Here is a 144,179-nt window from a genome sequence, read left to right as displayed (position 1 = left end):
ACGAAGAGGACTACGGCTGCACCAACGTCGTGCAACATCGGATCCCCACCGGAGAGGCAGAGCCCAGTAGAGAAAGGTATCGACCCGTTCCACCTACCCTGTATACAGAGGTCCGCACACTGCTACAGGGTATGCTCGATCGAGGGGTGGTCAGAGAGAGCAGCAGCCCGTGGGCAGCTCCCATCGTGTTGGTGCAAAAGAAGACGGGCGCATGGAGGTTCTGCGTTGACTACCGTAAGCTGAACCTGGTCACTAAGAAGGACGCGTTCCCCCTACCCCGGATCGAGGACTCCCTGGCTGGCTTGACACGCTCGGCATGGTACTCTACGCTGGACTTGGCAAGTGGCTACTGGCAGGTGCAAGTGGCCGAGGCGGACCGGGAGAAGACCGCCTTTACCACCCCGTTCGGTCTCTTTGAATGGGACCGGATGCCTTTCGGCCTCTGCAACGCTCCTGCCACCTTCCAGAGGCTGATGCAGCGGTGCCTGGGAGGCCAGCTGATGGAGTCCGCTTTGGTATACCTGGACGATGTGATTGTCTATTCCCCAGATTTCGACTCCCACTTACAACACCTGGAGCAGGTCTTCAGGGCCATGGAGAAATATGGGCTGAAGCTCCAGCCGGACAAATGTCATCTGTTACGGCGGGAAGTCAAATTCTTGGGACATTGTGTGGGTGCGGCGGGAGTTTCGGTCGACCCGGAGAAGGTGTCGGCGGTGCGAGAGTGGGCTGCCCCGCAGACGGTGAAGCAGGTCCGGTCATTCCTGGGCTTCGTGGGGTACTACCGTCGCTTTATCAAGGACTTCTCCAAGATCGCAAAGCCCCTAAATCAGTTGCTGGCTGGGACAGGACGCCCCCGAGGCCGTGGATCACCGTCTATCCTGTGGAGCCCCGAGTGTGAGGCTGCGTTCCAGCGACTGAAACAAGAGTTGCTACAGGCACCGATTCTGGCGTATGCCGACTTTTCCAAGCCCTTTGTCCTGTACACGGACGCCAGCAACCTGGGCTTAGGGGCCGTGTTGGCCCAGCAACAAGACGGCGTAGAGCGGGTCGTAGCCTACGCAAGCCGGAGCCTTCATCCAGCCGAGAGGAATGACGCCAACTACAGCTCCTTCAAGCTGGAACTGCTGGCGCTGAAATGGGCACTCAGCGAGAAGTTTAAAGATTATCTGTGGGGTGCCCAGGTGACGGTAGTAACCGACAACAACCCATTAGTACACCTACAGACGGCAAAGTTGGGGGCAGTAGAACAGCGTTGGGTGGCCCAGTTGGCCAACTACAAATACCAGCTCCGGTACCGGCCAGGTCGGGAGAACACCAACGCTGATGCCCTGTCCCGACTCCCGGAAGCTCACGGTCCGAGGGACCCACCGGAACCCATGCCAGATCCCGAGGGAGAGGAGTATATGGTGGGCATTGTGGAGGCGCCGGGGACTCAACGTGAGGCGATGCCTGTGAGTTGGGGATGGGACCCCTGCCGCTGGAAGGAGCGACAGCAGGCCGACAGGGAGATCAGTGGCTTGATGCGATGGCTGGAACGGGGGCGAAAACCAACGTTGGCCGAACAACGGGCCCAAGGGGGAGCAGGAAGGAAGCTGTTGGGACAATGGGCCAGACTACAGGTGAAGGAGGGAGTACTATGCAGGTCTGTCCGAGATCCGGGGCTGGACGAGGAACTCCGACAGATCGTTGTCCCCGAAGGCCAGGTACAAGAGCTCTTGGCAGCGTACCATGATCAGCTGGGCCATCAAGGGCACGAGAAAACGGTATCTCTCTTGAGGCGACACTTCTATTGGCCCAACCTAGAGGCAACGGCACGTATCTTCGTGCAGGCCTGTCCTCGTTGCACCCTGTTCAAAGCCAGGAAGGAAGCACGAGCACCGATGGTCCCCATCCAGGCAAAAGCCCCTCTCCACATAGTCGCAATGGACTTCTTGACCTTGGGTCGGCCGGCGGACCGCTACCAGAACATCCTTGTCATTACCGACCTGTTCACCAAGTACTCCTGGGCCATTCCTACCTTGGACCAGACGGCAAACACCACCGCCACTGCTCTGTGGAGAGCTGTCTTCCAGCCGTTCGGTTGCCCCGAGTTTCTACACTCAGACCAAGGGCCGAACTTCGAGTCTCGGGTGATCAGAGAGCTGTGTAAATTGTATGGCTGCACCAAGACCCATACCACTACTTACCACCCCCAGGGAAATGGCGGATGCGAGCGGTTCAATCAGACCCTATTGAACTTGCTCGGCACGCTAGATCAAGAACATCAGAGCGACTGGGTGAGTGCGTTACCAAATCTGATTCAGGCATACAATAACAGCACGCACAGTACCACGGGCTACGCCCCCACTTATTTGATGTTTGGCAGGCATGTGCGGATGCCCACCGACTTATTGCTGGGGACGGCAGCAACCGAGGAGGAGGGGAACGTAACCGAGTGGGTAGGGCGCCACCACCAACGCCTCCATTTTGCATACGAGCAAGTCTCGAGACGGATCCGAGCGGCTGGGAAGAAAAACAAGAGGCTCTATGACCGGACGGCTCGAGAGGCCCCCCTCCTTCCAGGAGAAAGGGTCCTGATAAGGGACAACCGGCGACAGGGAAAGGGGAAGCTCAGTGACCGATGGGAGACTACACCATATGTGGTCGAGGGCCAGCAGCGGCCTGGACAGCCAGTTTATACGATTCGGCCCGAAGGAAAAGCCGGGCCTGCTAGAGTGGTCCATCGGAACATGATCCGCCCCTGTCCGAACTATCCCAGCCCCGTAGAGGAGACACCAACGGAGCCGGAAGCTGTAGCCCCGTGGATAGCAGGATGGGCCGTGATCCCAGGAGAACGGGTGAATGTCCCCGCAGAAATGGCCCCCAGAGACCCGATGGATATGCCTGTGGACATCGACCCTGTTTCGCCACCACGACGGTCCCAGAGGGAGAACCGAGGCCAGCCCCCGGCCCGCTATGGAGAATGGGCGACTGCAAGGCGTTCTAGGGACTAGAACGGTTTGGCAGGGGGGTATGTCACGGGGTGACGAAAAGGAAGCGGAACTAAGTTCCCGCGGGAATTATGTTCCGGCCGGACCGGTGTTACGGTAACACCGGCCCACTTCCGGGTTGCGCGTTATGTCACCATAACAACGCTAATGACGGATTGACATCTGGTGCGGAGGATTAAACGCCGGGATCTGCGCGAGGATTATGAAGGCGGAGGAACCATATAAAAAGGAAGTTCAGAGACCAGGAAGTTGGTGATTCTCACGGGGTGATTCCCACGGGTTGTTCGTTCTCCCGGTCGTTCTTCCTGGTTGTCCTCTCCTTTGACTGTGTTCCCCTGAGAGAAGTGGATCCCTGTTGACGTTTGGGCTGGCGTGCGAAGGTATCTGAGGATTATTGTGGGGTTTGGCCGTTCGGCTGTGCGGCAGATATAACAGCGATCGAGTGGAGATACTGAGGACGGAAAGAGAGTGAGTTACGAGGACCAAGTGCAGACCAAGCCGCGCCATCATCATCTGAGAGAAGATAAGTAATATGATCGTGGAATTTGATTGAATGCATGTACCTGCACTGAGATTGATATAACGTTGTGAAGTGGATTGATCACGAGGGTTGTGTCACCGGAGAGTGTATGGATTAAGGGATCCGTTGAACTCTCGTCTTCTCCTCCGAGTGTGGGCAAGGAAACGCTTGGTCCCCGGGTCAGTGAGGAGGTATTCTCGCTCTTTCGCTATTGGGTGGGACTCGATCCAGCCTGTCAGTGGAAGGAGCGATCGTTGGGTGAGTGCTGGCTCTATTTTCACTACGAGTGGATATGCAGTGTCTGAAGTGGTGTGTTTACACAAGAAATTGCTTGAAGTGAAGTTACAGGGTGTGGGGAATATATACAGAGTTAATGCCGTATGCTCACCATTTCGAAAGCCCACCACTGTCACCGTAACAAAAACAACCCAGGCGTTCAGTGTGAAGATTCTCCTTACCTGCTGGACGATTGTGTGTACATGTGTTAACTTACCCTGCTGTACAGATTGAAGGATCCTCCTAGACAAGCGCTGTATGTGATGTCGCTGTGAAGAGAGGTGGACACCAGAGTTATTCCTTGTTTCGTCTGGACCGAAGCACCTTCCAGCCGTAAGCCCCTCACTCGTTCTAAGAACATATACCTGTTGTTGAACTACTTACTCTGCTGTGCAGATTGAAGGATCCTCCTGGCCAAGCGCCGTATGTGATGTCGCTGTGAAGAGAGGTGGACACCATAGTTATTCCTTTCCTCGTCTGGACCGAAGCATCTTCCAGCCGTAAGCCCCATCACTCATTCCAAGAACATATACCTGTTGTTGAACTACTTACTCTGCTGTGCAGATTGAAGGATCCTCCTGGCCAAGCGCCGTATGTGATGCCGCTGTGAAGAGAGGTGGACACCATAGTTATTCCTTTCCTCGTCTGGACCGAAGCATCTTCCAGCCGTAAGCCCCATCACTCATTCCAAGAACATATACCTGTTGTTGAACTACTTACTCTGCTGTGCAGATTGAAGGATCCTCCTGGCCAAGCGCCGTATGTGATGTCGCTGTGAAGAGAGGTGGACACCAGAGTTATTCCTTGTCTCGTCTGGACCGAAGCATCTTCCAGCCGTAAGCCCCATCACTCATTCCAAGAACATATACCTGTTGTTGAACTACTTACTCTGCTGTGCAGATTGAAGGATCCTCCTGGCCCACGCCGTATGTGATGTCGCTGTGGAAAGAGGTGGACATATGAAATATTCCTTGCATCGTCTTGACTAAAGCAGCTACAAGTTCTACTTACCAGGATACTCCCCCACTCAGTGGACGGGTGGCCGACTCCTCTTTTCCCCGACCGGCCACGCACAGGCACGAGCTGCCGAAGGGAACTCCACGCCTTCCCGGCGTCCGCGGTCCGATCCCGTTCTGGTTGGGAGACACAGAACCAACATTGAGACTTTTAATTAATTTTAACAAAATAAACCTTGTAAATTTTTACTCTCGCGTCTGTCTGGTTTTCCTGGTACGCTCCTCGAGGTGATCCTGGGTTTCAGGGGTGGGTGCAGTCTGGCTTGACCCCCCGACCTGTGACACTTACATACTTTGTCTTAATAATTACACATATTGGAAAAAAGTATAAAATATATATAAACATTAGCTAACAAACTAGTTTACTCCAACAAACAACTTTACTTTTCACTTAGCATCCATGAAACAAAAAGAGAAAAATGTTCACACCTTCATAAATATAGTCACATTCATACACTCAAACTCCCTCACAGTGTGGGAAAGCTGTTTCTTCACATGAAATCTTGTGATTTCGACTTTGTTGTTTAGCCAGACACAAGTGACAGCCAGCCTCTCCAACAAACCAATTACCAGTGCTAGAATCTTCTAGAATGAACTTCTCTTCCCAGCATGGAAATAACGAACGTTCTAACAATCCAGATGTGTTTATTGGGGAACTCTAAGAGTGGTGACTGAAATTCAGTGGTGTTATTGGAAGCCTCCCATCAACATACACACACATCCACCCAAACCCTCAGACAGGGATAACACTTTAAAAGGAAAGACTGGCAAACTAATGAACACTGACAGCACCCCCCAAGCTGTTTGCATTCCTGTCAAAATGCTAAGCAGTAAATAGATGGTGGAGTCACATATGCTTTTATCTCCACCAGCATGACGGAGGTTAAGAATGAAGCCGGGGACTCCCTTGCAGAATCAGTTATTGTTTAATATCATAAACCTTTCATTTAATTTCCTCTGATGTCATTCTAATCATATCTCAATAATAGAGTATGTTAGGAGCTGTCTGACAGAAATCATTACATTTGAGATAATGAATGTTTGGTTTTTGATCAAGTTTTATTCATATTGTATTTTGTGAGTGTAATAATCAATGAGGTGTGCAGAGAGAAATCACATTAATTAGCTGTCATTGAAAATCAAGCCTGCATGGTACAGTATGGGGGTGTCAAACACATGGCGGTCGAAGGGTCTCAGATTAGAGGAAAAACTATTTAAAAAGAAATTATGCTAAAAATATTAATGTATTGGGTTACATTCGAAGTAATCTGTTTTTATCTGCAGCAGGGGAAAAAAATCATGCTGCATATGTGTATGCAGGACCTTCTTTTAATTGGCTTTTTACACCTAAAGTTATCCAGTGGGATATTTTGTAATTACCAATTCACCTTTGGCTAAGCCCCGCCCCCCTTAGTTACTGTTGCTACCTCCGACAACTTCATCTGGGCTCTGGTTTGGTATCAACATGGTTTATGCTGTGACGGCTCTTCCTGCTGAAATTTTATCAAACTTTTATAAAGCAGCAAATAAAGTGTCCGATAGAAGTAGGCAAAAGTGTCTGCAGTGTGCGTTTGAAGGCTTTATTCAAGACATACAGGTGAAACGCAAGCAACAACAAGGCATCCAAATAGAGGCAAAAGCATAACGGTCACAGTCAAAAAATGAACCACCGTATCCTAATCGAGACGGAGGCTGGGACTCACAATATCAGGAGAAACACTGTTCATGCAGAGCTGGGTAGGTCTCTATTTACTTCTATAATCGTTATATACAAAGCAAACGGACTACGCGAGTATAAAGTTGTATTTATTAGCAGCGTGTGCTATATCAACAATTAGGGCAGAGAACCGAAATCATAACCTAAACCAGCATAAAACTGTCTAACTAGTATAACTTTACAGTAAGGTTAAAAGCTAAATGTATCTTAGAGCACAAAAGTGTGTTGTTGATCTTGAGGGGTTTCGCTGACTGTGAGGAAGTCCACACAGTTTAATCCAAAGACGACACTTGTCAGTATTTAACTTCGGTTTTGGGAAGGGGAAAAAACGGACACCCCCCTCCAACCTCTCTGGGAAACGCGTATCTGTGTTACAAATGCCCCAGGCACAACGGTTAACCATATTTTTTTATAAAACGACGACGTAATAGCCTGCCGAGACCATTAATATGAGCCTCCTGTGTTAAAGTCAATGGAGTGCTGTGAAAAAGTGTCGGACCCTCTGTGGGAGCTCATTCTTGGCTGCGCTGTGATTGGTCAATCTACATTCTAGGGCGTGGCTTAGCCAAAAGCGAATTGTATACAGTTTGTAGCTTATTTAACCCTTTGATGCACAACATGGGACCCGTATTCATTCCCTATGTTATTTCAATCATGGCTGAGTGTTTCTTTGCTGAATCTTTGAAATAAATGTATTTTATAATTTATTATTCCAGGTATTTATTAAATGTCTTGTTTTGGATTTTCACAAATCATTACGTTTATTTTTCCTTTCTTACTTTATAAACAAACACAGTTGTGTATTTATACATACATTTTACACACATGGTAAAAAATTACCTATATAGGAACCTTTGATATTTGTAAATATTTACTGCAGAAAACTATTCACCTGCCACACATTTCACAACTCAACATGGCTGCTTTTGTATATTTAATGCATGTAAATCTTATTATATATGTTTGTTTGTTTTTTGTCACAGAAAATATTAGAAATTTTGTGAAATACAACTGGATATACTATACTTGACCTTGAAATCCATTACTAGTGAGAAAGAGTCTATTACTATTAGATTAGCTAGCTTGCTGTTGACATATTCTATTCATTTCAAAATAAAAGTTGAAATAGAACGTTATTATATATACAAGTATATTGTCGCTGTCGGGTGGAAACCTTTTATCAGGACAACAATCCAAAACATCAAAATCAACACAAAAATTTGTTACGGAGCACAAAATGAAGCTTCTGCCATAACCGTCCCAGTTCCCTGACCTGATGAGTGGAGTGAACTGAAGAGAAGCACCAACATGGATCTGGGAATCTGCAGGATCTGGATAGATTATGTATGGAGGAATGGTCTCTGATCTCATGTCAGGTGTTCTCCAAACTCATCAGGCATTATAGGAGAAGACTCAGAGCTGTTATCTTGTCAAAATGAGATTGCAAAAAATATTTAATAAAAGGGTGCCAATAATTATGGCCAACGTGTTTTGGAGAAAAAACATTTGTTTCATAATGTGATTTCCCCCCACTTTCAATTATTTTACTTCAATGAAAGGTTAGATTTTTGGCTAAGCAATTTTTTGAATGAAAGATCAAAAGGAAAAACAATGCTTTTATAGCCAGTTTTGATCATATTTACCAGGGGTGCCATCAATTCTGAGCACGACTGTATATATACGGTGATAGGTGTCGTATTCCAATAGGTAGATGTGGATCAGCTAAGAGTCAGCTGAAGCGAGCTTGACTCATTTAAATTGTATGGTGTGTTTATGCCATGTTTTAATTAGTCTAATTACTAGATAACAACCTGGATGTTCCCCGGTCTACTCTGAGGCCTCATCCACACTACTGCGTTTTAGTTTAGAAACGGAGAATTAAAAGAATACGATCTCCGTCCACACCAGCATTTTAGCTGCGTATTAGAATTGGTCTCTGTCCACATTAAAACGACTGAAAACACGGATCACATGACCATTCACCAAAACTGGGCAAGCTGGTGTAAACAGGCGCACGTAGGCAGTTGTAGCATTGTAAAATGCAGAATTTACTTGCACAACAGCTGCTAGCAAAGACATCAAAGTCAGTTACGCTTGTAATTCGTTATCCATGTTGCAGTCACAAATGTTACGTAGTCCAGGCCATGGTCCAGGCTGTTTTTGTATGTTTTCTTCCCAGAGACGGGTCATGTGATGGGTGGCTGATGAATCAGGGAAGGATACACCATGACTGATGACATCCAATCATAGAGCCGAGCGTGAGCCTCTGCGTCATCGTTTTTCACTAAAACGCCCTCCGGAGATTCAAAACGGAAAACGGGGTCGGCAGCGTTTCTAAACTTCTCCTTTTTAGGTCTTCGTTTTTGCCGTTGTAGTCTGGACGGGAGGTGCAAACGTAGCAAAAGGTTTCCATTTCTAAACGAAAACGCAGTAGTGTGGATGGGGCCTGAGCTGTTATGCATTTATATGGAAACACTCTCAATGGCAAAATGAATCAGTCAATTTTATATAATCAACAGACAAAGGCACAATACTACTAGTTATCCAAATGTTTTATTAATAAACTTTAAAGTTATTTAGCGGAACATTAGACATAAGATTATTTGTCATGGGATGGTGGCTAGTGAAGCGCACGATGAAGGAATAAACTAAAAAAGTATTTAATTGTAACTTCAAACACAATAAATAGGAGTATAACATGGAGAAACACAACCATGCATACATCAACAATGCAGGACCAGGAAAAACTCGAGCTACCGAGAGCTAACGAGATAATTAACAGGACAACAGGTGAAAGGGAAAACAGAAACTAAACAGAAAACTCAGGGGCTGTTTACACAACACCGTTTTCCACTAAAACCGTAAAACACTTAATGCACTTTGGCCGTTCGTTTACACGACAAACGCGTTTTAGGTGCCTGAAAACACAAAGTTTTGAAAGCGGGTTTCAAAGTCTCCGTGTAAACAACAAAAACGCAAATCTCTGAAAAAGATGACATCATGCACATGCCGAATTCAGTCTATATTGTTTCATCGACATGGAACCGTCGCAACTCTGTCGTAATTATGTTAAGCCCGCCCCGCCTACTCTATACACGATGTGATTGGCCTGAAAGTCAATGGAGAGTTGCTAGACTACCCTGGCTGCAAAATAAATTTTGCTGCCGCTAGGGTGCGTCTAGATTTCTTTGCTAGTAAACTGACTCTTAATTCAATCTGCAAAATCTGCGAGAGGGAGAGGGGGAGAGAGGGAGAGAGAGAGAGAGAGAGAGAGAGAGAGAGAGAGAGAGAGAGAGAGAGAGAGAGAGAGAGAGAGAGAGAGAGAGAGAGAGAGAGAGAGAGAGAGAGAGAGAGAGAGAGAGAGAGAGAGAGAGATTCATTTACACCCGTTATCTCAAGCCTGTGTGACTTTTTTCTTATGCCAGAGAGAGAAGAAAAGAAGACAAATGTGTCCCAATGTGCATACTATCCATCCTAAATAGTATGTGAGATTAAAATAAGTGTGTCCCAAAGCATGATATGTTGAAAGAGTATGCCAAATGTCCCCGGATGGTCTATTATTTTTGGTAGATTGTGTGAAAAACTGTATGGAATGGCAGATGTGCACAACAGAAGTTTGGATAAAGGGGTTTGAGTGACTTATAATCAACATTTAACCTGATTTATTTATTTGTTATAAAAGTTATTTGTGTTGTATTTGTTATAAGTTTTATTTAATCTTTAAAGTCGGCATGAAATCAAAATTGACCCTATTTACTTTGTTAGCGGATATTACTAGTCTTGTGGTGAACAATTAATCCGTGCAAGTTCATACACGGAAAACAATTGTTTGCCGAAGTTATCTTTAATCAAAGTCTGAAAAGTTACTTCCGGGTCTGGAATGGTTCTTTTTTCTGATGACGTAGGCATGAGAACTTGGGTTGTTTAAAGGGGTCATGACATGAGAAACCAAATTTGCCTTGATCTTTTGGTATATAAGAGGTCTTTGTACCATTAAAACGTCCTGCAAGTTTCATAGCTTAAGACGTCCTCCCCATTATAAACGAATCATTTATTTAATCAAGCTCTAAATACAGCTCGTTCTGGATCCATGGTAAGAAGTGACGTCACGGTACGAAGTGACGTACCAGCGTTTGCATATAGACCGCCTCCGGCAAAAGACAACTACGCTTAAAGCGCAAGACAACTACGCTCATTTCGTATCGTTGTCGCGCCCGCGCGCCGCGCGCCTCAGTCGACGGACGGACAGCGAGAGGGTCTACTCTGTGTACAGGGAAAGTACGATGCCGCAGATGTGCTGTTCCTGGCTGTGGACAAACAACATCTTTGAATACGCTGCAGAAAGATCCAGTCGTCAGGGAAAAATGGATGCACTTTATTTTTTACGGACGTCTCAGTCACGGCAGTGTTCGTTTAAGCGTTTGTTCTGTACATTTTAAGGATGACTGTTTTGAGCTTTGCCAGAAAACTGTTGCTCAAAGATAAGTCCGTGCCGACTATTCTGGGCTTAACATCGACGACGCAAACTGTAAGTAATGTATTTAAAACTTTAAACTACTTTTTAAATACGCTGAAAGATCCAGTCGTCAGGGAAAAATGGATGCACTTTATTTTTTGCGGACGTCCCAGTCACGGCAGTGTTCTATACATTTGAGGATGACTGTTTTGAGGAAAAAATCCCAATATGATGCTTGGCTTTGCCAGAAAACTGTTGCTCAAAGATAAGTCCGTGCTGACTATTCTGGGCTCAATAACGACGACGCAAACTTACTTTTTACCATGGCTAATATAAACACATTTGTATAAGAGAATCTTGAAAATATGTCGCCTTTCTAGTAGGCCTACATGTGATAGAAAATTAAAAATGTTGCCTTTATCAATGCTGCATCTTCAAAGATGGCCTGTCTGTGCATGCATTTTTGTCCGTGGTACACTCTATCATTTCATTTGAATTATTTAAATAATGTTAAACTCTTAGCAAATTAAGCTATAGGATAATTATGCAACAATAATCCGTTTTCAAGTGTCTCGGGTTAATTTTTTTTTATTAATTTAAAATAGTTTCACTTTCCATGTGGACACGGGCTGATCCAGTCTTCGTTGTTGTGGTGATGGTTCATTTTCCGCTGATTCCGGCTCAAACATAATAAGGTTTTATCATTGCAAGAGCCATCGCTTCGCATGCATCACCCGCTATTAAACAGTTGCGCCGAATCCGCAAATGTTCTGGCTGGGGGCGTTAATAATTGATGCATAGGCACTGACGTTAGCCAATCATAACAGTGGGCGTTAACACTGAACTCTTAAAGGGGAAACACCCCCAAAACAGACTGTTTGAATCAGAGGATGAGAAACAGGGTGGGAAAAGGTCATAAATCACTACATTTTAAAAGTTTTTTGTAAAAAAAACTATAGTAATACTATAATTGCACCTAAGGGAACATAATAATAAAATAAAAAAAACCCATGTCATGACCCCTTTAAACGCTAGCCACTCCCCTCAAACCGTTACTCTGCTATGGGCGAGAGATGGAGAGAAGGAGCGCTGAAGTAAAACCCTGCCCTCTGTTCAATATTCTCTTTCACTCGGAAATGCGTCACAACACTTGAGAAAAGTCGTTTGCAACTTCCGGTTCACGCGGACTTTAACAAAAACTTTTATAAAGATCAACTTGGCCATTAACTTTTAAATGCATCGTTATACAAAAATATGAGAAGAGTTCTCCGCAGGAAAGACCGATGACTGGCAGATCAACATGCCACATCTTTTCTCTACGAAACACAGGTGATACAGATAAAGATTATTGACTAAACACAGGCAACACAGCTGAACTGATAATGACAGTGAAGGCATGACAGGCAGACAAGTCCAAATGAAACCAAACTAAACCAAACACCACTGTGACAACGATAACGTACTAAATGTACTTGTTTAATGGTCTCCAGTGCGCATGACATAAATCTCATCCTCAGCACAGTACACATGTGTCAGAACAAGACAGAACAAGAAGAACAACCAATGAATTAAGACAGCAACAACAATAGACACATGCATTGATGTGATTAAATAAATTTGTATTGCTCATAACTTTTGGATGGAAATAGTGCAGATACTGGACAATACTCTTTCTAGTGTGTGCATGTGTTACTGCCTGTGTTCGCTATCAAATGGAGTATAGTGGTTAACCCTGCGTCCAAATATGACTACTTCCATAATATATATAGTAGATGAATAAAAGTATGTGAGCTGATTAGTATGTCCAAATTAATAGTATTTATAAAACAGTAGTAACCTAATATTTTTGGCGAGATTCTGAAGTGTGCATCCAACAGACACATTACTATGAGGTATAGCGAATGGCAGTGAAGCAACTATGCAATAGGTTAAATGACAGTAACAAATTTCTTGAAACCAAATGTAGTGGTTTCTTGAAACCACTATGCAATTCCAGATGCAGCTTATGTATTCGTGGGTGTACGCTAAACCGAAGTATACTTAAGGCTTTATTCAAAAGGAGTACCTACTCAAGAGATTATGCCATTTAGGACATAACCAAGATGAAGGTATCAAAAGTCAGGTCTTAAATTACATTGCACCCTCATAATCAGATGAGTGGCTAACGGGGTAATTATAGCAGAGTATTTACCCTTGGCCTGAGCAGTTGTTCAGCATCACATAAACCTCTGTCAAGCTTGATAGGACATTTAAAAGTTCGAGATTTAGCATTTGTCACCACCAGCAAACGGCAAGGACTCTTGAGAACCTGACTATACATGCTCGGTCTCATAATTCATACTAAGAGAGGCAAAACACTGTGCAAGAGGGACATGATGGACACACACTCGCTCTCTACGTGGCTCGTCATATGCAGGTAGGCTTCTGACACCGTAGCGGTGGCTCTGAAAACAAACGCGGTGACAGAAGAGTGTGGCGGGGCTCGAGAGGTCCATAAATAACGTTAATTACGCGTGACGCGCTCACTGGCGGCTGACCTCGGGAGCTGACGGCCACGGGTGCACATCCGTGACTCGCACACTAGGCGATATGGGCGATTGAGTGGAAAGCAGTCGAGATTACAGGAGGGTGGAGGAGAGGAGAAAGGGAGGGAGAGATAGAGAGAGAGAAAGAGAGGAGAAGAAGCAGGGGAGGGATATAGGGGAGGGATATGGGGAAGGCTAATGTATGTTATGGCTCCTGAGTGCTAAGTGCAGCTGTAAGCTTCACAGGAACATCAAAACACAATTGACTGGCTGAGCACTGAGCCCTCAGAGTACAGCTGGAGAAGAGATAGAGAACGACAGAGAGCAAGAGAGGAGAGAAAACCGGATGACTCACATCTCCCTGCATTCATACGCTTTGAATACTTGATGACAGCCTTATGGTTACATTGAAAAGACTGAGTTAATCTCAATAACTATGTAGTTCATAAAAAATGTTGATTATCTTGGCCTTTCAAACAGTGTTTAAAAAAAATGTATATTTGTAAATACTTGTTTTGATTAAGTTGTAGTTTTTGTCTTATTTTTTAGTCAGTTTTAGGCCTTGTCCACACGAACACGGGTATTTTTATAACCGTGACTTTTTTACGCGGTTCGCCCGTTCGTCCACACGGAAACGCAGTATCAGGTCACTGAAACCGAACATTTTTGAAAACCCCTGCCAGGGTGAGGATTTTCAGAAACGCCAGTTGCAGTGTTGTCGTGTAGACAGTAAAACCGGAGTTTTTGCCTTGCGACGTCAAAGTGTGCGCCGTTATCCGCTGTGTTTGACGTCAGATTGTGCGCCGCTGATGGCTTCTGATTGGCCAACGTGACTTTACGGTTAGGGTTATATCGCCGCCTGCTGGTGTGGAATGCTCTTGACGGCGCTTGATAGCGTGTTTTTGCGTTTTCATGTAGACGGAGATTTTTTCAAAAACGCAAGAGGAAAAACTCCGGTTATAAAAATACCCGTGTCCGTGTGGACATGGCCTTACTCCAATGACTGAAGTGGCATTTAATTGTATCTGATGAAAATGCATTTGGGGGTTAAGTGCCTTGCTCAAGGGCCTCAGTCGTTTTCTGCCGGTAAAGAGAATCAAACCCGAAACCTTCGGGTAACAAGTCCGACTCTAACCATTAGGCCACAACTGCCCCCATGAATGAATGAAAAAAAGTATGAATGAATATGATTGCTGATTACTTCACACTACCCCACATTAGTTATACAATATATTTAACTTAAGACACTGTTACTGCACATGAATGTTGTTACTGGAAATCTTACTTCTTTTACCGGATTAACAGTCTGTTGGAGCAAATTATCTAACTTTAACTAATGTGGTGACTTTCGTAAAAGTTGTTAAGGAAACCTAAAACTTAAACTTACTTCAAACAGGGCAGGCAACTTTTGAGTTCAGCTTGGAGTGAGAATTACTCCCGCAGGGGAATAATTATTCATAAGCTTGTGATTCAATATTGGATTCATTTGGATGTATGAATATATCTATATAAATATAGTACACTAAATAAAAAATCTGAATCATTGGTCCAATTCTTTTTAATACTAAAACAATTAGATGCACACCGCCATTAAGACACTGAATTTGTTAATAAGAATAACATTGCTTTTTAAAAAACAATAATCTGTAAAAGATTAATTTAATAAATATTTTGTTTATTTTCGTTTGCTTCTAAGAGCCTAAAGCCAAAAGTTCTCTATTTAGTATATGGCGCTTCCTCGTTCTTTTCCGCCTTAAATAGAAGTGAAGAAATGAATAAATAAAGTGACCTTTGCATAGTAAAGTGCAATCGTATGCTCTTAAAACGACAGTAGAGGTTATCTGAGTCTTCTCAGGTTGTATAAAGACTTCACCATAGTCCAACAGGGAAGTGCTGTCAAAATTTACAGAGGCTTTATAAAAAAGGTTTTGCTGCACCAATACTGGGGAGACTTTAAGGCTTCCAGTATATTATAAACCCATGGGTGAGTTATATAAGAACTGCATTAATCCCTCTCTCTCTATCTGGCCATCTTAGCTATCTCACAACTTCATGCTCAATGTTTTCTTGGCTCTGTCCTTGCAAAGTTCACTGCCTCAGATTATGCGAGAAAATTTTATTTCAGCAGAGTGCAAAAAAATAACCGGCACAAATAGCGTTCCCATTTTATTCAATCTGGCCACCCACTGTTTTCTTTGACAGCAGCTTGTCATGTTTCCCAACTGTTCAGTTTCAACCCCTTTGATGAATTGCCATCGTCTTTTTGCTAATTAGCAAACTTCCCTGCCATTCACCTGAGTGGAAAACAGATCTATCACAAAACTGAAAAAAAAGAGAAAATGTTTGACACTTCAAGACATACAGAGGAACCACTTAATCCTAAACAGTCAAGGAAAACTAGAGCTTCTTCTGCCCTAGCGATAATTGAATATGTGACTTGGAGGGTGGTCAAGGTCATGCAGGTGAACTGATAGTGAATTGAAAGGTTATTCGCCGGAATGTCAGTCACAATATGTAAGGCATCATGGCTGACTGGTGGTGTCAGATGGTTGCTTCTTTTAAAGCTCATAACCCATACAATGAGAAAGAAAAGGAACTTTTTCTGAGATCTTTTCTTGTCAGTGACTCCCATGGGAGAGTTTCTATGCAAGGGTGCATCAGAATGTTCTGGTCAGAGGATTTTTGTATTTCGTCTTTCTCATGCTGTTGGCTGAGTACAAAACTGTGAATGTGTGTACGTGTGCATGTCGTAGGGAATCAAATTTACCAGCATACCAGTGTTTATTTTATATATTCTGATTAAGAATACACGTTTGTAAGTGCATTTGGTGCAGTGTAAAATATTGCCAGAGTTAAACAAGATTTAACAGGAATTCCTTGCAATAAAATACTGAACTTTAATGTGAAATCAATGGACTTTTCCTGTCAAAGAACAATACATAATGTATTGTGCTGCTTTGTGGGTTAATATTGAAAATTGTTATTTCAGTTTAAGTCACCATTATGGTGATTAATATTTCCCTTTGCCTGGAAACTTATTTTATTTTGATTACTTTCTTAAAGGACAAGTTCGGTATTTTACACTTAAAGGACAAGTTCGGTATTTTACACTTAAAGCCCTGTTTACAGATCGTATCTGATGAAATAGAACGGTTAAGATTAAACTTTGGACCGATGCTGCTGTCGCGAGAATTTTAGGTTTATATCGCTTTCCCCCCTCACCCCTACAATGGTTGTCTACGTGCACTGGAAGATTCCTTCCTAAAACACATTAAACTTTAGTTTACAAAGACGTGAAACTCACCGAGTGGTCAGGGGTGTTCACTGATACGGTTCCAAAAAAAAATCGCTGAAAAAGATGCTTTCCAACAGGTTTTATCGTAGTTTTTGTCCAACTCCATGACTTGTATTGAATGTGCTGTGTGAGGTGCGGTATTACTCCGCCGCTGGAGTGTCTATTATTCAAGCTCTCAACGGAAGAATCACGGGTGTGACACGTTTGGCAAAATAGGTCCACAAACGCTAAATAAACCTAAAATTCTCGCGACAGCAGCATGTGTCCAAATTTTAATCTTAACCGTTCTATTTCATCAGATACGGTCTGTAAACAGGGCTTTAAGTGTAAAAGGCCTTTAAAGCCCTGTTTACAGATCGTATCTGATGAAATAGAACGGTTAAGATAAAAATTTGGACACTGTCGTGATTCTGTCCTCTATCCTTGTTTTATTCTAGTTCTGAGGCAGGATCATGACAGACACATGTTTTGGGTGCGAACACATGGCCTGTTTGGGCTGCGTGTTTGCGTTGTCTTGTGTCTTTACCACGCCACCTTGTTCTCCTCCTTCACTCATTATTGTTTCATCAGTGTCACCTGTGCCCTTGTGATTGTCTCCCTTATATAATCTCCTTGTGATTGTTACTTGTTGCTTGTTCGTTTTGTATCCTGTCTGTGAGCAAACCAGTCTAGTGTATTGTCAGAATTACTGTATAGTCATTGTCAAGTTCAGCGTCTAGTCTTGTCAGTATTTATTTGCCTTGTTAATGTTCGTTTGCCCCCTCGTGGGTTTTTGTTTTCTGTTTGTCAATAAAACTGTGTTTATTGAATACTGTCTGCGCTTGGGTTCGTATCTGAAAACCGTGACAGACACATGCTCCTGTCCCGATAATTTTAGGTTTATTTCGCTTTTGTGGACCTATTTTGCCAAACGTCTCACACCCGTAGATTCTTCCGTTGAGAGCTTGAATAATAGACACTCCAGCCCAGTTGGTGGCGATAATGCACCTTTGCCAATTGCAAGCAAACCGCTGGCATTTCATTGAATACACAGAAGAAGCAGAAGAAGAAGCGGCGGAGTAATACCGTACCTCACACAGCACAGTCAATACAAGTCAATGGAGTTGGACAAAAACTACGATAAAACCTGTTGGAAAGCATCTTTTGCAGCGATTTTTGAGTGCGCATATCAGTGAACACCCCTGATCATTCGGTGAGTTTCACATCTTTGTAAACGAAAGTTTAATGCATTTTAGGAAGGATTATTCCAGTGCACATAGACTGCCATTGTGTAGGTGGGTGGGGGAAGCGAAATAAACCTAAAATTCTCGGGACAGCAGCATATGTCCAAATTCTAATCTTAACCGTTCTATTTCATCAGAAACGATCTGTAAACAGGGCTTTAAGTGTAAAATACCGAACTTACCCTTTAAAAAAAAGTTGTTCCCTTTCAGTCAGTCACGTTCGACGGAATCGACATGTCGACTGATCGGGATCATGCCAGGGAGCCAGTCATCTTCGAGTACTATTGAAACGAGCCAAAGTAATTGCCGTGCGTGATTTTCATAACACACTCCGCCACCGCGGCTATAAATACGGCAGTGGATGTGTCTGGCGGTCGCTGCCTTTTTTTGACGGGGGATCCTTGTCTCCCACCTAAGGCCTGTGAGTTCTCGTCCGTTCCGACGGGCATAGCTTACAAAGCCTGTGGGCAAGCCACCTCCTCTTTGCGTGCCATGGCGCTGCTACAGGTCTATCAGGCCAGGGCACTCATGGACATGCACGAGGGTGGCCCAGACCGTGCACTGGTAGGTGAGCACCGCACTGCATCCAACCTCCCCCTCCGGGGCACGAGTGTCGTGGCGTGCATGATCGATCTGGCGTTGTCCACCTTAGTGGTTCAGGAGCGCCAGCCTGGGCTCAGCCTGGTTGCTATGGTGGATGCGGACATGGTTCGGTCTCTTTTCTAGGTTGGAGATGGATTCGGTCCACCACATCTCTGAAAAATAGTGTGTGTGTGGATGGTTAGTGCTGTATAGAAGTGAGAAAGGGACCCACTGAAACTTTTCAGAGGCTCCTGGGGCATATGGTAGATGCAGCCGCTCGGCTTCCTCCATATGAAGACCGCTTCAGCACTGACTTCACGGCATAGTCCCGAGGTGGCTGTGGCAGAGCGGCACGCTCCGTGTGAAAGCACCCTGGCCTGCCGCCAAACCCTCAGCCCGCAACTTTTTGTTACCGGCTGAGGGGCCACGTACAAAGGGCATGCAGTAACGGAAGTCTGGGTGGCCCTCCGACTGCATTAGCATCCATTGCCTCGAGTTGCGTGCAGTTCATCTCACTTAGAGACACCGCTATTTAGAAGATTTGTACTGGTCTGAAAAGACAACATTGCGACCATTGTGCTGCGCTTCCCTCACATGTCACAACTTGTCCGCCACCTCCTCCTCGGAGTCAGAAGCTTCTGACGTCGCTTCATTCCCCTTATTACTTCTATTGGGACTTATCTCTGGTGCTACTGCACTGCAGAGACCTCCCTTGAGCCCTGCAGGTAGTGAGTTAAAATTCCTGTTTTTAGAGAACCAGTTCTCCTGCTTGCTTGGTCTCTATCTAGAGGGTCGGCTAACTCTCATGAAATATGAGACCCAGGCCTGGATATGTGCCCAAGGTTCCTACCTCTCCTATGGAACCAGATGGTGAGCCTGCAATCACTGCCGCAGAGGAGGCAGACCCAGCCCTGGCTTTTATCTGTCCGTCCGCTCCATTGCGGTTATACATGATCAGAATGCAAAGCCTGGACCACAGACCAGCACTTGTCTGTTACGAAGACCAGTAGAAGGGAAAGCTGTTTCCATGCAGAGGTTGGCCCACTAAATGTGGTTGCCTTTATCTTGGTGAGAAAGTTTTCCCAAGATGCACGTGCCCACCTGGGTGGTGAGCTCCTTCTATGTGAGACTATTGCTCCCTCCTAGGCGTTGACACAGAGTGCCTCGCTGAACAGATGTTAAATAGAGTTGGGGGTTGGGCAATACCTATGTGTTGAACCACTGCTTACCGTGTGCTCCCTTCTCATGAAGCCAGTTTCACTCTAAGCCCGGTTCAAAGTGTCGGCTTGCTGCGCCATTCCCCTCCTATGGACTGGATACGTGTGCAATTCTTGCTCCAGTGAGTTCCCCTTTTTAGCCAAACCCTGTTGAGTTCCTCCATACCCTTCGGCAACGGAAATGGAAATGGAACGTCTGAAGCCAGGCCTATCACTCGTATGCACTGGTGGAACCTGTCTTAGACTGAGTCCATATTTTGTGATCCCTACGGCGGTCCCAAATGTGTATTCATCCATGGTACGGCTCCCTGCGGTGAGCCTGTGTATTCCCGGCTCTGCCGTCACTGCCGGCTCCTCAGCGAAAAAGCAACAAGTGCGTGCATCCACTTCCGTATTTATACCTGCGCTGCGGGGGGTGGATTGTGTGGTGAAAATTACCCGCGCCAATTCCATTGGCTCATTTCAATAGTACTCAAAGATGACTGGCTCCCTGGCGTTATCCCGATCAGTTGACACATCGACTACATCTCTGTTCCCTCCATCAGAAAACGAGTGTTACATCAGTAACCGAGACGTTCCCTAACTGTCAGTCATGTTAGACGTTATATCGAAGACTGAAAAATGGGATGGAAGTGACAGGGCTTACCATGGAGATGGTTGTAGCTGTTGTTCCTGATATGTTAGTTTATGGGAAGAGATGTTTCGGCTCTCTTCCTATTTTTCCTTTCTGCCATGACCAGAGCTGTTAACACTAGGGAAGCGAACCTAGTCCAGATGGAGGCCATACACGTAGGGAAGAACATGTGGAAATACACTGACACGTGGGGCAGTGCTATACGTATGGAACACAATTGGGAACACAATTAGCCCAGTACAGGGGCTGACCAACCACACATGCATCTCGAATATTGGGTCTGGCGTCGGACACCTCCGCCACATCTGACTGTCGAAGGATGCTCGGAGGAAACTCAATCTAGGGTTCACCAAGTGAGGGACTTACCTGGAGAGCAACGAAGGGGTAACTCCCTCAACCCCCCCCCCCCCCCACACACACACACACACACACACACACACAACCCCCCCCCCCCTGCAGCACCAATGCAGCACCAATCCCTTTGAACCCTCCTCTCCCCCCCTAGAGGGCAATGGGGCTGCAAGCGAGACAAAGAACCAGCCTTCCCACACATTATCTCTTTGTACCCAACACATGGCAAGAAACCAGCTCCACCTGAAGATTGTAGAATCTTGCGAAGGTATTAGGTGTCGCCAAGCCCGCAGCTTTGCAGTTGTCTGCCAAAGAGGCACCACACGCCAATGCCCAGGAGGAGGGAAATCTCCGCCTGAGAACAACTACCTTGCGAGATGGGGATGTTGAGAAAGCGCTCTTTATCAGTATCGCACATCTCAGCAAGGCTAAGCCAGAGATGGCGCTCCTGGACCACCAAGGTGAAGGGGGAGGTCAGTTATCCTGCGCAGTTCATGCATCAACCCCTGCTCAGAACTACCCATGTGCAGTTCTTAGAGTGTACTTGCAGGATGCTGTCGTGCACCAGGAGGCTTGTTGTACTTGCAGGATGGCCATTGCATGCAAGGCAGAGGCAGCCACTCCGGTGACACTGTAAGCCTTAGCAGCCAGAGCTGCATTTGTCTTACAGGCCTTGGATCAGAGACATGGACGGTTCCGCCAGGTGGCGGACATTTGCAGGCACAAGTGAATAACCTTCACAAGGAATGAGAGTCACAACAGTAGTGTTGACATGGTCAAGTTCTCACAGTGAGGACATTAACACTCCACGAGTACTGTCTCAGCACAAGTGAGACCCCATTTGTCAGTCTTCGACATAACGTTGAATGTGACTGAAAGATGAAGAAAGGAGACCTACTGACCAAATAGTTATTGTGCCAATAACAGATAATGTCAAACTACATAATAGGGTTTTCTTTTCAATAAGTTTATCTTTAAATAAGTTTTTTTAATCATTATGATATCAAGACGCTGCATCCCTCACATTTATAACAAACATAATTTCAATCAAGAAATTGAAAACATGTTCACCAAAGAAGAGTTATATTCAAGTCATCATGAATTAATTTCATTTTATTGTATGTTTTGATAGATAAAAAAAAAGAAAAAAAAAACAGTACATGCACATACTATAAATAGCATAACTGTGCGTTCACACCGGACGCGAATAGCGCATAAAATTCTCGCCTGCCACGTCTAGTTATACGCTTGACCACTTTATGTTAATTCACGCGTTAAGAGCGAAATTGACGCGCGTAAAAACAAAAGTTTGAAGCTAAATTTACGCGCGTCAATTTTCGCTCTTAACGCGTGAATTAACATAAAGTGGTCAAGCGTATAACTAGACGCGGCAGGCGAGAATTTTATGCGCTATTCGCGTCCGGTGTGAACGCGTCCGGTGTGTCAGAGGCGAAAGTTTGCAAGAAAGGCAGCAGAATTTTTAAATACTACTATTAATGTTATTGTGTCACGAAATGTAGTTTTGAGAGTTGTTCAATCAAGAATGTAGTTGTTTGAAGCTCAAATATGTGGTTTATTTATAAAGATAGCGCCTATTTAAAAAAATTTGATCTACGTTTTCGGAGTTGTGAGATCCAGGCGATCACCGGGCGCTCAGCACTCATCTAACCCGCCTGGAACAGCCTTACCTCGGCTAGTCCTCCTGACGTTTGCCGCTGCACGAGAAATGTTTAAATTCACAATCTATAGCTTCGGTTCTATTATATGAAACATACAAGTTAAAATACATGAATGACTCAATATAACGTACGTCAAACGACTTCTTTAATTATGTGAGTTTTTCTTCATCTCATTCAGAAATGTATGACTGCAATTGTGTTCAGTGTCACATTCATATTAACATAGCTGAACAATGTCAATCCTTCTTTCACGCAGGCATTTAGTCATATTACAAAATAATTTATTGAGGCCCAATATATAAAATAAATGATTGAGGCTAAACATTTAAAATGACATATTAAACTGAAAAGCGGGCCTTTTATCACGTCACTTCACGTTTATCACGTCACTTCACCTGGTGTCATGACAGCAGCAAGCAGGCTCCTGATTGGTTAACACGAATTGATGCAGAAGTTCAGAATTCGGGCGGCAGACACGAATTTGCGTCAAACGCGTGAATGCACAAAAAGCACTACATAAAACAATTTGCGCGTAACGCGCCAGGCGCTCAATTTGCGCGAACTTGACGCGCGGATGATGCGTAGCCTATTCGCGTCTACCGCGCCGCAGGAATTTTTACGCGCGTAATGCGTCTTTGCATTGACTTAACATTGAAATCACACGCCCCTGACGCGCTATTCGCATCCGGTGTGAAAGCACCATTAGAAGCCTTTTAATAAAACTTAATCAATAAAACAACCGCTAGAGCCTATAATCTTTTTTTGTTTTTGCACAAACTAGGGTATTTCTAGCTTAGCATGTAATGGCTATAGGTTATTGTATACCTGAATCTATATTATATTTCCCATTGAAGTCAAGTGGCAATGATATTCTATGTTAATCATTGGCACCCATTGTGCATACCAGCCCACGTTATGCTACAATTAGCTCTCCGGCAACATTCCCCTGTTCCTCCACCAGCTCTGCCATTTCAAACTGCCGGCTCAACACCCACACAGCCACACAACCAACCCATGAGAGGCTGACACGAGTCTGTGCGTGTGTGTGTGTGTGCATTCGTGGTGTCGTGCTTTATGAGGATATCAAGTATAGCTACAGTGAATGCTTTAAAGAGAAGAGGAACAGCCGGGAGGGACCACTGTCTCTGCTCTCTGAGAATGAGAGGAGAGATCAAAGAGAGAGGAAGAGAAGGGGAGTGAGGGATTGGAGCGAGAGAGGGAGAGAGAATAAAAGTGAAAGAGCTTGAGCTAGAAGCCTTTGATCCTCCAAAATAGTGACCTTTGCGTGAACCAACAGCTTCCTCCCATGGAGACCCTGCCAATATGGCATAGTTCTGATTAAAACACAACTTCATTTGAAGTTGGATGAGCTTTTGATTGGGCCTCATGAAGAAAATATGCCGTGAAAAAACAGCTTATTTAACGCAGAGATATAGAGGTTAATCCTAATTTAAGATAATAAACCTTTAAAAACCCATTTGTTCTAGATGGATGAGTCATTTATACTGAAAAGGTCTGTTTTCATGCTCTTTAATAACAGCAATTGTTTGCTAAGCTAAAAGCATATAATATGGTAATTTTAGACAATGGAAAATCAGGTGTGGTCTCATTTGAAATGTAAACTTCCACACACACATCCACATTAAGCCCCACTAATAAGCTCAATTTGAGTTGGACATACAAAAAAAAGAAAACAATTCAAAATATATATATTTTTTAACAAGGATATTTAACAAATAAAACGTTTGCCTTAATTTACTCATGTCATTCCAAACTCAAAACCTGTTCCAAACTAAGAATGTTTATGTCAATTCAATGAAAGTCAGTGGTATCCAAAACAGCACAGGACCCCATTGACTTTATTTATATTTGGACCAACAACAACAACAACACACACAACAATTTTTTTTTTAAATACCTTCTTTTGCACTGTACAGTTTTTCATATATTTAATGAGCTGGGAAGTCATTTACTTTGCTCATTATGAGATGGACTTGTCCAAACTATAGTCTGTTGGTTAGTGATTCAAGAACCACTTGTATTTTTGATTTTCCCATGTTTGTCCATTCAGTGAAAGTCAGTGGTATCCAAAAAAAAACAAAAACACTGGAACCCCTTGACTTTCCTCATATGGACCAAAATTAAATTAAACAACAACTACTACCCCTTCAGTTAGTCATGACCTAACCAGTTTTGTGAACAAGTTAAAGAAAAGATCTGACTCAAAATAACGATTTGCTACTTCTCCTCAAACTTTCTTGCATAGTTTGGGTAGAGGCAAAAATATATATGCAAAGTTTCAAAATGGACAAAGACTGGCCTGTTTGACGCAGTCTGGAACTTTCTTCTTTTATAACACAAGAGAAAAGCGCAGCCATCCTTTCTCTCCCTACCAACTTCTTTTCTCTTTTTCTGTCTCTCTATCTCTCTCACTCACTCTCTCTCAGCCTTCCCTATGGGTATTTCATCGAATATTTATGTCCTCTTCTCTCTCCAGAAGTGTCATTTTAACTTTAACAGGCTTTGAAGCCAGAGAGTTTGACACCACAGAATGTTGTAAAACTAAAATAAAAAGCATCGACCTGTCTCCCTATCTACAATAGCTTCATAGCAAGTCAACTGGAGATGCTGTGCTGTTCTCGCCCTTTAGACATACAGTATCATTAAAGCTAGAAAAACTGGAAAAGTACTGACTTATGAAGAACAATGAACAGTTTTAAAGGTTAAGAAGACATTTCCTCATTGTTTTAAGGTGTCTATCATGAATACAAAGAATAACCATTAAAACAAGTTTTGTTTTGTTTTGTTTTGCTTTATATGGTTTGCATAGTCCATCTATGAGCAGTCTGTACTTAGGCAGGCGCGGAGAGTACTGTTGGACCCGTCCCACATCCTTCAAATGGAATATGAGCTCTTGCCTTCTGGCAGAAGGTACAGAATCCCCAAAACTAAATTGAACCGTTTTAAATACTTTAATTCAAAAAAAAAAAAAAAATGTAATTCTAAATTTTAAATAGATTTGTACGCTGAGACCTGGGGTCCGTTCTTCGTACGTCGCTAACTCACTTAGCTGGATTTGATTGTTGGCGATTTGGCATGATCTTGGATTGTTTGGTTCTTCGACGCTCATCCTGGACTTGCTGTCATAGCAACAGGTGCGCAATCTTAAACCTGCTCGCGAGCAGGCTTATTTCATGTTAACAGGATCCCGGCTTTATAAGCGGAGGTGATCCGGGAAGTCCTTTAGCGCAGCGCGATAGCGTACTTTTAGAGAGATATAGTTTTTCTCGTGAGTGTCATTTGTATCATTAATTTGTTGAACAAACACATTTAATGTCGGAGTCGGGCTTTAACAACAGCACAAACTGTGTGCATTTCACTGAGATTCTTTGCGAGTGATACGGTGAACTTGGTGAAAAGTGCTGCCCGTCGTGCCATTCACAAAGTTTACCTCGCGCTCAAGCTTTTTTTTAGGTGTTTTTATGGTTTTTCCAGACCCAAGGTTGTAAAGCAGATTTTTGTTCTTTTTTTTTTTTTTTTTTTTTTTGCCAATGAAGATCATGCAATCATGACTTAGCCAATAAGTATGATTTACAGTAGCCTTTGTGTCAGGCTTCACTAACGTGATTGGTGCCAGAGACTGTAGCTACACACGTTCCCCATCAAGGCCTCAATGAAGAGGATTTTGTGAACAGTGTAAATGTGCAGGTAAGTTACTATTACAATTCTAAATATATCATATTAGTAATATTATTATATTAAATAAAAAAAAAGGAATGGAATCAAAAAGTATGCAGTTGACTGACTAAAATGTCTTGGCGGTGTGTGACACTATACCATATCAGTCACATGTAGCACATTATTTGAACATGGAAGTCGGAAAATATAAATATCAAGCACAGTGTATTACATAGACTACACGTATTCTGAGCCTAACATAACTATATTTTTTTCATTATGTAGGTGATTACAACATGCTTGGAGACACAGGCTATACCTGCAGGCAGTATTTTATGACCCCATTCCCTGACCCACAGCCCGGACAATGGACCTCTAGCCAGGACAAGGGCACAGTTTTAAATTGAGCATGGGCAACTAAAGGGAAAATTTCAGTGTCTGAAAAGTCTGAGGGTTGCACCTGACAGGGACTGTGACATTATTGTTACATGTGCCGTATTACACATCATTACACATCAGAAAGGAGAGGATCCCTGTGGTGGAGGTGCAGCCTGATGATGACCTCCAGCCTGATGATGACCTCCAGCCTGATGATGACCTCCAGCCTGATGATGACCTCCAGCCTGTGATCTCCAGCCTGATGATGACCTCCAGCCTGATGATGACCTCCAGCCTGTGATCTCCAGCCTGATGATGACCTCCACCAGTGCACTTGGACGGACCTAGTAGCAAAGCGGCACGGGACAGAATTGTGGGACACCATTTTTAAAATTCACAAAATGTTTAATAAAAGACAAGACAAATATGCTTAGTTCCTTTTTTATTTCAATTATTCTTTGTAAAGAAAAGCCAGTGATCAAGTCATCTTTTGCCTGCAATAAGAGATATTATGCAAGGTCAGCAATAGTACTCTGTGTGTCCTTTTGGAGAGATATTTTTACATTAGCCTACATGCAGTGTTCACTTTCATAAAGTAAAGCAATTCAGGCTTTAGACCAGCCATTTGGATATGTTGGATATGTTGGATATGTTTGCAGCAACAAATTATTTTACAGTGTACTAAGATAATTAAAAGCTCATTTACCAGTAATGAAGCTGTTGCTGCTACTGGTCCCTGCCGTGGGTCTAAGGAAGAGATGCCCCCCACAATAGGGTCAATTCACATTCAACCCAAGGGCCAGCCCTTCTGTCGGGGAGTAAGTGACCACCACCTGTTTTTTATTTAAAAAATGTATAGCCTTTTTCTTGGTTGCTGCACATGGACAACACATGCACATCATTTAACGGTGTATTTTTAAAAGAGACCAAGAACAGTATAAGTAGCTTAGTAAAGATTACCATTTTCACTTTTACTTGTTCCAATGTTCTAGTGGGTGGTGGCTCTGACATTACAATGAACAAAGTAATTATTAAATTAAATTAAAATACAAAAATGTATATAGGCTACTGTAACAAGTGATAGAAACATTTATTGAATTTAATTTGTTTGCTACTATTTGCCAGCCCCATCTCCTGGCTTTTACAGACTTTGATATCTTCCCTGGCGTTTTCATTAAACATTAAAATTCCGCATAAACTTCGACTACTAGCTTTTGCTCTGCTGCGGAGAAAAACTGTGCGTGCTCTTTGGCCACGGTGAGCAGCCAATAGCAGCGTTGCTGATCAATGTTTCTACTATCGATACATATCCCCTTTCAAACCAGCGCATGCACGCGCAATTATCTCAGATAACTCAATCTAGCTATACTAATCATAACCGGCAGGTGTGTTCGAAGAACCCAATTAGCCAGATCATGATTAGGCCGATTATATCATCTTGGATGTCTCGTTTGATCTCGGATGTTTTAAGCAACGTACGAAGAACGGACCCCTGGGAAGTGTGCAATAACTTGATGTTCTGCTTGTTGTTTTGTATTTTATTTTTATTTCTGTGTGAATGTAGCCTATACGTGTACGTTTTTAGCTGTTATTTATTTTATGTGTATTTATTGTCTGTAAGGGCAGCTACTACTATGCACTACGCACTCTTGAGTCCATGACAAGTTTCCCCTGAGGGACAATAAAGTATATTATATTCTATTCTATTCCATTCCATTCCATTCCATTCCATTCCATTCCATTCCATTTCATTCCATTCCATTCCATTCCATTCCATTCCATTCCATTCCATTCTATTCTATTCTATTCTATTCTATTCCATTCCATTCCATTCCATTATATTATACACAGTCATGCGGGACTATAGTGGTCCTCTCTTAAATATATCTTCCTGTTTTTTATTTGTGTGTGTGTGTTTTAATTTTCTTATTGCATATGAATGTTAGCACACAATTCACAGAACAGTTCATCTGACATAATGACTTTATGTCTCTCTAAAAATATATTAAAATTGTTTAATAGATAAATTCATAGATTATGTATATTCTAGTCACTGAATTTATGATTTGCATTTTTAATGTCAGTTGCTATTTCTGAATAAATAGATAAATAGCACACAAAAAAATCACTGTAAACTTGGCTTATATTACATCTTCTAAAGTATTTCAATAGCAATTGGATACCTTTAAATAATAGCAAATTTTCTAAAAGAAAAAAAGATTGATCTTTCTCTAAACTATAATTATAAGCCAATTCCAGGTTTACAAGTAGCCTACGTATAGTGAGGAAGTCTTCAACTCTCAGACAACCCAGTCACCTGGAAATTGATTCCACAATTGATTCACTCTGACTGGTCAAAGCCAGATACTGTGTCCACGGGAGAGTTGATATTATCTTTCAGCCGATCAACGATGGCTCTCCATATTCTTGGAGATGAAGAAATGATTAGGCTGTCCAGTGCGTGTCATCTTTGACAGTGAAGGATCAGAGGGAGAGCGTAGCCTTTGATGAAACTGAAAAATGGCCTGGGATCATAAAGCCAAAGGTAGGCCAAGCTAAGATTGCACTTCAGTTGACCATCACTGTAACTCATTTTTCATCAGATCATCTACCTCAAGCCTCATATCATTCACAGAACTCTTATTCCCCAAATAGACTCGCCACAGATAGAATAAAGTCAAAAAATAATAAAGTTCTTTTATTTATTTATTTTTCAATATTTGCAGTGCTTTCTCTGTTCCATACAGGACCTGGCACTCCAGAGAGATAGTGTCTCCTCCACAAAGGTTGATGCCACCTAAGATAACCACCCAAGTGATGATAAAATATATGACCCCCCCACCCCCCCCCCCCCCCCACCCCCCCCAAAAAAAAAAAATTCAAAAGACCTTCCCGTTTCTTTTTGCTGTGTACAGATGCATTTTATGAAACTAAAATGTACACTATTTTTAACTCTTTCCCGCCAGTGCTTTTTTTTTATGTTGCCAGCCAGCACCAGCATTTTTGATAATTTTCACAAAGATATCATGGCCCCCAGAATATTTTGTTGTATGAATTTCTGAGCATGCAATATATCAAAAGAAAGAACATACCCTCATCCATAAATTTTTTTATCAACACTTGAATGTGGGTAAAGTTTCATTAAAAAAAAGCAACATTATGAGCAAAAAGCTGAGAAAACTGAGTTTTGTCAAAGACCATATCAAAACATATTGAGTAGATTGCTTCCATCAACACTCCCAAAGCTGCACAGTCCTAGCTCGTCCTGGGTCGACATTTCATTCAGTAACATTAACCAGTTTTGATGTATATGCTGCAAATGTTGGAGGTACAGATTTTCATTACATCGCAACACTTTATGAATGTCTTTGCATTACATAACACATTTTTGTATTTATTAAATGGAAAAAAAAACTACAAAATTAGTTTGTTATTATTAGATTTGGCAAATCAGGGACAATCGGTTTATTGTTCAAAATTAAGACAATAAGTATTTGTACATGTTCTGGTTGTGCAACTTTGTGCACATTACAGTGATTAACTATACCTGTGGTTAGGACGGAAAATGATTCCGGAAAAAAAAAACTCTAGTATAATTTGTTTGCAGATACATGGTTTGATATATTTTTATAAAATTCAAGGAAAACCATAAATCTTTACAGTGAATTAAGTCTCCAAAGATGTCCACATATTGTCCATCAAACTGTGAGCCTCTATTTTAGTTTATCTTCAGTTCACCAGAATGAGTGTTTTATCGCCTTGTAGCACCGTAATGAATGTCTTGCCTGAAGCTAGTGGGGTTTTTTTTCTGGTCTTTCAATGGAAGAAGGGGTAGGATGAAGAATGTACCCTTCCTCACAAAGGACTCACAGAAACAAAAGACTAAGAATCCAAAAGACTGCTTTAACACCAGGACCCTAAGACCTCAATTTTCAGTCACAGTGCATCAAAAATGAAATTTAAATTTAGACTTTTACTAATGGTCACGGTCTGTTTAACTTCTTTTGCACATCCTAATCTGATATGAATATTTATAAGAATCGTGTATTATAAGGGGCCTGCTATTCACTAAAATGTCAGACAATGAATCATACCTGTGGCTAACATTAGTCAAGCACTAATCCTATGGAAAAGTGCACCAAAACAAGACAAGTGTGCCAAGACAAAACAGTGCTATTAAATATCAAGTGAAATTTCTACCATAGTCAAGACAGTCAGACGGCCATTAGAAGTGAAATCAATTATTTTAGGGTCTTTGGTCAATCTTTGTCCATCACATAGAATATCATGGGATATTTTTATATCTGCTGAGCTTATTTAAACTCGCCCTGGACAACCCTCGGCATTCACGGGAAGCATAAGCAACTGACACATGATTTATAATTGGCTGAACATCACTTCCCATAGAGCTGCTATTTGCATATTGCCCAGAACTCTTGTCAAAGTGGCAGAGTTTTATGTGCCTTAACATATTTAGCAGCCTGTGGTGTTGACAACTTGAGGTGTTGCTGCAGCTTTAAATATCACACATGCCGTTGGAGTAAGATCAATCATTTGAGAGCCGTTGGACAAATCTCTTTTCATCACAGTTGAGAGTATAGGTTTAGTGTGACACTCGTTTCATCGGCCACCAATGGCTTATCAAGCTTACCTACAGAATATAACCCATGATGTCCATTTGTCCTGATCACAATCCACAATCTAACTGAACAATTTATCAAAGTCAAGCCACATGCTTTATTGTAACTTCCCTCCTATTTTCTCTAATTTCTCTAAATTTCCAATTTAGGCTTTTTAAAGTACCAACTGTTTGATATTTGCTTCGCCATTTTCAAATTGAGCTCCACAAATGTGCAATTCTTACTATTACAAGTTTTACAACCTTGCGTCGTCAGATACCATTGTGGGCGGGACTAACAGAAAAGGCCGAATCATATTTAACGTTTCATTTTGACAAGCATTATGTACCTATAGGGAGAGGGGAACTAGGAAATCATCTGCAATTTACGGTAACCATGTAAACTTGCATTTAATCATTCTTTTAACTAAAGAAATAATTTTATAGTGTAATAAGACGTTTATTATAATTATTATTGTTTATTAAATTATTTCTTACATTTATTTGGAAAATGACCAACTTTTGATTGGGTGGGCCACAATTCAAATCCCATCCCTAAGCTCCGCCACTGTTGTGTAAAAACATAGTTCTTTGATATCTTGTTTAAAGATTTAGATGCAAAATAAAAGGCATGAGAGTCAGCTGTTTTTGTAAAAAAATTACATGTTTAAATGTTTTGCCACTTGCACAACTTATGTGTATAGAAGTAATGAATTGCATAATATATTTTGTATGCATAGTATGTTGTCTATGAAAGATTCTATAAGTGTACTGTATACAATGAGAATCACAATGCTGAAAAAAATGTCAGTGACTAATTGTAACAAAATGTTGTATGTGGTATACTACATGATCAGTTGCATTTTGCATTGTTCTTGCATTCACTGTAAAATGTCTGGTGAGTAAAATAAAAATATGTCTAGCCAATGGCGACTCGAGCTTCAGTGTGTACATATAGAGGGTTGCAAGATAAGCATTTACAGAAGTGACTACTTGATTATCCATAGATCTTTCATACAACATAAATACATAAATAAATAAATTGTTCAAATAAAATCAAATATGATACATCAGGCTTTACTTTTGCAGAATGTTTTTGTAAATTCTACATCTCTCATCATCGTATTACATTGCATTTGCCCCCCACAATAAAAAAAAACTACAGAGCTTTGATCAGAAAATAATTAAAATACCATTATTATTACAATGATATTATTGAGGGATATATATCATAGGTCCAAATTATCCTGAAACTTTTATATTGGCCATACTGTTACAGAACATTAAGAAGGAGTACTCACGAAGATAAGGAATAATACAAAGTAGAATTTAATAATAAATTCTCAGAATGACAGGAATCAACAACGCATTGACAGCTTTTGTAGCTTTTTTTCTGATAGTGATTAATACTACAGTATATTATCTGCAAGTATAGCTCTTTTTTTTTACATTTTTCAGATTTGAAGTTGGTACACTACAAGTGCACATTCAATACATTTATGCTTCTTTTTCACAGGAAGGAGGGTTTATCCGAGATAATCCTCAGATCATACCACAATGAAATTAAAATAATGGGACAACAGCCTTTGCAAAATAATGTGAATAGTGTCTGTAGTTAGAATTTCTACCTATTTAAAAAATAAGTATAGGGGTTGTATAGATATCTGGTTAAATATCTACTAGATGCCTCTGGCTCTGACAAATATCTGAATATCTTTATGCAAAAGAAACAACCAATTAAATTAAAGCTTCTCATCCTGGGAAAGCAGTTTCCTTTTTTGTGTGCAATATGCATCAGCTGGTCTGTGGGCGATCTTGGGCTGAGACTATCATTTTTTAACCAATACTCCTGTGATAATACTGATGACTCACTTTGGTTGGCTTTGAGTATTCTTTTCTGTGATTTTGTCTGCAGTCATCATTGTAACAGTCAGTTAATGCAATACCAGTCACTTTATAAGGTCGCTGTCTCGAAATAATTCCAAATAAAGCAAAACAGCTGAAAATACCTCCTGCTTTAGTCAGTGTAATGTGATTTAATAGAGGAGGGATCCAAATGCAGTATAACATTTATTTAAACAAAACAACAAAACAAAATCCAGGAAGAGAACAAAATAAATCCAGGAAGAAAACAAGGTATTCTAAACACGGGAAAAAACAGAAATGAAAACAAACGTGCATGAAACATCCATAGAGGACAACACCAGAATAAGCGGCCATTTACACAACACTGTTTTCAACTAAAAATGAAAAACTCATTTTTGCGTTTTGGCCGTTCATTTACATGACAATGGCATTTTGGGGGGCCTGTTTTTGAAAACGATACCGTTACAATGTGTCCGGGTAAACTAAAAAAAAAAAAAAAATTTTTTAAAAATGTTATGAATTTGTGAAAATGGTGACATTAAGCGTGCGTGTGTCGTGTTCAGTCTATAGGTGCATAGTTTTTCTTCAAAAACTGACATCGCCAAATATTGGCGTTATACAGCGTTTTTAATCGTTTTCACGAATCTGTGTGACCAGAACGGGGATTTTTCAATGTTGACTTCTGTACGTGAAAAACGCAACTTAAAAACATTCCCATTGTTAGAACATCAGTGTCATGTAAACATACCCCAACAACAGAAGAAACATATAGACTTTATGCGCCAGAGAAACAAGGGCGCAGCCATCTTTAGAATATTGTCTTTGAACTTCTCCATGGCATTGCTGTCCAGGAGTAATTAGCTTTTGAAGTGGATTTACTTAATGTAAAGTTAACGAAAGTTATCACGAGGATAGTAATGTTTAAAGCAGATATCTTAACAAATGTCAGTAGACCGGGAAGATTTTAAAGCCAGCCGTTGATTCATAAATACTCAAGATCGCTGTGAAAATACAGACCGAGCATTTTCCCTGGTTTCATGTCTCTTGGTTTTTGGATTTCTTGCCTGTTCCGTGGATTACTCTTTTGCCTCTGACCCTTGTTTGTTTGTTTGTTTGTTTGTTTGTTTGTTTGTTTGTTTGTTTGTTTGTTTGTTTGTTTGTTTGTTTGGACTGCCTACCTGTGTTTTGACCCATTGTCTGTACTTTGGATTACGCCTTTGGATTGCCAATAATAAAGCTGCATTTGGATCTCAACCTTCGTGTTTCGGAGCAGTTTCGTAACACTAACAAGGAGAAAGGAAACAAGGCAAACACAGAAACTAATCACAAAGTCAACAACAGAGACCAAAATACACTTCAAACTAAGAGTCAGTTAAAGGCAAGACAGGGGAACACGAGATGGGAATCATAACAGTGAAGTATGTAAAGACTCTTATAAGCTTCATGTTGCTATGACAATATCAAATAACATCAATATAAAGGGTAAGATAATTAGTTAATTAGAACAGTGTGCATTTCTACTATATTGTAACTTAAGCATATTCAGGATAATGAGGCGTCATCCGTTATTAAAAGGAAACCTTATTTGAGATAATTGAGTTTTTATAGTATAAAATTGAAAATCATTTCTGTGGTAAGATAAACTGTGATGATATACTGGTATAATTTGTTAACAATTTATTTGTGAAAATGTTTAATAAAATATTGAGAATGTATGTATTTTGACAATTTAGTTTAGTAATTGAATAATGACAGATAAATAACTGTCAACAGAATCCCAGTCATAGAGATGCATATTAATTACAACTGCAGAATAATTATAATAATTAATAATGTTTTCAAATTGTAGACCTACATCTAAGTCACAGAACTATTAAATAATAATAATTAAATTACTATATTAAACAACTAAATAATAATGAATGGTCTGAAATTGGTATCTCACCCCAAGGGTCTCACTTTAACTGTTCACTTTAAAATAAAATAAAAAGCATTTGTTACTGTATAAATCAAAATGAATTACTTCTTACATCCAACAAAATAAATTCACAATCATTATATCAACATTGATAATTTTTCATCAAACCTATTGAATAAATGGAATAATGCTCACAAATGTTGATATTCAGATTAATTGAAAAGTCATGTTTAATAAATTGTCAGTAAATGTGTTAATAGATTAGACCAGAGAATGACATGGTCAAATATATGCAGGAGGGATCTTATCCTTGGGGGCATCTTACTGCATCTTGCCCTACATATGTTTTTCCTGCCACAGTTTATTTGTAAAATAATTTTATTTTGTGAAAATGGTGACATCAAGCGTGCGTATATCGTAGGGCTATGTATGTTTGGGTTTGTCCATATTTGACCCAAAATTGGGTTGAAACAACCCAGCATTTTTGGGAAGGTACCCTTTGAAAAGGCACACCTTTGTACCTAAAAAGTGCATATTAGTACCTCAAAGGTACTGTTACCTAAATTAAAATATTTATTAAAATAAATAATTATTAGAACCTTTTGATAACACATTAGTTTAGGGTCCAATTCTCACTATTAGCTAAATTGAAACGCACTGTAATGTCTGATGACAGAAGATGTCGCTAACTAAAGATTTAATCAGGATTGCAGCGAATGGCTTTGATCAAAACAATAAGAAAAGCAGCATTCTCTATGTGCTTTCTTCCTTATCCGACAATTCACCGCATTAACCCCATAAATGCCGAAAAAAAGGGAAGAGCTACATATCAAACAATCTGTAACCGACAAAGCAATATTAGTGGCACTTAGTAAAAAACCCTTGTGTGTTGCGACCCACATAGCAAATGTTTTCTGGCCCAGCTCCGGGCCAGACAATCACTTTTCCCTTGGCCCAAGTACCGCAAAGAATGACGGCCCTGAACTGGCCCAGAACTGGATTAAAGACAAGGGTCACACATGGGCCATAACTGGCCCGAATCTCAGCCAGTTAATCACCATTAACTGGCCCTGAATTGGGCCAACATAGCAAATGTTTTCTGGCCCAGCTCCGGGCCAGACAATCACTTTGCCCTTGGCCCAAGTACCGCAAAGAATGACGGCCCTGAACTGGCCCAGAACTGAATTAAAGACAAGGGTCACACATGGGCCATAACTGGCCCGAATCTCAGCCAGTTAATCACCATTAACTGGCCCTGAATTGGGCCAAAACAGGTTTTATTATTAGTACCAATTCTCAGCCACAAGTTAACCAAATCAACACCACCCTTTAACCAGAAACCCCAAAACTGAGCCATATCCCAGCCTAATCTTACTCAAACCATGTGAACAAAAAGTCAGAAAAATTCAATTCAATTCAATTTAAATTTTATTAAACAATAACATAAAAATGATTACACGTAGAATGGTGTAACAGTGTGAAGACTGTAGTAATGCACAAGCTAAAAAAAAAAAAAAAAAAAAAGACAGCTAGAAATGTGCAACTGTGCTGCCTGAGCTATCTAACTAAATTAATCAAAAATTTATCTAGCACTGATATTTTAACATTATAGTATAATTTCCATTATTATTATTATACATTACATTATTTACATAATATAATAAGTGGGAGAAAGTTGAACGGTGTTGCCTGAGCTAATTAAATGAATCTAAAATGAATCTAGCACTCATATTTTAAAGGGCACCTATTATGGAATTTTGAAATGTACCTTTCATGTAGTGTGTAACATAGATCTAAGTGAACAAAAACATCCTGCAAAGTTTGAAATATGAAAGTGCACCGTATATAAAGTTATTGTCTTTCAAAAGTAAGAGTCGACTCGGAGTCATTTTTATAAATCGTTAGAAGACCGAAGCTTTTTCTCTGACTAGATGACGTCAACTTGTCAAGTTATTTGAATACGATACGCCCACTTATTGCGCTCCAAGGCCAGCAGGGAAACATCATGGCGACGAGACGCTGTGTTCTGAAGTGCGATCTGCCCAAGGAGGAGCATTTGAAGACTAAGTGGCTACAATTCATATATACAACTATACCACAGAAGTATAGTCCGAGCCTTGTGCTTTGCTCGCGCCGTTTTGAAGACGATTGCTTTACCAACTTAAATGCAATCAAACTTGGATTCGCGAGCTGGCTGATATTGAAGGAAGGTTCAGTTCCAAGTGTATTTGCATCAGCTTCCTCCTCCGTATCACAACCTGTAAGTGTTATTAATAATTAATTGTTGCTTTTATGTTTTATGTAGCATGCTTAATAATTATTTTGTTTGTTGAGTAAGCACCGTTTAGCTTCTAGGTCTTCAATGACAATTGTATTGAGATATGTGAAGTGTTTGTCGTTGTTTTCGGAGTTGTCTTACCTCGTAGTAACATATAACTGCATATTTTGTTGTTGTTGTAAAAACGTTATGTTTATGCATCGGGCTAACGCAAACAAAGACTGATTGTGCTTTTATAATATGAACTCTGGGCTATGCTCGCTAACATAACATTAAATTCTTTATCTTATTTTTAGTTTTTTACTACAAACTACAAAGCAGTGGACTATAATAATTATTATAACACAATTTAATTGATAAAAGCATCATTGTACTCCGTGTTAAACAATAAGTATTATCTATGTAAACACTGCTGGGTCGTCTGACCAATCAACGCAGATTAGCGTCGTGCAAAGGAGGGGTTTTGAAAATGAGTCGTTGAACGAATCATTTGGGAGTCGGTGAGCAAATCAGGTAAAAATAAATGCATATTATACGACAACAAAAGTGTTTTTTGTCATTGCATGCATGTAAAACTGTTGTTGGGGACTCCCAAACCAACATTAGGAACATTTTAAATGTCATAATAGGTGCCCTTTAACATTATAATATAATTTACATAATTAATATTATTATATTATATTATTTACATACTATGATAAGTGGGAAAAGGTGATCCTATTTAGGAGGACTGTCCTCAGGAACTAAAGTAGAGTTCTGCAGCCCCTCTTTCCTCCTCAATCGCTCTCTTCTTCCTCCATCGCGATCAGGAGCAAGCTGAAGCCATCTTTGAATCGTTGCTTCAATCTCCTGATCGGTGGCGTGTTGCGTCAGGCGGTTTTTTCTCACAGCAGCTAAAAGACAAAATACAAAATGAATAATACAAAATTAACAAATACATATAGAAACATTCATCCACCTACTGTACATAAATTTAGGTAACAAATTAAAATAAGGTTGCTTTGGTTACATTTTATACAGAAAATTATTGCTTATGTGGCACTATTGATTGACTAACTGGCTTGTCAGACAAAAACTTAAAAATGTGTATATGGAAACTGTGGTGTAAACAGTAACCAATGAACTGTTCAAGTACTGATAATGTAACGCATTCAAAGCATAAAATCTTATTTTCCCTTAAAAAAAGCGCATTTAATAATCTTAAACAGTTGCTTAGCCTACTTATTGCATTGGTCATTTTAAACTAACAACGACCTCCTACAAATACCAAATGCATGTATTAGTAGCATTATTTATTTGCAAAGTATGCACAAATTAACATGTAAAAAGTATATTTATTAGGTAACACTTTACAATAAGGTTCATTATTAGTTAACTACACTAGTTAACATTAACTAATAAGGAACAGTAAGTTACTTATACAGCATTTATTCATCTTTTTTAATGTTAATTTCAACATTTACTAATACTTTATTAAAATCTTGTTTACATGAGTTAACACACTGTGAACTAACATGAACAAACAATGAACAGTAGAGATGCACCGATTGATCGGCTGGTGATCGGAATCAACCGGTTTTCACGTGATCGGCCGTGATCGGTGACCGGCCGATCACTCTGACAAATGCCGATTTTAAAACCGGTCATATGCACTTTGCGCCGCTTCGGACATTCCGCGGGCCGGTCTATTGCACCCGGTTCGCGTCTGTATTGGCATTCAGGGGCAGTGAATCAGCTATAGGCAAAAGTTAACTTCAATAAAGAACAAAGTGGCATCCGAGTTTGAAATCAAGTAACGTTAGCTGCTAACGTTAGGGCTAGAGAGAGAGAGTGAACTTCACTTACCTGAACACTGAACAGCGGTTGTCTGTTCTTCTTCAAACTTCAGCGGGAGAAATTTCAACCGACGCATCACGTGAACCTCATTCACCAATCAGAAAAGCTGCTGTTACCATGGAGATCGCGCCTGAATGAAGCTGTATATTTTTAAATAAACTGTTATTTAGAAAGAAAAAGAAGATGTTTAGTAAGTTTAAAACATGATTATGATGATTAAACTAAAAAATATGGAAAACGTAGACTTTTGTATGTGGATTTTTATTACTATAAAAACAAATTAAAATAATTATTTTAAAACTAAATCATCATGTTAGGAAAATGTACATAGGCCTATTGTTAAATTTTATGATTATTACATTTTGTGAACATTGCTGAAAACAAAATACTATATTCATTATTCATATTTTTTTACACTGACTCGATTATTAGCTAGTTATTATTATAATTATTATTAATTAATCAAATATTTACATCTATTCAGAACGGGGAGGATAATCTTGCCTTGAAAATATAGTAGCAGTAATTATCCAGTACACAAGTATATGGCCCATAATAGCTACATTAATCTGGGCCACACATGCACAATAAGCTTGTCTGCTGTCATTGCAGTGCCATCATTACCACACCTGGCCCATCTAACAGATGGCTGACATTGATCTGGGCCACACACCTTCAATCCACAATCGGCCCAAATTTGGTTTGCCGTCATTCATACAGTGCCATCACTGCCACACTTGGCCCACAGTTGGCTGACATTGATCTGGGCCACACACCTTCAAATTCACAATCGGCCCAAATTTGGTTTGCCGTTATTCATACAGTGCCATCACTGCCACACTTGGCCCACAGTTGGCTGACATGGATCTGGGCCACACACCTTCAATCCACAATCGGCCCAAATTTGGTTTGCCGTCATTCATACAGTGCCATCACTGCCACACTTGGCCCACAGTTGGCTGACATGGATCTGGGCCACATACCTCCCATCCACAATCGGCCCAAATTTGGTTTGCCGTCATTCATACAGTGCCATCACTGCCACACTCGGCCCACAGTTGGCTGACATGATGCATGCCACACGCCAGCAGTGCCATAATGAGGCCACATTTGGGCCAAGTCCGTTTGCTATGTGGGGAGTTGCGACATTACTGTCAGATTCAAGTTGGCACTGCATCCTCTTTTATTTTCAGTCTCTCTGAAAAGCCTGCGTGGAACTGCGTCTTATTTAAAAACAAATCCACAGTAAAATGAAGTGAACAAACGAACAGTGTCTTACTGACGTGACCTGACATGGACTTCGTTAAAAAATAAAGTTCATCCAGACTTTCTTAATGTTAGAATCACAAGGATGGCAATGCAAAGACTTTGTCCATGACTTGGCAGCTTGGTTTCAATATAATCTGTTTTTAGACTAATGAGGAAGTTTTGAGTTCTGAAACTAACAAGATATTTTTATTGTACAATGACCTCTTATATGTCCAAAAATATTATTAATTTCTCAATTCATTACCCCTTTAATTCCAATCAACAATTAACATGCAATTATGTGTCCGAAAACATTACATTCAGTTCGTAATTAAGTAAATAAATTTAAAGTATATATATGTAAGAACGCGTAAAAAAATGCTAAAGTGTACTTTCTCACAAGGGACCTTAGAGCTAAAATTGCCAATATACATATTGATTTCAAAATAATGATTTTGTCTCAATACACATAATTGATCAATGGATTATGTAGATATCAGTCAAACAGTCTCATCCTATCCAAGTATATACTATAAGCTGTAATGTGGACCAGCCTGTGCGGTTTGGCTATGCAAATGCAATAAATTCCAAAACAACTTCTTTAAGACTAATACAGATATGCAGCTAACACATTCTGGTGTGACAGGGAGGAGAAGAGGAAAGAGATGAGCGTGTCCTTTGGTGACAGCTTGCTGAAGGTGACTCTTGTTCTGATGGTCTCCAAACTCCCACCTGCAACAGATGCATAGAAAAGAGCAAATATAGCAGCGGAGAAAGGTGCGATATAATGGTCGTCTAAAAGTGACAGGAGCCTGGCTGTATGCAAATAGTGTGTGTATGTGGAAGCACGAGAGACTGTGTGTGTGTGTGTGTGTGTTCCCTGTTTGTCTGCCATACTTTTTACACATCATTATTTCCAAGCTGTCATTCAGTATATGGCCGAAGGGAAAGAGGAACAGTTTTTTGCCTCCAGGGAATATGCCGAAGCTAGAGTCTCTCTGCATGAGTGTGTTAGAATAAACACCAGAGAACTCAATCACACTATTCCCTTGTGCCCTTCACTCTTTCCTAAACACCACAAAGTTCATATGCAGGTCACCAGCAGCTTTTGGTTAAAGGTGAAACACAGACAGTTCGAACTAGGATGGTTGGAATACAGTCAGATATTTGTATCCCTTCTGAGTTTATCTTAATCTCATTCCTAACTCTCAGAAAAACACTGTAATCATAAGCAACCAGGACACATCATTTATAATCGGCTGAACATCACTGCCCATAGAGCTTTTATTTGCATATGTCTTAGTGCTCTTGTCAAACTAGCAAAGTCTTTTTTTTTTTGCCTCGATGTATTTAGCTGCACGCGGTCTAGACAACTCGAGGTGTTGCTTGTAGTTTATGCGAGCCGAGCCTGCAGTAAATAACTCCTAGCAGAGAGACGTTTTGTACAAACACTGATTAAGAAAAAAGTTACACTGTATATTTGACTATGCAAATCAGTTAGAGGCAAGAAACTTGTCATACTCATTATTCAGACTCACATGTTTAGGTTTATGTTCAGAATTCCGAGGCCCCTAATTCACAAGTTAAAGATGTTTACAGCATATGGATCAATGATACAACACTCTTTTTTCTCCAGAGCTATCAATTTATTCAAACATAACTAAATAAATATTTCAACACAGGCTCAATGGGAAAAAAAAACACATTCATCTTCCTATATCTACAAATCACTGCAGTTCCCGGCTGAAATGAGCACTACAGTAGCAATAAAACACTAACAAATTTTATTCATTTTCACAGAAATTATGATTGCAAGAGCAGATTTTATTTTCACGCATCTCCTTACACAATATATTATGACCTCAAAACACGTTTATCATAGTTCATGATTTATAAAGTAATACATTTTGATGTTTACATCCAACGCTATCTCACGACCAGCTACATACAGTATGTTTGGCTTTTCTGACTTAGTACCTTGCTCAGTAGCTAACCTAGTACGGTGGGTTCCGTGAAATACGTGACAATAAATGAGCTCAAAGACTAGAAGAAAGCTACATTTGCATTTTAGTTTTAGCAAATGCGTCTTTATCTCATTTTGTTAACACTATTGATGAGGTTTAGGGACGGGTTTAGTGAGAGTTATTTTCAAACACGATAGATTATTAACCTTTAGTGCCACTCACTGGACATTTCATTTTTGAGGTGATGTGATGCATTCATTAACCAATATACCAAAACATTGTCAAATTCAAAATAATTGGTTTTGGATAAAACTAAAATGTGCTTTTACTGAACATTTCACTTTGAAAGTGTCAGGAAATGTGCAAAAAGCAATGTAATTATATCTTTTTTAAATGTCAAAGTTTTTAATATTTAGATATCTTTCAATTCAATTAAATTCAATTCAAGTTTATTTGTATAGCGCTTTTCACAATACATATTGTTTCAAAGCAGCTTTACAGAAAATACATTTCAAAAATATACACACAAAATACAGTTAGTTAATCATAAAATTTAGGGCATAACATATCGCCGGCGTTGGGTCGTCTCTTCACAGGCGTCGAGTCGTCTCATCACAGGCGTTGGGGCATCTGAAGTCTCCATGAGAGGCTGGATACATAACTCGAGCTGACGAACTCTATTTGAGTTATCTCGGGACAGGCGTCCCGAGATAACAACAAAAAAGGCAGATGGGAAATAATTAGCGTAGCTGCTGTTCACAATATGAATGCTTTTGATCTGATTTAACTGTAGTATAAAAGGTATGAGATGCATCATGTGAATGCTTGGCTAAAGAGATGCGTCTTTAATCTAGTTTTAAACTGGGAGAGCGAGTCTGAGCCTCGGACAATATCAGGAAGGCTATTCCAGAGTTTAGGAGCTAGATGTGAAAACGCCCTCCCTCCTTTAGTGGACTTAGATATCCTAGGTACGACCAGAAGCCTCGAATTTAGCGATCTTAAAGAGCGCGATGGATTATATGGCGATAGAAGATATCTTAAATACACAGGAGCTAAACCATTTAGGGCTTTATAGGTCAGTAACAATACTTTGTAGTTGATACGGAACTTAATAGGTAACCAGTGTAGAGATGATAAAATTGGTGTTATATGATCATATTTTCTTGACCTAATAAGAACTAGGTCATATCTTTGAAAAATAAAACCAAATAAACGTCCAAAATAAAAGCCATAAAAGTCATTTGAAATGCTCTTTTATGGTTATTTCTCAGTCAAAGTCACATAATGCAACCAACTGCAGAAGCATGCAGAAAAAATATATAAATTTAGAAATTATATCATATACCCCTTTTCCACCAAAGCATTTTGAGAGCCGGTTCGAAGCCGGTGCCAACTCGCGAACCAGTTCTTTGTGTTTCGACAGCCAACGAACCAGTTCTCGGCCAGGAAAATTGGTTCCAAAGCGGCACCAACTCTTTGCTGTACTAGAACCGTTATTTTACCACGTCATGCTTACGTCGGGGGCTGGGGGCGGGGTTATTGTGACCAACAACACGACGGGAAAGGTTGTGACCGCCATTGCTAAAAACACAAATGTGTTCTAAACGTCTTCTTCTGACCCCGATATAGGATCACAAAGCCAGGAGAAACATTTGCGAAAGACGATGTAGTCCGCCATTGTAATTGGTATGCTTGAAGTTGGTGTAAGCGTTTCTGGTAAAGCTAAGATGCATGGCGACGTATACAGTGACGTAACAACGTCGTTCGCTGAGCTCTCTTGTCAGTGGAAAAACAAACAGGTTCTGAGAAGGTCCGCAAGTTGAACCAACTTTGAACCAGCACCAGTTCCGAACCAGTTCTTTTTTTTGGTGGAAAAGAGGTAATGATGACCCTTATGACTGTATTAATAAATAAATAAATATTTTAAAATATCAATTTTAAAGAAAGAAAAAACATTTTAGTCAAAGTTTTCATGTGGTTCGACTCCCAAAAAACAATGACATTTAAAAATGTGTGAAGGAAGGAAGGAAGGAAGGAAGGAAGGAAGGAAGGAAGGAAGAATAATTAATAATAATATTAATATTAATGATAATGAAGACAAACAAATTGATATCTTGAAAAATAGATTTAAAATGTTTTTGAAAATATGGTTATGATATGTACTCTCACATGTATTCAAGGTGTAAGAAAATGTTGTTACTTTTTATTTGATGGTTACACTACATTAAAATACAACATTTACATTTAATAATTTAGCAGATGCTTTTATATAAAGCAATTTACAAATGAGAAGAGCAATAGAAGCAATTTAACCAACATTAGGGCAATAATATGCAAGTGTTGTGTACATATAGCAAGGTGTTTTTTGTTTTTATTTTGTTTTTTTAATAGAGATATATAATTGTACGTGTGGGTACAGTGTTGACGAAAAAAAAAAAGTGTCTTCATCTGTTTCTTAAAAATGGCTAAAGACTCAGTTAGGTGGGTCATTCCACCAGCATGGAACAGTCAAGGTAAAGGTCCGTGAAAATTATTTTACAAAGAGTACATTTGTACGATTTTGGCACACGCATGCCAAACTAGATGTGCAAAATATTTTTTAGTTTCGGTTTTCATAGACCCTCATATTTGTCACTGACCCACATGCTAGTTGATCAATTCAGTATATTCTCTTTTAGGGGTCGACAGGGAGGTATACACTCCACCAAATTAAAATAGTTTCATGACAATCTAATGATGGACAGCATTATCAGCACACAGTAAAACAACCATGCATTAGAGCACAGACAGAGCGTGAGACCGGGATCAGGTCAGAGCAAAGTCATCCAAGCTCTATAATAACCAGTAAATGCAGTGCATGCATCCATCAGTGAGGCTGGTTTCGGGGTAATGACGGTGGGCTCTGTAGGGAGAGGGTGACTGGCTAAGGGCAAAATGACTTGTATTACCCTCCACCTACATCAACCATACTAAATGCAATCATAACACTCCACTGTACTGTTAATGACACCACCTGCTACCTCCCCGGCACTGGTGTGTGTCTGTGTGTGTGAGGGGGCTACTGGCTGCTCATTTCCCCTGCCAGGTTACATTCTAAATAATAACACAGAGAAAACAGCCCTGGTATATATGTAGCTCTGAGAACATATGGGAGGTGGTGCCTCTAAAATTAAGATGGGAAAATGATCAACAGTACAGTTGTTTTATTTTTTTAACACTGTCCAATTGTGGCACCAGCATACAGTTTCAGATATAAAAGGGCTTTCTTTTGCATTTACACATACGCTTTATAAAAGCTTAACTATGAACTGGGTTTTTAGAATGTGATGAAAACGATGCAAGATGGAATCATTCCAGATCGGTTAAATCAAAACTGTGCTTCTGTCCATCCATGGTGGAGTAAAACAAACAAATGGCCAATGAAATCAGAAAAGGATGCTAGGACAATGGTCAGACACCTCTTAGAGAGCAAGAAGAAGACCCGTAGTACAAATCATGGGAAGGGCCGTTGTTCTAGTTGGTCAGGGTCTGGTTTCTCCCCTACACCCATCTTGAAATGAATTCCTTACGTTTAGGCCCGGACCTCTGTATGCAGCATAAACAAAAAGAGACCACACTCTTAAGTTGATGTAAAATATTACACATCTGATCCATACTTATTCAGATAAATAAGTATTCTCAGTGTCAGCTTTGGTGCAATATTTTATATGCAGCTGTTAACATTGTTGTGGCTAGACCAATCAGACACACAGTTATGCATATTATTTAATGAATAATCCAAAAGACTCCGCAAGCATAATAAGCAAAGGTCCAAGCAGACCCCATAAAACAGACTTCTCTGCATTAATTCATTGACAAATCTTTCTATGACTGAACATGCAGATCCCCATGACATTTTGAGTAGTATTACTATTTTGTATATTGTCTTTTATATCTGTTGTATGCATGACTTCTGTTTAGAATTTTTAGATATAACCTTATTAGTATCAAGCTTCATATCAATGTAATCCTCATATAACGCCCTGCATAGTGGTGTACATCACCTCCTTATAGCATGCATTTTATGCTTGTTAAATAAATTATTTAGTATAAAAGGCACACAAACTGACAGCTCACTCTGATCATGCAAATGAGTCAGCTTCCAAACAAAGAAACCTTTCCCGCTTGAAAATGACACCTTTCTCATTGGTCAAGCCAAACTTGACCTCCACGGACTCTCAGTAACCTTCTCTCTCTTCCTTCTTCTTCTGTTAAAGTTCGTGTGGGACCTCACGTTTTCCAGAAGCCATGATGAACACATCAATAATGTGGTGACTCTCCTGTCTCCTGACAATGACCTGGACCGTGTCTTCATTCAACCCGGAAGAATTTAATTGCAACTTCACCACCATCGAACTACTGAACCATCAAGACTTTCTCCTGAGACTGTATCCGGAGGCTCGTTCAACGGCTAAGGCATTGCAAGTATATTGTACAGGTAATGAACTAAACAGAGGTTTAGTATAAGCTTGTATCACTCCTTGGTAATAAGTTTGCTAATGGTTCTGTTCAGGAGGTTAACTGATGTTTTATTGGTTATGTTTCCATAGCTTCATTCCCCTGTTTCTGTCTCAGTGTCATTCATTCACTTTCCATTTTACCCAAGTATGCTTGCATCCGAAATTGCATACTTACCTAGCCTATATAGTAGGCAAAAAACAGTATATGACAAAAGAAGTATATCTGAATTCACAGTGCTCATAAAAATTGGCAAAAAGTACCAGGATGATCTACTTCAAACGAGATTCTGAAGAGTGCATACGATGGACAATTTAATATCCCATGAGGCCACGGGAGAGGATTTATGAATGGTAGTGAAGTGATGCAAAAGGGTATGTCACATGATAATGACAACATGGCGAATCTAATACGTCCGGATTACATTCATACTGCACACATAATACAATATAGAATGTACTTTTTTGGTGGTCATGAAGTAATTACTTATTCAAAATAAATACCTACTCAAGAGAGTGTGTGATTTCAGACGCAGCCTAGGTGTTCAGACTTTGTGATTTAGTTAAATAAAACATTAGTGCACATTCATGTGAGTATTGAATTCTGTGGTCACTGCTTGCAAATCAAAGTCCCTTTAATGATGTGATTACAGCTCTTAACATGCTCTTGACTAGCACTGCACCCAGTAAGAAAGAGTTATTTTTCTGAGGCCACGGAAAAATATCCTTTCTAAGTTTGTCGATGGACAAACAGGCTAATTTATTGTAATGTTAATTAACTACAAGTTATGATTAATTATATTTCCCTTTCAAGCTAATTTTGTACAACATACAAATGTATGCATGACAGTACGAATTCGTACGAGTGATTTAAAGATGGCTAATTCGTACGAATTCGTACGGCCTCACTCATACAAATTCATACGATTTGTCTAAACCCACGTGATGGTTAGGTTTAGGGGTGGGGTCAGGGGTAGGTAATTCATACAAATTGGGCAACTCGTAAAATATGTATGATTTATAGGGCTGTAACGATTAATCGCGATTAATCGAAATCCAAAATAAAAGTTTGTGTTTACATAATATATGTGTGTGTATTGTGTATAATTATTTTGTGTATATAAATAGTTATATTTATATATAATATAAATCATATAAAAATATATATGCAGTATATAAATGCAAATAATTCTCAAATATATACATGCATGTGTGTGTATTTATATATACAAAATAATTATACACAATACACACACATATACTATGTAAACACAAACTTTTATTTTGGATTTCGATTAATCGCGATTAATCGTTACAGCCCTGAATCTTATTCATTCGTACGAGTGATGTCGTATGAATTGGTACGAATTAGCCACCTCATAAAATGTGTACGAATTGCTGTGAGATCGGGTTGGTAAGGGGGAAGACGTCCATCCAGTCAGGCAGTAACAGACACTACGTTTTCTGAGTCTCCAGCCTGTGAAGGGGGAAGCAAGCAGCAATAGATACAACCAAATTCTTAGTCTCCAGGCTATGAGGAAAGAGACATTAACAGATACACTAATAGTCAAAGTCTTCCTCCAGAGAGACAACAACAAATACAGCATTTCCTTTTGTCTCTCCATCCCAGAGAGACGAAAGCAGATTGAACAAGTTGTCAGTCTCTTAGAATCAGACTGACACATCTGCAACCAGGTTAAGCTCCAGCGAGCAAACCTTCACTTCAAGGTACATGTTGTATGTGTGTTCCAGATTGCTATAACCTTTTGGTGTTCCAGGAGATCAGCATCTCACAGTGCTTCGTGGTCAGGGCTGTTGAAACAGATTCTAACTTCTTTCTCACTGCACTGGGCGGTTCAGCGAAAAGAGGAGGTGTGTTCCTCCGCAAACGTTCCCTGGTGCTATTTTGCAGTTTCAGAAAACAATTCCACCACAGACCAGGAAAAACCTAGTCTAAAGTCCGTAGCGCGTTATTCAGATGCTATTTTAAGCGTGTATGCCATAATGTTGTGTGTGCACAACGGGCGTGGACAGGAGTACACAGACGCAGCAGTTCCCATTTTTGCAAACCATACATAATTACATGGGAAAATATTACCACACGAGGGAAATCATTGTGGTGTCCATGAAGATGTAAAGAAAATAGGCATAAATCAAGCTTACACATTTACCCAAATTATTCAGGCTAATTGTAGTAATGACGGATCAAACCTGTTTGATCAATAGTGGCAAGACACATAGGTATATAAGGACACCTGGAAAAAGTGGGTTGTCCGTGTGGTGGATTTTAATATAAGATAGTAAACTATCTTTTTAACAAACCATGATTTATAACATCTAAACTTTACTTCCTTTATCAGGCCTAACATTTATAGCACTCTGAAACAAAATGTACTAAACGTCCTGTTCTTTCTAATTGTGTCTATGGAAAATTTTGAAGTGCTGACCATGACAATATTAAAAATATACTGTCTGTGGTATGTCATGATATATTGAGCAATCTTAAACCTTTCCCACTTCGTTTTGATGATTCAAGATTATTTGCTTATGCCAGTAACAGAGGGAAAAAAGGTGGGGGCTTGCTTTCACCAATTGGACCAATCATATTGATAGAAGGTGACATGTTAGTCATGATGATTTTATATGTTGTCTATTCCAACGCTATTCTATAAAAACTGTTGTATTTTCTTGAGAGAGTTTCTCTGAGAACTGCTCGAAGACTCTCCCGGCCGCGATTAAAAGCATTTAAAGCACATTTGCTGGAGTATTTCTGTTATTACTGCTGCGCAGCAGGTCAGTTTAGGGAAGCAAGTAAGTTAGTTAGCAGGTCAGTTAGTTTAGAGAAATAGACTATATATTGAACGTCATAGACGTTAACGTCGATTGAAGACAACCCAGGTAGACTACGTTAGGGAACTAGGGAATGTCGATGGAAGACGACCTAGACAGATAGGTTTTTAGGGGAAAATCCATGACATCCATCAAGAACCAGGAAACACAATTCTGAAGACTGCAAAATCACCTTTACCATCATGTAAGTTGCGTATGCCTGGCAAATACGCCGTTATAATAGCAATCCACCATGGAACAAGCGTGCCTGCTTTTAAAGGGAATGTGAGATGACGCTCTGATTGGTTTATTGCACGTTACGTGCAAACCACACCCATGAGTAATGTAGCTACTTCAGACCAACCCATTTTAGATTTGCGTTGGGCGCAAGAGTCACACAAAGAGATCCGAGATCCGCGCACAAAGTTACTTGCGTTTCGCGTTTGATACTTGCGTTTCAGATCGATAAAATAGGGCCCTAAGATATGTGACTAAAACCCTCTAATTAGGTGCCAAGTGTGAAAAACACTACACATTAGTTCATAGTGCAAGGTGAATATGTTCCATAAGATTTTAACCTGAAAATAAATTAATATCAATGGAAGTAAATAAATAAATTTGAATTAATTAATATTAAATAAAAACCCAAACCCTGAGAAGGTACTTTGCCTCATTTTAGAAGTTCACTACTTATAGCTACTGAAAAAAGAAAAGAAAAGTTAACATCAGTCTCTCAGTTTCAAAACAATTCAAATCATAGGAAGAGAAGCAAACAATGCTTGGTAACTCAATTAATTCAGTTCTTCAAGCCCACATAGAAAGTAAATGTGCCTGAATTCTACATTTGTAGAATAAAGGAAGCAATTTTCCGGCCTGTTTAAAGGCGGAAGCTGAAGAGCTTTTCATCGATTATGATGCTGTTGTATTATGTCCAAGTAAAACAGGGTTAAATGGTTAAAAGAGAGTCTGCATTCATTTTCTCTTTTAATTGAATAGCGGCGAGTGTCTGGGTCGGTGTCTCAGTGAGCATGAGCTCATTTAACCTGTAACGGCAAGTAAATGAAAGTGGCATAAAGGGCAACACGGTAAAAGAACGTCTCGTACTTTTGTCAATCCATCAGTATCGTCTGACAGGAGAGGAGAAAGGATCTTCATTCATCATATCTCATCATTTACCCATAATTCTCTGTCACCAGGACAAGAAGAGTGATGAAAGAAAACGCACAGGATGGACAATAATAGCAGCCGCTTGAGTCCAGGTGTTGAGGGAGAGACAGACACAGCAGTGAAGGGTAAAAAGTAAAGAAAATATATATGTGACCTAAAAAGATGTTTAAACTTTCCCATAGTCCACAGCTGTTTGTCTTATTTGAGAAATTATAAAATGGCCATCGCAATGAAAAACATGCTTCTTTGAATGCAGTTCATTAAATAAAGCATTTCCCTCAATCCCTTCTGAGCATAAATAAAGCCTGTACCAAACATCCAGAGCCTCATTAACATTTATTGTGTCTCGATGAAAAGTTGCAAAATTAATTTGACAAACAGGAGGGAAATTAGACATGGACCCCTGTGCATAACAAATATCAGCTTGTTTTTATTCATTTATTTATTTTCATATTTATTTATTTATTTTCTACCCAGGTACTAAGAAAACAACTCATTTTACAGTCAAATTTATGGTTGTCGGGCCACCGTTCAGGTTCAGAGGTGTACTACAATGACGCAAAGTTTGTTTATTCATTCAAGAAGAATATTCATTTGTGGCTTGTTCCACTTCGACTTCCTCTGGTCTGTGTAAGGATTTTTAAAAGGATGCTAAATTATTTTAATTAGTAAAACACCATAATCAAAAGGAAAACAACATTTTGATTAAGTTTGTGATTTAATAGACCCACTTTTCCCTTTGTTTCAGGGGAAGAGCATAATATAGACTAACTAATGTAAATATAAAAGTAGTGACTCTACTAACAGTGCAAATCCCCATGCATATGTTTCTGGTAGCATTTAGCAACACATCTATCTGTACAAGCTTAATGAAGTTCATACCATTCAAAAGCTTGGGGACTTTTTATTTTATTTTATTATTTAACAAGGATGCAAAAGGGAACACTCCACTTTTTTTTTGGAAATAGGCTCATTTTCCAACTCCCCTAGAGTAAAACGGTTGAGTTTTACCGTTTTTTTATCCATTCAGCCGATCTCCGGGTTTGGCGGTAGCACTTTTAGCATAGCTTAGCATAGATCATTGAATCTGATTAGACCGTTAGCATCTCTCTCAAAAAAATGGCCAAAGAGTTTCGATATTTTTAATATTTTTTCGATAATTTAAAACTTAACTCTTTTGTAGTTACATTGTGTACTAAGAAAATAAAACAGAAAATAAAAAGTTGAGCTTATCTAGGCCAATATGACTAGGAACTAATACTCTCATTCCTGCATAATAATCAAGGAACTGTGCTACCGTACCAGCAGGCTCAATGATATTACGCAGCGCCTGAAAATAGTCCCCAGCTCTGTAACTTCCAACGTGACCGGCACTAAGTTTGTAATATCATTGCGCCTGCTGCACCCATGGTACCGGCAGCACAGTTCCTTGATTATTATGCAGGAATGAGAGTATAGTTCCTAGTCATATTGGATAGAATCTAGATTTTTTTATTTTCTGTCGGCCTTAGTACACGATGTAACTACAGAAGAGTCAAGTTTTAAATAGGAAAAATATCGAAACTCTTTGGTAATTTTTTTGAGAGAGATGCTAATGGTCTAATCAGATTCAATGATCTATGCTAAGCTATGCTAAAAGTGCTACCGCCAAACCGGGAGATCGGCTGAATGGATTCGAAAACGGTAAAACTCAACTGTTTAACTCTAGGGGAGTTGGAAAATGAGCCTATTTCCAAAAAAAAGTGGAGTGTTCCTTTAAATTACTCAAAAGAGCCAGTAAAAAAAACAAACAACCGTTTTCAAAACTGATTATAAGAAATGTCCTGAGTACATAATCAGCATATTGGAATTATTTCACGTGAGATCACGTGACACTAACAACAGCTTTACCATCACAGGAATAAATGAAATTTGAAAATATATTAAAACAGAAAATAGTTATTTTACACTGTAATAATATGTCTTTTTTATCACATTTAATTATTATTACTATACAGAGATCGTATTCTGCTAAAATTAAAACGTGTTATGCAGTAGGCCTTCTGAAAGTATAATAATATAATATATCACTGCTTTAACAAACGTATAGTGCTATAGCTGACTTCATTCTCAATAGAGTAACTGTAGTTTAACTATTTTAATACAGAAAGTGGCTTCTCAGTGAATGATTGAGTGACAGGAGTGAGTTCCGAGGCCTCAAACCATACGATGTAAATCAACGGCTCTGTGGGGACTGTGCTAAAAAATCCAACAGACAGTGTAACTTCAGCGGGAGGCAAAAGTGCCCTGTGGAGTTACAAAGATGGATTCATTTTAGGTTATGTGCAGTGAGTGTGTGTGTGTGTATTTGTGATGAAATGCGAGAAAGACAGAAGCGAGACATTGGTTTGTACTAAAACTGTAATAGGAAGGGTAACAATGAGAAGAAAGTGAGAAATATATAGCATTGGCCTCAAATTGAAATATATTGAGAGAATCTATAGAAAGAAAGAGAGAGAGAAAGGAGGAACAAAGAAAAGGAGATAGAAGACAGCTTACATGATAGGTTGAGTGTCAGGAGGGAATCATAAGAGATAATGACAGCGGTGCTGTGCTTTAACACACTTCAGCAGTCCCGTCAGTGGCTGATGGATGAGGTCTGGGCTCTTAACTACTCGCTGGACTAACTCAAACACACTCCACAGAAAACACTCCACACTGTTCTTGCTCCTCTCGATGCCTCTGATCCACGGCCAGCAAGGTCATAGAATTGAATAGATGAAATAACTGTTATCAGACAAATGTATAACGACACTTCCGGAATCACGGAAAAGAGCGATTTCATATTTACAATTTAAATCAAGCTAAAAATGAACTAAAAATGCTTTGAGTGTGGAACATCCGGTTTGGGCTTTTTTAGATGTTGTTCCAAATAAACCCACATAACTTTCTCTCTTCAATTAAATGTGAAGGAGAGGTTTTAAGAAATGTTTACGCTTGCTCTTTTCAATACAGCAAAAGCATAACTGAGCTCTGCGGAAATCACAAAGAAAACAGAAATCATGACATGCTTGTAGTCCGATTATCAAAACATGAATGCTCCGATTCAATTAAATATAAGCGTTGCTTGTTTCAGAGTGGATTTGCGCTTGTAAAATGGATTGAGGAGTACAAAATTTGCCAACCATCTTTCAAAACCTGTAATGAGAAGCACTTATAAATCAGCAACACAAAAGAAGCTTTAAGATCTCCCTGCGGTTTTCCAGCAAAATAAAGGTTTAATGTTTGAAAACGAATTAAGACAGCCATAAATAATAAATAATAATGTAAAATTATCCGAATTGGGCAGCCTCAAAAACAAGGACAGTTAATCTGGAGGGTTTTTTTTAAAGCGCATTTTAAATCGGCATAATTTTTATCAGAAATATTGCAATTTGATTTCCCTCCCAAATTGTGCATCCCTAGCATGCTCTAAAAAGAGACAACGGTAACAAAAAAGTATACCAAAGGTAAATAAAAAAGTAAAAAGTATACCATGACAACAGTCCTTACAACTGATGCCCCATATCCCAAGTCTTCTAAAATCATACAATATTTTTCCTTTTCTTTTTTTTCATTATTCACCAAAATTCATCATAATAATCCAATATCTCAAATTTAATTTTAATTTGATTTTGATTCATAGTTGTTCATAATCGATTGGTTTCAGATAACTCTGAGGACAAGAATGCTATAACTGTCTACCCTCAAACTCCACACACGTACACAGATCCGCATGGCTCACCTAGCAAAACCCAGGCAGACGCTGCAGAAATAGTGGATTTGTGTCTTTGTAGAATAGAATGTTCCACCCTGAGTCGACTGAGCTTTCTGCTCTGAATGTTTGTCCTGTTTGAGTATACACTGTTCTTTTCAAGGTTATTTTAACTTTGCTATTGCAGGATTGTGCCAGGACAGATAGTTTTGAACCGAGAGAGATAACTGAGCCTTTAAAGTCTTGGGAAACACACATTGGTATATCGCTTACACGGTGAACACAACGGCCTTTCTGTCCGCATCACTAATAAAATAGGGCCTCGAGCGTCTCCCCCAAAGTTACTTCGAGAGGATAGAAGCCTCTTCATAAAGATGCGTGATTCTGGCTAAAACATCATGATTATTATAATTTATTTTTCAATTCATACAAACACGTCTGACCTTTGCTCTGCGTCTGGCTTCGGTACAGGAGACTCGCATTAACGGGATGCTTGGCTTTACCGCTGGGGCTCCGTCTCTTCCGCCAGGACTCGCTTGATTCATTTTCCCTTTAAAGTAAATGTGTCACTTGTGGTTTAGCTACTTTGTGGCGTATTCAGAAGCTGAATGAGGGTTTTGTGCCCTTGAGGCTGAATGCAAACAGGTCTTGAGCAGGAAAGAGAGAGAGAAAGAGGGAAAGAAAGGGTAGACTGATGGAGGAACACAGACAATGAGACTGTCAGGTGGCCTCGGAGGCGTGGCACAGGCCATCAATCATTCTGGCCGATGAACATCAAAAACAATGTGAATATCAAGAGTGAAGGACTGAGAGGAAGCCAGACTCTAAATATAGAGCCACCTATTGGCGATGCAATTTTTCACGCCAGTTAAATGCGCCCTGACAAGAGTGCACGAGACGGTTTTCTCTACGTCGGACGTGTGACCTTCGTGCGAACGTTTTTATATCATTACTATCCCACCTTTGACTTTTTCCCAGACATATCTTGTTCCTTTTCAGGCTCACTTCATTTATCAAAGTTTGCATGGCAAGTCTTATTTAGGTTGGCCAAGGTTGCCGAAGTTAGTGCAAAGAGATTCAATTACTGTGTTTGAATAGGTCCAGTAACACACACATCCACATAATACAGAAACTAAACTCCAGATTTTCTTGTGACTAACTGACCTGATGGGTTGGCTGAGAATGCATTCTCCAACGCCACCGCTTGTTATCATTAATGTGAAAGGTCTTGTACTTCACTAATTACTTTCCAACCAAAAGTAGAAATATCAGCATGATCGTTTTTGCTCTTTTGACCCAATGTGCAGACAGGAGAAGAAGAGGGGCACAGAGAGGTGGACCAAAAGTGAGAAACAACAGACAAGTGAAACAGAAGGAGGCATCATTAGCCACAACATGACTTAACAGCATCCAATTACATCTGATTTACAGTGCTTTAGAAAAGCATGTTCACAGACACTAGTATAATTAGTATAATTTGCTAATGCTAACATCGCTATTACTGCTCATACTTAAGATTACGCTAAGTATTATGGGTCAATAGACTGCCCGTGAGATACTATGCTGAAATCACGAAAAGAGCTCATTAACAGCATAAATATCTTGCAAAGAAACACCTTGTTATAATCCACCCAAAAGCTGAAATTCTCTCAACAAGTTGAACACAATGCAAGTCTATGGGACCCCCAAATTGATGCATCAAAACCCATACAAAACAATTTGATGGTAATCCATACGACCCCCAGTTATTAGATTAGATTTTTTTTTCTAAACATTTTAGTTTGTATTCCACAGAAAGTCAAATACATATGAAATGGTATGAGGTTGAATGATAAAATAAATTTTGCATTTAATTTTGGGGAGGAGTACATCTTTAAGTTGTTTGGCATAATCTTTTACAATTATTACTTAGAGAGAAAAAAACATTAGTTTTTTTTTTATTATTAATATTTGAAAAACGTTTGTCCTCCAAGTCAACAGCATGGTGCATTTATATGCAACTAGAATTCAGCGTAATTTTTTTTTATATAGACATATATATATATATATATATATATATATATATATATATATATATATATATATATATATATATATATATATATATATATATATATATATACACACACATATTTAATATATAAAACTTACAAACTTACGTGTTTATTGCTTTGGTTGCACCACATGCCATTTTTATAACAGTTTTTTTAAAACTACATGAAACAAACATAATACACAAAGTAAATTTCTAACTTGTACTATATTTTAATGTAGATTTTAAAAAGATTTTTCCTGCACTTGCTCTTGAAAATTGTTTGTCATTCACCATAAATCAATCAGGACAACTTAACAACAGTGGCGTGCAGTGATGTTCTGACATGAAGAGGCAAAACACACACATGTATTTACTTTACGGGGCTGTTGAATGCTTGTTTCTGATTGCTTGACGAATGTTCTAAGGTGTGCACTTTTTTTTAGGGAAACACACTGCTAAAGTAGTTTCAGGCAGGTTTTGACCGCACAACAGTTCATATCACTTCGCCAAATGATTTCAGTTATTTCAATGGTCATACAGCCCACAAAACTAAAACCCACATCGATAGTGACCAAGAAAACAATAGGGTAAAAGCGACAAATTATTTACGTTTTTTTGCCACAAAATTACTTTTTATTGTGTATTTATAATTTATTATAAAAGCAGTACCAATTAAAACAATATATTTTATGTGTGAACTGATGTGCAGCTAATATTTTTAATAGTCACGACCATTGTTCGTCGAGCTACCGTTAAAGGTAGGGTAGGTCAGAATTGTCTAAAAAAACTTTTATTCAAATTTGTTTAAACTGTCTTTATATACCAATACATAATTAAAATGCAAGTACTCTGAAATAGAGAGTATAAAAAACTGAGTGACTCTAGTGTATTTAATCTTCAATAAACACAGCTCATTAATTCCATTCACTCCCATCTAAAAACGGGTGCGCGACTGCGCGCACGTGGGCAGAGCCAATAATAGCAGCGGTAGTCATGGCGACGGAGAGTGACAGTCGCGCAAGCCAATCACTTGTTTCGTCCCGAATGGAATTAATGAGCAGTGTTTTTTGAAGATTAAATACACTATAGTCACTCAATTGTTATACTCTCTTTTTCAAAGTACTTACATTTTAATTATGTATTGGTATATAAAGACAGTTTAAGCTAATTTGAAAAAAAGTTATTTAGACAATTCTTACCTACACAACCTTTAAGTACACACTGGTCACAGACAGGAAGATTCAGGGTATTTAAAAAACATTTTTTTACAAACATGACAAAGTGGTGATATCTAAGTGTCTGAGTTGTTTGCTTTCTTTTTAATTAGTCTTCCCATTAACACCATTGTTTTGTTCATTCAGATAAGATTGATTTGCGAAGGCACATGGAAAAAGAGGCGGGATTTATCGCACAAACCAATTATGTCTAATCAAAACAATCATAGCTCAATGGAGACATTGCATCCTCTCGTGTGACTTTCCCTTATTCATTTAGAGGAAATGCCCCTGCTTAGCAACCACTTAACACCTTGGCAACCACCGAAAACCTGTTAGCTGTGTGGGGTTAGCTTTCTGTTACCTGTAACTTTTGCATGTGCACTCACATCAAAACAGAATATAGAATTGGGTTTATTTGCCATCCAATACATTACAGCATCTTCCCGATTGGATGTTTTGATTTACAATTTCGAAATTGTTATTCTGTCTCACGTCTGTTTATTTATTAGAAAATGACTGCACTCGCTTTGGCTGATTTTTGGTTTACTGCTCTGAATTACTGGAAAGAATTAAAGGTCTCCTCTGGCACATCAACAAATACTGTCAACAAACATATTCAGGGTCATTTAAAGAGATTGTGTTATGCTGCACACAAATATATACACACTACATCAGCCAGAAGCAAGTGAGGCAGGTGGAAATTTGCATCATGTCAAGCCTTGTCCTGTCTGCTGGCTGCAAGAGATTGCCTCTCTCTCTCTCTCTCTCTCTCTCTCTCTCTCTCTCTCTCTCTCTCTCTCTCTCTCTCTCTTTCTCAGAAACACACATACACAGTCAGACACACACAGAGACCTTGAAATACCTTGTTTACCTGGATTTGTGTGGCAGACACAGTCAAACCTAATCCCATTTAAAGCTTATGTTTCTAATTCAACCTGACACAAAGCATGCAAATGAGTGTACCCACAACAAGCACTCACACGCAGACACCAATTTGCCTCATAACACTTTATGACTTGTGGAAGATCTCTTTTAGACCAGGTGTTACAAATTAGCACATCTGTAACAAACACACATATACATATATATATATATATATATATATATATATATATATATATATGTGTGTGTATAGAGAGAGCAGCATAAAGAGTTATCGCAGGCCTAACAGTGGCATATTTGATAACCAAATAACCAAGCGAGGGAAACAAAATGAGAACATTCAGCCAGACGCACACTACAAGACTAATGTTCATTGCTTTTTTATATATTACACATACTATAAAATTAGATAATATTTAGTATATATAGATTCATTGCAATCCTTGAACAGAATATGCTCTCCCAGCTGAGTCTGATTCATCTCTACCCAAAAAATGCTTGCAACTGTCTTAAGCAACATGGGGCTAAATGGAGAATTCTTATTTTTTTATGGAATATTGCTGGTTATTATAAATAATTTATCCATGCACATCAATATTATTCTTTTTTTACTCATGTGTCCTCATAATCTTTAATCAAAAATTGTCCCTCTTTCTTGCAACAGCTTCTCTGATGACGTTTACTGACGCAAGGGCAGAATAACCTGTCACTCACATGAGATCACAGCAATAGCAAATCACAGCAATCCAATCAATTCTTGATGGACAAGATCAAGTCATGTCCTACATTTTGTCTTGTTCAAGGGGCTGTTTCACTTGGATATATGCCACAATAGGGAAGAAAAGACTGTCACAACTAGGACTATACAGAGTCAAGGAATCGACTCATTTTGAGTCGACTCCCCATCACAACCATAAATCTCCATGTTTGTTGACACGTTGCCAAGAATAAACTGTCAAACTGCAATGCATATTAGTTAATGCAATGAATTTCAAGATCATACTATTGTATCTTTAAACAATGATTATTGTGGCCTCACAAAGCTATGAACTCAAACCTAGCATGGATACCCTATAAACATTTTTGTAAAGTAGACTGTGGTTTTGTGCAAAAGTAGTGCTACTGAACGTCTTTCATGGCATTATGACAGGCTGTAATTTGCAGGCTTTAAACGACATACATAACTGATTAAAAATAAAACACTCTTCTATTTCTGCGTGTTCCTATATAGTTTGACAGGTCTGTTTGCTCTTTGAAAAATCGCATGAGCTTCTAAAGACACTGCAGACCCTTTAATATCCCTATCCAAACATAAACTTTTAAGCAATCAAAACAAACTCTGCAGATGTACTAACACACAGAGACATGCTCAAATGTGCACACGCAAACACTGGCACATATCAACCTCTAAACTTGTAATAAGTGTCTACTGAGATACGCCACATATCATAAATCCTTCATTAGTCATTCTCTCTCTGCGTGATGAATGTCTTTGCCCCAAGTGAAATCTATATCAGATTACAGCAATATTAATGTTTCAGACATTTTCACAATCTCCCTCCCTCTACATACACAAATCCCCCTGGATACAGAGCCGCTCCGAAGCTTAGTCTATGTTGGCACTACTAGCACAATGCACACTCGGAGACACTCATTGAATACGCAAGGCATGCGTTTGCCATGCTGATGAAGGAGACTGAGACCTTGATCAAAGAATCATCAAGGTATACGAGTAGGGGGAAAAAAAGAAACACACAAACAAACCTCAATTGCTGTTTTTATCTGATCTCCAAACAGTAGTCACCTTGGAGCCATAATGAAAGTGTATCTCTCTAGTGTCCTTATGTGAGGGAGTAATACACAGGAAATGTAAATTCAATTTATCTAACAATTGCAAAACATTGATAAAGCTATAGCTGACTGACAAATGTGCAATTGTGTGTTCTCCTAGAAGATATAGGCCTAATATTAACCGTCAATGTCCTCACACAGAGGCACCAACAAAAGTTATGGCACTGCACGGATGTTAGCTTAAAATGGTAGCAATTTTGTGCTTTTGTAAGCTCATTTTAGCTCAATTTCATTAGCCAATATTGGACTCCTCCTTGGCAGTGCCGGATGTATTCGCCTTTTTGCAACAGCCAATTTTGCTGTCTAATATTAGCTAATGAAGTCAGCACACTGCAGCTCGGAGTGCAGACTCTAATGAGACTAAGCTGTGTAGAGTTTAAAATGGGATTATGTCTGTTTTACACAGTCTTTCTGTCAAATTAGCCCTGTGGCAGCAGACCTATGAAAAAAACAAAACAATATCTACTCCCAGGGTCCACCTCGATTCATATCAAATCTAAAATTAAAACTGTATTTTTATTTTAAATAAGCCTAGCCAGGGACAGAGGCTGCAATTTAGCTATTCGTCCCCTTGGAATTATAAGGTTCTATCTGCATTTTGACTGGTTTTGAGATATTGAGCTTTAAAGTTTTTGCATTCCATTCGACTGTGTAGAAAGAACCTTTTTACTTTCTAAATAAAAAGTTCCAAAATGTACACAACTTAAAAAACAACATCACATAATGTAAATAAGTTGTCACAGAATAAGAATATGTGAATAACTCAATTTTGACAAAAATGTCAGATAGAACCTTATAATTCCAAGGGGACGTATTATTAGCTAGAAGCCTGATGTGTACATAGCATCTGCTGAATTCTGTAACAATGTTATCCTGTATTGTTCATGTAAAATAAACAAATAGATGAATAAAATCAATTTAAAAATATGGTAACACTTTAGTTTAGGATCCAATTCTCACTATTAACTAGTTGCTTGTTAGCATGCGTATTACTAGAATATTGGCTGTTTATTACTTATAAAGCACATATTAATGCCTTATTCCTATGACCATATTCTACTTCACTAATCCCACCCAATCGCGCAGAATCTGATGACTGGTGTCAATGATTCCGTTGCTTTCATTTTGTTCATCAATTGATGTTGCGATGATTTATATACAAATGTATATCAATTCATTCTCGAGTCATACAGTTCAAGTCAAGTCAAGTCAAGTCTTGAGTCATTGGATCTCAAGTCAAAGTCAAGTCGAGTCATTTTCTTAATTTAGTCAAGCAAGTCTCAAGTCCTTAAATTTGCGACTCGAGTCTGACTTGAGTCAAGTCATGTGACTCGAAACCCCAACTCTGATTAATAAGCAGTAATTATGAGTTTGTTGAGGAAAAAGTCATAGTTACTAGTGACCCTAAACTAATGTGTGACCATATATATATGTATATATTTAGTGTGTTCACTGCCTAAAATAATTTAGTGTTTTTCTACCAAAGGTAAAGGTAATGTTACTAAATATGTTCCCACACTCTTAAAAAGAATGATTCCATAATAGGGTTTTTGCAATGATGCCATAGAAAACCAATTTTGAGTTCTCCATATAGAACCTTTTCATGTAAAATTTCTTAAAAGAACCATTATTTTATTTGTGTGAAGATCATTATAATAATCTAAAGAACCATTTACAATTAATAAAGAACCTAAATTGCATTGGGAGGGCTCAGTTAATTTAAAGGTTATTTGTGGAACCATCCATGCCAAACAAATAAGCTTCATTTTAAAGATGACCTATTATGCAGCCATAAAAGTCCATTCTGAGTCATACATCAATGGTCAGGAATCAAATTTACCAGTGGGATAACAACTCATCCTTGAGCTTCAACGTTAGAATGGAAATAAATAAATAAAAATGAATCATTTAAATGGTGTTTATGAAATAGTGCTAAATTGCTACTGTATATTTGACTTTTAAGGATTCACCAGGATTCACCGGGCTTCACGTCACTCTCTCACTACGATCCCAATCACCACAATACTAATCACCAGCACCTGTCAGTAATCAGCATGCCAAACAACAGTATATCAGCACACACAGCTGCTTGTCTGGTCTCAATGCAGACTATAAACTTCAAGCATTTCCTCCTTTTTAACAGGAATGAAAGCGAGGCTGTGAGGGACATACATCTCTTCAGTGGGTTGTACTGTTATTTAATGTGTTTTTGGATTGTTCTGCTGACGAATCACTGCAAAAATATATTTCCAAGAAATTCCAGTAGATAAACTCCGGACAACATGAGCTGTGGAAAATTGTAAGTGATCTAAAAAGCTTTATACAGCTTTTTATAGCGGATGCCACTGAAACCATGGTAAGTCCATCCCTCACATCCTCGCTTTCATACCTGTCATGGAGCTGCTCTGCATAATGTCTACGGAAGCTTGTTTACACCACTTAATAAACAAATAAAAAGGTAATCGTGACTATCTCGCAATTCAAGTTTATCTCTCGCAATTCTGAGAAAGTCAGAATTGATAGATGTAAACTCGCATGTTTTGAGAAAAATAAGTGAGAATTGTGAGAAAAAGTAAAAAAAAAAAAAAAAAATGTATATTGTATTCCGAGGAAACTTCTATACGCTACAGACTCGAGAGGGAAGTTTAATGAACCCAGTCCATAAAGGACATTTCAGAAATGCTGATGGTGTATTTTTTATTTTGTTGGCTTATAATCATGTTTGATAATGAAACCAGCACAACAGTTGTCAATCAACAGGACAAACCTTGCAGCCATGTACAACTTATTGCCATTATAAACATTTAGGCTATGAATGGAGAGCATCATTCCAACTACTCTCCATCATTATAGCAAAATCGGGTTGTTGTTCAGTCTCTCCTTTAGCTATGAACCCTTACTAGTCAATATTTTGGCTACATTTTAAAGTTTCTCACTTTGGTCTTAACTACATGCAGCTAAAATGCTCCATGATGATGCACTAAACTGATACTGAAAACCGATTGACTTGGTTACCTCTGATAATAATTGGTTAGGCTATATGCAGAATTTTAATTTAACTTCTCTCAGTGCATTTACGGCTGCATTTTGGACGGAAGCAAAGGACATTGAATTATTTAATATGTATTATTTTGCATTATTTTAATATTTCTGGCAGGGAGCATTTTTTCTGTCAGTCTTTTCTGTGCAGGGATTCAAACTCACCTGGGCTACAACGTACACAAGAGAGGGGGAAGGAAAAAAGTACATTAGGCCTATATGCAAATGCATTTTATGGATAGGCTATCAGTAGATAAATTCAATTAATTAAAAGTTAGGTTCATTTTGAATGTATATTTGAGGGGGACTGTACAAGTTTGAAAGATAAGCATTCTTATTTACTACTGATCAGCTCTTTCGCTCTATAATCTTTGAGGTTAGCTTTTTGGAAAATTAATATATTTTTTTTAGTTTGATACCATGCATAACTAAGTGATTGAAATGAATAGTTTTCAATTTCAGTCAGAAGCAGTGATTGAGTTTTATTCTTGATTAATTACCATAATTCAGAGTGGGCCAACAAGAAATGAACAAGACTCCCATGGGGTTTTGTAGGAAAAGGTCTAACTACAGAAGGTAGGTTTATACTAAAACATGAATTAATAGCATCGTGATTCTTTTTAATAAATTATCTTTTAATTCAAGGCATTGTTATATCAATCTGAAGGAGATCCAGAATTGTATAATAATGAGAACATGACTAAGTGAACACACAATGTTTGTCTCGCATGGAAATATAGGTAAATTTACATCGGCCTCACTCCCCATTTGACCAGCCATGTTCCCTTATAGCTGCCAGTCATCTGTTCCTTAGTGTCACTAATCTGCCTTCTCATCAGGTCTTCAGCAGAGATCACACTGTTTTTAATTGACCTGATGTGTCAGCACATCATGAGCAATGAGGCAGAGCTCCCAAACACTTGCCAGAGCTTGGTACAGTGCCAAAAAGATGTTATTTTGCTCAGCAAGAGCCCAGAAATGAACTGAAATGAACAGTTTCAGTTACAGTTTGACCCATGAAGTCCCACTTCCAGAAGCCCTCGACCAACTCCGCCATCTCCACATCTGTCGGAATTCAGCAGATGTGGTTCACCCTCGAACCCCCAACAATGAATTCAGCACATCAGTTGTCCATTCAGGAGTCCAATGCAGAGACTTAAAAGATTCAGGGTGTATAGAAACTTAAGGTGTTAATCAGAGGCTTCTTGGAGTACAATTAAAATCTGATAATCTTTTTCATGTATTTACATAGAGTTTAACATTAGGATATGAAAATATGTACAGCATAACAACATATTTTAAAAGGTGTTTAATTATAATAATTTACATGATTTATAATCATCATTTAATCATCAAGTTCTAGACATCCAGACTCACACAAAAAAAAAGATCCAATTAATGTGATATATAAATTAATCAATTAAATCAAAGTCCAAAAAAGTAAAGTTTTAAGCAAATGGGGAGAGTGGGAAACAACCTGACGCTTTTTGACTTTCTCACTTTGTGTAAATCTACTTAGGGTTCAGAGTATTTCTTTTTTCCCACCTTCATTTCCCACATGTCTAGTACAATTATGTGGTTTTGTTTTATTAATTACATTGTAACATTTGAGGGGCACACTGTAACAAGACCATAGATGTATATTTTTTGATTAGATCAGATAACAAGACAAACTAAAATATTTTGTCAATAAAATACAATTATTAACTTTTTCATATAAAAAAAAATTGCATTTTTTAAAATAATTAAAAATTAAATAATTTTTCAAAATAAAGAGTTTGACAATGAACATACTGGAAAACACAGCTATACAACTTAGTTTGAAACCTAATAATTAATCATTTCTGAACATTGACTCTCAGTCTTTATTCAAAGCATTAACGAACCATATCAACTGTTAAATAACATACTGGAGATTAAAATATCAGATTTGTCTAATTTAAAATAAACACCAAAAATAGAGATGAAAAGTATAGCACTTAACTTTGATGTAATGGAATAAGAACCCTCACATACACCAACAGTGGTAAGTGAAAATTACAAATGAAGGCACACCACGATAGCTTTTTTTAAATTAAGCTTATTAACAATCTTGCTGAATGTATTTCTCCTGTTCAGTCTTTTGCACAAGACAGCTTTGAGATTGATGTGATGAAATAAAGTTCACACGAAGAGTGTTTGTCAAGCATTCAAATCTTTCGGCTAATGTAATTGGGGTTTGTTCTTTTTCAACCTGAATGTGTGACCATGGCCGCATTAACACACAGACTGGGTAGGGCTCTACTGGTGCTGGAGAAAAGTAAGACATATTAGCCAATCTTTGTTATATGCAGAATTGTGTTGGCTTGTCACATTTTCCATTTCAATATTTCAGTAATCAAGTCTTGTGCCTCCTATATTCCAGTGGTTATTTGGAATCATAAAAGTGCTGTCCAATATGCAAATGAATCAGTTTGTAGTCAGTTCCTTTGAATGAATTAGTCAAATGTATTAGCACCATATAGAATCAGTTCACATTTAATCATTCACTCACTAAATCATTTGGCACAGTTTCTCAAAACTGTTGGTGACAAATTGGTGGCTAATTCGTATCTAGGTTGAGTTTGTCACTAAAAGTAACATGACAGATATAACACCATATAAAACGTGGTTTTGTTCCCCACATTTTCACATTGATGGCTTAATTTGACCCAGGGTTAGGTGTAATACAGTGATTTATGTCAAGAAAAGTGTAACTGTTTGAAAGAAAACTTAATTTAACAATTTAGTCACTCTTGCAGTCTCAAATTAACCTGTATTTACAAAAGCTTTTGCATACATCATCTGTCTTTACATATGCATTATTCACTATTTTTTTCTTTATTACTTTTTTTCTGCCTTTTCTGCACTTTATCAACATTCACCCTAATGTGAAATTTAACCCTGAATACTGTGAAATACATTTCTGAAAAACTTGTTTTTACTAAAAATGTTTTACTAAAGTAAATAAGATTACTGCTTTGTTCATTATTTACAACTAATTGCACTTTAACCCTTAAACGCATACCTTGGGTCTTTAGTGACCCGGGATGTCATTCACTACCCTCCTCATTTTTTAAGGTTAGACATCAACAAGAACAGAATAATAAAATTATAAAAGAATGCCTGTTTTCCCATTAATTTTTTTGTAAAAAAATATATATTGGGTCGCTAACGACCCAAGGCGTGTCACAATGTAAGCATATTTTTTCTGCACAACAATAATTTAATCTTTGATGACTGAATAAGTGCAATTCACCTTTATTCCCCAAGGTGGCAATGTCTGATTTGTGAAGTGACATTTCACTCATAGTGACCACAGGCAGAAAACAAAAGAATAGAAAGTATCATCCACAAAACTTGAAATGGCTCAGCGATTTACTGTAGAGCAAGGACTGAACACAATCTAATATTAATGTCACTAATGAATACTGGGAAATGAGCTCTGACGAGGACAGTGATGATGATGTATAACATCTACTCAAACTGAACCCTTCCAAGCTCCAAAAGTTACAAAATATGATTTATTTTATTCTTCTGTAATTACTACTCTAATATCAGGAGAGTTTTATATTATCGCAACAGGTAGAGATCCATCCGATATATATATATCCAGGTTGATAAAGGCCTGAATATGTTGATTGCCAAAACATTCATGTATTTAAGGGTTAAGTGTTTTTTTTTTATATAAAATAAAATAAATGACAGCTGACACTTCAGCTTTCATAAAAGGCAATTTTCTACTTTTTGTTTTAAAACCCAAAACTTTCCTTTATTTTTTGGCCACTCCTATGAAAAATAAAAATTATATTTGTGTGATGATCTAAGTAAATTATAATAGGAAGTAGGCCAATTACCGTATTCCCCTAAAAAAAGTGCTGTAACAGTTTAAAACTGTAAAATATTACAGTAGAATACTATTTGGTGATAACAGTACTATACTGAAGTGCTGCTTACGGTACCAGTCCTGTAGAAATACAGTAAGTGGCTGACAACGCACCTGTAGGTATTTTACTTTAAAGTTACAACAAAAAGTTCTACAGTACATTGAAGTGCTGTCAAAATGAATTGTAACGGATTGAACATATACAAAGCGGATTATCTGACCATACTTGAATTTGTATGCAACTGTTAAGCATACTGGGTATGTCAAATCAAATCCATAATATGTTTCTAAAATAAAATGGTCATATTGCTCACTGACTCTAACAAATAATGTATCTGGCTGTTAAAAAGTCCATTTAATGGGGCATTTAAATTTCTTTCTCCATACTCTCCATACTATTTTCTATCTCTCCATATACACAGACCTTTAGCTTTCTGCTTGCATCATGCAGCACAATTCATTCATTTTTAATGGTAGGTTGGTAAGTTAGCTAATATAGTCAGTTTTATTAAGAATCACATTTAATGGGCTACATAAAGCAGGATAGACTGTTATGGTCACAGATGAAGGCTGATGCTTTTTGTCTTTATCTCCTCTAAGTCAAAACCTCCTTCTGAAGCTGCAGGAAAAACTGCCCCAACTTAAATGCCCATGACAGAAAACTGGTCTCAGATCAGCAAAATAACTGCTTCAACCCATAAGTGATGGACATTAGACCGCACTGGACTGTGACTGACGCCGCTGATGAGGAGCTCTATCTGAGGCCAGACCTAACTCAGCATTCTTTTAGGCTGATATTTGGACAGAAAGTTTTCATATGACCTCAGTGGGATGGGGAGTGGGCGCTAAAAATTTTTTAGCCACGATACTGCATGTTTTACTATATATGTGCAACCCAGCAACCACCTAATTATCCTTTGATGTACCATTGACATAATCCTTACACCCTATTGATAAGTGAAAAGCTGTTGAGACGATAAAGACAGGACTGTGATCTGACGCTGCGTGCAGATGAGATCAACCGCACACATTAGCATAGCTAATGAAAACATTGCCCTTGAAAATAAATGAACGTGTCATTAGAGTTATGCAGCTAAACATGGTAACCCGTTGAAGGCGTGAATGCTTATTTCACTTTAACCTTTTCTCATATCTGTAGCCTAGACAGCGCAATGAACGTATCCTCACAGCAATTACACACAATCAAAGACTTTATATTCAGACAAAAGTTTCAAGACAAATCCAAGTGCAATGTTAGTTTCACTTCCAGTCTCCTGATATACCTAATGCCTTCTGTACACCTAAAGACTTTGAAAAGACTTTATAAGATTATCAGCTCACATCTACAGACTTGGTTTCACAGACTCACAGTCTCAGACTAAAGATTTTACAAACACTGAATCTTGTAGTGGCACTATTTACAAGTCCTCCATTAAAATAGGCATTTTTGTGCATATTTTTTGTTTAATATTTTTGTGCATATTTTTTGAGTAAAAATATGTTAATTTATATTGTTTAATTACAATGAATCACTTTCTTTTCCAGGAATGAAAAAAATCAAATTAGACATTGTTAAGTGAACATCTCTTAATAAAGAGTTGACTGTTTAATGGGATGACCTAACTTTTTCACATGACTGTATATGGGGGTTATGAATCTATCATTATATGATGAGAACAATAGTTTGAACTAAATGTCTTGAAAGGGTTTAATTTTAAATGCAGGCATGTCGATGGCTTCGGCAATATCGATCCACTTCTTTTCTTTTTCCATTCTGTCGTGGTATAAATGGCAGTTTACATCAGAAAGACACGGCTGCTCTGCCCACAGCTCGACAAGGCGCTCCTCTTTATCCACGGTCCATTTTCGCCTACTTGGCGCTCGTTGTGTTTCCACGTCCGTCGACATGTTTCTTTGTTGTGACTGATGGCTTCCTGTTTCCGGTTTTCTGAGAACAAATTTATTGGTTGTTGATTGTTTTACGTCACTATGACTACGCTAGGACTTGCGATAATATCAAACATGTTTGATATGAAAGACTAGAGAAAGACTGGCATAAATCGGGTCGCCGACTGCAGATTATCCCCTCACATTTAACGATCGAGACGACGGGAGCGCGCCGAGACTCCAGTAAGATTCCTAAAGACTGCCGGTCTTTAGTCTGGGACTGTGAAAATCCTTTGGTGTACGCCCGGCATAAGTGAAAATCACTTAGGTATGGTTTCCAATTATGATGTCATTTCTAGCGAGAAATTACTATTGTAGTCATTGAATATTCTCTTAGTTTTCACCCAAGCTCGCTCTATTTTGCGGTAGATCATTAAACCATTACGCTGCCTCAGAAGTCTGTCCGAAATCAGTTTCGTGAGGTACCTTCATGCGCAAACGCTGTCTGCAAAGTCATTACCTGATAGGGCAGCGAGGCAAAAATAGTTTTTGGACGCAGCCAACGAGTGCACTCATTCAATCCCACAATGCACCACAATAATGAGTGTACAACTGATGCACGCTCAACAGTTAGAGAATACCCATAATGCACTGCTGAATGAATTCCCGTGCCTTGCCAGGAGATTGCACTCGCGGCTGAATCATCCATCCATCCATTTTTTAAAAACCCTGTTGGTCCAGCCTAATATCATACAGGTATAAATTCATTTTTAATTGATTATTAAAATGTTAATTACAGTTCATACATAATAGTGTCCATGACAGAGAGATCATGATAAATCTGTCTGAATTCACTCACTCGTTTCTATCAACTCCTTCAAGTGGACTATATTAGTGGAGTAATGAAGGGAATAGTGAATGAGTGTGTAGGTGGCGATTTTAAGCAGCATCAGTGTCCTGAGACGTGTGCTTGCACATTAGCTTGGTCCAGCCTGAAAAATGCATTTATTTTGTCATGATTTAGGCGATTAGAAACAAAATTTAGGAGACCATTTTTTTGTCAGAATCAAATGGGGATTTCAAATATGAAATTTAATCGTAAGCTTGGCGGACAATAGCTTGGATGGGAATTTGATGTTTCACCATTCAAAGAGATAGGAGCCGCACTTCCATGCCCCAGAGGCGTTTCAAAGACAGCCGTCGAGTGAAATGACTTTGTCTAAAAGGGACTTTTATACAATAGACTGCTTGCTGCTACATAAACACAAAGGCGTAAACGCTGCATCTTATATGCTTTGTAAATCACTCTATAAGACAGTTAAACAACTCTTATATTAAATTGTTATGTTTGCTCATTTAATAAGAAAACTACGCAATATGCACAGATATGGAGTCAAATATGTTGATTTCAGATGCTTTCTGTAAGCGCGCTGTGGGCTGCTAACAGCAAACTACCAGCATTTGAATGTTGAGCCGCAGCTCATTGGCCACTGGTGCAATCAGCAACCAATCAGCTGCGCTAGATAATGATGTGATCGCTATCAAATGAGTTAAGGACCGCCCCATCTAGAGTTTCATGCCAGGTATTTATCAGTTATCATGGTATGCAAATTAGCTTATTGCTAAAATGTTTATATTGGTGCATCTGCAATAATATTAGTTGTTTGGGTAATAAAAAAAACTTCAGAGTGAATTATTCATGTCATTCTACCCCTGTGTAATATTTGTTTACAAAGCTTTGAAGAAAATCATAAAGTTTTTTGTGAAACTCCAAATTCATTGTGAATAAATAACTTTTTAGTGTGCATCTACATTAAGCTTACCATGTAAGTGAACAAAACTGTTCAAATTGATAATCACAATTATTTGCTTTACATTTCATCATCAGTCAACATTTTATGAATGTGATGGCTTTGCCTCTTATTAGAGCCTATAGCTCTACCAGCTTGGATGTTCAGATCAAGTAAAACAAAACAAGATAAACACATGGCCGTAATCACGGCCAGACTCCATGACAAGGCTTGATGTCCCATCCTTCTCCCTTTTGGGCTTGGATGTTAGTAGCTCTGCGACTAGTGTAAGGGAGAGATTATCAAACGCTGTATGTTCCTGCTGTAGCTTCACTGCTGAGATTTTCGCTCTTCTTCTCTCTGCTTGATTATGCAAAGCAGGCCTATATTCTCCCTTTGAAGTGGGGTGAAGCTCGACACAGCTCAGCTGCCTCAGGGACAGCCTGCCAAAATAAGCAAATAAAAAAAGACAGGGTTCACACGGAGGTCAACAAAATGGCTGTTGTGGTCGAGGTCAGCCCATGTCGCAAATTTAGATTTTTATAAAGAATGTGTCTGAAACGTATGGCAGCTGCCCAGTCCGTCAATGACTTAACAGGCAATGTTTTGTGTATGAAGGTTTCAGAAAACTGGTTTAAAACAGGCTAATGATCCCAAAAAATTATATATAGTAAATTGACTCCTTTCACTATTCTTTCATCTAACCACTGAACTGCAGATCACTGTGGAATTGCACCTTTTTTTTTGTATAAATGCAATCCATATGTGCAATGATTTGAATACACCTCTTCTATAGTAAGCATGTTTTTATTTTCTAAATTAAAATGTATTTGATTTATTTTTAAATGAAATGAATGTGTCGTGGCGCTTTCGTGAACTCACATCAGAGGCCCACACAGAAGAAAATGAATAGTTGAACAAAGTCGTTATTTTTGTTTTGTTTTTTGCGCACAAAAAGTATTCTCGTCGCTTGATAAACTTAAGGTTGAGCCACTGTAGTCACTTAGACTATTTTAACAATATCTTTACTAACTTTTTCTCTCAGATTTCATCAAAAATATCTTAATTTGTGTTCCGGAGATGAACGAACGTCTTACGGGGTCAACATGAGGGTGAGTGATTACTGACAGAATTTAGATTTTTGGTTGAACTAACCCTTTAAGGATAATGTGACATGCTCCTCAAACATAAAGCAAACCAACACTGCGGAGAAAAACTTATCTCTCTCTCACTTCCATTTGACATTTCAACGTTCTGGAGGAGAGACGCTTTGAAATCTTTGCCTGTTTACCTCATAATTAGTCCCATAAGCAACAGTGCAGAATGTGTATGAAGTAATTAACAGGCGAGATGAAGTTGACTCATTACAGCTGTTTCACTTGTGCACTCTGTCTGTTATCAGCTGCTCCATCATATCCTGTGCTGTTTTCATATCAGATTATGATATAAAAGAGTCATAACATAGCTGTCATGTATTTAGATCTATCGGCTAGGAATGTTTGTGACTATTGGTTTCATTGTAAGTGAAAAATGTTATCTTAGTAATCGTATAAGTATCCATGCATAAATATTTTCACACATTTGCTATAGTCACTGAAACATACGCTGTTAATGTATTATTGACGTAAATTGTATGTTGTTTTTTATTTTTATATATGAACTTTGGAGACACGCAAATGTTTATACACGCAAAATGACTTTTATATTCATGATATTACATTTATTGTATTCAATCGATATGATTAATTAAATGTGTAAAATGTTATCACATTTATTTCGCATATTTACACCGTTTGACATTATGAGTTTCATTCTTTTCTGTGTACAATTATTATGATATCCTCAGTCAGGATTTTTTCCTATATGTTTTTATTGCTCTTAGGCCATGACAAATAAGATTTGAATTATTTATTTACTTTTAATCCGATGATTAATCCGAATTTTCTCCCAATCTAAAATCAAAACATGGGAAATTTAACTGCGATATGACTCATTAGATATCGCTTGATGCTGCAATATTTGTTTTACCTAAAAGAGTATAGGATATAAGGAAAGGGTTGATATTCCGGAGCAACTTGGCATTTCTGACTGACCATTGGTCATCTTGGTTTGGAGGGGGGGGAAATCGACACAAAACGGCTTTCCACTTGGTGGCAATGTATAGGATGATGCATTAGGGTCCATTGTAGAAGTTGATGAGCAACTATGCCATCAAAACCTGTGCAAATTCAAGAAAATGCTTTTTAAATAGCTGTCCACTGTGACCTCTATGCATGAAAGGGTTAAGGATTTTATAACTTTACTCAAGCCTAACCTGTACAAATATTTAATTAATTAATAAATAACAATAATAACATTATTCAATCATTACTTAATCTTTGTTTTAAACTGATGTGGGACAGCTAAAAATATGACAAACGCACCATAAAATGACCATAAGCATTAATCCATTCTATTTCCACATCGTATTCCAATTGACCGCTCGCAAAGACCCGCCCCCCTTTAGTTACTGTTGCTATGTCCGACAAGCTACGCCGCTCTTACGCCACACCATGTTCTCACACAGTGAAAAATACATTGCAGAGCAGAGAGGACACTGACAACACGCTGACAGACCAGGTTACTTTTCGGTTACTTTTGATATTAAACAAAGTCTCACCTTTCAAATTTGGTAATTTTTTAAAAGAAATGTAAACAATAAATACCGTTTTGTGGCTCTTTAATGTGTCTGACAGATCGCTGTAGAGCCTCAGTTAAAGCTGAACAGATCACCTCTTCCTTCTAGTTAATTTATAGCATCAAATAAACATGAATGAACATAAGAAGGAATGTTGTTTTAACCGCGGAAAGGCGTCAGTACACTCCGTTTTTCAAGTTCAAATCATCCCATGTTAATCTACTCTCCTGACTCCTTTATCGGACAAAATGGCGGATGGCGAAGTATGATTGGACAGATCGCATGTCAATCAAGCTCCCCACGAAGGGTAAATTCCTCAGAAGCTCTCTCTGGATGGATGGATAGACAGATGGATGGTTACTTACAAATACATATAAATACTTATAGAGATCAGAGTGAAAAAGAAACTCACAAGGCCTCATAATGTGACATTGTTTGCAAAATAACTAGAGTCCACTATAACTACAATAAAATGAGGCAAAAACATCTCAAATATAAGCTATGCCTCGGTAAGCATGGGCAAACACACAGACATTGTTGGAGCTGTGAGCATATTTCCTCTATAAGCAGAGCCAGGCCAGTCATAAACAGACCCCCATTAACACTGGGTACTGTGTAGCAACCCGCGGAGTTGGCTTGGTATCTGCTGTGCAGGCCAGGAAAGCAATCTGAACATCAAACAGAGAGAGAGAGTTTTGAGAGAGAGAGAGAGAGAGTTTGAGAGAGAGAGAGAGAGAGAGAGTTTGAGAGAGAGAGTTTGAGAGAGAGAGAGAGAGAGAGAGAGAGAGAGAGAGAGAGAGAGAGGGAGAGAGAGAGAGAGAGAGAGAGAGAGAGAGAGAGAGAGAGAGAGAGAGAGAGAGAGAGAGAGAGAGAGAGAGAGAGAGAGAGAGAGAGAGAGAGAGAGAGAGAGAGAGAGAGAGAGAGAGAGAGAGAGAGAGAGAGAGAGAGAGAGAGAGAGAGAAAGCAAAGGGCAACACCAGATTAAATCAGATATCAGTATGGGTCGCCAGCGCTCTGTCACCCACATGAGGACATAGATGAGACGGTTCAGCTACACGTGAACTGAAGTGAAACAAAAGAGCCACGTACACACTGTGCTTAATCCAGTTCCGTTACTTACAGGGGTGACAACTACATTTTACAACTGAATTCACTCCACAAAGATTCAGGTATGACAAGAAAATCATCACTAAACCTGTGTAGTTTATACAAAACCGAAATGAACAAGTAGTTCTTTAGGCGCAGTGTTGTTACTGTTACCTAAAATGAAAGGTAACACGATATTTGGTTAGTCCACTTTAGACATTCTACTATCTATAAGCAAGTTCGCTTCGCACCCACATCACAACTAACTCTCATTAGAGTATTACTGTCTGTGTACTGCTTAACATCTGCTAAAACTTATTTGACTAATCTAACAGTCTAATACTCTATGAGAGTTAGTTGGTAGTTGCGAAGTTACTTAGCCTATATGTAGGGTGTTTCCAGACATATTTGTTTGCTTTTTCTCCTTGCTTATGTTCGTTTTATTAAGGAAACATTTCAAAAGTTCGGCAATAAAAATCATGTGAGCGAACTTTGCCCTCATTGGTCAGAATATTCCAGGACTTGGCTCATAGCAGCATTTATGCATTTTAAGAAGGATGAACAAAACCTCACTATTCGTTTGAAAGCGAGACCAATTTGGTTGAACCTGAACTCTCATGCATTCAGTTTCCTCCATAAAAATCATAATGAACAGTGGAGAATTTCTCAACTCGTCACAGGTGTGCAAGTTTTTTCTGTCCTTCTCACAGTGGCATTATTAAAACAGCAGACATGGGGAGCTAGTGTAAATGTCAGTGGCTATTTTAAAGTCTTTCCCAACCAGGGCCCATTTCTCAGACCGGCAATGGACTCTGCGCGATCTTTACTGAGTATGCTTTAACGTTGCCAGTCTATCGTTCCTCGCTTTCTCCTCTTTTCCTCTCTCCCTCTGAGAGGCAATAATTCATTTCCTGCGCGAATGAGCCGCTCACTGATTTGAAAGGGCAAGCGGAGCCCAATGCAGAAAATGGAAGGGCGAAGACACCTGCCGTCCCGGCACAAACTCACACTGAGATATTTTCTCTCCTTCCATATGCAAGCAGAGCTGCTCTAAAAAGCATTCCAGTTTGTTTTATTGTACATAAAATACCAACATTGTGAGAATTCAATTCAATTGTACATTTATGTAATGTAAGCCCGTCTAGATCGGCCCAAAAGCGGTTTTCGATAGAAGGGGTGAAGGTCTCTGCGCGTTACCCAGCGAACACAGAACGTTGGCACAACGTACCCAACCTTCTAACAACGTTTTAACAACATGGCCAAAAGGTTGCTATAAACGTTGTGTGGTAAAGGTTGTTACAGCGTTGTCACAATGTTGACATTAAACCATCATTCAGGCCCGTTGTGCCTATAGTGTCTTGACAACCACTGGACTACATCTGTACTCATCACTGCCCTGAAGGGCAAAAAATCAGCCTTTTAAATTTCAACTGCCCGTTGGGCTCATTGTGTTGTCTCATTCTTCATCGAGCAAGGATACGCGAGTATTGCGTTTAGTTTACCGCCGCTAAATAAGATACGCAATTATTAAAACACAAAATACAACTTAATTTTCTAATGTGACTATGTAGCCTCGCTCGCACTGTTTAGTTTTCATTTGATTTGTCCGCTATTTAGTCTCATTTGTTTCTTTGCTCAGGATTTGTTGAGGTTTCCTGGACTGATTCCGGTCACCGAACACGGCTTTCGACTACTGTCTGCCATGTATAAAACTCTGGTTTTGTTCATTAAATGTCCTGATCTTTGCTTTTTATGTTTTATTTATTATAAAAGAAATGTGTATATTCGTTTATTTAGTTATATTTTTATTTTTTCACAAATGTATGACTTTTGGAAGTGCAATTTGATTAGGCTACCATGCAATTTTAATAAAGTTTAATTAAGTAACCTTCTGTCAGTTTTATTCTTCAACGTCGTCTCTCAGTTGCTGAATGTCGCGCAACAACATTGCTACAGCCCTGCCGCGTCCAATTCTACGTTGTTACAATGTTGCGAGCACGTAGACAGCGATGTTGCCATAACGTAAATGTGTTTTCTGGGTACTGTCTTTCCACGTGGCAAAGTTATTTATTTCCATTTAAGCTTTTATCTGACTCCATTTTATCACGACCTCAAATTTAAGTTAGATTGCCAATTGGTTATTGGTCAATTATATTATATAATAGTTTAGCAATACATTTGATTGTTCTATTTAACTCTTTACTTATATTTTAACCGTTCATGGGTGCGTTTCCCAAAGCCAACTATGGTCGCAAGTTCTGTCGTTACCAATAGAGTTCAATGGAACTTGCGACCATAGTTGGCTAACGATGCTTTTGGGAAACGCACCCCATATTAGGAAGCTATGTCACTCAGAGGTCCTCACACACCTTGTTTAACGCGGTTCTCATGATCACAATCTCGCCAGCTTCGGTCACTAAAAAGAGGTAATTGCTATATACCGGAGATCGGTCGCATTCACGCTTACACAATCAAAGATACTTTGGTATAGCCCCCGTGATTGCATACACTTGAAATTAAAGTAATGTTTACTTCAGTAGAGGTATGGCCACTACTCCAGATATAAGTCAACCAACCAACTTTACTTGTCTTATAATGGCTTTGGATTGGCCATGCCGTGGTTTCCCACGTACACTTATCTAAAGTAACATTAAATTAAAATAGAGGTAAGACACAGCCAGATTTAGGTTGGTCAAGCAGCACTTTTGTTGCCCTAAACGGAAATTCACTTCTTGTCTTTGCAAAACACGTGCACTTGAATCAGTGCCAAATATTAGTCGTCACTAATCTGACGCAAAATTTACGGTAACATTTGAATCCGTTTAATCTACTTGGGAAAACTATTTCAATCCGAGTCAGTCGGATTAAAATCAAATGTAACAATTTATGATGTCAGGTAAATGTATCATGCCAATTTCATAATCAGTTCAAAGATAATATCAAACATCAAATGCTCTGGAATAAAGAGAGAAGATGTGAACTTGACATTATAAAATACTTCACAAGCTAATTTTAATAGTTCACGGGCTAATTTGAGTTACAAATCGACCTGAGCCTCTTGTTGTATTTCCCAGACCAAGACAGAAACTTCTTTCATATGGAAACATTTGCCAACAATGGGAATTTGGCGAAGAGGGGGAGCAGGGGGAGAATAGACTGTAAAAGTGAGGTGAGCTGCACTGTGTGGTGCGTCTCGGATGTTGCTGTTACATATGCAAGAGAGAGTTCAAATGTTAATACTCAGGAGAGTCTTTTGCTTTCTCGCGGGGAAGCCCAGACTTACTGGCACCCGCCTTACAGTAACTTCTCTACTGATGGATAATTTGAGTGTAACTGAAAGTAACAGTTTTTTTAAGTGTAAATATTTCACAAACACTTTTAAGCATTCCACAGGTTACATACATTCTGGAGGAGAAATACTCAGCTCCTATACCGTTAATCATTTATACAACACAAAACTGTGATGTATGTAACTAAAAGATTATGCAACTCAATTAACACAATTCAGTATGGCCACTAAAGTCAAAGAATCAAGTATTTTACTACATAAATAACCCCGTGACTCAATGTGCAGGAAAAATAAGTAATTGAACAATATCTAGACTAATATTCTAATATAAATTACCTTAAAATGCATCGCAAACCTAGACTTATGCATAGCAAATGCAAACCTAGACTTCTAGGGTTATTTTAAGCAAAACATTAGAGGGGTTAATCAAATATCTTGCTATTTCCAAGCTAATGTTTCTCATTTAATATCCAGGTGAAAAATGCTTAAAATTTAGTGCATCGATTTTGCAAGCCACTTATTAAGCAATTTCAGTGAATATTTTTGTTGATAAAAGGGTGTTTTTTTAACTACGGGCACTTTTGTCCTTTGGATGTTTAGAAAATGAAACCTGGTTCTCACACCAAGTTTGAAAATGACAGAAGAACTCATGAACGTCATGATAATTCCCACCACATCTCAAATTACATATAATGTTTAATATAATTTATCTTTTTTTTTTTTTTTGGAATAAAATGACTGAAATAAGGCACAATTTGATTACACACAATAGAAACAATCCATTCAATGATATTTAACTTGATTTCTCTATTTTCTTCACATATTTTATGCATATTATATTTTACCGTTAAAGAAAAACAGTATTAAATAAATAGTTTGGTGTGCTTTTGAAATGAAGCTCTAATGGGACACAATGATAATAGTAATAATAATAATAGAATTAACAATAAATATAAAAATGGTTATTTAACTGTTTAGAACCTAGTTTTATTCATTTTATATTTTTCATAATAAGATATGTTTGGGACGAATGGGGAAGAATACATCAATAATATCTATTTTAAAAAGGTAATTTGAAAAGTGGCAAATATAAATTAAGGTAGAGAAAGATTTTAAAGACAGCTTTAATGTGATCATTAAATAACAAAAAGAATAAAAAAAAAAGCTGAAATCTTCATCAGAAGCTATGTGCAAAAGAAATGTTTGACATGACGCATAATGAATAAAACAAATGCCACCAGAAGAAGAGGCCTTTCATTACTAAATGCCAAAGTTAGTCCTCCATAGCAAAGATCTGGTGTCCAAGGATACGAAAACAGCACAATTCATATCTTACAAGTGAGCGTGGCAAGAACAATATGATAGGCTCAACATGAGATAGCATGTAATGGGCTTGACAGAAACATGAAATAATCATACGAACTGAACTTTTGGACCTCCACGCTTTTAGGCAAAACCCTAGTAGTACATCACACAAAGAACACAATCCTTAGAGTGAATCATGGTGGTTGCAGCATCAAGTTTTGAGTTGGCTTCTCTGCGGCAAGGATTAGAAAACTCATAAAGTTAGAAGTAAAAATGGATGGAGGCACGTACAGAAGAATCCCTGAGGACAGCGCGCAGCAATCCACAAAAGCACTGAAATTTGGAAGACGATTCATCTTCCAACAGGGCAATGACCTAAAACATACCGCAACAGAGCTTGAGCAATATTGCTCCGAAAGAATGAGCAAAAATTCCATTATCAAGATGTGCAATACCGACTTGGAGGCTATGGAGGCTGACAACCGTAATCCTGCCAGAGGTGATCCAACCAGGTTCAATCTTTGGGGGAGTGAATACTTGTATATTCAAATGCAGTTATAGTTAAATAAACCATCTAAGGTGCAGTTTATGTATAGCTGGAATAGCAACAAGCATCGATGACCTCTTAGGATAATGCTGTTAATGCATAACCCTGTGTACTCTGCTGAAGTTTTTTCATAAAAATAAAGCTACAATGCTGCTGTTATAGCACTTATAGACTGTTCCTTAAATATATACACCTTGTCTAAGAGCCGAGGTGCGTGCGATCTCATTTTCATATATCATATTAATGGTAAACATTCAAGGTGTGCTCTTCCATGATTCAGGAAAACTCTTAAGTTTTATTAGATGCAATTTGTCATTGAGCTCAAAGGCTGACAACAGCGAAACCTCCTCAAGCAGTTCAGCTGAGACGTTTAAAAACACTTATGCAAAAGAGAAGAGACCTGAGCCCGCATTCATTACTCAAAACCTTGTTCAAGTGTTGCGTTCTGAGATTTCAAAACAGCCTTCACTTGCGAGAGATCATCTTAAGTGGTGCTTCAGCTGGAGGGTCGCCAGCGATTAACATTTCTGCATAACCTGTGCTGTCTTTTGCCTTTGCATGAAAAAAAATCAAAGTTCAGATGGAAGTTCCATCAGATATACATGACTTTGGAAAAATACTTTTCTTTTGGAAATAAATTAACACTTTAATTCTGCAAGGATGCATTGAATTGATTGAGTGTATCAGTAAAGACTGTTACATTGACGCAAACTATTTCTATTTATAATAAATGCAGTCCTTTTGAACTTTCGATTCATTAAGGAATCCTGAAAGACGTATAATGATGTATAATGGCTTCCAAATTAAGCAGCACAACTGTTTCCAACGTTGATAGGATATTAAAAATGATTTCTGAAGGATCATGTGAAGACTGGAATAATGATGCTGAAAATTCAGCTTCCGTCCCAGAAATAAATTACTTTAAAATGACTATAATAAAATAGGAAAGTTACTTTAAATTGTAATAATACTTCACATTATTCGTTTTTACTGTATTTTGAAATGTATTATTTATTTATGTATGGTATGTACAGTCATGACTCAAACCCATGTGAACACCCCAGCTCTAATGTGTTAAAAGTACTACTGCGTGCTGCACCATGGCAATATGTACGTTTTTAATATATTCTCCGTAATCGAGAAACGTACATAGGTCCCCAAGTTTTACCCTTTTGCGGGATCACTAACTGTCCCGCTGAAGGATGGGCAAAGTAGAAATGATCAGACAGAGAGTCGATTAACTGTTGCTCCAGGTCCAGAAGCTCCACCCCTGGATAAGACGCAAGGACCGCCTCCACAACTGATTGGTTCTCGGCTCGTGACATGGTGCAAGTGGAGTAGACGACCACTCCTCCAGGACGCACTGCTGCTAGTGCCGAACTGAAAAACAATAAAAACCACAATCAGCCAACCATTATTAACATTAAAGTAGAGCACTTTCTAAAACGATGTTAAAAAAGCAGTGGTGTTATTGTTAACTACAACTAAAACTATTAAAACAAAATTCACTAATTGAAATAAAGCTGAGATAATAACTATTACATGAAAAACTTAAACTGAAATTAAATGTTTAAAGTCCACCTATTATGCTTTTTTGGATATTATTTCATGTAGTGAGTTATTTAGCTGTTTTTGAATTTAAAATGTGTGCAAAGTTTAAAAGATTTAAGTGCACAAAGTTTGTGAGAAACGTGCATAATTCCAGCCTATGGTCTTCATTGGCTGCCTGCGAACAACGTCTACTTTGACCCGCACTCAAACACTGTAGTTGTAGCGGAGGCCTGGAAGAGTTTGCTTTGTGTTGTCGATATTTCTACGCTGCAAAAGCAAATCCACTTTTCATGCACTTCCAAAGGATGATGACTCAAAGGCTTGAATTGATTCAGTAAAACCAACGGCAGTTCTAGTCACTGTGTATCAAGTGCTGAGGAAGCCTCCGGAGCTGAAATTCAGATACGGTAATGGCGGTTTCATTTCTAACACATGTTGTAAGCGGTAGACCAATCACAACACACTGGGCCATCTGACCAATCAGAGCAGAGTGTAAGCTTTCAGAAAGGATCTTTTATCAAACTGTTTCATACACTGTGAGAAAAGAGGTGATTCTGCAATGTATATTATACAAAAATGTAAGTGTTTTTCGACATTGGATCCATATAACCAGTTGTAGGAGACCTCCAAAACAAATGAATAACCTTTGAAACAGCATAATAGGGGCACTTCAAGTTCTTTATGTATTAAAATTAAAAATGACAAAAGCACAAAATTACTCAAACTTAAAAAATACTAAAATGTTACAATAATTAAAATGTACAAATAAAAGCTATAATATTAATAAAACAATAAAACACTATAATAATAAATCAAAATATTAATAAAACACTATAATAGTATAGAAATAATACTAAAATAACACTGAGAAAAAAAGGCTTGAAACTTTTTCAACAGTCAGGTGCTTAACCTTAATCACTAGTGTTCTTGTTTATGTGATTTATGAGGACACAAATTTGTATGATGTGTGTATTACACTGCTATTACAACTTAAACATGGTTTATGAGGACATTTCATGAGTCCTCATAATTCAAATAGCTTAAAAAACAATGTTTTATTAAATATGTAATAATGCAGAATGTTTCCTGTGATGGGTAAGTTTAGGGATGGGGCAGTTTAAGGGGATAGAATATACAGTTTGTACAGTATAAAAACCATTACACCTATGGAATGTCCTCACAAGTATAGCACAACAAACTGTGTGTGTGTGTGCGTGCGTGCGTGCGTGTGTGTGCGCGTGTTCCCATGATAGATATTTACCAGAGCAGCTCCTTCTGTAAGAGTGGTAGTTGAGTTCTCTCCTTCAGCCACATTTCCCCTTGGTGGGTATCAGGGGTATAAAGCCAACTCCGGTCATTAGAGCACGGGGCATCAACAAGCACCTGACACACATGGACGGAGCAACGCACACAGACAAACACACATCAGAGAACAGGTTTTAACTCCGCAGGGAGGGAAAAAACAGTGTACGAGACTGAAGGGGAATATTTCATGTTCACCTGGGGGATGGCGAACATAACACAAAGAGGAAAGCAGAAGGACAGCAGGGACCTGCCGGTATCGGCCTCATTAGCTCTTTAAAAGAACCAACACACTCACACCGTCCTCTGTGAGACCGGCTGGGCAAATGAGAGAGTGGCTGAGACAGAGAGAGAGAGAGCTATAGTGGAAACACCACACACACCTGGGGCCAATAATCTCAAATCGCACCTGAGCTAGAATCTTCTACAGTGGTTAAACAAACAACTAGCGCGAGCGGCAAGAATCTCCCTGAAAGATTCAGATGAGCAATAGACAGGACTGAATGAAAAAATGATCCAAACCTCTCTTTTTCTCTGGAAATCCTGCGGCCCCATACCCACCAAAACCCCTCGTCCCTTGCTCTAGCTAAGCTCATCTTTCTCGGCTTCCTTCGAGACTACTCTCTCCTCATTAGAACTGGCTGAAACTGCAGTCAAGCTGACAATTGAGCCCCACTGTTTTTCTCCCTGCCAGCTTTGTATTAGAGCCTCTTAATTCCCTCTCTTAGCTCTGCTGCCTGTCTGGCTAAGAGAATGCCGGGGGGCACTCTGGAGACCGACGTCACTAAAGGACATGATGGTGTAGAAAGACCCCCGCGGGCCTGACAATGTGATCTAGGAACGGCTGCATTTTTAAGAGGAAGAGCCGAACCTGTTTCCCTCTTATAAGTGCCAGCACTGATGAAGTGATTTGATTATGGGCGTCAGAGACATATTCTTTTGACATTTCGGGACAGGAGGTTTCATCACCACAGCTTGAACGTGTACCTGTGTCCCCTCCATCGAGGGTCCCGGGGATCTTAAGCATCTGTCCAATGTGAATGGAGGTCAGTGAGAGTAAAAACAAAACAAAAAAACAACACTGCCACCTTCTGGTTGGATCGGTGTATCACAGTGTACTTATACAATTCACTGCAGCTGAAATGAAAACTTGTGGCAGTAAAACCCAAATAACTTTTATTTATTTTCACACAAATTATGATTACAGCAGCAGATTATTGATTATTAAAGACTTACTTTCCTGCGGTTCCTTGCACAATACTATGTTATGACCTCAAAACACTGTTAAAGGTGTTGTATGTACGTTTTTGACTGTACTAAAGCATACAAATACCATAATATATTTAGGAATTGAAATGTGCGTTCCGTGTCGGAATGTCTGTTTTTGTTTTGGTCAGTGCGATACCGCCACGTTGCCAATTTACCCAATAGTATTTCGCCACCACAGGTTGACGGTTGGCGAAAACACAGCATATTGCAGCCATGGAAGCCAGCGAACAAACTGGGTCAGAGATCGCAGATTCTACCTGACCTAAAAAGCCAGTAGCACCTCACTGCAGTACACGAGATCCAGGGGGCAGAGTTGGATCCAGATCTAAGGGGTGGAGATGGGTAGGTTTAGGGATCAGGAGGTGGAGATGGGTAGGTTTAGGGATCAGGGGGTGGAGATGGGTAGGTTTAGGGGTGGGTTTAGGGATCAGGGGGTGGAGATGGGTAGGTTTATGGATCAGGGGGTGGAGATGGGTAGGTTTAGGGATCAGGGGGTGGAGATGGGTAGGTTTAGGGGTGGGTTTAGGGATCAGGGGGTGGAGATGGGTAGGTTTAGGGGTGGGTTTAGGGATCAGGGGTTTGAGATGGGTAGGTTTAGGGGTGGGTTTAGGGATCAGGGGGTGGAGATGGGTAGGTTTAGGGATCAGGGGGTGGAGATGGGTAGGTTTAGGGGTGGGTTTAGGGATCAGGGGGTGGAGATGGGTAGGTTTAGGGGTGGGTTTAGGGATCAGGGGTTTGATATGGGTAGGTTTAGGGGTGGGTTTAGGGATCAGGGGGTGGAGATGGGTAGGTTTAGGGGTGGGTTTAGGGATCAGGGGGTGGAGATGGGTAGGTTTAGGGGTGGGTTTAGGGATCAGGGGTTTGAGATGGGTAGGTTTAGGTATATGTAAGGTGGATTTCGTGTTCTGCAGTGAGGACCATCTCTAAAAAGCCTCCACACTCATCTAAAAATCTCTATGAACGGGAGCATTAAAGCGCATTATTACACGGCTCTGTGGAATGCTTGATTCTGATTGGTCAATCGCGTCATCTAGTGGCATGTTATTCATTGATAAAAAACGCTGAAAACAGATTACACAGGTTCATCCTGGTTACTGAAGTCAGCTAGGAACGTTTTTTCTTTGTGGAAGTTTTGCTTTTGGTGAGCTAATAAAATATTAAAACTCAGTTGAATCAATATTTTGTGTACAGTCATTTAATTATGCCATCCAGTATCATGGCCTCGCTCTCTCGTTTCATACAAACACAGCTGCTGCCATTTCGTGAAACACGAGACACAATAAAAGAGCTCAAAATCTTGTAGAATCAAGCTAAAATGCATGGTAGCTTCAGCAACTACATTTATATCTCTAGTTTTCTTTTGTTTACACTATCGGATAAGTTTAGGGTAGGGTTTAATGTCGGTGGTACGTTATTTTCAAAAGCATTTAATTTCTGAACTGCTATGATATGTACAACATCTAACATAATAAAACAATGCCAGATTCACGTTCACCAGTATCGGAGAAAGCTGGACATGTTTTTAGCGTCAGCCACTGAACATTTCATTTTGAAAGTGACGTGAAACATGCAAGAAGCAGAGTAATACCATTTTGTCGAAATGTCGCCACAGGGATGTTTTTTCAGTGAGCCTCTGTTGAAGAAGAAAAAAAAGAAAAAAAAGTAACTTCTCCAGGCATTGCAGCCACCCTGAGCCCTTTTCATTTAAAACCATCACGACACCTCCTGTCGCATTGTGTATTCGTTTACCTTTCTGCTCAGTGGCCCGACTCTTCTCTCACCGCCAGAAGAGGATAATACTCAGTCAGCAGTATCTGGGAACCTTAAAAGCTCCATATTCACTGCTTGATTGGCATGTTTGGCCTGGAGGGCTGCTAGTGACCTGCCTAGTGTCTCGTCACCCCATGATGAGTGGGAAAAAATGCGTACATATGCAGCTTTGCCTTCAAATGACTGAGTGTGCAGAAAACCTCTATTCCACCTTGCAGCTTTTTTGGTTGCTTTGAGATGGAAAGTAAGGGCTTGCACTAAGTGTTACGCCAACTGTGATAAATGAGGGAGTTTGGAGGCAGCATCCGTACTCATGTGTGAGATTGTCACTCTGACATTCACAAATAAGCAGGGATTTTTTTTTTCAAACACTTGGATGGATGACATTCAGGGGAGGTTAATTCAGTGCATTTAACTTCTGCAGTTAAAAGAATCTAACAAATGTTAGATAATGTTCTCTCCTATGGAGAAGTTGATGATTCGTTCTGGGTAAAAATCAGTGCTTAAAATAGCGAAATTATGGCTTAAATGTTGTAGTTTTATTGGCTGTGGCAGATGAGCAGAGGTGAGAGTGGTACCTTGTCGTACGCCCCTGGCCGGACGCTCCCAATGCTCCGGCCGTCCAGGTGAGTCACTGAAAGCAGATGTCGTAGTGTAGGAGGAAAATATGATTCCAGAGTCTTCAGTAGCCAGTCATGTCTGTGCTTATCCAGCTCATTACAGTGCAAGAGACCTGGGAGTTAGCACAAATATAATTGTTACATTTAAAAGGGGTCATTCAATGAAAATACATTTTTATTAGAAGTTACAGTACTAAATGTGCTGTAAATACAGTACTGAACAACCAAGTCTAAGAAACAAAATACCCTACTGTTCAAAAGTCTGGAGTTGTATGCAAGTATGATTTATTTATTTATTTGTTAAATGCTAACCAAGGCTGCATTTGTTTGATCACAAATACAGTAAAAAGTAATACCTGCTAACACTTTATTTTGTTGGTCCCCCAACAGATATTCTACTGACTATAAAGTAACTTGGCAACTACAAGTCAACTTATTTTACAAACCCAAACCCTAACAACTAACCCTAACCTAACAGTCTAATACTCTTAATGAGAGTTAGTTAACAGTTAAAAAGTAACTTATAGTTAGTTAGTAGAATGTCTAAAAGTGGACTATCAAAATAAAGTGTAACCTAGTGGTGACATTTTATTTCAATTTAAAATAACTTCTATTTTAATATTATTATGTTTTAAATTATTTAAAATTAATAATTAAAAAATTAAAACATTATCACTGTGATGGTAAAGCTACATGTTTAGCATTGTTACTCCAATCTGTTCAATATTTTTGTGTAAACTTATACTAACTATAAGTAACTTTGCAAGTACATGTCAACTTATTCTACTAACCATAACCCTAACCTAATCGTCACAAAATGAATGTTAGGTGACTTGTAGTTGCAAATCAATGATAATTAGTTGACATGCAGTTGTAAAGTTACTTCTACTCAGTAGAATGTCTAAATTGGACTAACGAAATAAAGTGTAACCTAAAATTCCACTAGCCACTTATAATTCCTGTTGACATTCTTTACTTCAAGAATGATTCAAAATTAGAAAAGGCAACAGACCAGCCCACTTATTGTTCTTATTTTAACATTTTGAATTATCGGTGCTTTTAAAATGTAGGCCTACACTACACTATTGATCAAAATGTTGGGGCATTTACGTAAAAAAAAAAAAAATTATATACTTATATTCAGCAAAGATGCATGAATTGATTTGGGGGGGGGGGGGGAAATGTCTTATGTTGATATGACATAATACATTCATATATATATATATATATATATATATATATATATATATATATATATATATATATATATATATGGAGGCTGAGCTTTGTTACACTTAAAGTAATACACTTTATCATCTTTCAGAAGATGACAAGAGAGATAGAGAGAGAAAGAAAGAGAAGGAGAGATTTCAAAAACCTTTGAAATGACACTAAATGGTGTATCATTAGGTATGTTCCAGTCAGAGATCATTTCACATATATTAGTCATGGCCCTGGCTATGGCTAACCTGACTCTAGACTATAGGTTTTGTAACTTACCAGGAGTGGCTGTCTGTAATATGGCCAGACTTTTCCCCCCAGGAGCTGCACAGAGATCAAGCACGTTTTCTCCTTCCTTCACATCCAAAGTCAGTACTGGGAGAAGAGAGGCTGCATTCAGGAGGTAGTACTGCTTTAACCAGCCTGGGTGGTGGCCCTGGGTGGGAATACGCACCGGATCCCGATGAATAAAACACTGCAGGGGGATGGGTGTCGTATGGGACTGGGATTCAGGATGTGTCGTCTGTGGAAGGAGGTTTGTGTATCCAAGCGCTGTGAGACACTGCTTGAGGTTTGTAAGGTCACTGAAGCGATTAAGCAGGACACCGTATTGCCATGAGAGTGGATTCAGAAGCACATCCCTGAAGACATCAAACATTAATGTGCGCTAAATTCAGAGATTGTTTAATATATTGCACTTCTGTAAATCAGGTCAAATCTTACATTTCCAGAAAGCTAAATAGTCACAACAACAACAACAAAAGTACTGTGAAAGTATCATGGTTTGGTAACACTTTACAATACGGTATTGAAATCTGACTGAATTTGTTTGTGTATGTATATGTGTATATGTTGTTGGATGTTAAACTCAAACGTGCTGTGTCTGTCAGTATTGGCCAGGACGCTCTTGTAAAAGAGATTCTTAATCTCAATGTGCTTTTTCCTGGTAAAATAAAGGTAATGAATGAAAAAAATGAAAAACATTGTGGAAAGAGGCCATAGTAGCCTTTAAGGGGTGACAAGTTATCCTAAGGCTCTAAATGATTTGGGACCTGTTGCTCTGACATCATTGGTGATGAAATGTTTTGAGAAATTTGTCAGGGATGAATTTTAATCTTTTAGCTTCCCGGGCAAGAAGGGGAGTTGAGGATGCCTCATCCACCCTGTTAAATATGATTGTGAAACATCTGCAGGGAAGTAAAACCCATGTTAGATTGCTCTGTGAAGATCACTTTTAATACTATTCAGCATATTGTGTTAATAAAACAAACAGATTTCAGAGTTTAAATTAGAATGTAAGATAGTGGGGTGGTTATTAGATTATTTTAAGAGATAGAATGCAGAGTCCTTTTCAGACACCCTAATACGTCCACAGGTTCTCTTCAAGGATGTGTTCTCACCCTTACTCTACATTTATATACTAATGATATTGTAAGCAAACACATAGGCCTATAGGCTCATTTTAAAATGTGCTGATGATATACTGTTATTGTTAGTTTGCTGACTAAGGATGAGAATTGTCACGGTCTAGCAGTAAATGATTTTATGACATGGTGTGACGGTGCCTTTTTGAAAGTAAATGTAAAAAAGACCAGAGATATGGTAATTGAGTCCTTTGGCTTCTCGACCAACAAGAGTGAAAGATCGAATGGTGGAATGGGCTAGCTGTTAAAAGTACCATGGGCTTATCATTGATAATATGTTGCGTTTTGATACTCATGTTGAAGCAGTATGCAAAAAAAGGCCAGCAACGGTTACACTGACGGTGTTCTTATGGCCATGTACTATGCATGTTATATTGAAACTGTCCTTTGCTTCTCTATATGCTGTTGGTATGGTATGGTAATGTAAATGTTAAACATTGAAACTCTTAAATGGCATTGTCAACTAAGGTAGTTTTGAACGGTTTGTTTTTATAGAAAGCTAGAGCTATTCTTGCAGGTTGTAGCCTACTCATCCACTGTTTCATTAATTTAAAATGCTTTCTTCTGGTATACGTTATAGTATGCCTGAACTTCAAAGCAATCGGTATAACTAAAATAAACTAACAATGAGCAATTTTATTTTACACATGTTTTTGGCTAATCTTAGTTAATAAAAATGGTCATATTCATTGATGTTATGGTCATATGTTAACAAATTCAACTTTTGATTTTAATAATGTATTAGCAAATGTTATTATTAATATTAACTAAGATTGATAAAATGCTTTAGAAGTATTGTTCACTGTTAGTTAATAAATGAAACCTTATTGTGAAGTGTCACCCATGGTTTTAAATGTAAAACCATAATACCCTTACCATAATAAATGTTTTACCATAATAAAATAGTAAGTGAAAGCATGCTAAAAATGAAGAATGAAAACGTTTTAACAGTATTTTAGAAAATTATTATTTTGAAAAATCCTACGCCCACCTTGCACTACACCACTGCTCTCCAAGCTCTTCACTGTACTGTGCATCAAAATGCTTCAGTACAGGCTTACAGACTTGCCTCTGGGGTGCAGATTTACACTGTGCTGCAAGCTAATGATGTGAACAATTATTTAAAACATATTTAAATAATAATAAAAAAAAATAATAAAAAAAAAATATATATATATATATATATATATATATATATATATATATATATATATATATATATATATATATATATATATATATAATGATTATAACTAGATATCTTATAGTTGATACACATAAAACACATTTATAAAATGCTGCCAGTGTTTTTTCTGTAGTAATATAAACATAGACAAGACATCTGGGTGTTTAGTCCGCTCACCGTATTAGTGACTGTGCAATGAGACGAGGCGATTAGAATACACTTAAAATACTTCAGATCGAGAAGAGAACTGCTTGAAAATCCCTTTATACACCATAATTTCGGAGAAAACATCGATGTTGGTAACGTTATACCGGTTTTTTTTTAAAGTATGTATTGTCCGTCTTCTGACCGTGTTCCCCCAGAAACGTGAATTATGATATTAGTTCCGTGTTTCTATGTTCACAGGTCGGCTTTCGTTCCGCGTCAGGTCATTTGCAGCCTCTTATATACTGTCTATGTTTGCAGCACTACTATGCTACACTGTTTTCTGGTCGAATGCATTGCGAACCGCGCCAACAAACACCACCACACTGGTTCAACAAAACTCAACACTGTGTGCCCTTGTTACAATGTAAAATACGTGCATTGTAAAAAATAAAATGAAATGATCAAAAAAAAGTTATTTGACCACATATAGGCTATTTTACATAGGCCTACTTTAACTCATCAAGCTGAGAAGTTTTCAATTTTTTAATGTTAGGCACACGATTTAACAGCTTTTTTGCGAAGTCAGTTTAATGCAATTTAATTTGAAATGACTCAAACAGCCAAGTTGATTACTTAAAAATTTAAGGCAGCACATTAGAGGTTTGGTTCATAGGCCTACACAATTTACTGTTAGATGCGTAACAGACATTGTATTTTAAAGTGTTAGCTACTTTTTATTTTAAGTTAGTTAAAGTGTAATTACTCAAGGCTACTACATTATTATGTAGGCTACTTACATTAGGCTTAGGGGTTGATTTAGGGTTAGTTGCTGCTTGTAATTATGCGTGCTTGCAGGACTGGACACCACCACTAAGTTAAGTGTTACCAAAGTCTCTTATGCCAAAAGTAGGCCTATTTGTTAAATGTTTAAGGCTTTTCAGGACTTTCACACCCAAAATGAGGACGCTTTTTTGTTGTTATTTGCTCATTTTAATTTTGCAATCAGAGTTGTTCAAAATGAGAGATTTTAGATATGCAAGCCTAGAAAATGATGAGCATAAGTGCTTTCAGTCATTTTAATAATGCCCTTTAGAATGATATGGAGTGATGATCAAAGTTTGATTACAATTACTACTGGCCTACAAGGTCAAATAATGGAGGAAGACCTGAAAGATGTGTGATGGTGTTCTATAGACGTATATAGACGTTAACATTTAAACCTTAATTGTTTAACTTTTTTAATCTGTATAAAATATGAACTATGCCAAAGGTGATTTCAACCCTTTTACATTTTGTTACACTTTCTGATTGCAGATTGCAGAAGTACAAACAGATTTCCCTTTGAATGTATCATCCTTCCGAAAATAAAAATTTAAACTAAAAGTGTAGGCATTTTTATTTAATTTTTTCATGAATTATACAGAAAGCATCTTCACGGTGCAGCTCTCTTTAATAGTTTAATGAACAAAACCTTGATGGTGTAGTTACGGCATGTGCCAGCAGAAGGCGCCGCTAACAGTTGTGCAAATGTGTGCATTATCAAACAGTTGTAATGACAAGGAGATGTGTTGAGTGAGAGTGAAAATTAACCAAATAAAATGTATCTCTTTTTTAATTTGACATTCATATTAAATGTAAACGGGATACAAAAGGCGCAGGTACTGAAAGCAGAGCAAACTGGAAGATGGACAGAAGTTCTCATCAACTAAATATTAGTGTGTGGGGTAACAAAACATCCAACAAACAGTGTAAATTATAAAAATCGCAAAAGCATAAAATGAAATAAATATGAAAGCAGGTTTTTACAGTATATGACATAATACATTAAAAATATATATATATGGAGGCTGAGCATTGTTACACTTAAAGTAATACACTTTATCATCTTTCAGAAGATGACAAATGTGTTTTCCTCCCTGATAAAGCACGATGTACCATTTAACTCAATAACGAGCTTGTACAAACTTTAAAATGTTTCAAATCACATGTAAAAGTTTACTTTCTCAAGATCTCTTCATCTGTTGCTGGTGCTATTTGAGAGAATGAATGTCTTTCTCAAAATTAAGACAGCGTAGTGTATAAACGTATAGATGCTGCTGAAAAAAAAAGATATTTTCTGATATTTTAAAGGCAAACTGTGTCAAAATTAACTGCACATTTTATATGCACAAGAGCTTAAGATATGCACATGGACCATAAGAACATGTTTGTACAATTTCAAGTACACAAATTTAAACTTTTATATATTTACATATTTTTCAATTCTCCTAAAAAATAGGTCTGTAACATGTTTTCCACAAAAAGAAAAGACAAGAAAAAAAAACTAAATTGATTTGCAAATGTCTGTTAATACTGATTTTAAGTATTTTGATCAAACTAAACAAACGGCTCTACTGAAATAAAGAGCATTATAAGAATATGTCATACAGTGAATGTCCACGTCCCTTGACTCGCTTCATCTCATAAACACTGGCCAGGAAACAGCTTCTGATGACCATCAGTCATTGGTTGCTTGAGTTCATGTGCTCCATCTGGGTATGCCGAATGGGTATCAATTCCTCGCTTATGGGCAATTACATCAGCGTAGATTGCTACACTGCCCGTGCTTGAAGATAAGAACAAAACAATACTTTGATTGGTTGGGACCCTTAAGAATTGTGAACCAGCGAGGGGGGGAAGCAGAGGTAGTGTTAGGAAATTACATCATGAGTATCGCTGTTCGGCCTCTGCCTATTTGCTACAGGTGGGAGAGGTTTGCCATAGAAATCTGCCAATAAAAGAGAGTCATGGAAGAAGAAAAATTAGGTCAGCAATGTCCATTAAAAAAAAAAAATCAATGATCTAATTTGAACTAACTACAAACTACATAATTAAATTCCTAAATCAAAATGTCACTGCCTGCTCAAAAGAGGACATAGAACATTATATGCAGAATTCATAATGTTTCCTGCACGCATCAGGAAAATAAATCGCATACATTAGTCACAGTGCAGGAAGCAAGTTGTTAAGGAGATTATGCAAGTAGCATTTGTTAGGTACAATATTAAAGTGGATGGTTGTGGTATTTCTGTTGGCTGATGACAGATGACTGTACAGGAAGGATGTGGCTGAGGCTTGCTGTGTGGATGGAGAGAAAACAAAGCTTTAAAGACAGAATTATGGGAGACACACATGGTTAGGAAACGGAATGAGAAAGGAAAAAAAAAATGTTAGTGATGCGCATGCCGGAGATGGAACAGATGCAATGAACCACCAATTACCAGAATGTCTTGTATCTCCAAGAGGCTCGAGTTTGGGGAGCCTAGAAACTTTGGGAGTAGCCCATCCAACTAAAGCCAAGAAAAAAAGTCAAATGATTAGCTGTTAGGGTCATTAAAATAAAGTAACAAAAGGGAAAACTAGGACAAATCAGTGGTTATTTTGTACAAGCATTTGACTATGAAAATGAATGTCTAGCACATGACAGAAGAGTTTTTAATAAAAATGTCATAACTCGATCTTCCACATGACAGACTTCTCTCTGGTGACATATGCTGGACGTCCAGACTTCATCCAATCAAAGACCGATGAATTGAACCCCAGTCCACATTTTTACCCTTTTCAATAATCCATTTATTTGATGTATGCCACAATACAGGAAAAAAAGCTATGTTGCTATGCTACTTCTTTTGAAACTTCTCTTCTGTTAATAGCCAAGTAAAGGGACTACTCTTTATTTTCTAGTATGCCATCAAATGTATTATATCGATAATTGATATAAATGAGTTGATATAAATTAAATAAATTTACCTAAACCTAAATTTGACATGCTTAAGTTTATTTGCATAGTGCATTTCCCACATACCAGTAGTTTCAGTTTAGCTTTAAATAAATATCTTTAGGCTTGGCATTTAGAATACATGTTGTTTATAATGACTGCCACTTTAATTTATGTTTGTTTTATACTTATATTTTCATTCTTGTTCTGTTCTGAATATAGTTACTATTAAACAATTTTTTTGTGGAGGGAAGGGAACTAAATACACGATTATAGCTATTCTCCTCTATTATTCTCTCAACAATGCAATTTTGACCTGGTGCGACTTATAACCAGGTGTGAATTATTCTACTGCCTTCCTCTGGTGCTTGTTTTCTGACCTGCATGTGCACTATATGAAGTATCTGAAGAAATTTTACAATAAGTACAATAATCAGATGCTGAAGTATTTAAAGAAGTTCTACTGAGACATGCTTGCGGCCAGGACAAGTTGTTTTGCAAATGGAAATACTTGCATTATAAGAATATAACAGTAAAATGTAAGGCATGTCTTGGTGAAAACCTCTCAAAGACATTGAACAGAACAAGTACTTCATAAAAGCACTTGGCGTGGCAACCTAGACACATGAAACTGTAGTGGTGTCAACAATAATCGATTCGGCGATGCATCGCAATGCGGGATATGCACGATTCAGCATCGATGCGGCAAAGTGCCATAATCGATTATGTCACTGTTTATTTTCTGGCCTTGAGTTGGACAATAAAGTTGTGAAGTTTATTACTTCCGTGGGCATAACAACAACAACAATCAAGACGGCTGAGGCGGAGGGAGATGACCACGATAGACGGGTAATTAAAAACGCACCCAAAGCTTGGAAAAGCGGACATCTGGGCACATTTCGATTCTACGAAGTTAATGGGAAGACGAGGCTGAACACAGGAGCGCAGCTTCGCGGCTGAGACACGAAAAGACTATTATTAACTTAAAGCTTTACTCTTAAACACAAAAGGCACGTCCATTTTAATAAAAAAATGATATTTATTAAACAAACCAGATCAAGAGCAAAAACGAAATAAAGTGAATAACTGAAAAATAAAGCATAGGCTCAAAACTAATACAAACAGTGGCACTGCGCGAGTGCGCGCATTGGGCTCCAATAATATGTTCCCGTCTTCTAAAAAAAAATGCTGCCGATGTCTTTGTTGACATGGTAGAAGAGGACTGACTATGAATTAAACGGTCTCTCAATTAAATAAATAATATTCAGCAAACCTTAGTAGCCTACTTTCTTCAATCTGACTATGGCAAGCCGTTTTAACATTTAATAATTTAAGCCTACTAGTATCTATTTTCATGCAACTAGTACTTATTTTTTAGATACTAGTATCTATTCCATTAAGTACTAGTACTTATTCATTAGATACTAGTGCTTATTCTTTAGGTACTAGTGCCTATTCATTAGATACTAATGCTTATTCTTTAGGTACTAGTACCTTTTTAAAGATACTAGTACTTATTCATTAGATACTAGTACTTATTCAATAGATACTAGTACTTATTCATTAGATACTAGTACTTATTCATTAGATACTAGTACTTATTCATTAGATACTAGTACTTATTCATTAGATACTAGTACTTATTCAATAGATACTAGTACTTATTCATTAGATACTAGTACTTATTTAAATAGTGACTAGTCACTATTTTTTTGTTACTAGTAAAAAAAATTTTTTTTTGCCATTGACTTCTATGGGATCTGTCATTTAGATATCAACTATTCACTTCTGACTAGTATCTATTCCAATTGTGACTAGTACATATATATTAGATACTAGTACTTATTCATTAGGTACTAGTACTTATTTTTTAGATACTAGTACCTTTTAATAGATACTAGTACCTATTAAATAGATACTAGTAGCTATTAAATAGATACTAGTACTTATTCATTAGATACTAGTACTTATTCTTTAGATACTAGTGCTTATTATTTAGATACTAGTATCTATTAATTAGATACTAGTACTTATTCATTAGATACTAGTACTTATTCAATAGATACTAGTAACTATTTATTAGACACTAGTATCTTTTGTAATTGTTACTAGTAACTATTCTTATTTTACTAGTCACAACTGCTTTTTTACTAGTCTTATGTTATGACTAGTCAGAACGGCAATGGTAGAGTTCAATTAAAAATCTTACTAGTAAAATTTAAAATCTTACTAGTAACATTTGGAATAAATACTAGTATCTAATAAATATGCACTAGTATCTAATGAATAAGTACTAGTATCTAATGAATAAGTACTAGTATCTAATGAATAAGTACTAGTATCTATTGAATAAGTACTAGTATCTAATGAATAAGTACTAGTATCTATTGAATAAGTACTAGTATCTATTGAATAAGTACTAGTATCTATTGAATAAGTACTAGTATCTAATGAATAAGTACTAGTATCTATTTAATATGTACTAGTATCTATTTAATATGTACTAGTATCTATTTAATAGGTACTAGTATCTATTAAAAGGTACTAGTATCTAAAAAATAAGTACTAGTACCTAATGAATAAGTACTAGTATCTAATATATATGTACTAGTCACAATTGGAATAGATACTAGTCAGAAGTGAATAGTTGATATCTAAATGACAGATCCCATAGAAGTCAATGGCAAAAAAAAAATTATTTTACTAGTAACAAAAAAATAGTTACTAGTCACTATTTAAATAAGTACTAGTATCTAATGAATAAGTACTAGTATCTATTAAATAAGTACTAGTATCTAATGAATAAGTACTAGTATCTAATGAATAAGTACTAGTATCTAATGAATAAGTACTAGTATCTATTGAATAAGTACTAGTATCTATTGAATAAGTACTAGTATCTAATGAATAAGTACTAGTATCTAATGAATAAGTACTAGTATCTAATGAATAAGTACTAGTATCTATTAAATAAGTACTAGTATCTAATGAATAAGTACTAGTATCTAATGAATAAGTACTAGTATCTAATGAATAAGTACTAGTATCTATTGAATAAGTACTAGTATCTATTGAATAAGTACTAGTATCTAATGAATAAGTACTAGTACTTAATGGAATAGATACTAGTATCTAAAAAATAAGTACTAGTAGCATGAAAATAGATACTAGTAGGCTTAAATGATTAAATGTTAAAACGGCTTGCCATAATCTGACTGTCTCTCTTCTCCAGTGGGTTGGGATAATCCAAAAGAAGTGAAAACAAGGGGGGTGTTCTGAAGACAGACTGTTACCTGTGAAACAGGGGTGCTCTGAAAACACCCCCATTAGCAATTAGTGCTTTCCACCTGATGAAATGAACGCACAAAATGAATGAAATGAACGCGGCAAAACTGATGAAATGAACGCGCAAAACGAATGAAATGAACGCGGCAAAACGAATGAAATGAACGCGGCAAAACGAATGAAATGAACGCGGCAAAACGAATGAAATGAACGCGGCAAAACTGATGAAATGAACGCGGCAAAACGAATGAAATGAACGCGGCAAAACGAATGAAATGAACGCGGCAAAACTGATGAAATGAACGCGGCAAAAAAATCGACCAATCAGAATTTTGGTCAAGCCAGAACGTATCGACCAACAATCGACTAATCGATTGGGAGATTACAGCCCTAGAAAGCAGTGATTTATGTTTTCTTTTTCAGGTTTGAAAATGCCATATACAATACCCTGTACCATTCAATTTTATTTTGTTTAATGACATTTATGTCAAAGATACAGCAGTGATAATGGTAGTGATAATACACACATATAGCAGCCAATAAAATCTGTTGTTCAATATATGACTGCTTGTATTGCCTCATGACTGATGAAAAATTTGCCTTGTTGTGTGCAGTAGAATTTTGATGCATCGCAATGCATCGTAGAATCGAATTGAATCGAATCGTTACCTGGTGAATCGTAATCGAATCGAATTGTGAGGGCAGTGCCAATGCACACCCCTATGAAACTGTATTCTTATGTCATTCTTTGAAGTGTTTAATATAAAGTGCTCCTATGCTTGTGTTGTATACTTTTTTCCCCGATGCAGCTCACCCTCTGGTCTCAGCCATTCAAAAAAAAAAAACACGGTTTTGTTTGACAAAGGTTCATAGTGCAAAAACCACGGTAAACCATTGTTATCAATTATTTGTTCATTGTTCATATCTGATAAACTACTTGTAAAAGAGGCATTGTTACCTGGTAGGGGGGTAGGGGTGGGGTTTTTGGCTGCTGCTTCTTCCACTCTAAGAGGGTCAACTCTATGCTTGCGTTTCAATCGCAATTTCCTAGTTTTCTTTTTGGTCTGGTCCACTGCTCCTGATTAAAGGTGACAAATACATTGCAGTTTTTTTAAAGTGATTTCAGAGGCAAAAAGATTTCTCATGTGTCATAATGGTAAAAACTTGTTTTTTAAATGAACTGACAATACTAAAATAAATAAAATAATATTCATTTATTACTCTCAGCATAATGGAGACCTTTTGAGGAAATTAGAGGTCCTACCTGATTCTGTACTCTCCGGGGTCTGTCTCTCGCTCTCTTCATCCTCCTCCTCCTCCTCCTCCTCATCTTGAAAGGCTGTCTGTTCTTGCACACTGTTCTGCTGGCCCTCTTCTCTCTGTCTTTGCATCTCTTGCTCTTGAATTAATTTGTCTTCAAACTGGGATTTTTATATAAAGTCAGTATTTTTTTGCATCTTAATGATTTCATCCAACTTGTGTATTAAAAGAAACAATGTGGCAACTAACCTCAGTAACAACATTGTTTATTGGCTGGAATGGGTTGGACATGTTGGTATCATCAAGCTCATCCTCTTTCAGTGTCCTTCCTTCTCGCTCAGCCTCCTCTCGCTCCTGCCTGTCTCTGTCAGTGCAAAACATCTTCATTAAACTGTTGTTTGCATTTTGAACAGTTTAAAGTCATAATAAAACAAGTAAAACCAGATATTTTCTACGGTATTGTAATGTACATCTGAGCGTAACAGATAATCAGAAAAAAAATGTGGTTAGAGGCTGCAAACATCATCATCAGCCATTTAAAAATGGGTGTTCCCCAGGGTTCTGTCCTAGGCACTCTTCAATTATCTCTGTACACACAGCTCTGTTGCCTTACGCAGTTTGAACTCAACTGTGTTTTTTGCTGTAGACGCAGTTTGGACCTGATCGCTAAGAACTGGGGAATGTAGGACGGGCCAGTGCGAGTCAAGGCTAACAGCGAGCCGGGCAGGGCCTCGGACCTCGAGGCCAAAATCAAGCTGCATTTCCACTGTCGGGCCAGTAGACCCACAGTGCTACCCAAAAACCCGCTCTTAACATGCCTCCATAGAACAACGTCACACAACCCCACCGTTTCACCAGCACAGGGAAAATAGTGGACTGAAAACTAACTAGGGAGTGCACATCAAACATGCTGATTCAAACAGCATATATCAATATCATTATTTCAGATAAAAAGTGAACACACATACTTATTCAGTTGCGCCTTCCTCAATTTATTTGTGATCACAGCAATACACAAAACAACTCCAAGTCCAAAGCCTTACACATTTAGAAAAAAACTATTACAATATCATATTTTACATCACATTTTTTTTATAAAGAATCAGCATTTCTATTAATTGTCCACGAAATTATGCGATCTCGAGGATGTTTGAGCGATCTCCCCCATCTCACTATCCTGTTATCCCTTCAGTCAGACCAACAGATGGAGCTCACAGAGAAAAAAAAACTCGAAGTTATGAGTTGTATGAGTTAACTGGAGAATATGTAATTTATGTGGATGCAGAAGTCCGTTATCAACAAAGGCACAGGGAAGAGACTGATAAATACACGATTATAACCTTGTATGCTTTGTTTAAGTTCTTCAAGCAGTCTCAGGTAACTTCCCTTGGCCTTTGGAATTAAAATAGCCCCACATCATCACATAGCCTTCACCATACCTAGAGATTGGCATGGAGTACTTTCCATAAGATCATCTCTCAATGCAAATCAAACCAGCTATTAGGCTAACTGAAAGAAAACCATGCCAATCTCTAGGTATGGTGAAGGCTATGTGATAATGTGGGGCTATTTTAATTCCAAAGGCCAAGGGAACTTTATCAGGATGCATAGTATCCTGGATCCATGAAGTAACTGGCCTTTAAAAATAAAAATCTGCCTGCCTCTATGGGAATTTAACATAGGGGTGTCCAAACTTATGCACCCTGTATTTTAAGGAAGAACATTTATTTATTTACGATACATTATTCATTCACAAAGAAAATTGGTGTCCTTAAAGGTTGGATTTTTCCTATTTTTTTAAATTAAGGCATTAAGTTCAATTTCCAAAAGATGATTTTTATTCCTCTTTTTAGTCAACTCTAGCATGGGTGTCTAAACTTATGCATAGCACTGTAACTATATTTCTGCTTCATACTGTGATCAGAATCCCCATCGGATCACAATCACAAGTTATTTCACACACTAGCTGGTGTCTGAAAGTGAGTTTTGAGTTGAAAATTGTTTTAAAATGTCTTTAATGTTGAATGTTAGCCTGATATGAAAACATGGGAAATGAGCAGCGGTGTTGACTCTCAAACTCCACCTCTGTTCATAACCACTGCTCAGGCCCCTGTTGGCGCGCTTTGGAATTCAGTGGGCCAAAAAAACTCCACAATCAAGCCCAGAGAGTGACAGTGGAAATGCGACTGACCCTGGTACGCACTAGCACGCTCACTTTTGGCCCGACATTGGAAACACGGCTAATGAGAGCTTGCAGACAACTGTTCAAGGGGCAGGGTTTAAGGCAGGGTTTAAATTGGGAAGATCCGGCATGTCAGCAGAGAGAGAATTCCGTCACTTGCATGGAAGATTGAGTTTAGATTAAATATTACAAGAACAAAAAGAAACATATACATGGATGAATCATCCACAATAAAATCTATAAGATGCATTTACTAAACGGTACATTTTCATTTTATGCTGACTTTCAAGTAGTAACTCTGCAGTAAAACAAAGAAAAGCACAGTTAGACGAACTATGAGTACATATTTGAATATATATAAGCAAATAAAACCAGCTTAGTTGATACAAACTAATTTCAGAACTAAACTACATTGTTTTAAAATTCTTAAAGTCGACATGAAATAAAAATCGACCCTATTTACTTTGTTAGTGCATATTACTAGTCTTGTGGTGAACAATTAATCCGTGCAAGTTAATACACAGAAAAAATAAATTTGCCGTAGTAATATTTAATCAAAATCTGAAAAGTTACTTCCGGTCTGGAATGGCGTTCCTTTTCTGATGACGTCAGTTCGACGGCTTGGGTTGAAAACGCTTAACCACTCCCCTCAAACCGTTAGTCTCCTAAGAGCGAGAGATGGAGGAGCGCTAAAGTAAAACCCTGCCCCTCTGTTCAATATTCCATTTCACTTGGAAATACGTCACAACACTGGAGAAAAGTCGTTTGCAACTTCCGGTTCACACAGACTTTAATGACTATGCGGCTCCTGACATATCTGGAAAAAGAGGGATCAGCATGACAACCCATGTGAAAAGTATTGTTAACTCACTGACCTCTCCTCTCTGATCCGTCGAACTCTTTCTGCTCTTTCCTTCTTGTCTTGTTCTTCCTGAGCTTTCTGCTCTGCTGTATCTCTTTGCACACGCTCTGAAATTGCCTCGTAGTCCTTGGCAATGTTATTCAGGAGCCAGTTAAGGCCATTCTTGATGGATTTGTCAACCTTCTTACCATAACCCAGCACAGCAGAACAGGGCTCCTGAGATCAGAGGAAACAACATTTAGTTTTATATGATTGTATGGCAACATTTCTTTCAAGTAATTATAAATATAAAAATAAAAATAAAGCAAATTTCCCCACTCATTATTTCCACATTAATTACAAACTCAAACTGGTCTCCGATTAATATAAACTTTTAAAATATTAACTCACAATCTGACAGAGGCATTTATTCTCGTTGACAATCTTCTCTAATGACAGGGTCTCGATGATATCTGCTTCAGCCAATGCCCCATCTTGGTCCTGTTTATTAGCCAGTCTGAAAGCCAATCAAAAGAATACAAGCTGATCACTAGGTGTGCAGGTTAATAGGTAAGCTGTCACAAACAAATGGCCTGAGGTCTGCACTTGAGGTGGACTGAATAATTAGCCTTGAGTTATTGAGCACTCTTGACTTATTAGCACACTTAACAAGCTATATTTAGTCAAGGACTTCCTCTACTGCTCACTCCCGCAGTTAATTTGACCCACTGCAGCTTGTCCAACGCTCCAACAGATATACAGATGATGCATTGCACATTTGCTGCACACCGCCCCATTCCACTTGGGCTAGAGGCAGGAATTATGTGAGAATGCTCTTCACTGATTACGGCTCGACATTCATCAAACCCTCCAGGCTCATCAGCAAACTCAAGGTCTTGGCTCTAAACACCTTCCTCTTTCTGACAGGCAGGCATGGGTGGTGAGGAAGGGCTGCAAACATTTAAAAATGGGTGTTCACCAGAGTTCTATTCTGAGCCCTCTTCTATTTTCCCATTTACGCACACAGCTCTGAGTCCTTACACGCCCTCAACTCCATCACATTATTGTAGACGCAGGTTTGGATCTGATCAATAAGAATTGACATGATGGTGTTGGTATAATTGCCAAATACCAGCAATACCAAAAAGACAATCGAAGGATTTACATTACCCACACACGCTGATAGCTAGTTTAGGACGGGCCCCAAGGTGCAGAGATCTTTTTACAGGTGTACCAATGAAACCATTCTGTCAGGTAGTATTACTGCCTGTTAGAGGCGCGCACAGGGTGGTGTAGAAAGTTGAATGTATCAATGTGGATGTGCTTCCCAAAATGCAAATTTTCATAAGGCAGAATAGTACTAAAGCCAAAAAAAAAAGAGATTAAAGACCCCAGCCACCTGAACAAAAGCCTGTTACATTAATGTCCCCTTTATATCTAAACAATTAATGCGGTATGTGAAGATGGGGCATTTTAACTTTCTCCTTTCCAAACATGAATCTGCATACCTCATCAGTATGTACATTTGCTTTAGGCAAAGTGGGAATGTGCACAATATAAGCATAAATCCTTATTATTTACTGGGGTAAATGCATTAAAGTAACTTGCATTTATCATTGAAGACCAGAAATAATTACTTTCTTTTTGAATACATAACGGCGATACATAAATATCACATTCAGACACACCCATTTAGCAGCTGTGATGCCCGATTAATGGATTGAACTGGGCCAGGTTTCTATATTTAAAATGAATTTGGTCACCACACCTTTATAGCTTTACTGAGTGATTGATTGCCAATTAATGTTATTACACAACAACCAATTAGAACACATTTTATAGATGGTTTATACATATAGGCTATATTTGATGGGCACTGCATAGTTTCTTTAATGTTCTGTATATTGTGCTGATATACATGTGTTATATATTCATTTAGTCTAATGCCTTTTTTTTATTCTATCGACAGCCATCTCATCTTCCATGTTTGATGATCTGTACTTATTCCAGTCATTCAGTCACATTCAATGACAAGAACATGTCAAGTTCTGAAAACTCACACTAATACAGGTTTGCCTGCAATACGAGGGTGCCGGAGAACCTCAGCCATCGTGTCTCTGGTTTCTTGGATTCTCTGGACATCACTGGAGTCCACAACAAACACTACTCCATAAGACTCAGAGTAGTAGTTTTTCCAAATGCCGCGGATACGTTTACCACCACCCAAGTCGAAGATTGTGACCTCAAACTTCCCCTGCTTCAGGTCCACCTTTGAGAAGCCCACTGTAGGGGCTACATCTAAAGGACTTTCTATGACAGAAATATACACATTATGAGAATTATCCTGGATCTCGAAAACACAACGAAATAACTTGAAACAGGAAAGCAAATATTATAGAGAAGATTTACCTCCCTGGATTCCTCTGACTGTAGCGGTTTTTCCAGCATTGTCCAGTCCAACCATTACTAATGTCACTTTCCTGTAAGAACACAAATACAACATCACTTTATTATGCATCACACAGACCTCCCAAAGTTAAATAGTTAAAGAGAAATCGTTTTCTGTAAAGCTTAGAGGTGCAAAGGAAAAATCTTTTTTAAAACACCTGTGCCAAGTAGAAAAGTTTTGAATTATTTTTATACCATTTTCAAGAAATATTTATTTAAAGAAGGTTAAATGAAATAACTAAAAAAATGCAATGAGGTTTAACCATAAAGTGAAATGTAATACTAATAATAATGTGACTTTATCATTATTTTTAAATTAAAAAGTATTTTTTTTTTAATCATTCTAAAATCCAAACGTTTCTGAGGAGTTACACCACTTGCCATTTTATTTCAACTAACCTTGCCTAAAAGATGAACTAAAAAGGTCTACATGGGGTCTTTTCTATTATATAATTTTCTGCAATGTGCCTGTTTCTTATAGGTTTTGTTCTGCATGGTCACACCACATTAGATTTATTTGGTAGTAAACCTCAAATTCAACAGTTGGTAAAAAAAACTAAAGCTGAAATTGGGTTTTTACTTTAGAAACAAGTCATGTTTTCCTTTGAGGCCAAAAGGAGGCTTGTTGCTGCCACTTTCTTGTCGGTGCTGGACTATGGCGATGTTATATACATGCATGCATCCAGCACAAGCTTGAAACTGTTGGATACTGTCTATCATGGAGCTCTTAGATTTATCACAAACTTTAAAGCGCTTACTCATCACTGTTCCTTGTATGATCGGGTTGGTTGGTGTGCATTGTCCACCCGTAGACTTAATCATTGGTACATTCTTATCTACAAGGCAATTCTTGGTCTGCTTCCCCCAGACCTCCAATCTTACATCGAAAAGAAAAGTACAGGAAGATATTGTCTTCGTTCTGATGACTTATTATTATTATCTGTCCCTAAAGTCCGGACCGAATTGGGAAAAGGGGCGTTCAAGTATGTGGCCCCCTGCGCTTGGAATCAGCTGCAAAATGTCCTGAATCTTCAGGTGCCTGTTTCATTGATTGATTTTAAATTACTTTTAAAAAACATGGAGGCGACACAAGCTGGCTGTAGATGTTATGACTGATTATTCGGACGATCCTTGCTGTTGTTATTTCTTGTGATAATGTATATGAAACTGATTTTTTTATTTTTGTTATGATCTTATAACTATTTATTACTGGCACAAATTGTTATATGTTGATCTTATATGTTTTATGTCTGTAATCTTGTTAATTGTGCTGCTGCCTGTCTTGGCCAGGACGCTCTTGGAAAAGAGATGTTTAATCTCAATGAGTCTTTTCTGGTTAAATAAAGGTAATAATAAAAATAATAAAAAGGTTTTTCAAATGTTAATAAGAAATGACATTTCTTAAATGACATTTATTAAGATTAAGCCAAATAACTTAAGTGTGTCTTTTAAAGAATTGAATTATGTTAATGAAGCTTTTTTCATTTTTGATTTCAAGACAAATGTATCATCCTGACATTTGTATGCCCAAAAAAATATCAAGATATATCATATCAAGTAATGAAAATGTTCATAAAGGGAACTTTAATCTGTTTAAAGAACTTTTTGACATAAAAAAAAACGTGACATTAACTTGTGAATTCACCCACAGCTGTGAGCTAAGGCAAGCTAAGCCTGTACGTAAATGCATCATCTCATGACTGTCAAAAGCGCACAGGGATAAAGAAGATGATTCAGCATACCACACACAAAAATACAAAGTAAATAATGTGGCCTTTTCCGACACAAATGACGTCAAAAATATAAATTAAATAATAAGCTGTCTGGGGCTGTAGAGTCACAGCTGTTTAAACTACAAGGCTTCCAGTGGAGGCTTAAGAGGCATAAAAAGACATCTGTGGAGTAACACAAATATCTTGAAGTGACGTGGGATTTCTGCTCACCATCATCAACCTATGCTTAATTCTGAAGAAATGCCAGACAAACACATGGGCCAGGCGGCGTAAACAAACCTTTCAGCCATCACTGATGCAAACAGGAAAGCTACAGTCCTTAGCTACCAAACACACACACACACACACAAACAGATACTTAACTGCGGCACTTGCGCCGCAGGGACATCAAGCGCACTATCCAGGTGACAGTTCTCTGCAACCAGGAGGCCTTCATTGAGACTGGGAATAGATCAAGATGACAGCTAGCTTTCCCTTGACTTTGGTTGTTTTTGTTGATACACACACACACGCTCTCTCTTTTGTCTCTCCTGGCCTCTGGTCAGCTCTGTATCTGAGGGATTAGCTGGGGATTTCTACTTAGCCCAACAAGATCAGTGACAGGGTGCTAGAGGACACGATACATTCAGCCAATGAAATTAAGACAATAACTTTGGCAGTTAGTCGTCAATAAGACCATAACATCCATAACATCACAGGCACGTTTTGGGGCCAGACTTCTCCACTTTAAACGGACTGATTCTTAGTTACAATCAAACATTTTACCCAGATGTAGCCTTATCGAGCATCTTGTTTCAGGCACAGCAGGTGATGTGAGTAATCAGTTATTTATCACTTGGATCTAAGCCGATGCCTGATTGTGAGTCATGTTCCAATGTGTAGTGAGAGGTGCATGTAGGGCCTCTAATCAACATACAGCATCTCTATGAAAGTCGACTTAAATACTCAAATTGAAAATGACACCAGGGCTAATGCATCTACATGACAAAATATTAATCTACCGTACTGTGTGGAAAATGAACAATATACCATGGCACAAGTGCTTTGGTGTCACCAGCAAAACGGTTTTGTTAACAGTTTTAAAACCATTAAAAATTTGTCTCATTAATTAAAATAAAGCTTGAATAAAACAAATTATAAATATTAGATGAAAAACTAAAATAGACATACAAGTATACGTCGTTGTTTAAAATAAGTACATAGTTTTTTAAATAAGTATTTTTTTATGTCAAAAAGTTTAAAGTTGCCTTCATGCACCTTTTTTATGACTTGAATACACCTCTTTTGTGTTTAGCGTGTTTTTTTCTGTATTAAAATTCATCTTGATATTTTTGGGGCATAAAGTAATGAGGCTGATACATTTGTCCTGATGAAATGCAAAATGAAAAAGCTTCATTAAAATAATACAATTCTTGAAAAGAAAAGCTTATTAAGTGACTTGGCTTAATCTTATATATATATATATATATATATATATATATATATATATATATATATATATATATATATATATATATGCAAAATATCAAACCAATTGGCATGCAAATATGTTTGACATTTTCTTAAAAATAATGTTGTTGTTTTTATTATTACTTTTAACCAACTGGTTTCAAGATATTGTTTAGAGAATATATTAAGACCACTAAAGATGTACTTGTCTTTCTTTAAAGTGATATTTCACTCAAAGATGAAAATTCTGTCATCCTTTTCTGAAGCCACATGCTCATGACAAGGGAAAGGTAACTAGAAGCTGTTACTCTGCCTAGCATCTCTCAAGTGCCAAGCAAATAAAATATATATATATATATATATTTTTAAATGTTTATACAGGTTTAGATCCACATAAGGATAGGCACATTATGATATATTATTTTGTTTTGAGTGAACTATGCTTTATAATAAATTACAACTTGATTAGATATTTTATTTTCTACTACTTTGACCCTGTGATGCATACATTATTAAATCCACAAAGATAAAAAAAATGTTTAATCATTGTTTTCAATCATTCCCAATAGTTTTCTCTAAAATTATGCATTTTGAAAGTTACACATTGCACTTCTCCCTGCACTACAAAATAATAGTACAAATGTCAAATGTACTTGGTGTATCATCAGTTTCATCAACCATGTTGATTTTTTTGTTGTTGTTGTTGCCATAAATAAAAACACAATGACATACAGTATAAAAAAGACAGTAAATAAAAAATTAAAAAACACCTATAGCATTTTTTTGAGTGGCTTCCGTGTCCAAATACAAATTGGGAACCTTGTACAAATAGATACCATATACACAGTTGCACATTATAAGAATTGACAGGTCTGCTCAGGAAAAAAAAAATAGTAAATGTTTACTGTCTCTCTGACTCAATGGATCAAAGTTGTAGACACTCACCTCGCAGGTTCTCTCCATCGTTTCAACCAGTTGCAGCAGTTCGCCATCAGATTGAACATTTCACCCCCAAGTGTTTGAACTGGGATTTATTATTTCATGATAGCCGTTTTGCCTGAGTACTAAAGTTCCTGGCTCGTTTATTTTCTTTGTGTTTTAATCAACCCGTTATTTGCTATCAATCTTTTATATGCCTATCTTGGACTCGTGATTTGAGTAAAGACATCTTGTTGTATCATTCTAGCAGAGAATAAGGACATAATAAACTAAGGATGACCAACTAAGTTACATTGTTTAATTGTCACTTACAAAACTGACCATAGAGTTTAGTTTCATTTTGCTCACTAACGTTACCCGAATCAATGCACCCTCACTGAAGGCTAACCAGTTAGCTACTGCATACGATCCATGAAAACTAGTGACTGACAATCTTATGTCTTTAGATGGAAAATCTAATTAGACAATAACTATACATACTGTTTCAAAGACATCCCGGTGAATGCTTTACTCTCAATTTTAGACCGTTGTTTTGTTTTTGCAAAAATATGTAACGTTAACGGGATAACTGTTAGCTTGCTAGCAGTCCGCTTTGTTGACCAAGCTGAATCTGGCTGCTATGGCTGCAGCCACAATCTCGTCGAGGGTCGGGGTTGCCAAGTGTAAAACAGATTGTATGATATAACGTAAACTGAAAAAATAATTAAATGAAAACTTTCTTTGTAAGCTTTCATCATATGTTTGTACTCGGACAACTTACAATCTTTACACCGAGACCCTTATTATACAGCGTCGATCGATGTGGCCGAAAAAAAATCAGTCTGGAAAAAGTTGACTTGGCAACACTGTACTTGCCTAAGACTGAGTAACGTAATCTAAAAATTGAACAGTGCCTCCCGTGGACGGAGACGTAGCAAACCGTAGGTAATTAAAAATTAAATGAAAATGTTCACCACATACATTTACAATAAATTAAAACATTGTGGTGGCGTGGCACCATTCTGTCTGCGAGACAAAGTAAAGTAATATGTGCATTTCCCCCCACCCCCACCATATGGGGGCATGTATGCCAACAACAATACAATAATCCATGTCTGCTTACAATAAACCAACAAACTCAAATCCCCCTAAAATGTGTTTATTAATTAGGACAAAAAAGCTCTCATATAAACCCAGTCACCCAATCCAATCATATACAATTTAAACTCTTTAAACATTTACAGAAGATACAAAACAAAAAAGAATAAATAAGACTTTTACTGCTTATAAATGGAACAGCTTTAAACATGCCTCTGTTTGAGACACAAATTAGTCCTCCCCTTAAGATTTTATTTTGTTTAAAGAGAAGTCCTTTAGAATATGTCATGACAATGTTCGGTGAGGCTTTGTGGCACATGTACACTCCATTACCAGGAGTATCTGCAATTGCAATCTGCACCAGCAGCACCAGACTGGCCAACAGTTCTTCTGATCCCAACAGACGTAAATCCATCATTTAAAGACTTGGTATCTTTAATTATTTTCAAGTGACCACTGAATTAAATGGAAGCAACGTAATGACATTTGCAAAATATGCAATCAGTGACAATTTACAATGCTTCACATATCAAGGTTTAAAAGAAAAGAAAATGTTTATAGTGTGCTTGCAAAACTTTTGAGTGGCTTATGAATTTATATCCAGTACTTCTGCTCATAATGCACCATGTAACACTGGTAGACACATGACCTACTGTCACAAAACAGTTAAATTAAACCTTCCATTAAACGCCACTGAGCACAACATTTTGTGCTTTCTAGAGCAGGTATATATCCTGAACAGAAAGACCGACCAAATCCTCTTGTAGTGTTATGGTCCTTGGTGGCCTCTCATTACCAGGAATTGAAAAAAATAATCTTTGACAGAAAGTGATGACAAGCGTTGAAAAGCATCTGCTGTGGATTTTATAGAAAGACAAACTTACTTTTTTTTCTGAGAAAGCAGTTGACGATTAAGTTAAAAAAAATACTCCCAAGTCTCAAAAGAAAAGAAAAAAAAGAAAAGAAAAATGTTCAACATCAGAACTTTTGACGAGATAAAAGACCTTTGCTCTGAAATAAAGCAGCTGATCGGTCATACAAGACTGCAAGGAGGCATAACTCGTTTCCCATGTGGATCTCAATATAGTTCAGTTTTGAGATGCAGACGAAGATGTTAAGCACGCATGTAAGAACGCTGATTGCCTACAGCAGCATTTAGCAGTTTTCCCAGTAGAAAGGCCTGCTTCTCTTCAGGTAGCACCTATGAAGACAAAAAAATTATATTTAACAAACTGCACAAATTTAAATAACCTTAAAATCAATAACAAAAAGGTACTTACTCTCATCATCCGAATCAAAACCAAAGAGGGATGTGCATTTGTCCTTGTGTGTTTGCAGCTCTTCCTCACTGTTGAAAGACTCAAAACATCGAGAGCAACGTTGCCTGGTAGGCAGTTTTACTGGCTTTGACACCGAGCCCAATAATTTTGAGCCCACTTGGGGTTCCTTCCAGCGTTTTGGCATGCTAATGTACGACTCATCTAGATAAGCTGAGGGAAGGGGTCGAATGAATTGTTTATTTGCGGGTTTTCCCGAAACGAGTGGTTCCTGCTCTTTAACGACTGGATCTGAAGTTTTGCCAGAAACTTCTTTGTTACTCTCACTATGCCCATTAACAAGGCTATGGTTCTTGCTACTGTAGCTAACAGAACTTTTATTGAGGACCAAAGGCTTTCCTTCATCATCTTGATTTGCAGATGTAGGGCCCTTCCACTTGGCTGCAGCCTGAATCGGTTGACTGACTGAAGAATGTGCTGCTGCCTCCATACTACCTTCCAGAATTTGAGGGGCTCCATGCCTTGTTGGTTCAGAATGTTTGGGGAATGAATTTATTTCCAAATTTGTATCAAGTCGATAATGTGTTTTTTCATGCTTATAAAGGAGTAAAATGGTCTCAGCTTGCATAGAGCAACCAGGAAAGCAGCACGTCGCTCTCAATGGATGATGGACTAACATGTGCTCGCTCAGTTCTGTACGTGTTTGGTACCTTTCCTTGCAGCCGTAATGGTAGCATGGGAACTTCAGCTCACCTCTGTGGCATATCACATGGTCAAAAAAATGCTGGGGATTAAATATCTTTCTGCAACAGAAAAGACATTTTTCCTTTCCAAAATTGAAAAAGAACAGAAGTGCCTTCTTGTCGCCATGGTGGTGTGACAGCACATGTGAAAGGACAAGGATTGACTTGGCACTAAATGTACAAATCTCCACAGGGCATCTAACATGTGTAGATGCACCAGTTCTTTTTCCCTGGAATGGCGTGGAAGGCTGTTTGGACTTTGTCTGAGTCCCATTTTTATACCCCACTGCATTTATTTCCTTAAATTCTGTATTATTGTCTATGGGTTCCTGATTCTCAGAACTGTCTTCTGGACTATTTGTCATCTTCCTCCTTTTTATAGCTTCTCCATCCTCTTTTTGGTCTCCAGGAGTAATCTTCTTTTTTCGCTTAGAGTTCACAATTTCATCTTTTCTTTTAATTTTTGATTTGCTCTTGTCTTTTTTCAGTCCTACATTCTTAGATTCAGTCTTTTCATTGTCTTTCTGACTTTCTGCATTCTCAATTTTTTCTTTGTTGTCCTGTGGTAATGTCTCCTCAATTTTCACTTTGATATCTTGTGGTAATGATGTCTCAATTTTCTCTTTGTTGTCCTGTGGTAATGTCTCCTCAATTTTCACTTTGATATCTTGTGGTAATGATGTCTGATTTTTTTCATTTGAGGTATTTGTCTCAGGCTCACTCTTAACTTTCCTTTTCTTTCTGATCACTCCATTTACCCTATGAGCTGAGTTGCCATTGGAATCCAACTGTTTGTCCTCTGGAGTTTGTGCTTGCATAGCCTTTGGTCTCTTCCTTGCTAGTTTCATTTTTAAAAACTTTTTGTTCTCATCTGTGGGCTGAGATTTCTTTCCTAAAACCCTCCTTAGACATTTTGTCTTCATCTTGCAAACCTTCTCCTTTTGTTCATCCGATGTACTTGGGGGATCTGAATTCTTGACCAACCTTGTCCGCAATCTAACCTTAGGCTCTGTGCTTTGCCCTTCCTTGTGCAAATCCGTGATGTTCAAACTGCAGTTTAACCTCATTTTGAGGTTTCTAAACTTATTCTTCACACGTTTAAACAGTCTCTTCTGTGCACATTGTGAGGCGGTCTCTGTGGCATTCTCACAAACAGTTTCACTAAAAAGCCCATTAGACTTTTTCAGTTCCTGAATGTGCACTTTAAAATGGATTGATGGGCTGCGCCCATGAGTGTAGCGTTTGTGACAGAACATGCACTTTCTGTCAATTCGGTGATGCCACAGTGCATGTCGTAGAATGTGTGGGTTTTTGGTTTCTTTATTGCAAAGGCTGCAGTTAACTGAAAGCTGGCAACTTGCATCACTTGCAGGGATAAGGTCAGAGACTAGACCACCAACAGCTGAATGCATATCCGGTGATGTCTCCTCAGGTCTTGATGGCACCACTGGCACCTCCTTCCTCTCAGGCACAATTTTAGTGTCAATCTCAGTTTCACTAAAAGTAGCCACTGTTTCATCAGGAAGCATTGTCTCTTTAGTAAGAACTGGAGGAGCATCCTCCTGAAGAACCGTCATGTTTTCAGGCGTACTATGAGGTACAGGAATGGTGTCAGTTGTCACTTCTGGTGAAAGATCAACATTAATACTTTCTGCAGGACTAATAGGACTGTAAGGACCGTAGTCTGGATATTTAGTGTCTGCATCTTGGGAAATTGATAACTCGCTATTTTCTTTTGGATCTTCAATGAATTCTTTAACTGGCTCAAGAATGGCTTCAACTGGAGTGGATGTTTCCACATTTAAAGCTAGGATTGGTGTAGCCATGCTTTCCACCACATGTTTATCCTGTGTTGCAGCTCCCAGGCTCTCTGTAGGCTCAAACTGTTGCTCAGCAGACTGTGGTTCTTGTTTGGATTCATTATGGTCCAGATTAAATTCTTTATTTCGGTGTAAACAGTCAACTGATATCCCTTCCAATTCAGCTTGTCTTGAATATGTGTGGAATTTTCGAACCATAGAAAGGCCTTGTTCCCAGAAAACGATCTCCTCCCGCACCTTGAAGTCTTTTTTGCTACATGGAGTAGATTCTGCTGATAGTAACTCAATAAGAGATGCATTACTGTCAGGCCATTTCAAATTCTCGTGAATTTTGTTAGTACTGCTTTCATTGATATTAGGGGTCTCTGTGGAAAACAGTGATGCCTGAACATCAGAAGAGAGGTCAACTTCATTATCAGGATATGAAAATTTCATTGTGACTTCACTGATTGCTGTCTCAAGTGAAATCTCTGTCAAAACATTTGACTGCTTTGGCTTCCTTCCTGGTTTCTTGGCCTGTCGAGGTTCACCGTTTTCTGATTGGGCAGCTAACTGGTCCAAAAGCCATTGTGGTTTCCTGCCCTTGCGTTTCAGAGTGTTCATCTCTGTCTGTCGGGAAAGTAGTCTCTGACGCCTGCTATTAAGTTGCCTAGTGTGATTCTTTGCCAAGTCCAATTGCCTAAATGAACGTCGAACTGGAGAGGCCTCTGAATCTTTAACCAGATGTGTCCCAGGCTTCCTCCCCCGCCTTTTACCTGGAGGTTTGGAGGATGCTTCCCCTGAGGCAGAATTAACCCATGTTTTCAATGACTCTGCTTCCTGGTCATTTTGGTTTGTATGTTTTTCTGCTTTGTTTATAGTCTTGTCTGTGTTGTCTGTGTGACACTGACAATATCCTTTCATACAGTAACTTGGAATCCACTTGTCCTTTTGCATGATTTCACATAAGGCTGTTTTACCGACCTTATCACTCATTAGCTTCAGACAATTTGTCTCGATGTTGAGAATGCTCCAGAACTCAGGGTCAAAGTACAGGTCTTTTTTCAGGATCTGGAGAACCTCAAAGCGTACACTGTTACCCACAACACTGGTGTCTGCATGGTACTCTTGATCAGGGTGAGTATATAGGAGGAACACATTCTTGTATGACTCAACAGTTCTCTCTAGGAAGAAAACTAGCAGCGTGCAAGCCCTACAGACCTCAAGGTCATTAGGAAGTAGGTATGCAATGGTTTTGTAGATGAGGGACTTGGTGACTGGATCATTCTTAAGGTCAGTCTGCAAGGCTCGTGCACAAAGCTCCACACAAATCCCCAAGCCATCTTTTCCAAGCTGAAAAATAAATATTTTATTGTCATTATTAAGACCATTCCATAAATATTGACAAATGGTGTGTTTGCTTAGATTTTTGTCTAGGTCTACAATTACAAGTGTAAGAGTAAATTAATGATAAAATAATATCTTACCTCTGCCAAAATCACCTTCATAAATGGGAAAATCGCTTTTATGTTGGTGGCTGACAATATCATTACTTTGCATTCCTCTAAGAAGTTCTGTTTAGAAAGGTTCAACCGCAAGTAGAGTCTGCTCCATATGAAGACCAAATCCCTTAAAGGAAAAAAGAAATACAGAATAAAATGAGAATGTAATTTTCTGCAACCTCAACACTATCTTCTGTTTAGGTTGTTGCAATAACTGTAAAAAAATATTAAATTCTAAAAAGAGGTGAAATGCACTGAAAACAATTCCCCTTCTAAATAATGTTTGTAGAGCTATTGAGACCCACCAAAGGTAGTACATGTCTCCAATCTGGAGCTTCTGAGATAGGAAGCCTTTACTCAGCATCAAAACGGTCTCGTTTTTCTCTTCATTCTCCATCATGCAGAGTATCTCTACAGCATCCTTCCCATCGATATCTGCCATCTTTAGAAAAGAAAACAAGAGTGTAATCTTTGACATTGCTCATGAAATATGGTAATCTTCCATTATGTCAGAAACAGAAACTTCACACATTTGGAAATATTTCATGTCACTATATTTATAGCTTTAGATTTGTTTATATACAAACACCACACTACCTTCCTACACCTGAACAGACCACAAAAAACTTGGAATCAATTATTTCCTGTGATATTGCATTGATTTACAGTAAAAAACAAAATTACCATGAGAAAACTGCATGCCCTACACACACACACACACACACACACACACACACACACACACACTTATTTTTTATTAATTTTTTTGTGGTGGGCCGTTATCGCCGTTAACGTGAGATTCTTATCGGGCGATAAAACAAATATTGCCGTTAATCTATTCTCAAAGTTTATACTACGCAAGCTATGATGACTTTCACCTTGATATTTTAGCGCGGATGTATACCTAGCCGAATTGCACTGTAGGGGGCGAGAACGAGTCTTCAAACCTGTGTGAAAGTACCACATCAAACGTGAAGTGCTAACATGGATGCAGCTATGAAGCCGCCAGGTTTGCTTCAGGGAAATTTTATTTTTAAGAAGCTTCTTGATTGATTTTATTACAAATGATTTTATTGCAAATGTTTAATCGCAGAAGAAAAAGAAGACGTAAAAAGAAGACGAAAAAGAAGGGAGGGGGAAACTGGAAAAACTACACTCCGGAAATTATGTATAATCTGACCAATCACAGCCCTTGTGGTCTGCGTCGCCTCGACGCGTAGTTAAAATTTTTTGGAGGTGCACGTCGAGCTACGGCGGAGGGGGCGGAGAGGGGTTTGCGTCGACGCAGAAGGGTCTGCGGGGGTAAGCCGTCGATTCAACGCAGAAGCATAAAACAGGCTTTAGAAGCATAAAAAAAAAATGTATACGAAAGATTATAGATTAGTGATGCACCGATGTGAAAATTGTGGCCGATACCGATATTAATATTGCTGTTATGGCCGATACCGATATTTACCGATGCCGATATCTCTGTATAGAATTTGTTTTTTTATGATAATCAAAAAAAGAGCTATTTTCCAAAAAACATTTTTTTTTTTTTTTTACTTTTGTCATTTATTTTCAGAAATTACTGATATTGGGCACCTTAACCTATATGCAAAATATGTCATCAGATTTTCAGAAGAAAAAAAATAATATTTATATAAAAATATTTTTTTTATAAAGGATACAAGCGTGTCATGAATTCACACTATGAGAAAGAATATAGGCTATCTCAATGTCCAATAATGTTTTGTAATGAATATTCAAATAAGAAAGAATAAATAGGCAATGTCAATAGCTGCGTTTCCATTACAGATTTGCGCAAATGTTTTGCGCTATTATCTAAATATCGATAAAAAACTATTGCGAAATGACGCCGTTTCCATTAACCAATGTTATGCGACTAAAACGTCTCTTTTTTTCACATTCCAAAAATCATAGCAACGGACGTTGGTTTATATAATATCACAGGCACCGCATTATACATTATTATTATTAATGGAAGGAGACGTGGCGTGTTATCCAAGCATTAATGGCAGGGAAAGACCCTTAGCTGTAAACGACACATAGGCCTAAGAAGTTTCTGGGTGTTTCGCCCTCATTTCTGCTCCGAGGTTTTGATTGTGGCATTTCTTTGAGGTTTAGAATCCAGTATATCTATAGGCTAATTATTGTTTATTTAATAAAGAACTCGGTCTCGTATTCCAAACGATCCACTTTTGTGTCCATTCGTTTTTCCTTTTTTAACCCGTAATTGAAAAACGGTTGTTGTCTTTTTAAAACGCAAAGTTAAACACCAAAATTTTTATTTGAACTGGCTACACCAACTGCTGCGCAAAAAAGTTAATATCGACGAATTTTCTGATTTTATTCACAAATTATTATGGAAAACATGTCGATTTTACTGGTTTTCTAAGGCCAAATTGGAACCTGGAATTGATATTTTTCCCGCAGTGCTGAATGAGAAGAGCCATTAATATTATTAATAAACTATTATTTTCTAAGTCGGCTAAAAACACATCTCCATCTCCGCTGTTAAGCATATGCGCTTTTAGAGAAAAATGCACCTTTCATACGGATTACATAATCAGAAGGTATTAGCTTTCGAATTTGTTCGTTTTAAAGTGGACATTTCAAGCTTTAACCTTCATAGGCTATATTTTGTTTCAGTTCTTGCGCTCCAGTTCACGGAGATCATGAAAGCGCGTCTAATTGTTTTATTTTATTTTACAAAAGCACAACGGTTTTTTTTTTGTTATTGTGAGTTTACACAAATAAAAGTAGTTGCGAATAATGTATTATTTTCTGTATGACCAGAAATTATAGATTATTTTAAGTTGTTTCCACTGTTGATAGGAAAATGCAAGTGTTCTCGCCCGCGCATCCGTGCCATGCAGTGCGCGCTCAACACTCAGCTTTGTTCCTTTTTTGCATAAAAGCGTCTTCTAAATACTTCAGTCCATAAACTTTCAATTATGTCCATGGTTCACGTCAACACAAGCTGAACACTTGCTACGTGTAGGCTAGAATAAAGTTGGGCTGCAGCTACAGTGTATATTTTAATTGTTAGCATGCTTTTCATCCATTTAATGGTGAAACGAAACTCGTATCACTCAAGGAAAATATTTTCCACCTCCACATAGGCTGTTTTTTTTTTACTAGGGTGACAATACATCAAGACTTTAGAGTAAAAGCAAGCTGCAGCCGATCGATACTGTATAGGCTACTGACCCGGTCTGGAAGTGCACGTGCGTAGCCCGAAGGACGTTAGTTTAATTTCTACTATGTCGCCAAATATATGGATTGAGCCAAACTGGACTGTTTGGCAAGACGACTGCTGTTCTTTGCAATTCCTATTACAACCATAGCACTACATTCTGCCTGATACACAGTTATATTTAGCCTACCGCAAGAGATATGTTGGTCCATTTCGCTCTGGATTCAAAATGTTCAAATGTCAAACAAGACGCCATAGACGCGAATTTGGCGCTCTATTCACGATCGCAGCATAAGCCTACACGCACGTCAAATACACAGGAATGATTATCGGCCAGTTCACATCGTCCAATTTTGACATCAGAACGATACCGATGTGTAAAAAAAAAGACCATATCGGCCGATATTATATCGAAGGCCGATATATCGTGCACCACTACTATAGATACAGGTATAGATGTACACAGACAGTTCAGTCCTATTATTAATTAATGGGAGAAAGTGCAATGTGCATTTATGGCGGAATACGTCGAGCCTTCTAAATAAAAGAGCTGATTGGTAAAGTCTTTGCAGCTGCCGTTAGAAGCTCCGGTTCCCATAGACCATTTCAACAGCTATTCATTATTTTAAGGAAGTGACGTCTTTGGCCCTTGGACATTTCCGGTTAGCTGTCAAGCGCATTCACTTCGGCGTGAGGCGCTTAATAAACAGTCGGATTGTGATAATTAATTTAATCCTGCAATTAAAAATGTATAAATGTATTGGCCTTTTTTGACCAATATAAGCTCAGATCGATGAGGCCTATGATTAATCAGTTTACAAAATAAATACAAAACCTGTCCTAATTAAAGAAAACAAGTTAAAAAAAAAGATGTAATCCGAATTTTGGTGATAATGTAGCATAACTAGTGATTTATACGTTTTTTTTTTTTTTGTAGGCTAGTCATTTTTTGACCTGTCCAGGAACACCACAAGTGTGACTGTTCCATTTTGTACAAAATAAAAGTATTTCCAAATGTCATGGATAAACACTAAAGCACACTAGTGTGATAAACACTGCCATTTAAAAAAATATCTATTTTAGGCCATCCTTAAAAATATTATTGTTTGCCGTAACCCGACCGACCCTGTCAATTTAGGACTGACCCAATTATTTATTTATTTTCCCTTTTAGTCCGACGGACTTGTTGGTTGTAAACTTGCGTTAAGACCGACCAAATTTTTTTTTTAACTCTTCAAACAACTACCGGTAATACAAATGCAATAAAATAATATTAATTATATTCTAGTAAGTATTGTGAATATAAATTGCCAAGGCCTACATACAAACGTAGGCTACGTTCTTTTTTTTTAATAGAAACCAATGGCGTGTCATCTATTCATCAAGCAAACGTGCAAACTATCACAAATCAAAGTGAAAGTAAGTCGCAGACGCTTAACACACAATCATCTTCATTAATTGTAAAGAAATTAAATGATCTTACCAGGGCTGTTGCCGCGCTCTCTTATTGCGGTCTTTGATTTTTAAATTTTAGCTAATGATCAATAAAATGCTTCTCATATGTTGTTTTCGGTGACGTGCACTCCATTAAATCTGCATATATCGCGGGAATTGAAGATCAGATTTATATCCGCAAAAAGACATTTATGTGACCAGGTGTAAATGGAATCATTTTGATAAATAAGATTCCTATCCAATCTGAGAAAACGCATGAAGTGGCCAGGTGTAAACAGCCCTAGACATTGGTGAAAATCTAAATATAGATGCATTGTTAATGTAACATTAACATGTTTTCTCATAGGTATTACATTGCAATTAACTGTTATTTTGTGAATTCTAAAGTAATTTTAATTTATTTGTTTCCCACTGAAAATCCACTTTCGTTGATATCTAGTGGCTTCTTTCTTGATTCTGCCTAATTACATTTTTTTTGCTGCAGCAGTCTGTCATCTACATCACTCACCAATCAAATAAGGCTTTGGCGGGATAAAAATTCACTTTGGCGGCTGCCAAAAAACGTAATATGTAGCGGACGGTGTTTATTCTGTGGCGCACCGCCCACGAATTAATCTATGTGTGGGAAACACTGCAGGCTAAACTGCCAAGCGTGATCGATCACCAAAAGTAATGTGACCTGCACTTGGAAATCAAAAGTTTGTGTATATTTAGTAAAAATACAGCTTTCATTAGTTGTTACCAGCATAGGCTAATTACTATTTAATAAAATTTTGTTGTGTGACATAAGGTGAAGTGAGAGCTGGGCGGGGCAGTAAGGGCGCGGGGCGCTTTCGGTTCAAAATTAGAGTATCGCGGTTTGTACCATAGGTGGTGCATCGCGTTTTTTCGGTTCGGTTTGAATATCGTTACACCCCTATGCATGGTATTGCTTATAGCAGTTTGGAATCATACTTAAAAAAATATTGTTGCAGTATTTTGCTAGTATGTGACATTAAAAAAGAAAAATCAACTATTTGTATTAATGATTTCTGTGGGATTTTTTCCATTATTTTTATTTATAACAGGAACTATTGTTCAATTAGTTACATTTACAAGTAAATAACTTAAAATGTAAAATGAGCACATCTTCATAATTTCTTAACATTTGCTTTAAGAAAATTGCATCATATGTTTTCACTTTACTTAAAGCCACCAATGATGCAGTTATAGAGGTTAGTAACTGTATTATCACTCACAGTAAGTATTTACGAGAACACAACATGGCTATTAATAACAATATATTAACTTATTTGACAACTATAATATAATAACATTATAGCAATGCAGGTTGCATCTTTATAAATACATTTATGGATCCATGCGACTGACTAATTAATACTTATAAATCAGTGTATAATGGATTATGAGTGTGTGCATTGAAAAGGCAAATCCATGACTTAAGTAATTATAAAAAATAATCTAAATGTAACTATAACTGTTCTTATGATGCAGTATAGGTCTTAATGAGTCTTTATAAATATATTTATAAAAAAGTAATACTTGTATATAAATGGAGCTGTAATTCATTATAAAGCATGGACTTCATAGAAAGTGTTACCAACAGCTCTATTAATACATAACCCACTGGGCAAATCATTTAAAGACAGGACTTTAATGCACAACTAGGAAACAAAAAAAGTCCAGAAAAGTCAGAAGTCCTATAAATCACAATAGGGAGTGGATAAAGCACTTACCGACATTCACTACAGACACTAGTCATAATGCAAAAAAGAGCTATAAGAATAATTCATAATGTCGGATTTTGAGAACACACAAATGTATTATTTTGCCAGTCTAGATTATTAAAATACTACGATCAAATTGAATATCAAATTGCAGTATTCATGTTCAAAGTAAGAAATAGGTTATTGCCTGGGAATATACAAAAGATGTTCTCTGAGAGGGATTGAGGGAGGGTACAACTTAAGGGGAAGGGGAAATTTTAAGACAAATAGAGTTAGAACAACAAGGAAAAGATTGTGTTTATCAATCTGCGGAGTTAAATTGTGGAATAAACTAGATGAAAATTAAAGCAATGCCCTAACATATTTATCTTCAAAAAAAATTATACAGAAAAGATTTTCAAGAAGTACTGTAGGAGTGCTCCTTTGTTATGAGTTTAAATACTTGTTAGTGGTCACTTTGAAGTAGGTATGTATGTATGTATGTATGTATGCATGTATGTATATGTGTAGGTATGTATATGTGTATGTGTATGTATATATAGGTATGTATATGTGTATAGATGCAGATAACAAAATAATAATAACATAAAAATTGTTAATTAAAGGAATGTAAGAATTAAAGGGGTAGGAGTACATAAGTTTTACTTCTTCCTACTCCTTTTCGAAAGTAATGATACTTTGTTTGCTGCTTTTTATATTTTTTCTTTTCTTTTTTCTTAATGTTTTGGACATTATTGTATCTTATTTTATATATATTTTTTTTTCTTCTTCTCTCATGTTCGAAATAAAAATTTCAATCAATAATGTTTTGCTATTGTTCAGGTATGCAAACTGCCAAAAGAAAGTGGACTGTGTATAAGGCCCGTTTCACACCAAGAGAATTTCTCACTCACCTCCTTGTACAAGCGCTCACAAAGAGAAGCTCTCCGAAGGCAGATGAGGTAGGCTTGCTTGAAATAGAGATGCCTCCCTACAACAGTGTGCCGGATGCATCTCCTTGTCAGTGCCAAGGCCTCCGGAAACCTCTCACATGCCACCAGGTAACGCAAACGCAGCTCGAAGAAAATTGATACTTCTGAGCTCAGATATTTGTCCACTGCGAACAAAAACAGCAATTAAAAATGAATGAAACATTAACAGTTTAGAAAATCCAAGGTAAAGATGACTTGATCTAGATACACTGTTAATAAACAGAAGCTTGATAGACTGACCATCTTCTTGTGGTAGCTCTGAATCCTTGAGAATGGCCTGAAGTACAGGGTTTGCCCAAGGCCCTCCATCTTTAATAATATGCCTAACCTGCAGAAGGTAAACATTCTGGTGCCTTACCAGGCTTGCATAGCAGTCCTAGAAAAGACAAGAAAAAAATGTAACCATATTAATGAAAACATCCGAGTGACACAACAAGATAACCACTGAAAGGTTAAAAGCAAAATTCGACATGATGCTCCCCAAGAATAATAGGATTGATGTCATGCGATTACCTGGAATGAGTCTAGAATATCTTTTAAAGGATGCTCGATGAATTCATCTTTTCCAAAGAACAACAGCAGTTCAAAGATACTCCTGCAAATGAAAAACAATAAAAAAAGAGTAGATTCTATAATTATTCACTTTCACAACCTGTTGCACCAATAAACAATAATACGGTAAGTATTTTAGCCACTTTTCAATCTTCAGACCTTTTCAGACAGGATTAGTTTTATTAGGAGTTATATTATCAGAGCCTCTCAATATTAAAGAATAACAGTCCACACCAGCAATAACGATAACGGCACAGAATAACGTTATAGTTGGAATGACTTTCTATTTTTTTTTTCAGCTGATGAACAATACAAAAGCCAATCAGAATCAAGTGTAAAAATTCTGATCAGAGCACCCTTATTACAGACAAAGGTAAAAATAACTTAAAGGGATCGTTTACCCAAAAATGTCAATTCTAAAGGAACATAAGAGATAATTTGAAAAATAACAGTGTTTTTTTTAAGTCCATTCAATGGAAGTCAATGGAAACCAAACCTGTTTGGGTACAAACATTCTTCAGAATATCTTTTGTGTTCCACAGAAGAAATAAAGTCATACAGGTTTAGAACAACATGAAAGTAAGCAAATGATGACAAGAGTGCTCAGTTTTACCAGACGTAGCTACGTTCTACTTTCCTAATTTGTTTTACTAATTTGTTCTAATAAAGTTTTACAGCACCTGTAAAGTCCGCATGAAACGGAAGTTGTGATAAATTGGTGCAGGGATGACATACTTTTGTAGGCCAAAACCCAGAAACGAGTTAGCATACAAGCACTGTTTTGAATGGGTTTTTGACTAAATGTCTAAATGTTTGAAATAAGGTGTGTGTTGAGCACAAGCTTATGATTCTTTCATGTTTTATTCTACAATATAAAATACATCAGTAATACCCTCTTGTGCTTTTTAAAAGCTTTTACTTGTCTTGTAAAAGGCAGTTGCAAACAAATGGCTAAATCACACCATCAGAACAGGTAAACTCATCCATCACTAATTCGCTTTCACAGCCTCATTGCGTGTATAATCATGCTTTTGCAAACTATTACAACTCAAACTTTCAGGGAAAATGTTTTTAAATAAAGACTGACGGAGTAGCTTAGTGATGGTGACATTGAACTCATGCGACCGTAGTGTAGTTTGTTTATAGCCTATATTTAGCTTTTAGCTTCTGCCAATATGTATGATTATCACAATGAACAAAATGTTTAAGAATCAGAAGCTTTCGGCGCTCACTTCCTCCGGTAAACACGTCATCAGGGAAGTTGATGCAAGAGAGAGGGCAAGTTCATTTCGATGAAAGGGTTAGTTCACCAAAAAAATTAAATTCTCTCATTAATTACTCACACTCATGTCATTCCAAACCCGTAAGGCTTTCGTTCATCTTCGGAACACAAATTAAGATATTTTAATGAAATCTGAGTGATTTCTGTCCCTCTATTGACAGTCCACAACTCTACGCAACTACCACTTTGGCACTTCAAAAAGCTCATAAAGAGATCGTAAAACTAATCCATATGAATTGAGCGATTTAATCCAAGTTTTCTGAAGAGAGACAATCACTTTTTTATGATGAATAGATTGAATTTAGGCTTTAATTCACATACAAGCATTCATCCGAAAATTTTGAATAAACAGCTCAATTAATATGGATTAGTTTTACAATCTCTTTAAGAACTTTTTGAAGCGTCAAAGTGGTAGTTGCGTAGCTGTCAATGGAGAGTACAGAACTGGATAATATTTTATTAAAAATATATTTATTTGTGTTCCAAAGATGAATGAAAGTCTTACAGTTTTGGAACAACATGAGGGTGCGCAATGAAACCGATAGTTCACCCAAAAATTTGAATTCTGTCATAAATTACTCACCCTCATGTCGTTCCAGACCCGTAAGACCTTTGTTCATCTTCACAACTCAAACTAAGATATTTTTGATGGAATCCGAGAGCTTTCTGATTCTGACCCCATATATAGACAGGAATGTCATTACCACTTTCAAGACCCAGAAAGGTAGTAAAGGCTAGGGGTGGTTAATCTGTCTGATTTCCCGATTCGATTCGATTACGATTATGAAGTCCCGATTCGATTACAGTCGATTTTCGATTATTAACGATTCTCGATTAGCGATTATTGATTTTCCATTTCACAACAGTAAATTCACTACAGTAAAAATCACAACAATAACAAATTATAACAAACTTCAACATATTCTGAATCTCTATTAACATAAAATACGGATGTCCACGCATCACATGTTACAGCTATCCTACCCGCTTTCTTCAGTGATTCCATGACTTCGGTTTTGGTCTTGTTGTAGAGTGTGGGGATCGCTGTGTCTGTAAAATATCTCCGAGATGGGACGTTGTATCTCGGCTCCAAAGTGTGCAACATAGCGCGAAAGCCCTGGTTCTCAACGACTGGATGCAAATCCTTGGCAATAAAAGTTGCGATTGATTGTGTAATGCGCTTTGCCCTTTCCGAGCCAGGTGGAAGCTTTGACAATATTGTTTCCACGCTTCAGAGTTCCGTCTTTTGCGTTCCGTCAATATTACGTTATTATAGATAAAAAAAAAATTTTTTTTTTAAATCGATTTTGGGCATTTGTGAATCGATTCAGAATCGTCCACATCCGCATCGCGATGCATCTAAGAATCGATTTTTTTCCCCACCCCTAGTAAAGGCATTGTTAAAATAGTTAATGTGACTTCAGTGGTTCAACCTTACGGTTATGAAGAGCTCTCAGATTTCATAAAAAATATCTTAATTTCTGTTTGGAACAATATGAGGGTGAGTAATTAATGACAGAATTTACATTTTTGGGTGAACAACCCTTTTAAAGGGATAGTGTAAAGGGGCTCACTCACTCACTTAAAGAGTAAGAAACAAAAGATAAATCATTTAGAATAAATACTAATTTATTGTCTATTTCATGACAAAAGCAGAAGTGCAGACTCACAGGGCCAGACTACTCAGTGTGTAGCGTACATGCTCACACTCTGGAGGAAATGATGCCACACCCTGGACAAAAGAGCACAGGGCACTCCGCAACACCTGGAGCTGGGGAAGAGGCACTTGCCATCGCCCGGTTTGCTCCACCACCAACTAAAAGAAAAAAAAAGAGAGAATTTTAACAGAGAAAGAGTAGAATGACTAAATATATTACAATTAAGTTACTATGTGCTTCTAAAAATAGAAAGCATTACTGTCAGGTGAGCTATAATGTTCGTTTATAATCATGGGAGTCACTGCCATTCAATGACAGGGCATGGACTTAGTGATACAAATTACGAAACATCAAACATCAATCAAACTTTCGTAAAACGGCATACAAAGTTTCTTTTTTAAACGAGAAGGCTAGATTCATTCATTTAGCAACCATTTCATTCGAAATGAAAGGCTGCTGGATAACTGTTGGGAAGAAACCAGCGGTTTAAAACCAACCTTTACAGAGACTGGTTATTAGGATATCAACCACTGCTAACACTGACAGCATCGAGTTATTCTATCATTTAACACCCTACAGTCGTGCATAATGATTTCTCAGACTAGGTATGCCCGTTTAGGGTTTCATAAAATCGCTGGTTACTAAAATATTACGAAGAGTACAGACGCTTAAATCTTCTGCAGGCTGCTTGTTTTGGAATGCAACTTAGGAATGCTAACCGTTAGCCGCTTACCAGGCTAATGGAGCTAACTGAGAGAAAGTGACAGTACGTCCTCTATAAATCGTGATTGGAAATTAACTATCGGTCTATTGATATCTACTCCTGCGGTATATTGAAAACACCTGTAGATAGAGAGGTAAAATACTGAGTGAATGTTGGCTCACGGTGGCTGTACACTGGGGGAGGGGAATCTGCTGACATGCTGCTAACACTGGTTAGCACATCTCTGTTTGCTTTTTTAAAAAAGCTTGCAAACGCTTTCGTCCATTCCAGTGTCATCTTACCTCGCAAAACCTTTCACAGTACGTCTTGCTCTGAAGTCCGCGTTCGTCGTTTGTTCTAGTCTTTAACAAAGTCTCCAGTTCTTTCTTAAACCTGTCTAACTCCAATTCACTCTCTTCTTCCGCCATACTGCTTGTCTAAACCAGCGCGTACAACAGAGACCACGAATGTTGCCGTGAGTGTAAGGACAGCCCATCGGAAGCATTTGATTGGTGGAATGCCCTGTCAGTTGCTACGGAACATTAAATGTCTGCTTTGTGGTTGGACAATGACCCCTTCGATCAAACGGTAGTCCGAGTGTATCCGCACTCTAGACATTTGATTGGTTAGGCAAGAACCTTAATATTTTTCTTTTTAGTTATAAACACACCAAAATAAATAAGTTGTCAAATCACTCGAATCGTCTCTCTAATTAACTAAGTTTTCCAAACACACACACTCCCATATTGTATTCTTGCCGTAATACCTCCAACATGTTTAACAATCATGGGCCTTTTGTTTTATGAAATATAAGATCTGTAAAATCATCGGGCGAAATGTAAGTAACTGAGTAATTGATCATTATTAGTAATAATAAATAGTTTAATAATGAATAGGCAGCGTTATCAGTACAGCGTGCTAAACTACAAACCAGTGATTTAACTGATTGATAATCAGCAATCACTGATGGATAGTAATTATTGTCAGAAAACAGCATCTTCATGCTATTGGAGCAATATAACTTAAAAGACCACAGTGAAGTTTTTGTTGGCATGAATCAAGGCTTTTAAAATAATTGTTTTCTTTCGCATAAGCATTTTGTGCTTGTTTTGTCAAAATCATTGTGATTTGATTGGTGTGGGTGTAAATAAGTTGCAAGCTCATCAACAGCATTGGAAGTTCTCAGGTAAGAGATGTTTATCTTGGAGATGTTTGTTTCAGACTGGTAAAAATATTTCTCTCTGTAACATTTAAAAATGTTATCTTTTAATTTTCAATTAAAAGATCATTGAAGTGGGTTAGGGTTAGCCTAACCTTAATATTTATTGGATAATCATCAGAGTAAATTGGTTGTGTGTAAATGTTTGTAACCAGATGCATTTTATATATATATTTAAATTTGTATTCATGTAATGAGATTTGTTTGTGTGTTGTAAATTTTTGATGTAAATTGTCTATGTAAACTTAGCTGCCTATCTTGGCCAGGACACTCCCGAAAAAGAGATTTTAATCTCAGTGAGTTTTCTTCCTGGTAAAATAAAGGTTATAAATAGTTTGGCAATGGGTATCCGTAAAGGTGTGGTCACAAATGTCAGTGAAATTGTCCAGACAAAAAAAAGTCTATTGATGTATGTGTATACATGCATCAATAGTCTAAAAGTCTATCAAAAGAGCATGACATGCTTTGCTCCTATCACTTTCAACTTTTTTACTATTTTATTTTATGTCCACCCTGCTGAGGGGAAAACTGCTAAAACCATCCTGGGTAGGTCTTTCTGCTTTGAGCGGGGAAAGCTGGTGTTCGGCTGTTTTACCTGGTTGGTAAAACTTCCTGGTCCCAAGCAAGACCAGGAAAATAAGTCGTTGAAACACTTCTAAAACAACCTGCTAAACCAGCTATGACCATGCTGGAAGAAAAGCTAAAGCCAGTCAACCTATGTGACCAGGCTTTTAACCTTTTGTACTAGAAGTGCATTGAACTTCTGTTTTTATTATATATATATATATGATCGAGGGCTAACCAAAAAACAAACATATTTTAGACTTAATTTCACAAGGTCCTTCCAGTAAGTGGGTGTTTACCTCTGGTTACTTTCAAACCCATCTGCTTTCTTTTGTTAAACATAGTGAATCTGCATGACTGACTTGAACTGGTTGTGAAATCTGTGGGGGGAAATCTTATGCATTGAGAAATTACAGATGGTGTGATTTCCTCCTTTAAATAAATGGATTTGGCCCTTGACCATTTGCTGAGCAATGCTAAATGTGACCGCACTAAAGTCTGTGTGAAATCGAAGTTAGTGTTTTAGTGATTGTACTATTGTGAATTGATTGGATTGTGTTTGCTATTGCTGTGATGATCTGAGCAAGAGGTTGACCTTCCCTTGCACTGGTAAATGCGTCTTCACCAGAGAAGAGTAGTTGCCAGAGGGAGAGGAAAGTTGTTTTATTAGATTGCGAGAGCTCATGAATTTTAATGCTCTACTGTTTTACAAAGAATTTGCTTATTGTCTCTTTTTTTTTTTTTTTTATCATTGCTTGCGTTCCCTCCAGTGTTCTTTCCTTTTTGGTTTATTGGCTTCTCCCTCTTTTTGCAGACATGTCTACTGGATTACAGCTTCTTGGAACCACACTAGGCATTCTTGGCTGGCTGGGCATCATCATATCGTGTGCGATTCCTCTATGGCGTGTGACTGCTTTTATTGGAAACAACATTGTGACAGCGCAGATCATGTGGGAGGGACTATGGATGAGCTGTGTGGTTCAGAGCACTGGTCAAATGCAGTGTAAAGTGTATGACTCCATGCTGGCTCTTCCTCAAGACCTACAAGCCTCTCGAGCTATGCTTATTATTGCTGCCCTTCTTGGTCTAGTAGGCATATTTGCCAGTTTTGCAGGTGGTAAATGTACTAACTGCTTGGCAGAAGGTTTCGCAAAAGCTCGGGTTGCTGCAGTAGGAGGGGCCGCCTTCGTCACTGCAGGAGTCTTGGGTTTGGTGCCATCTAGTTGGACTGCCCATATGGTCATTGGAGACTTCTACAATCCTCTAGTGGCCCAATCTCAGAAGAGGGAGTTGGGAGCAGCCATCTTTATCTGCTGGGGGGCAGCGGTTCTCATGCTGGTTGGTGGAGGCCTTCTCTGCAGTTCTTGCCCAAAAGGAAGGCCGTCCGGTGGGGGACGGTATATGCCGGCTTCTCAAAATGGAAGGGAGCGCTTGGAGTATGTGTGACTGCAGGGTGTTTGACTTCTGAAAGCTGCTGTCTGTTTTCCCTCCTTTTAAACGTCTGTTTGTGTGACCTGCTGTAAACTAAGAATTTTAACCTGTTGCTCAATTACTTTCTATTGAGCTAATAAAATGGAAATTTTTATCCAACAGATGGCAGTATTGTTTCTGTAATGGCTTTTTTTTCTCTCTTTTTCTCCACCCCCCCCCCCCCCCCCCCCTCCCCCCCTCCAGGGTGGGCTTTGGTCAATTTGGCACTTCTTTTTATATAGTTTACTCTGCCGAAGACTTCTGAATTCCCTTTTAATAACCGGTGCTTTGTGGAGTTATTTTTTTTTCTTTTGCAAAATGACAAATTAAATTGCCATGTGCCATACCTAGACAAAGCTGCATATAATTCCCTTTATCTCAGTGGCAGTTGCTCTGCTGGAGCAGGACCCATCAGATAAGTGACTCCAAGTCAGTGAATCTTTTTTAAGATAATGTAATTTCTCATGAAGGCTATAATTCAACCATGTGGTAAAGTTTTCCATCATTGTTTACAGCTCACTGATTTTAGAGAGTATAGGGACAAAACATGTCCCACATAGAAAAGTCATGATTGACATACTTACAAAGTTAAATCTAAAGGAATTGTATATACCTATCTGATTTTTGGAATAAACTTTTTATCTTTTTGGGGAAAATTTGTTTAAATATATGGTCTGTGGTTAGAAGGTCCATGTTATTGCACTTGTCCTCAGCAAGAGGTCACAATATTAACCATCCCAAAAAACTTTAAAAAAGCTCTACAATTGTGAAAACATATCAAAAAGAGTATAAATACAAAAAACAATGCATGAAGTGAACATCAAACAATATTTTCCATAGAAATCTGCCTATTAAAGTTGTGTCCTCAGATCTGTCAGCTCCGTCAGATTTTTTCATAAAGCTCTTGAAATCAGGAAATAGCATGGTCAGCTATATCCCTGAGGACCCCTTTTCATCTCCCTGCCTGTGGTGAATGCAGCACTACCCCACATGCTCTGGTACCTTTTCATTTTTTTAAATATTTTAGACAATGTCAATATTCCTATGGTCGCACAGCTCCACCATGTCAATACCATCATTCTGTTAAGATACTTTTTTTAAAACCATAGTGGATTGAATTTAAGCATTTTAGTGAGGTTATTGGGACAGCTAGCAACTGAGGAAACACTAACGTTACCTAGCTGCAGTGTAGCCTACAATACATGTTTTGGTGGGAAAATACATGCCCTTACGTCAACTCCGTCAGACGTCAGCTCAATCAGGTTTTATGTCTAACGGAGTTTTTATTTTGTTTTATTAGGATCCCCATTAGCTGATTCTCATAGATACTCTTCCTGAGGGTTGTTCCATAAAAGATGCTAAGAAAAGCGGGGATTAAACTCCAAAACCAGACTTGAATAAACCTAACAAATAAGTTGTGGCTAAAATGGTTTCATAAAAGGTAATTCAAGTTCACGCAATCCATCTAATTTGATCCAGGTTTATCTAGTCTAGATAACTGCGTGTGCACGCGTCTCTTAAGCAGCCCTGGAGGTCGATCATAGATCAAATCGATCCACCATCAAACTGCATATATTTTGTGCTGTTTTATGCGTTTGAGACATAGTGTTTGCAAAACTTACATTTCACAGGAATATTCTCCATCTGAAAATCTTAGAAAGTCGTGCAAATAGTTCAATTTGGCTGTAAACTTCACATTGAACGAGCGCTGCTGCGCGCATGCGCGCCAAATAGGAGCGCAATAATTCTGACTAATATACATTTTGCTTGGAAAATTAATAGGCTATGCGATATTTTATAACACCAGAAATATCTTCTGATTATAATAATTTATCTTAAGGATGTTGTATCAGTTGCAGTGAACTTATATCTCATTACACTCATTTTATACTTAGGCCTATAATAAAACAATTGAACAGAAGTAGGCCTAATTCAGGGATTTTTTTTTTTTTAAGAAACCAAATATAATAAAGATACAAAATATAGTTTTGGGTTTAGGACCTAAGCTACTTAAAAAAGATTACTTATACTTATTTAATTAGAATGCTAGGAATTACAGCTTTTAAAGCAATCTTTTTTTTTTTTTGGAGAAAGCAAGAAGGTTTGGTTAGATTTAGTTTATACAGCGCATTATGGAGAGGATAACATGAAATTAAGAGCAAAAGTTACATTTTAAAAAGATATGTGCAACTCTAAAATCAAAGAATATTCCATAAAATAAAGGAATACATATTAGCGTATAACTAAATAACCTTCCCTCCCTTAATTCTAGTTATGTGTTATTTTATTTATTTACTTATTTAATTGTTGATATTTAAATAATATTACTTTAATAACTTATTATTAATTATGTGTCATTATAAGAGTTTGATATAAATATGTGAAAGTTTGATTTTTTCAATTTTTTTCATATGTAAAAGTGTCTATGTCCTTAATGGTTGTTGTTCTAATTGTTTTTATGTATTGGTGGGTATTATCACAAAAGAAAAAAGTAGAAGGAAAAATAAGTTTTATTGGGGGAAAATATTATGTCTTAAAGGGACTGTCCATTTGTATAATTGTGAAATGTATTTGAATTGAAAGACATAATAAAGTACATAAAATATAAATGCTAAAATATTGGTTGTTGGACATTAGATGTGCCTTATTTAGAATTTTAAACCTGCAATTTAGTGTATTTTTATGATATACATAACTGTAAAGGGACTGTTGTAATGGGGTAAATCAAGTGTAGGTTAATATAGCAATTACTAAGCTCAGATTCATCTTACCAGTTTAAATGTATACTGTGCTTTTGTAATTATTTATTTTAAATGTTCTGTTTCATAAATTTTTAAAACTATCTAATTAAATCACAAAACATTCAGCCAGTAAGAAAAGAAAACCTGTAGGATATATATGTGTATATATATATATATTTATATATGTATATAAACCCCGACATATATATGTTTGTAGGTCTATGTTGTCTAATTTATCATTGTAGCCTTATTTAAGTTGATTTTCTTTACTGTATATTTATTTTTGGACTTATAGTGGTTAATAAAGTCAAATAATGGTATGAGAGATTGTCAGTAATTGTGTTCCTATTGGTCAGTGTTAGAGGATCTGTGCAACAACTGAGGCTTAGCCTGACAGTTAGCCTGCCCTGGACCAGGCTAGTTTCCCAGCATAAGTTGCCAGGGTAACTGAGTTTGAACTATTTTAAGTTTGCTTTATGAAACAGAATCAACCGACAATAAGTCTGACTAACCAAAATAAGTCTGGCTTGTATTCTAATCTTGTTTTATGGAACAGCCCCCTGGGGTCCACACAAAACACAACAATAATAAAAACAAATTCTCATGAAATACAAATACACATATATACATACACACACATATACACACATACATACACATATGCATATACATACACACATACGATATACTCTATCTACTACTATAGGCTAAGCTAACATAAAAAAAATTGAGTTGACCTGTAAGATGACGGAGTTGACAAATTCACCAATAACCTCTTAATGTGCGAATATAATATTATTTGTGAATATAGTGTAGGGTTAAACTGTTATTTCAGGGTTTTATTTACACATAAATGCACATACATAGCATGCATTACATTATTTAACCATACGCATCTGACTTGTAGATAATGGGCAAGCAGTGGTCTGCTTATTATTGTGTAACGTGTAACTTTGCCAGCACTTTAATATATATACATTTATATATGTGGAGACAGAGATAGAGAAATGAGAAGCCAGTGTAGGGCTGTAGCCTGGTAATACCAGACTCTGCTACTTCACTTTGCTTCGTAACTACAGGTGCGAAATTAAATTAGCGGAAGTAGGAAGTCTGACGTAGTCAGGCTAGTAGGGCTGGGCGATATGGCCAAAAAAAAATTATCACGGCCCCTGGTTTCCCTTATTGTTTTTTTTTTATATATATATATAGTTGGAAACGGTGTAATTTAAAATAGTTGGAAACGGTGTATGTGCAATATGTTTATTATAGTTTGCTTTACAGTAAGTTCAATACTCTAATAACAAGGAGTAGTAGTAGTAGTGTTTAAAGAGCACATCTGTTCAATAATCAGCAATGCACACATTTTTTGTCAACACCGTAATTTTTTTCGTCAACACCGTCAGTTTTTTGTCAACACCGTCAGATCTTCGACGTTTGGATGGATGTTTTAGTAAAATTTTTGGGAAAAAATTTTCTTCCTTCAGTTGATGTTGCTTTTGTAATAAAGGACCATGGCATATAACTGTGAATGCCATGAATGTTGAATATTAGCAGTCAGTCAATTATGTGACCAGCTGTTTTCAAGCTTAAGCTGTGTATTTAGCATACTGATTTCCATCTTCCATTCGAACGGAATATTCTCTTGTCTTTCTCCTGGGATCTTGCTGCGTTATGCATTTTAAGCAACCTTGAAGACTGCCCCATGGGAAAAGTGTTGTGTCTGTCATCTTTGAAAATGGGTGCTGTGCACTGTCTATGGTGCTGTGTTCCACTTTTTATTTTATATATATATATATTTTTTTTAACTAATCACTTAAAGGTGCACTGTGTAATTTGGCGGCATGTAGTGGTGAGGTTGTGAATTGCAATAAGTTACGGTGGCCGACAGGAAAAGCTGTTGTCGTCTGAGACAGCAGGGAGTAGCCAGTTAAGCAATGAGGTTTCTTTACAAAGATAACTTAAGAAATTAGGTTTACTTAATAATGAATTAACTGTTATTGTGAATATTATTGTTACTTGTTCATCATTGTATCAGTGTTTTATTTACTGACTTTAGCTAGCTTCTTTGCATGAAGAACAACATAGTGACGAAATGTGTTTGTGCGTTTAGGGCTATTGTAGAAACATGTCAGTGCATTTCAATGTAAGGGGACCTGCGGTGTGTATGGTAATGACTCATTCTAAGATAACATAACGGTTCATTATGTAAGGTCATTAATACACCACTGAAAACATGGTTATATTGCATTTGTCAACAGATCCTTCTAAATATTACACAATGCACTTTTCTTTTCTTTTTTTTTCTTTTTTAGAAAAAAGTTCACCCAAAAATGAAAATTCTGTAAAGCTAATAGAACTAGATGTTTCAATCCCTTTAGTAGGAAACTCTTGACAGTAGCAGTCGGTGTGGAGTGGTGAAAAGGAGGGTAAGGTATGTCATTGGGGTCATCAGGTGGGCACCCTGCTTCATCGACGTTTCGTTGATTGAAGCCCACAACGTCTCCAGAAGGCTCAACGGTGTACCCAGCGTCCCAGGTACACCCCCCTCTATGCCATATCCTCCTTATCCCTGATGGGCTCTGCATGGCAGGGGCGTCCTTCTCCCTGAGTCGGGCCTAAGCCTGACCGCATACCCTCTGTCTCTACCTTGCTGCCCAGCTGGAGTCCTTACGTTTGATCCAGAGCCAATTACTGCTTTTTTCGGCAGCACTTGACAATGACTTGATGGCCTGTTGGAGAGAGCGACCCTTCACTGCCATTTTCCTCATCAAACTGGTGGTAGATGTGGCAACAAATCCCCTGCATTCGAACTCTACTGGGAAGTAATTACTCACCCTCATTACTTATCCAACCCCGTAACACTTTCGTTCATCTTCGGAACACAAATTGAAAATGAAATCTGAGAACTGTCTCACTCCATAGGCTTCTATTGTAATTGAAACTTGCCGGCCCAGAAAGTTAGTAAAAACATTGTTAAAATAATCCAAATGACTACAGTGGCTTAACCATAAATTTATCAAGTGACGAGAATACTTTTTGTCTGCAACAAACAAAAAGAACAACTTTATTCAACTACTCATTTTCTTCTGTGTGGGCCTCTGAGTTAACTAATGTAACAGCGCAGTGCTTCTGGGCTGTTTGTCTGTCATGATTCTGCCATCATGTCTTTGTTTTTCCTGGTCTTGTGGCAGGATCATGGCAGACCCATGTTTTGTGTACAAGCGCATGGCCAATTGTTTGGGCCATGTGCTTGTGTTGTCTCGTCATCCAGCCCCGCCCCCTTGTTATCCTCGTCTTGTGATTTATTGTCTAGTCAGTTTCACCTGTCTTCGTCATTAGTGTTCCTTATATAATCCCCATGTGTTTGCTGTCCTGTGTCGGTTCATTGTGATTCTTTCATGTGTCTACGTACCTGTAGTGATGGGCAGATCGAGGCTTCGTGAAGCAATGAAACAGTTGAACCAAATGGTTCATATTGTTTCGAGGCTTCGAATCAATCCGACACCCGTCTCCACGGTGACACCTAGTGGTCACTTGCAGGTGTTGATCCTGAAACAACCTTGACGAGCCATTAAAAAAAATGTGTTTTTTTTTTATTATTGTATTTTTCTAATATGTGAAGCTTGTAACCTAGGCTCCTCACTGTGCATAATGTTATTTTGGTCCTGCAAAATGAATATTAATAAAATAAATCAAGCCACAATGTCTCACTTTTTTAGATATTTTTATTCAAAAATATTAATTTCTCTGCTGTGGAAGGACTTAGCCTACTTCTTTTTTTTACAGATAATTTCTCCAGCCTTTGAAAAAATCCTCACAAGAGACACTTGTTGCTGGTATGCAAAGACATTTTTTAGCCAGGACATACAAATGAGGAAAGATTACTGCTCTCTCTTTCCAGTAAGTTAGTGGATCATGAGTTCTGGGCAAATACGCATCGTTGATGTATTTTTTCACTTCCACTGTGGCATCAGCTCCTCAAATGGCGCATCATGGATGATGTATTGTTGCAGTAGGCAAGCTGCCGATCACAATACACACATCTCACTTTATTTGGGGTTTCTAAATGGAAATGCTCCCACACCACAGATGTACGGCATCTCTTCTGGGGAGCCTCCATTTTATCTATCTATCCAAATCTATCTAGATATGTATCTCTAATCTATCTAGGTAATTAGATATATGTATCTACAATCTATCTATGTATTTAGATATATAATATGTATCTATAATCTATCTAGCCTATGTATTTATATATGTAGCATCTTTAATCTATCTATATATGTATCTATCTATCTATTAATCTAGCTGTCTATATTTATATCTATGTATCTATTAATGTGTCACTATATGTATACTCTGTGCCTCTAGCCTATCAGTCAATGAGTTGAGTAAATTTAAATGTAAGCCTAAATATAACTAAACAAATCGCACTATAAATGTCACTATATCACCAAAAATCCGCTATCTCAAAATCAAACTCCTCTCACAAAAACCCACGAGGTCAATATGCGTTAATTTCACTTTTATACAGATGTGCGCTTGTGTGGTCTGTTCCCGACCCTGTCAATCAAACGCTGATTCGGCGGATCACACCTGATGAAACACTTAGTGAAACATTTCGAGGCTTCGTTTGGCCATAGTCACGTGACATGGGTGTTTTGAATCACGCTTCGGATCAGTGTTTCGAATCATCTGCGCTTCGGGATCTCGCAAAGCTTCGGAACGACTGTTTCGCGTCAGCCATCCCTACGTACCTGTGAATACCTTGTGAGAGTTTGTGTAGTAAGTGCCTTATCCTGGGGTCCGTTCTTCGTACGTTGCTTAAAACATCCGAGATCAAACGAGACATCCAAGATGATATAATCGGCCTAATCATGATCTGGCTAATTGGGTTCTTCGAACACACCTGCCGGTTATGATTAGTATAGCTGGATTGAGTTATCTGAGATAATTGCGCGTGCATGCGCTGGTTTAAAAGGGGATATGTATCGATAGTAGAAACATTGATCAGCAACGCTGCTATTGGCTGCTCACCGTGGCCAAAGAGCACGCACAGTTTTTCTCCGCAGCAGAGCAAAAGCTAGTAGTCGAAGTTAATGCGGAATTTTAATGTTTAATGAAAACGCTAGGGAACACATCAAAGTCTGTAAAAGCCAGGAGATGGGGCTGGCAAATAGTAGCAAACAAATTAAATTCAATAGTGGGGACCATGTTAAATATTTCCATCACTTGTTACAGTATATACATTTTTGTATTTTAATTTAATTTCATAATTACTTTGTTCATTGTAATGTCAGAGCCACCACCCACTAGAACATTGGAACAAGTAAAAGTGAAAATGGTAATCTTTACTAAGCTACTTATACTGTTCTTGGTCTCTTTTAAAAATACACCGTTAAATGATGCGCATGTGTTGTTCATGTGCAGCAACCAAGAAAAAGGCTATAAAAATTAATAAAAAACAGGTGGTGGTCACTTACTCCCCGACAGAAGGGCTGGCCCTTGGGTTGAATGTGAATTGACCCTATTGTGGAGGGCATCTCTTCCTTAGACCCACGGCAGGGACCAGTAGCAGCAACAGCTTCATTACTGGTAAATGAGCTTTTAATTATCTTAGTACACTGTAAAATAATTTGTTGCTGCATTAAATTAAGTAGGCCTATTATCCAAATGGCTGGTCTAAAGCCTGAATTGCTTTACTTTATGAAAGTGAACACGGCATGTAGGCTATTGTAAAAATATCTCTCTAAAAGAACACACAGAGTACTATTGCTGACCTTGCATAATATCTCTTATTGCAGGCAAAAGATGGCTTGATCACTGGCTTTTCTTTACAAAGAATAATTGAAATAAAAAAGGAACTAAGCATATTTGTCTTGTCTTTTATTAAACATTTAGTGAATTTTAAAAATGGTGTCCCACAATTCTGTCCCGTGCCGCTTTGCTACTAGGTCCGTCCAAGTGCACTGGTGGAGGTCATCATCAGGCTGGAGATCATCAGGCTGGAGGTCATCATCAGGCTGCACCTCCACAGGGATCCTCTCCTTTCTGATGTGTAATGATGTGTAATACGGCACATGTAACAATAATGTCACAGTCCCTGTCAGGTGCAACCCTCAGCCTTTTCAGACACTGAAATTTTCCCTTTAGTTGCCCATGCTCAATTTAAAACTGTGCCCTTGTCCTGGCTAGAGCTCCATTGTCCGGGTTGTGGGTCAGGGAATGGCGTCATAAAATACTGCCTGCAGGTATAGCCCCTGTGTCTCCAAGCATGTTGTAATCACCTACATAATGAAAAAAATATAGTTATGTTAGGCTCAGAATACGTGTAGCCTATGTAATACAGTGTGCTTGATATTTATATTTTCCGTTTCAAATAATGTGCTACATGTGACTATATGTGACTGATATGGTATAGGTAAAGTACTGCATACTTTTTGATTCCATTTCTTTTTTTCTTCATATAATAATATTACTAATATGATATATTTAGAATTGTAATAGTAACTTACCTGCACATTTACACTGTTCACAAAATCCTCTTCATTGAGGCCTTGATGGGAACGTGTGTACAGTCTCGTTAGTGAATCACGTTAGTGAAGCCTGACACAAAGGCTACTGTAAATCATACTTATTGGCTAAGTCATGATTGCATGATCTTCATAAAAAAATATGTACCTGCAAGCATTGGCCAAAAAAAAAAAAAAAAAAAAAAAATCTGCTTTACACCCTTGGGTCTGGAAAAACCCCTAAAAAAAAAGCTTGAGCGCGAGGTAAACTTTGTGAATGGCACGACGGGCAGCACTTTTCACCAAGTTCACCGTATCACTCGCAAAGAATCTCAGGGAAATGGACACAGTTTGTGCTGTTGTTAAAGCCCGACTCCGACATTGAATGGTGTTGTTCAACAAATTAATGATACAAATGACACTCACGAGTCACGAGAAAAACTATATCTCTCTAAAAGTACGCTATCGGACTTCCCGGATCACCTCCGCTTATAAAGCCGGGATCTAATCCTGTTAACATGAAATAAGCCTGCTCGCGAGCAGGTTTAAGATTGCGCACCTGTTGCTATGACAGCAAGTCCAGGATGATCGTCGAAGAACCAAACAATCCAAGATCATGCCAAATCGCCAACAATCAAATCCAGCTAAGTGAGTTAGCGACGTACGAAGAACGGACCCCTGATCCTGTTGTTAGTTTATTGTCTAAGTTTGTTTAGTGTGTATCTAGTATTGTCTTGCCCTCGTTTTACCCCCTCGTGGGTTTTTGTTTTCCCCTGTTTGTCTGTTATATTAAACGTTGTGAGTTCATACTGTCTGCGATTGGGTTCATCCTTCCACATCATAACAGAATGAACCGACCAAGACCGAACCCAGCAGTCAGTATGTCCTCCCAGTTCCGTAGACAATGTTGGTTGTCGGCTCCCACTGACAATAGGGTCAGTTGTCCAGTTCCGCCCCAGGGCGAGTGGATCATGCGGAATTATGCCCGACTCTGGGATCGTTTCTCTCGGGAGGAGCCACAGGGTCCCACCATGTTGTCGCCGCCAGCCAAGCTGCCCGTGATCCCGGAGGGTCGCGTTCTCGCCGTGGCTACGTTGGGGGACCGGACTCTTTCCACCTCGACTCCCGAGGCGTCATCCACAGTTTCTACGCTTCGCGGTAAGCGGGGAAGACGGCTATCATGGGAGTCGGCATCGGAGTCGTCTTCGACCGAGTCTACCTCTCCTGGGACTGTCCTCCCAGAGCCTGCTACGGTTCCCGCGGAGATTCTTCAACCGGTCACTAGTCCTACTGAGGTCTCGGCACCACGACCTAGGAGAAAGAGGAGGAGGAAGGGAGCCCCCCGTCCTTCGTCTCTGCCTGTCCCGGAGCCCGCTGCAGCAGTGAACGCTGTCCCGGAGCCCGCCGCAGCAGTGAACGCTGTCCCGGAGCCCGCCGCAGCAGTGAACGCTGTCCCGGAGCCCGCCGCAGCAGTGAACGCTGTCCCGGAGCCCGCCGCAGCAGTGAACGCTGTCCCGGAGCCCGCCGCAGCAGTGAACGCTGTCCCGGAGCCCGCCGCAGCAGTGAACGCTGTCCCGGAGCCCGCTGCAGCAGTGAGCGCTGCAGAGAGGGCCAAGGCCGATTCAGCTGCCGAGAAGGTTTTGCGGTCTGTTTCTGCCCGTCATCGCATGCCTGTCCTTGTCGCCGCAGAAACTTTGTCAGAATACCTAAGAACCCTTGTCAGGATCCTAGAGGTCCCTGTCTGTCCAGTCATGTTGCCCTGTCCCGAGTCCACACCTGCTGTGAGCACTGCACCCGATCCTGTCCCTGTGAGCGCTGCACCCGATCCTGTCCCTGTGAACACTGCACCCGATCCTGTCCCTGTGAGCATTGCACCCAGTCCTGCCCCCTCGCCTGTCTTGTCCCCCGTCAGGAGTCCTGTTCCCTCATCCTCTGTGTCCTCCATGTCGGAGTCTGTTGTTGCGTCCACCAATGCAGTACCCCAGTCTGTCTTCCCGGTCGCCCCTGTCTCCACTTGTCCCCGGACTGTTTCCCCGTTTGTCCCTGTCGCCACTAAACCCCGTACTGTTTCCCCTAAGACATCTCCTCATGTGTCTCCAGCCAAGTCCCCCCGGATTCCCCGTCCTCAGCCCTCGTCCCGAGGACCCAAGACCCCCAGTCCTCCCAGCCACCCTGGACTGCCCCCTAAGGACTTTGTGTTTCCCCCACCTCCTCTGCCTTGTTTATTAGGGCCCAAGCCCTGAAAGGGCGCAGAGCCCTATTGTTCTTCTAAGGGTTTTTTGTTATTCTTCTTCTTCTTCTTCTTCTTTATAATAATTTTTTTTTCAAGGTTTTTGCCACTTTTGGGGGACTTAACATGCTCAAAAACTCTTGAAACTTTGCACACGGGTCAGAACCCGCGGCCATTAGAGCCGTACTGAAGCTGGTACCCGGGCGTGGCAGGGGGGCTCGACAGCGCCCCCTGGAACGGGGTCCGAAAACTTGGTCCATAAATCAAACACGCTTGCATGAAATAATATGAAACTCGGTACACTTATAGATCTCATCGGTTCATATATCCTTCATGCTCTGACTTTTTACCCCAGCCCAACAGGAAGTCGGCTATTTGGCGTAGTTTAAAAAACACATGCAATGGAATTTAAAATACTCCTCCTAGACGATTCAAACAATCACCACGAAACTCGGTGTGCATGAAGTCAAGACATTGAGGATGAAAAGTTGCGAGGGGATTTTTGATATCTCGAACGGTTTGGCCGTGGCGAGGAAACGAATTTATGGCGAATATTGGAAACAGGAAGTGTGTTATAACATCCTCATACATTAATTGATCTTGATGAAACTTCAGCAGTGTGTTCGCTGTAAGAGGCCGATCACATGGATGTGACTATTGTGAGTCAAAGTTATAGCGCCACCAACTGGCAAGCAGGAAGTGTGTCACTTTCGAAATGCTTTGAAATCACCCTCTTATTTTTACCCGATTTGCTTCAAACTTCATCTGTATAATGTAAACACATGACAGATGTAGACCTGTTCTGAAACATGTGCGAAGTTTCAGAAACGGGCGTGGTAAGGGGCTCAGTAGCGCCACCTTTAGTCAAAAATGGGATATTAGTTTTACCTACAGTAACCAAACTCGGTACGTATATTCTTCTCTTCGATCCGGACAACTTTCTAATTTACAGTCATTAGCTCCGACCAACAGGAAGTCAGATATTTTGGTTTGAATGTGTACTGTTTGGAGCATTTTCCCTCTGCCCCTCTGTGTGTGTGTGTGTGTGTGTGTGTGAGGAGGGGGGCTAGTTTAGTTTAACCCTTTCTCTGCTGTGTGCAAAATCTCTGGCACTTTTGAGGGCCTTAACATGCTCGAAAACTCTTGAAATTTTGCACACAGGTCAGAACCCATCAGGGCCAGGCTGAAGCTGGTACCCGGGCGTGGCAGGGGGGCTCGACAGCGCCCCCTGGAATGGGATTCGAACACTTGTCCGTATATCAAACACGCTTGCATGAATTAATATGAAACTCGGTACACATATAGATTTAATCGGGCCGAACAACTTTCCCTGGGTCAAGTTTTACGCCAGCCCAACAGGAAGTCGGCTATTACGGGTTGATTGGAGAACGCTTGCTCTCGCATTTGAAACACTTCTCCTAGAGAATTCATCCGATGACCACGAAACTCGGTCAGCATGAAGACAAGACATGGAAGATGATAAATTGCCAGGGGATTTTTGATATCTCGAACGGTTTGGCCGTGGCGAGGAAACAAATTTATGATTAAAAAAGGATGCATAAAGTGTGTTATAACTTAGTTATAGTTTTACCTACAGTAACCAAACTCGGTACGTATATTCTTCTCTTCGATCCGGACAACTTTATAATTTACAGTCATTAGCTCCGACCAACAGGAAGTCAGATATTGTGGTTTGAATGTGTATTTTCTCTCTCTCTGTCTCTCTGCCATTCTGTGTGTGTGTGTGTCTGTCTGTGTGGGGAGGGGAGGGGAGGGGAGGGGGGATGTGTGTGTGTGTGTGTGTGTGTGTGATTTTGGTTGGGTGACAGTTGTAGGTTACAGTTTGACAAGAGTTTATAGTTTAACAAAAGCACAATGTTGTGTTTCATTGCGAGTGTACACAAATATAAGGAAACACTGCATTTTGAATGATGGTCTGTATGAACAAAATGACGGAGTGTGTTTTTATGTCTCCATTGTTCGATCGAGCCACACACACACACACACACACACACACACACACACACACACACACACACACACACACACACACACACACACACACACACACACACACACACACACACACAGCATTCCAGCATTGCAATCTTGACATCGCAGCATGTTCATTATAGCCTTAATAAAATATAATAATAAAATAGTCAACCTTACATATGAAAATTACACTGCTCTGTTTAAATAGTCATTTGTACAGTTTGTGCCGTTCATAGTAAGCACCGCTCCACTGTGATGTTTCCAAGCACATTTTTGCGCATTTGAAGAGGATAATTTTTCTATATTGGAACGTGAGTGTACAAAGTACAAAGCCTATAAAAAGAATAGTTTAGCATCCAAAAATGTTAATAATATATATATTATTATTATATATATAATAATATATATGTTAAAAATAGGGGGGAAAAAGAATTTACATAATATATATATATATATATATTTTTTATATATATATATATATATATATATATATATATATATATATAATTAAAGCTGCAAGCAGCGATGGAGGGCCCAAGCCGGTGGCACCGCCACCCGGTGCCTTTAGTTCCACTAAAGGCACCAGGGTGGCGGTGCCACCGGCTTGGGCCCGCAATCGCTGCTTGCAGCTTTAATTGTTTTTGATTTTGCACCCCAACCCTGTAATTGTTCAATCATGTTTGCCGTTGTTGTTATTTGTCATGTTTTGTTGGTTCTTGTCTATGTCTCAGTCAGTCTTGTCCCGTGTTTGATGTCTCCTTGTGGAGCGTCTGGTAGCCGCTCCTTAAGGTGGGGGTTCTGTCATGATTCTGCCATCATGTCTTTGTTTTTCCTGGTCTTGTGGCAGGATCATGGCAGACCCATGTTTTGTGTACAAGCGCATGGCCAATTGTTTGGGCCATGTGCTTGTGTTGTCTCGTCATCCAGCCCCGCCCCCTTGTTATCCTCGTCTTGTGATTTATTGTCTAGTCAGTTTCACCTGTCTTCGTCATTAGTGTTCCTTATATAATCCCCATGTGTTTGCTGTCCTGTGTCGGTTCATTGTGATTCTTTCATGTGTCTACGTACCTGTGAATACCTTGTGAGAGTTTGTGTAGTAAGTGCCTTATCCTGATCC

At 38.4% G+C, this 144,179-nt stretch overlaps 4 protein-coding genes across 18 annotated transcripts; 1 reads left to right on the top strand and 3 right to left on the bottom strand.

Moving 5' to 3' along the window:
• Positions 1 to 79,180: 79,180 nt before the first annotated feature.
• nsun3 (NOP2/Sun RNA methyltransferase 3) lies at positions 79,181 to 90,900 on the bottom strand. Of its 3 annotated transcripts, XM_079617420.1 has the most exons (8): positions 90,523 to 90,844; positions 90,151 to 90,260; positions 88,015 to 88,376; positions 86,473 to 86,627; positions 85,713 to 85,757; positions 83,054 to 83,193; positions 82,815 to 82,936; positions 79,181 to 81,382 (listed from the first exon to the last, which is right to left on the bottom strand). In XM_079617420.1, exons 1-7 carry the CDS (start codon positions 90,634 to 90,636, stop codon positions 82,858 to 82,860), a joined length of 1,005 nt encoding a protein of 334 aa, XP_079473546.1. In that variant the 5' UTR covers positions 90,637 to 90,844; the 3' UTR covers positions 79,181 to 81,382; positions 82,815 to 82,857. The 3 variants fall into 3 exon arrangements, with proteins under 3 accessions (XP_079473546.1, XP_079473547.1, XP_079473545.1); XM_079617421.1 differs by lacking the exon at positions 85,713 to 85,757 and having other exon boundaries at positions 90,523 to 90,900; XM_079617419.1 differs by lacking the exons at positions 83,054 to 83,193; positions 85,713 to 85,757 and having other exon boundaries at positions 90,523 to 90,765.
• Positions 90,901 to 91,475: 575 nt separating this feature from the next.
• arl13b (ADP-ribosylation factor-like 13b) lies at positions 91,476 to 109,290 on the bottom strand. Of its 12 annotated transcripts, XR_013798038.1 has the most exons (12): positions 108,393 to 109,290; positions 104,227 to 104,297; positions 103,878 to 104,127; positions 102,229 to 102,334; positions 101,852 to 102,054; positions 99,044 to 99,158; positions 98,799 to 98,955; positions 98,493 to 98,612; positions 93,753 to 93,821; positions 93,532 to 93,609; positions 93,195 to 93,259; positions 92,558 to 93,097 (listed from the first exon to the last, which is right to left on the bottom strand). XR_013798038.1 is itself a non-coding variant. In XM_079616013.1 (11 exons), exons 1-11 carry the CDS (start codon positions 108,449 to 108,451, stop codon positions 93,071 to 93,073), a joined length of 1,242 nt encoding a protein of 413 aa, XP_079472139.1. In that variant the 5' UTR covers positions 108,452 to 109,290; the 3' UTR covers positions 91,908 to 93,070. The 12 variants fall into 12 exon arrangements, 11 of the variants coding, with proteins under 11 accessions (XP_079472137.1, XP_079472135.1, XP_079472144.1 ...); XM_079616013.1 differs by lacking the exon at positions 93,532 to 93,609 and having other exon boundaries at positions 91,908 to 93,097; XM_079616008.1 differs by lacking the exons at positions 93,532 to 93,609; positions 108,393 to 109,290 and adding an exon at positions 106,364 to 106,532 and having other exon boundaries at positions 91,908 to 93,097; positions 104,227 to 104,300.
• Positions 109,291 to 109,505: 215 nt separating this feature from the next.
• Positions 109,506 to 127,171, bottom strand: znf654 (zinc finger protein 654). The gene is made up of 9 exons (XM_079616007.1): positions 126,634 to 127,171; positions 125,641 to 125,786; positions 122,650 to 122,731; positions 122,377 to 122,512; positions 122,059 to 122,261; positions 115,090 to 115,226; positions 114,770 to 114,911; positions 110,744 to 114,635; positions 109,506 to 110,664 (listed from the first exon to the last, which is right to left on the bottom strand). The coding sequence occupies exons 1-9, from the start codon at positions 126,757 to 126,759 to the stop codon at positions 110,654 to 110,656; spliced, it is 4,875 nt and encodes a 1,624-aa protein (XP_079472133.1). The 5' UTR covers positions 126,760 to 127,171; the 3' UTR covers positions 109,506 to 110,653.
• cldng (claudin g) lies at positions 127,052 to 130,237 on the top strand. 2 transcript variants are annotated; one of them, XM_079616020.1, is made up of 2 exons: positions 127,052 to 127,169; positions 128,929 to 129,706. In XM_079616020.1, exon 2 carries the CDS (start codon positions 128,931 to 128,933, stop codon positions 129,558 to 129,560), a length of 630 nt encoding a protein of 209 aa, XP_079472146.1. In that variant the 5' UTR covers positions 127,052 to 127,169; positions 128,929 to 128,930; the 3' UTR covers positions 129,561 to 129,706. The 2 variants fall into 2 exon arrangements, with proteins under 2 accessions (XP_079472146.1, XP_079472145.1); XM_079616019.1 differs by lacking the exon at positions 127,052 to 127,169 and adding an exon at positions 127,390 to 127,517 and having other exon boundaries at positions 128,929 to 130,237.
• Positions 130,238 to 144,179: the final 13,942 nt, after the last annotated feature.

Source organism: Phoxinus phoxinus (assembly GCF_949152265.1).
Source record: "Phoxinus phoxinus genome assembly, chromosome: 6".
NCBI lineage: Eukaryota > Metazoa > Chordata > Actinopteri > Cypriniformes > Leuciscidae > Phoxinus > Phoxinus phoxinus.
The sequence above is the reverse complement of the archived record's forward strand: the minus strand, read 5'-3'. Positions and strand labels throughout refer to the sequence as shown.

Excerpts from the sequence above, each read along its gene's own strand:
- nsun3 (XM_079617419.1), bottom strand. The coding sequence starts at position 90,636 with ATGTTTTCTCCGAAATTATGGTGTATAAAGGGATTTTCAAGCAGTTCT. Across the intron at positions 88,377-90,150 it reads GAGCAGTGGTGTAGTGCAAG|GGATGTGCTTCTGAATCCAC; the intron begins GTGGGCGTAGGA and ends TGATGTCTTCAG. Across the intron at positions 86,628-88,014 it reads ATTACAGACAGCCACTCCTG|GTCTCTTGCACTGTAATGAG; the intron begins GTAAGTTACAAA and ends GCTAACTCCCAG.
- arl13b (XM_079616008.1), bottom strand. The coding sequence starts at position 106,434 with ATGAAGGCCTCCTGGTTGCAGAGAACTGTCACCTGGATAGTGCGCTTG. Across the intron at positions 104,301-106,363 it reads TCCCTGCGGCGCAAGTGCCG|CAGGAAAGTGACATTAGTAA; the intron begins CAGTTAAGTATC and ends TTTGTGTTCTTA. Across the intron at positions 99,159-101,851 it reads CGACGGATCAGAGAGGAGAG|AGACAGGCAGGAGCGAGAGG; the intron begins GTCAGTGAGTTA and ends TTGCACTGACAG.
- znf654 (XM_079616007.1), bottom strand. The coding sequence starts at position 126,759 with ATGGCGGAAGAAGAGAGTGAATTGGAGTTAGACAGGTTTAAGAAAGAA. Across the intron at positions 125,787-126,633 it reads ACTGTGAAAGGTTTTGCGAG|TTGGTGGTGGAGCAAACCGG; the intron begins GTAAGATGACAC and ends TTTTTCTTTTAG. Across the intron at positions 122,262-122,376 it reads AGAGCTACCACAAGAAGATG|TGGACAAATATCTGAGCTCA; the intron begins GTCAGTCTATCA and ends TTTTGTTCGCAG.
- cldng (XM_079616019.1), top strand. The coding sequence starts at position 128,931 with ATGTCTACTGGATTACAGCTTCTTGGAACCACACTAGGCATTCTTGGC.